The sequence below is a fragment of the Juglans regia genome, chromosome 1, assembly GCF_001411555.2.
Source record: "Juglans regia cultivar Chandler chromosome 1, Walnut 2.0, whole genome shotgun sequence".
Lineage (NCBI taxonomy): Eukaryota > Viridiplantae > Streptophyta > Magnoliopsida > Fagales > Juglandaceae > Juglans > Juglans regia.
The window spans coordinates 44,502,441-44,606,957 of NC_049901.1; the positions used below are offsets into that span (position 1 = coordinate 44,502,441).

The 104,517-nt window shown below is 37.5% G+C and overlaps 10 protein-coding genes, 1 non-coding gene and 1 pseudogene across 33 annotated transcripts; 1 reads left to right on the plus strand and 11 right to left on the minus strand.

Moving 5' to 3' along the window:
* Nucleotides 1-32: 32 nt before the first annotated feature.
* TRNAL-CAG lies at nt 33-113 on the minus strand. Its single transcript has one exon. It is a non-coding gene; the product is annotated as a tRNA-Leu (tRNA).
* A 1,658-nt stretch (nt 114-1,771) lies between these two features.
* LOC109012630 (heterogeneous nuclear ribonucleoprotein 1) lies at nt 1,772-8,254 on the minus strand. 10 transcript variants are annotated; one of them, XR_004797641.1, is made up of 6 exons: nt 8,001-8,254; nt 7,530-7,886; nt 7,044-7,269; nt 5,486-6,683; nt 2,750-2,816; nt 1,772-2,087 (listed from the first exon to the last, which is right to left on the minus strand). XR_004797641.1 is itself a non-coding variant. In XM_035683087.1 (6 exons), exons 3-6 carry the CDS (start codon nt 7,565-7,567, stop codon nt 2,803-2,805), a joined length of 1,476 nt encoding a protein of 491 aa, XP_035538980.1. In that variant the 5' UTR covers nt 7,568-7,652; nt 7,763-7,886; nt 8,001-8,254; the 3' UTR covers nt 2,206-2,802. The 10 variants fall into 10 exon arrangements, 6 of the variants coding, with proteins under 6 accessions (XP_035538980.1, XP_035538987.1, XP_035538978.1 ...); XR_004797642.1 differs by having other exon boundaries at nt 1,772-2,094; XR_004797644.1 differs by lacking the exon at nt 1,772-2,087 and adding an exon at nt 3,834-3,904 and having other exon boundaries at nt 2,206-2,816.
* Nucleotides 8,255-11,726: 3,472 nt separating this feature from the next.
* On the plus strand, nt 11,727-14,161 carry LOC109012629 (thymidine kinase a-like). The gene is made up of 4 exons (XM_018994358.2): nt 11,727-12,165; nt 12,577-12,721; nt 13,334-13,455; nt 13,624-14,161. The coding sequence occupies exons 1-4, from the start codon at nt 11,882-11,884 to the stop codon at nt 13,898-13,900; spliced, it is 828 nt and encodes a 275-aa protein (XP_018849903.2). The 5' UTR covers nt 11,727-11,881; the 3' UTR covers nt 13,901-14,161.
* Nucleotides 14,162-14,229: 68 nt separating this feature from the next.
* On the minus strand, nt 14,230-17,179 carry LOC109012628 (BTB/POZ domain-containing protein At5g48130). Its single transcript, XM_018994357.2, has 4 exons — nt 16,899-17,179; nt 16,730-16,799; nt 15,347-16,498; nt 14,230-15,055 (listed from the first exon to the last, which is right to left on the minus strand). Exons 1-4 carry the CDS (start codon nt 17,003-17,005, stop codon nt 14,357-14,359), a joined length of 2,028 nt encoding a protein of 675 aa, XP_018849902.2. The 5' UTR covers nt 17,006-17,179; the 3' UTR covers nt 14,230-14,356.
* Nucleotides 17,180-18,532: 1,353 nt separating this feature from the next.
* LOC109012627 (scarecrow-like transcription factor PAT1) lies at nt 18,533-23,231 on the minus strand. Of its 2 annotated transcripts, XM_018994355.2 has the most exons (3): nt 23,011-23,231; nt 22,318-22,377; nt 18,533-21,356 (listed from the first exon to the last, which is right to left on the minus strand). In XM_018994355.2, the coding sequence occupies exon 3, from the start codon at nt 21,157-21,159 to the stop codon at nt 19,519-19,521; it is 1,641 nt and encodes a 546-aa protein (XP_018849900.1). In that variant the 5' UTR covers nt 21,160-21,356; nt 22,318-22,377; nt 23,011-23,231; the 3' UTR covers nt 18,533-19,518. The 2 variants fall into 2 exon arrangements, with proteins under 2 accessions (XP_018849900.1, XP_018849898.1); XM_018994353.2 differs by lacking the exon at nt 22,318-22,377.
* Nucleotides 23,232-29,002: 5,771 nt separating this feature from the next.
* On the minus strand, nt 29,003-45,016 carry LOC109012626 (histidine kinase 2-like). 2 transcript variants are annotated; one of them, XM_018994350.2, is made up of 15 exons: nt 43,879-43,980; nt 43,397-43,555; nt 42,675-42,950; nt 41,577-42,047; nt 35,475-35,750; nt 34,709-34,878; nt 34,369-34,581; nt 34,083-34,269; nt 33,758-33,809; nt 33,443-33,672; nt 33,246-33,344; nt 31,372-32,039; nt 30,580-31,086; nt 29,602-30,025; nt 29,003-29,365 (listed from the first exon to the last, which is right to left on the minus strand). In XM_018994350.2, the coding sequence occupies exons 3-14, from the start codon at nt 42,909-42,911 to the stop codon at nt 29,776-29,778; spliced, it is 3,360 nt and encodes a 1,119-aa protein (XP_018849895.1). In that variant the 5' UTR covers nt 42,912-42,950; nt 43,397-43,555; nt 43,879-43,980; the 3' UTR covers nt 29,003-29,365; nt 29,602-29,775. The 2 variants fall into 2 exon arrangements, with proteins under 2 accessions (XP_018849895.1, XP_018849894.1); XM_018994349.2 differs by lacking the exon at nt 43,397-43,555 and having other exon boundaries at nt 43,879-45,016.
* Nucleotides 45,017-53,876: 8,860 nt separating this feature from the next.
* LOC109012624 (OBERON-like protein) lies at nt 53,877-57,244 on the minus strand. Of its 10 annotated transcripts, none has more exons than XM_035683110.1 (4): nt 57,137-57,244; nt 56,861-56,906; nt 54,901-56,055; nt 53,877-54,791 (listed from the first exon to the last, which is right to left on the minus strand). In XM_035683110.1, the coding sequence occupies exons 3-4, from the start codon at nt 56,033-56,035 to the stop codon at nt 54,175-54,177; spliced, it is 1,752 nt and encodes a 583-aa protein (XP_035539003.1). In that variant the 5' UTR covers nt 56,036-56,055; nt 56,861-56,906; nt 57,137-57,244; the 3' UTR covers nt 53,877-54,174. The 10 variants fall into 10 exon arrangements, with proteins under 10 accessions (XP_035539003.1, XP_018849889.1, XP_035539006.1 ...); XM_018994344.2 differs by having other exon boundaries at nt 54,901-56,137; XM_035683113.1 differs by having other exon boundaries at nt 54,901-55,920; nt 57,137-57,243.
* Nucleotides 57,245-58,353: 1,109 nt separating this feature from the next.
* LOC109012623 (heat shock protein 90-6, mitochondrial) lies at nt 58,354-65,296 on the minus strand. 2 transcript variants are annotated; one of them, XM_018994342.2, is made up of 20 exons: nt 65,016-65,296; nt 63,894-64,082; nt 63,743-63,816; nt 62,781-62,906; nt 62,609-62,702; nt 62,430-62,513; nt 62,198-62,341; nt 61,994-62,107; nt 61,755-61,814; nt 61,560-61,634; nt 61,360-61,464; nt 60,775-60,915; nt 60,584-60,676; nt 60,417-60,494; nt 59,986-60,240; nt 59,783-59,885; nt 59,456-59,630; nt 59,234-59,339; nt 59,033-59,122; nt 58,354-58,729 (listed from the first exon to the last, which is right to left on the minus strand). In XM_018994342.2, the coding sequence occupies exons 1-20, from the start codon at nt 65,136-65,138 to the stop codon at nt 58,556-58,558; spliced, it is 2,403 nt and encodes an 800-aa protein (XP_018849887.1). In that variant the 5' UTR covers nt 65,139-65,296; the 3' UTR covers nt 58,354-58,555. The 2 variants fall into 2 exon arrangements, with proteins under 2 accessions (XP_018849887.1, XP_018849886.1); XM_018994341.2 differs by having other exon boundaries at nt 61,560-61,637.
* Nucleotides 65,297-74,220: 8,924 nt separating this feature from the next.
* LOC109012622 (chlorophyll a-b binding protein 151, chloroplastic) lies at nt 74,221-76,170 on the minus strand. The gene is made up of 2 exons (XM_018994340.2): nt 75,901-76,170; nt 74,221-75,132 (listed from the first exon to the last, which is right to left on the minus strand). The coding sequence occupies exons 1-2, from the start codon at nt 76,044-76,046 to the stop codon at nt 74,481-74,483; spliced, it is 798 nt and encodes a 265-aa protein (XP_018849885.1). The 5' UTR covers nt 76,047-76,170; the 3' UTR covers nt 74,221-74,480.
* Nucleotides 76,171-76,339: 169 nt separating this feature from the next.
* On the minus strand, nt 76,340-80,501 carry LOC109012725 (annotated as a pseudogene).
* A 6,568-nt stretch (nt 80,502-87,069) lies between these two features.
* Nucleotides 87,070-94,116, minus strand: LOC109006888 (nuclear pore complex protein NUP133). The gene is made up of 8 exons (XM_035683125.1): nt 93,811-94,116; nt 92,520-92,644; nt 90,470-92,302; nt 89,464-90,185; nt 89,229-89,381; nt 88,589-88,925; nt 88,374-88,447; nt 87,070-87,868 (listed from the first exon to the last, which is right to left on the minus strand). Exons 1-8 carry the CDS (start codon nt 93,999-94,001, stop codon nt 87,320-87,322), a joined length of 3,984 nt encoding a protein of 1,327 aa, XP_035539018.1. The 5' UTR covers nt 94,002-94,116; the 3' UTR covers nt 87,070-87,319.
* Nucleotides 94,117-95,927: 1,811 nt separating this feature from the next.
* LOC109006887 lies at nt 95,928-99,946 on the minus strand. Of its 2 annotated transcripts, none has more exons than XM_018986307.2 (4): nt 99,674-99,946; nt 99,307-99,386; nt 97,098-97,290; nt 95,928-96,350 (listed from the first exon to the last, which is right to left on the minus strand). In XM_018986307.2, the coding sequence occupies exons 2-4, from the start codon at nt 99,358-99,360 to the stop codon at nt 96,220-96,222; spliced, it is 378 nt and encodes a 125-aa protein (XP_018841852.1). In that variant the 5' UTR covers nt 99,361-99,386; nt 99,674-99,946; the 3' UTR covers nt 95,928-96,219. The 2 variants fall into 2 exon arrangements, with proteins under 2 accessions (XP_018841852.1, XP_018841853.1); XM_018986308.2 differs by having other exon boundaries at nt 99,670-99,900.
* Nucleotides 99,947-104,517: the final 4,571 nt, after the last annotated feature.

The window sequence follows — 104,517 nt, forward strand, 5'->3', positions numbered from 1 at the left end:
GTCGAGAAACAAAATAACCCTAAAAGATAGTTTGTCAAGAATGGGATTCGAACCCATGCCCTTTCGGACCAGTACCTGAAACTGGCGCCTTAGACCAACTCGGCCATCTTGACATTGTTAATGATTTGGTTTACTTAATTAATATCAAAGTAATGTTCTAGTACTGGATATCGCCATATATACAATATTTGACCATATATATGTAGTGTAATGCGTAGGTTCATTCACATAATTAATTGTAGTACGTTGTGGTGGTCTCATCATAGCATGCCATGCATGGGGTGCTGGGTGCCCGCCGTTTCTGGTGTTTATGATGTCCGGCACTTCTTTTTCTGATCTCAAGATACGATGATTGTTCTTGCTTTTAAGTATTGACATTGACTTCATTAAAAGTCTAATCACATATAAAATATGATGAATTTCATTAAAAGAGAGCTGTATTGGATTAGTTAAAGAAATAAATGTGAAATTTTGAACTACAGTAAATGTATATGTTTCTTCAAATTTAAAGAGCTACTGTTTACTCATCAAATATATTTTTTATTTACTTTTAATCTCCAATGATATTTTTTATTCATGTTTAATCTCCAATTATCTTTTAATAATAATATAAGAATCAAATTAAATTATTAATTAACATATGATTAATGTAATTATAAAATATGAAAAAATATATATATTATTATTAAAAAAATAATATTATATTATTATTTTGATGAATTCAATAGCTAATTCAATATGAAGTTATAAATAAAGAAGTTTTAAATATATAGAAAATATGTACTTTTTATCAAAATTTAAAGATGAATTTCATGAGTCTAATACTAATGCTCTTATTGCACGTTGTCTTTGGAAACTTAAACCCCAAGGCCTCACAAGTATCATTTTCTTTTACAATAGAATTTTGCAATCAAACGTTTCTTCTTGTGGGTCATCTGGTCAACGGACGACATTCATCATGTTGATGAATGATCATGTCGGTTCCCAAAACAAGTAAATATTACTAAGCTTTTAAAATGCTAACTTGTGTGGTGTGCGGTTGAGATCTTGAGGATTTGCAGCCTGTGAGTTTAGGAATTCGATTCATCATATCGATCTCATGGAGAGACTAGCTTGCATGAGTTGACCGGGGGTAGGAAAAGGCCATGTTCCCACACCCTTTTTCTTCACTTTAAAATATCCAGTGCTTCGGCACAAATATCCAAGAGAGGGAGGGAAAATGATCTCTCTTTAATGTGTCCCTATCCTAATATTACGGTTTCTTTAATTTGATTTGATTAGTGGGAGGGACATCCTTGTATCATGCAACTTCAACGCACTATAACCTGTCACTCTCAGACGCGCTGGTAGAGACCTCTGCCATGTTGCGTGAGCGTGTTCTCTGCGACTTTCTAGCTTTCAAACATGGTCATTTCATGATATGGTGTAGCCCTGACTCTGTACGTGATTTGTTTCCCTCTTAATCTTCAAACAACAGATGTAGATATACTAAAGGTCTCAGATTCTACAATAGTTGGTGCTAACTTGTAAAATTCACTTCCTAGAGGTAAGGAGTAACTGTTGGTAATATTGGCCATTGAGCTAGCTGTTTGTACACCATTATATATATAGATGGTGTAAATATAGCAGCCTGTCCTGCTTGACTGCCTACCAAAATTCACTTCATTCAATGGTTCTTGAGAAGCAGGTTAATACATAGCCTAAGTTTTCAAAACCATAATTATCCTGAAAAATTTTCTTTTTGGAAAACGATAGCAGCAATTGATAAAGCAACTCATTACCATCAGAGTGGTATTGTGTCTTCGCAAGAGATATTGATGTCAAATGTGGCTACAGGCATTCAACAGATTTAATCTCCATCCAAGTCTCCAAATCAGTCTAACATAAGTATTGGCAAATACACATATTGGCTATTGTTTATAGTTTTATGACTTGTCCTAAATGCAGGTGAACTATGTCATTCAGTTCAGCAGGATGCAACTTGCTAGTACGCTGGCATAGTTTTTGACCAACTTCACATGCTTACATTTGACATCAAGTCTCAGCTTTGGAACTACTTGGTTGAAGCCTTAAAATCAAATTGAAACCTGAACACTAACATCACCAGTCATTAACTAACATAGAGATTCATCAGAGTAATTTATCTTAATATACCTAATCTCCTATACAAAAAGTAAAAGCATGTTAAAAATGATATTCCCAATAGACCAAAAAGAGTCTGAAATTGTATCTTAAAAATATTCTCAAGAAAGAAAAAAAGAATCAGCATCTTGAGTAACTTATTCACGGGATCCCAAGATAGGTATCCCCGAAATGTTTCACACTAGTAATCGAACAAGAACCTCAGTACAAACTGCCAAAAAAAACAAACCAAATTGATGGGAACAAAGAGAAAATAATGCATCCCTGACCAGAACCCACAACTTTGCCAGAGAAATTACATATCAAAATATGGAAACAAAAACTATCAAAATCTATCTGTTTATGTATTGCCGCCTCACCAGAGATGCATAATACACTTCCCGACTACATCCCGCAATCTGATTTTACATCTCACTCAAGTACCGAAAAGAAAAAAACCTAAAAATGGTAACTCAAAAACCCAAGCCTTAACACAAAATCCCTGTAACTTCTATATCTAAATTTGATTCTTCAACTCAGGCACTCAGTTAGCCCTACATAACCAAATCTCCTTAAAAGTTTTAACTGAAATATATAAACCATGGGTTGTGTGAAATTCACAATTCACCTGCTTCACCAGATTATCTTCGCCTACAACATTGTGAAATCCAAATGATCCTCCTAAGCAGCAATTCCTGAAACACGTGTAAGTAGGAAAAGGAGCTGTAAGTTTCAAACTTAGTCACGGCAAGCAACATGTTCCAAACGAGAAGAATTGCATTGGTGAAAAGGAGAGAACAACTTAAGTATCAAAGCAGACCACTATCAATAGTGAGCTTGTAAGTCTCGCCATGATACTTTTTATACAAGTTTTCTTTCTTTCTTTATTAACTTTTGGATAATAATTTCAACAAGACAAACGGAGGAGTACTTAAGGTATGAAGAGGAATAGAGAAAAATTCCCTTACTCACAAAAACAGTGATGGGAAAGCTGCTATAAGTACATAGGAGTAGCACTCTAGACCAATCTCTTTTTTTTTTGTCCTCCTTTCTACGTTTGGAAAGGTAAATAAAAAATAAAAATAAAAGCAAAGGGGAGAAATTGTAGAGTAGAGACCAGAGCAAATGGTTTAGAAAAGGACAGATTTTTAAATCGGGAGAGGCTCTCAAAACACCAATTTAGCCATACACTTTTTTAATCAGTAAATTTTTTATTTTTTTTATAACCGTGGGTGTCCGGGCCAGCTTGCACGCACCTCGACTAATCCCATGGGGCCCTGAAGTTAAAGACTAGGTAAACCTCCAGTGGCCCTAAGGGGACTCGAACTGGTGACCATTGGGGAGCAAACCCAAGGCCAGACCAGCTGAGCTACCCCTCAGGGTTAATCAGTAAAATGATTTTATTGAATACAAATAATAGGCATAGCCTATGCCTATTGTAATACAAGAGCATTACCTATGAATGATTATCTAATGAAGCTATACACTTTTTTTTATGAGCAATTAGCTATACATTTTGTCGAATGCACTAAAGGACTTATTGTTTTCACGTTTGTGCATGCATGTCTGAAAGATAGAAAGTTCACAATCAAATCAACAACACATACTGTCATTAAGCCAAATGAAGACAAGAAGCTATTTTTCTACTTATGAAACAATTATAAACTTACATAAAGGAAATATAAAAAAAATATGGTCCTTATTAACCTTACAAGAATGTGTAGACTAGGGCAGAGACAGTCATGAACATTTCACTTAAGGGATATCAACTTGATATATCAACCTAACATATTACAGAATAGAGTGATAATCAGCACATAACAAAGCATACAGTGTGTACAAGAGGAACCTCATCATAAAACAAACTGAGAGAGAGAGAGAGAGCCCCACTTCTTAAATAACTCATCCAAAAGTACCTAAGAATAACCAAGAAAGGAAAAAGGTCAACCCCTAGAGCAACTGAGACAAAATTATCCAGAAGACAAACTCAGGATATGTGATGGGAGCTCCAACCCTTGAATGGGGTGGCAATGTCTGTCCTTTAAAGACACAAAAGACCTATTGTCCATGTATGTACATTCTAATGCACAAACCTTCTTAAAATCCTTGGCATCACCCAGAAAAAGCAACAGAACAAAAAAATAGGCATCCCGTTAACTCCCTAGCCACACTACACAAGGATGGTCCATAGTCCCTTGAATCCTTTACATAAAGTTCCAGTTTGGAAGCACCATCCCTCCGGTTAGCACCTACTATCAACAAGTTCTGTTGTCCAAGCAAAGAAGGCCTCCTAGTATGGAGCAAATATGCCACCAGAAACCAACCATGAGGAAGGGGGGATATGAAGATGGCGCAGTCCATAAACAAGGACACAAGACAAAGCAAAGAAGCATCAAGATTCTCACAAAAGTTATATACATACCTATCAGAAATGTATCCATGTGATAAACAATGCTTTTCGTCATTAGTGAAAGGAGGGGAAAAAAAAAAGAGTACAAAGAAATGTATTACAATCCAATTAGTTGGAATATAGGCGAATATAGGCTTTTTGAGTTTATGGGGTTTGCGCAAATCCTCTCCTCCCCTAAAAAAAATTTGGGGGGGGGGGAAGCACCCTACATATTTCTACACCACAAGTACATGGATACATACGCTTGAGAGGGTGAACAACCATATACAGTATTACCAGCCATTGAATAGCTATGTATACCACGTAAATATGTAACAATGTCCCCATTCATCACTAGTACAATCAGCATTCTCTGACCTTTAGTTCTAAGTCTGTGTGGCTTCTATATATTTAAAATATATTGCTACCCTAGTTTAGTAAGTGTGGACGTCTTCTATGTTTTCAATTCCTTTCTTCAATTTTATCCCATCATATAGGAGCTAAGAAAACCCAGGCAACATTGGCAAAAGTTTAACAACATTATATGCTCCACGATAACATGAGAAAGCAAGATGTTGGCATACATATTATTTCTGTAAACATAGTCCAGTAGCTAATAGTAAACCAACACACTACAGTGTAATTCTTCTCTAAGATTGTATATCAAGCCAAAACTTATGACCAAAACTAGAGTAATCAGCTTAAAGGACTACAGATGGAGGCATCATATGCTCCATTTATGTATAAGGTGATGCTTCTCTTGTTGCAAAAAGACCACCAAATCTGACAAGGGTAAGACAAGAATTAGAACATCATGCAAAACAAAGGAATTTGTTTCTGCCCACATCTCTGAAATATATTACTTTACCATAATGATTTAATAAAAAAATGTATCTTGATAACATCTCAGTGAGTAATTCGGGGGGAAATAAGATTAATGAGAATGTGTGAAAATATTAGTTAAGTGGCTATTACCTCTATTTGACTCTCTCTTATTAACACTATAACCACCAACATAACCAGGAGGAGTTTTAGCAGAGACATCAGAAGCAGCACTACTGAGCCCATAGCCAAAGGGACCAGATCCATCTCGTTCAGCATTTGATGATCGCCAAGTAGCGTCCCCATATCCTGAACCACCACTATAGAAGTCAGCAAAGGCCCCATCAAAACCACCATTTGATGGAGGATAAGATGATGTTTGGGCCACATTAGTACCACTGTTTCTTCCGTAACCTCCCGTTCCCAAACCATAACTGTTATCACCACCTCCATAACCAATGTTCCCACTATTATTAGAAACATTATTTCCAACTTGAGTAGAAATTCCCGAAGATCCCCAGTTAACTCCAGCATTAGCAAATGTACCTTCTGCAATGCTCCCACGTCCTGATCCCTGGTATGCACTGGAACTTGCAGAGTTGGTTCCATAATTAAGCCCTCCATTCCCCCAAAGATTTCGCGTAACTGAGCTGAAAAAGGAGGAGTTTCCCCCATTACGACCGTCATACCCAATTGGACTACTAAACCTATTCGAGTTACCAACAAAATAAGGGTTTAATCCCCGTCCATAGCTCAGATTACTATTAAAATTTGCACTCCCCCCAAATCCTGGGCTCAACCCTGGCTCAAAATTTATACCCATTCCATAACCAGAACCAAATGGAGGAAAGCCACTTCTACCACCAGCAACTGGACTTAATCTACCATCCATTCGAAGTCCATAGCCTCCAACAGTATTTGGAGTATATCCTTGATTATAGCCACTAAGGAAGCTATTGACCCTATTCAGGCCATGGTTGTATCCACCAAGTGGACTGCGACTGGGACCTGGTGAAAACTCTTTGGGAACTGCACGCTTGACCTCGACCATTTTACCGTTTAGTTCATGAAAGCTCCTGACCAAAACCTTGTCCACAGCTTCCTCTGAATCATAAGTAATGAATCCAAAGCCTCTAGGCCTCTGGGTGTTGTGATCATACATCACCACAACATCTGTGATTGTCCCAAACTGATCAAAGTACTTCTTGAAGTCACTCTCAGTGACTGTGGATGCCAAACCTCCAACAAATATCTTTCTAGTTCGGCCAGGACCAGGAGAGCCATGGATACTACCACTGTTTCTACTCAAAATGTTTTGGTCATCCCTAGGAACGGCCTTTTTTGCCTCAACCTGAGAATAGAGAATTCAACAATGAAATCACAATCAAATTACAGAACTATAAATCCTATGATCTCAAAACCAGAGAACAAAGACATCCATAAAAAAATTAAAAAAATAAAATAAAAAAACTGACTTTATCGAGAAAAGGCTAAAAGTAAGTTAGAAATACATGATTAATCTTTGTTCAATTTTAAATTTAATTGGATAAAAAAAAGGCAATAAAAATGAATTTCTAGAACTACAGTTTTGGGGCCACAACTCCAATAAGAAAATGATCTTTCTTCGTTCCATTTTGTGCAATTCAAATAGAAAACATAAAAGCCATATTGCATTGTGAAAATCTTGGTGTAATTGAGGGTTAAAACTTACCATCCTTCCATCAATGTTATGCTTCTCCTTTATGACCCTGTCTGCAACAGCTGAGTCCGCAAAAACAACAAAGCCAAAACCTCGAGCACGACCTGTTGTCCGATCCTTCATAATAACAGCTTCTACCACCTCCCCATATGAACTAAAATACTCCTTGAGACGCTCTTCATTTGTGTCCCAAGATATTCCACCGATAAATAACTTACCACTATCAGATTGCATTGTTCTACATGCCAAAATACCTCCATTAGTTCAATTTCAAAAATTAAAAACTGCGCATGGCTCCATTAAGCAACACAAAAAGAAGGCATGATTTATAACCAAACACTAAATAATATACAATAAAAAATATTCTACGACGGATCCAATGATTCTACACAATTTCACATTAAAGATAAGAAGACAACATAGCCCTCAAAATTGCCTAAAATAATCTACAGTAGTGGATTGAATGAAAGCAAATGAAATTCCAATCACGTCCCGTACCTCAAAGCATTGCCGCCATATCGGTCATAAGAATCCATACCAGTGAATTGAAATGCAGATGAATAACCAATCCAACTATGAATCCAACACCTTGTTTATATGTTTATCACCAGCCCACCAACTCTATCTCCGACACAAAACGACCAAATCCGATACCCACGGTATTGCTATAAGAATCCAAGCTAGTGAATTGAAATGCAGATGAATAACCAATTAGACTGTGAATCCAATACCTTATTGTTATGTTTACTACAAGCCGACCAACTCTGTCTCCAACACAAAAATCAATATCTCCGATTCAATTCAAAATCATCGGATCGTTCATCGATCAAGTAACCGACCCACAACTAAGCAAACCTGAAAAAGACAAACCCGTGTTCAATTTCAATCAGAAAACTCAGCAAGATCCAAACCCCCCAGAAAATTTATAAAAAGATCCGAACTTTGGATCGAAATTGCCCCATAACGAACCGGTTGAAGCAAAACGCAGATGCCTAATCTTGCAGAAAACTAAGATCTGAGGGGAGGCACAATAAGAAGAATAAGAACAGAGTGCGGACTATGCCTCCCCACTACCTTTTTTCTTTGTTCTTTCAATTGTGTTTATTGGATTAGCAAATGGAAATTCAGTTACCAAACAGATTGGACCAAGTGTATTTCTAACTTATGTTGTTTCAGAAAGAGAGCGGCTCTAGAGAGAGAAAGAGAGAAGGGTTGAGATGTCTGGGGTGTGAAGAATATATATGGGCTCTGAAAATGGAAGAAGAAAAGGTTTTCTTTTCTATTTTTTAATTTTCTCTGCTCTTTAATTTTTAAAATTTATGAACTACTCTGCAAATACAGGTAATACACTACTCTTATTCATTTAAGCAATGATAATCTCATTAAAATTGTTTACGTAAGCATTACCTTATATTATATATCGTAATTAATAAAATTTGTATATCTGTATTTCGAGACTATACTAATTACTTGTTATTACGTTACTTTTATTTTAAATTTATGAAAATAATCTTTAAAAATAGGAAAAAAGAGTTTTGGAAGATGGTTTTTTTATCCTTGTTATCTGATAAATGGGAAGGATTTGCTTCTTGCTGGTCCTCCCATTCATTGCTTTTACATGCTCGATGGGGGAAATAGCACTATATATTAGTGGTACACGTTTTTGTGTCTGCATGCATGCAACGCAATGTGACTTTAGCTTATTTGATTAAAAGAAAAAAGGCCACTTAAATGTATGATTTTTGAGGATCAACCATTGATAAGCATGACTCTGTTTGATCATGGAGTTGTATACTGCAACAGATGATGATGATGAACGGTTCTGATCTTTTCTTTTTTTTTGTCTTGACTTTTGTTAGTTGAGACTTGAGTGAAAATATGGCTATTTGAGGTTGGTATGGTGACCCATTTATGGAAAAATATGGGGGCATGTTACTGTAAATACCTTTTGATTTGTTTGACACCTTGAGTAGTCGGAAACTGCAAGTTGATTCTCTAACCAATGGCCTAAAATGATGTCAAAGCTTTCTCAAATTATCTGCAAAATCTTTACAATGAATGCCAAAATTCCTTTTTTAGCATATCATGACCATACTAACATATTTGAGCGATGAAGAAACATTCAATCAGATTCATTTATATATTTTTTGTATATTGATGTTTAGAAACAATTGATGAGACCATTGGTGTTCAACAAAACTTCTCATGAAACCCTGTACTAGAAGCTTTAAGCCATGAAAATGCCTTTGAATTTGACAAGTTCTTGTACATGCCCCACCACACTTCTTTTATATATTTTTATTTTATCGTTCTTCTCTAAGCATCTGTTTTTCTTATGTCCAGCTAACCCAGTTACCATCACACCAATTTGAAGCTTAGTTATCTGCTCCATTCATTTCAAGAAACATACAATTCCTCATTTTGACATATAATTTTTCTCTTTTTGGAGAATGAAGTCTCATCTCACCTAACTGGTTAGAGGCTTATGGTATGTGTCCCGAAGTTATGAATTCATTGACCCAAACCGAATCATTAATTACCGTTGCACCTCTTCCATAAGTAATTTCAATCAATTTTACAAATCTAACAAATCTTATTTAAGATGTTTTACATGACAACATCTTGATGCATATAGGATTGAGATTCTAAGTTTTTTAAATCTCAAAATAAAAATAATATTTTAATAAAATTATATTCAACTTTCATCTCATCTCAACTCAACTCAACTCAATATCCAAACCGAGGGCTTAATACTGTTTGAGTAATTAACTCTCACTCTGAACCTGAAAAGCTCAATCAAAGAATTTTTAGGAATCCAAATGCACAGTCCTCTTGACCTGTGTGATGCATATACTTATCTTTTGGTAAGCGTCCAGAAAGAGTGGCCCATTTAACAAGGGTCTAAAAAAGTCGAAAGAAGGAGACGCGCACGCACGCACGCACAGTCACACAGGTATTTCAATTTCTGAGGTGGTTTCCGAGGGGAGGGTAAAATCTTATTACATTTGGATTATGGAATATGATTAGCAATAAGCATCTTTCAATATCGTGCTTCTCACGAAAGTCACTTTGGTCGGTAGCAGTAGCTGGCCTAGAAGCTCCAGCTATTTCTCTCGTATTTATACCTTTCTCTTTTTTCTTTAAAGACCATTTGAATTGACCATGGCACCCTTAGTAACTCCATCAGAAGCCTATCTTTGCTATTTTCAAACATAAAGGAAAATGGGCATCTTGGTATTAACACATCTGCTTAGGACCTTGCTTTGGTGGGTTACATTGTTGGTATCCAGTCTGCAATGGTTTGGGGTTGGTAATAAAGGCAAAGATGCATCACATGCATATATAATATGGGGTTTCAAAGTGGATTGCTTTTTTGTCTCCTTGATTCTCATTATAATTCCACCATCTTGCTTGCTTGCTTGCATGCAGTTTGCTTTTTGGGACTCAAATCAGATCATGGCACCCATTATGTTCTATCAAATCAATCTCTTACTATTTACACAACCTCCACACATCATATTTTTATTATTTTTTTTATCAAATATTTAATATATGAATAATAAATAGAATAAATAATTAGTTTAAAAAGAATAAATTCAAAATTAAAATTAAAATTTAAAAAATTTAAAAAAATATGATGTGTAAAAGTTAAAAAAGTTGTGTAGCATTGCTTAATCAGTTTATTCTCACCCAACACACCCCTTTGCGCTAGGGAATCAGCCACTTTATTACACTCTAAAACAATGATGAATAGAGAACTCAAAGTCACTAGAAGGAACAACAACTTATCTCAAAAATTCCAAAGATACCAAACTGTACAATCTCTAACCAAAATCCAAGATACCACCATCAAAGAATCACACTCAATGTCAATGAACAAAAAACCCATTTGCTTGCACAACAACAAACCTTCTAAAACCGTCCTTAACTGAGCTTCGTTGTTGGAATAATGGCCAAAAAACTTGAGAGAAAGCAAAGAGTACGTTTGGGTAGTGAGAAGTATTGAGAATGTTTATGAATAGTAATAAAAAAATAATGAAAAAGTAATAATAAAATATTGAATAGTAGTAAAAAGTAGGTAAAAAATAATGAATAGTAGAAAAGTAGATAAAAAGTAATAATAAAATAAAGAATAGTAGTGAGAGTACTTGAGTACTCTCACTTGCCAAACACACCCACTTTCCGGCGCTTAGAGAAAAGATGTAAGATAAGCCTTGATTCAAAGGTAGCAAAAAACCGAGAAGTTTGTACAATCTCTCTTTCACTGTGCAAGGATATTATCGACACCTCAAGGCAGGTACCTGAACCTGATCAAATAAACATATAATAATGTTGTGTCTGTCTTAGAACATGAGCCTAAGCAGGCCAAATGAACACAATCCCAACCTACCCTTCAGCCAATTCACCACCACTTCATGCAAAGCTGCAATGCAATTAGTCCATCCGGTATAGCTCTCACCCCTGTTAAATTATTTGCCCAAAATACACAATCAATCAAGTTTACCTTTGAAGGTGATCTAAAATCTGCAAATAGAAGAGGAGGAGAATAATGGCCAGCCTGAGCCAATAGTTGTAATGTGTTTTTACATTATATAAAAAGAATATTGTGGTGATGATACAAGAGGTTGTTGTCGTTTAACTTTAACCCTATAATTGTTCCCAAAAAACTTCAACCTTATCGAATAGATAGGTGTGTACAAGACAACGGTGTTGCCGTTAACGTTAATTCCCCCAAAATTTTCCCTCCAAAATCGAAGCCCCTCCAAAAACACACCCAATTCCCTCCAAAGTTCACTTTCAAACCCTAAAATCAAAATTCAAATATTCATTTTTGCGTATTTATTTCGAACATGGACGCTCCCTTTCCATCTCCACCAACGCACTACTCGTTCTATCGACCCCTTCAACGTCTTCAAGTTCCCCCAATTCCCATTTCTCAAAGGTCCCGGATTTCGTCTCTCGACCACTGCGGCACTGCTTCCATGGCCTCCTTCAAGTCCTCAATTTCCATGAACAACAGCTGTGATCTTCATGGCCGGACTTCCGGCGAAGTCCATGTCATCGTGGGCCCCATGTTCGCTGGCAAAACCACCGCTCTGCTCCGCCGGATCAAGTCCAAGGGCAGCACTGGCAGGTATATTATGTTTACAATTTTGCTGAAATTCATAGTTTAATTCTTTTTTTTTTTTTTTTAGAACGTACCTTAATTTTATTGATTGTCTTCACTTGTGGCTGAAGAAAACCGTGGTTCTAACCAAACACCTAGGGATTGGTGTCTCTGTTACAAACTAGTTTAATTCGGTTGCTCTGTTACAAACTAATTCTAATACTCTGCTATTTAAATGGATTGGTTAACCTTGGTCTACTGATGGGTTTTCGCTATGGATGCGAAGTTTTGTTCAATAAGAGCGTATTTTTAGTTCAATTGTTTAGGGTCATGTTTAGATTAAGTTGAAGTTAGCAAAGACTCATTTATTATATAGTTAAATTTGAAGCTTTTGTAAAAGTGAGTTTGGTCTTTTACATAAAAGTGAATTTTGTGCAGCAATATTGCAATAATAAAATCAAGCAAGGATACAAGATATGCTATAGATTCAGTCGTGACGCATGATGGGATGAAATTTCCTTGCTTGGCATTGCCAGATCTGTTGTCGTTTAGACAGAAGTTTGGAGATGATGCTTATGAAAAGGTGATTCTTGAGTTGAAAAAAAAAAGTATTTTTGTTGGGTTTTACTTTTTCTTTAACTATGTTGTTTTTCTTTATTCTCAGTTACTAGGTATTCCAATGAATGAACTGCTAGATATTGATGGTTTTTAAGCCTATTGATGTATGAAGTAATAATTTAACGCTCAGTTTAAAACGGGTACTCTGGGTGTGTAATATTTGGTTCCTTATAGATAAGGATAGAACACCTAGAATTTAATGATTGTTGTGATGTATGGGTCACACCAATTGATTGCTCAAAACTTTGCAAGATTATCAACTGTTAAAAGGGCTAAAATTACTTATAAGAAAATGTAAAAGGGCTCAAATCAATAAATGTACTCTGTTCTACATTTGTTTGAAACTCTTACTAAATTGTGCAGGGTTTTGGTGCAGAGTGGCAGGCAGAGGGATGAAGCTTTTAGTAGAATTAGTTTTAGGCTTTTATCCAGTTTGATTTACATGTAGGAGGAATAGTTTAATTAACACGCATATCCAGTGTATGGGGAGGATATAGTCGAAGTGATGGTGATGTTTTACCTTCATGTTGCAAAGTCTCTTGAGTGTTGCTGATCTGATATTATATTATGTTGACAGCTGGATGTAATTGGTATTGATGAAGCTCAATTTTTTGAGGATCTCTATGATTTTTGCTGTAAGGCTGCCGATCATGATGGGAAAACTGTAATTGTTGCAGGCCTGGATGGGGATTACTTGAGGTGCTCTACAAATATGATTTTCTTTTTTTTTTTTCCAATAAGATTATGTTTTTTGTAGTGACCTCTTGTAGTATCTATAGCCTTCTACCTGTTTCCACAGTTTTCTTTCGTTGATTGTTTGGCATGCTATTGCTTCCCATTTGACCCGCACATAACTATAATTGGCAGAAGGAGCTTTGGCTCAGTACTTGACATAATACCCCTTGCGGATTCTGTAACCAAGTTGACGGCTCGTTGTGAAATCTGTGGCAAACGAGCTTTCTTTACTTTGAGAAAGACAAAAGAGACACAGACGGAACTTATTGGTGGGGCTGATGTCTACATGCCTGTCTGTCGCCAGCACTATGCCAATGGACAAGTTGTCATGGAAGCAGCAAGGAATGTTCTTGAATCCTACAAAGTTAAGAGTGATTCCTTTATTGAGGCAACTTCAGTTGTTCAGTAACATATATGGCTTGTTTAAAGCTCCCTATATTTCTCTTGGCTCATATTTTTTCAGTCAGTTGTCTGGATGAGGAATTTGGACATTTTCATTTGAAGTTTTCCTGTTGTTATGTATATGGGATAGAGTTAAATCCACTTATTAGTGGAGATGTATTTTATTATGTTTAGCACAAAAAGTCATGTTCTTCCATTTGTTATGATAACTCATTCACTATGATGTTGGTTTAATGAGTTGATAGAGAGGTCCTATTGTCTTGCTCCACATCTACTTGTTGAATCTCTTTGTAAATATGCTCATCGCCATTTTGATATAAATATATGTTATTGATTGCATGCATTTCTTTATGTATTGTCATAATAAAGATCTTGTATGTAATCGTACATCTTATTTCCTTTTCCCCAACTAGATCCAGAGAGGATCAATTACTTGGTACATTTTATGCTGATAGTTATTCTGCTACATTAACTTAGACCATAGACCATGAGCACTTGACTTTCTCTTCGTTTTCCTACTTCCAAATAAGGTAATGTGGTGAAAGACCTTCAGTAGTCGACTGGCATACTTTCTTTGCGAAGCAAAGTTCACAGAGCCAATACAACCTGTCACTTGTCCTAGAGGGTTCCTCTTTTTGCTCAGAGAACTAGTTTCCAGACCATATGGTTTGATGCTCTGTGTTTTGTTTGAAATTGGTTCTGTTGTCTTTGAACGGTTCTGCCATTGAAGGCTCCTCTTCAAGGACATGAGCTCTTGTTCAAGATTCTGAATTCTCAAGCTTGTGGACTCGTATTCCTTTCTTGAAAACTCAGGCCTCTGTGTCGGAAGATCTTTTTGTAACAAGAGACTCAAAGGTCTACTGCTTGGCTCTACTCCATCCATGTATGGACTTTCTCCTAGATTCTGGCTTTTGGAGTTTGGACACCTAGAGCTTGAGAGGCTTCCAGAGAACTCTCCACAATGTGTATACCTAAATGAGTCTGAGCATTCTTTGAAAACTTGGTGTGTGTTGAGCTGCTGAACAAAAAGTGCCTTGACAATCAAACGTAGTGGCATTGACTCATTTTGAACAGCTTCGATGCATGCCTCTTGTGACAGTTTTTGGCAGTTGAGATACTTGCAGACTGCCGCCTTCTTTTCCTGTGATATACTTGGATGTGCCTGAAGAAAAGAAATATACTATTATTAGGGAATCAAACTTTATATAATTATCTTATGTATTCAGACATGTAATTTTTAAACATCATGAATTTGTTTCATTTTTGTAGCCAAGAAGCTACACAACTTGGTTTCAATTGCTTTGTCAATTCCAAAATTGTATTGGTTTGTTGCTCTAGGATCATCATCCAAGCAAACATAACCAATCATTCTTTGATACGTGTTTGACTTCAATGTGATATAATTTCATCTAAGTTGCATCTTAAAGGAAAGCTGGGATTTGTGAAAGCTTACCTGTAGGAATGTGTTCGTTGCCCTGTAAAGTTGATCATGGCTCTGTCTGCAAGGGATTGGTATTCTTTCAATGAGTTCTATGAATCTTTCAGGTCCCATGTTTGGATCTGGAGCTATATGGGAGAGATATGCATCCCATAACTCTGCAACTATTGAGTTGCTTTCCGAAGGAGTATGGTTCGTATCCAAGTTAGATGATACGTATGTTGACATTATGCTCTCCATTGCAGCCAACTCCATGCTAGAAGAAATTGACTCTGTTCCAATTTTCGGTAGGGCAAAATCTTCCACTTGAGCAAAGTGCAACATACACGCTATCTGATCTTGCAACTTGACCTTATTATCACCTCTCAAACCAACTTCAAGGGATCTAGAAAGCAGTGCAAAGTAAAATCCGACAGGAATAGCTCTACCAGCTTTCTCCCCCATGGGCAGCAGATTAAGTATGCCGTGGAGGATTGCTGCAACTTTGTTATTTGTGTCATCATTCCCAATTTTCTCGGTGGAGTTCTCCCAAAATTGGCGTGTCTTCTTGGAGAGTACCCATTTGTTTGCATAGAAAATAAGGAGAGGGCTTACATATTTTTCTTTCATACCTTGTCTTCTTAAAGATCCTATTATTCTTTTGAAGAATCCAAACGGTAAAGCTATCAGATCCTTGATCCAGAGGTCCTTGCTCACTATCTCCTTCACTGTTTCACAGTTCCAAGCTTGGCTGGCCAATGCCTCCAATGTGACAACTGGTTGGTCCCGTCTCCTCTCTGGGTCAAGAATCTCCATGCAAGCCATGAAGGCCAGAGACTCGATGCAGCGGCTCACTATCAGCAGCTCCTCAGACCATGGAAGCAACGTTTGGCACTTTTGAAGCACAATCAGGGTGTCATCCCAACTTTGCAGAACCACTTGGTTCAGATAGAGATCAAACCTCTCACAGAGGTTACTGGAGCAGTAATCTTCTGTCATCTCAAGAAACTCTGCTGCACATCGCAGCGCTGCTACATTAAAAGGGTCTACCAATGTGGAAGAACCATAGACGAATAGCGCAATCATTTCAAACATATCTGGTCCCCCAGGGAAATCTTGTGGTAGCTCAACATCGGCTGAGTCGTCTATTCTTTTCTTGAAGTATCCACTCTTCGAAGACAATGGGTTCTGTAAACACAACAATGAAGAGAACCTAAAAGTAAGCTTGTGCTACTACATTCAATCCATTTAAATCTTACACAATTCTGAAGAACGCAAGAAACCCTGCTTTGTGGGGCATGGTAAAGGTTCTAAATTGAGATCTTTACTTTCACAAACAAAGCTGCAAATGTTTTTGTTGGTATATGCAATAACAGATACTTTTCACTAGATTGAACTTATATTTGACAGTTTTCATACCTTGTGCAGGTTGAATATTCTATCACCAACTCGAACACGAAGAGAAACCGGCAAACCAGTCTCTTGGCTCCTGAGACAAAGATCCAACCAACGTCACGAATTCAGAAGAACATTTGCAATGCATGCTAATCAGAAAGGTAAATAAACACTACCGAACCAATAACCTTACCATGACATAATTTTGATCTTGAGCAAGGCCCTGATGTTAGGTGAAGAGAAAGGACTTGAGGCCACTGAACTATCTTTCGTTCTCACAACTTCCATTAGTAAGCTCATACAAGTGCTCTCAAACTACTGTTGACTGAAAGTGGAACTAGAGAAAGCAGTCGAGTAAACATATGCTTCTGAATCTCTCTCTTTCGATGGCCATAAATGGTAGAAACCCGTCTCAACAATCATAATAAAAGAGCACTGGAGCTTCTAGAACCCAGAAAACCAGCGGAATAAAATAGAATGGAAGAGAGAAAAGTGGTGGCTTGATCTGCTTTTTTTTTTTTTTTTCTAATCAAGCTTGCATTTCACATATATATAAAAAGAAAACGAGGTGGCTTGATCTGATTGTCTGCACACACATTCGTGAATTTCATATTGTAGTCAAAGTCTAATGCACACGAGTGAAACTCGATAGCCAAATTTTAAGGCTACAAAAACGTTCTCGAGTGGTGGAAAGTTTGAATATCATACACTTGGCCTCGGTCAGCAAATTGTGGAGGCATTCTACCCCCATTCAAATATGTGGCTTGCACTGCAAGCTTGTTTTATGATTAAAAGGTATTATATAATTCGTGTGATTTTCAGATTAGTCAATCTGATCTTGCAATCAACATCAATTGGTGTAAATGAACTCCTGTGATCACGTAGATCATCTCTTATTGGGCATGATGATCAAAATACTAACCGATAAGATTGATTAATGGAGGTTTTGGGAGTAAAATGTACATGTATTAGAAGGATGCTTCGTATAGAATATTAATGGAGCTGGTGGGTATCTCACGGAAAAAATGAAAAGGGTGTGTTGGGAAATAGAAAAGAAGATTGAAAGACGGAAAACAAATAGAAATAATATGAATAAAATATGATAGAAGGGAGAGATGAACTTGAAGTGCGCATGAAGTTTTGTGGCATATGGTAACCAACCAAGACGGCACGGCTTCTGAAATTCGGGCTCTTTGGGAGGAGGAACTTTGCTTGCTTTTTCCAAACAACTCTCAATCCCAATAAGAACTCATGTAAAGAAATACTATTACACTAGTTTAGGCCGTATTCATTACGTATGTTCGTGGGTATGCAGACACGCGTATAGGTATGTTTTGGTCTTGAGTTTCAAGGATTTTTTGTACACACGTACGTACCTGCATTCATTCATGGTGGTTTATACTTTATAAAAGATTGTAATTCCTTCAGGGTTTGGCAAGTCTCACAGATATTAGAATACCTCATCTTAGATCTCGAGAACTCAAGCAATACAGAACCTTTTTAAGTTGCACAAGGGATTTATGCTTTGATCTCAATGAAGCAACATACCTAGTTTATTCTAGAAAGTCAGCATCCACTGATTTTGGAATTTCAAAAGCTGTTTGGGTTGCTTTCTCAGTGTTTTCGGCTCCCCTTTACCATTAAATGCAAGAGGAAAATGCAGGTTCAAACATTTCTTGAAGACCTAAAATCGTCAGTCTAGTTTCACTAATTATGCATCTGATGTTTCTGCAATTTTTGTAAGCATGTGAAAGGGAAAAACAAAATTAATCACTTTGCTCATTACAAAGAACGTACTTTCTTCTTAACGTGTCGTGGCGTTTTTTCCCTACAGAGAGAGAGGGGTCGTTAGTGGGATAGTCTCACAGATATGAGTTCATGCCGATGTCTGCTATCCTAGAAACTTATTCCTTAATTTTGATATGAGGACCTGTCCCAAAGCTGACTGATGAAGCTCTGGTTCCAGAAAGTCACAAATGCTCTCGTCATGGTGTCTCTCGACATGATCAGCACCGGCATATGGCAAGTAGGGAGCTTTCATTTTTCCTTGCCTTCCACTTTTTTCTTGGGGATGAGCATCTAATGAACTGGACCAAAGCCAGTTCCACGAATATATGAGAGCAGTTTCAGCTACTTTCTTGTTAACAATGTCATCACTTTTTTATTTGTCCTTGTGTTTTTTTGCTACCCCTCCTGGATTATAGAATATCTTGATGTGCCATTCATTAAGATCTTATTCTTGCATGGAAGATGGCTATGATCCTGCAATACGATAGAAAAATCAACACTGATCGGGCTAATACCATCCGTTATGTTGTTATATGCAAAAGTGTGGGCAAACTACCATTCTCATCGTGTATGCCCACTACCATTCTCATTGTGTATGTAAGGGCAATTTGTTTTGTGTCTAGATCATGCACGGTGCACCTTATCCACCCCGAGAGAGAGAGAGTATAGTAGTCGGGATCACAGAAGACACTTTGCCAAAACCAGCATTAAACTTTCTTGGAATATAACATTTATGTCAAATTACTCAAAGTACATTCCATCCGGGACCCGCAATCTCACCGGAAATTGGTTTCTCTCTCAACCCGCAACCAAGAAAGTTCAGGACTTCGAAATGGTCTTGATGAAAATGGCCAAGGTATTTTTTTTAATGGCCAAGGTTGATATATAATAATGGGTACACACAAGAAGGCACCTTCTTCATAACTGTCAGCAGCTTACAAAATAAAAAAAGGGACCAAAACTACATGTTCTACCTCCGCTTTTTGCTCCAATCCTAAGATATGGCATCTACCGGTGCCCAGTTTTCACTTCCATGCACAAGAAGCAACCAAATCTCTGTTCATCCAACCAAGATAAAGAGCTTCATCTCTTTCTTCAAGCCTATATTTGTCACAATAGTTCTCCAACAGCGTTTTAATGGTGGCATTCACCAAGGAGCTTAAAGGGTATGGAGTAAATCCAGCCATTTTGAACCGTGACCTCCACTTACCAAGAAGCTCATGCCGTTCCACCCTATCAGGCCCCTCACAAGCTATTATATTAACCACCTCCCTTGCCAAGCAGTGCTGCTCCACATTGATCCGCTTCTTACTCTGCCTAGGAAGAGTCACATTGATCGACTCAAACATAGCTGTGTAGTAGTTCAGTGTTTCAAGGAACCGTGGATAGAATGCGGCAGTATTTGTGTTGGATTCTTGCTCAACAAGCGTCACCACCTTTGGAGACAGGCTCTTGACCAACCTCAGTATCCTGTCCCGGTGATTCTGAGTGCTGACACTCTCGTCGGGCATGTGGTGTAGCATGAAAGCGAAGTTCACAGCAAGAGCTTCCCCAGATCGAACCCCAAGATTCCGTAGCTGAACCTGACAACCGGACATTGCTGCAGCATGGAACTCAAATGGCACCTTAAAGGACTTTGCAAAGTTAGATAGTCGCTTTCCCACAATACTTAGTCCTCCTCCACGAGCATAAGCTGACATGGAATCATCTATACCTGTTATGCGGATGTGGGGTGGTCCACCAGGCCTAGCAGCAAAAGCCTGGATTAAAGTCAACCATTGACTCCCCTGAGCAATTTGGAAATCAATGATGTGAACTCTGTTTTCATCCTTCATGGCTTCTGCAATGGCTCCATTGGCAGACATATAGCCAAATTTAAAGTAAGGGCAAACCTCATAAAGAATATGCATATAAGAGAGGAGCTCGGCACTTGCTGGTTCTTTACATTTCAACGATTGGTAAATGTTACTTCCTGAGGAGGCCAGCCGTGCAACAAGCCCTTCCAACATGTATGCTCCCAATCTTTGGATTGGTTCACCAGTAACCGACACCATTTGACGTAATTCATCCATCAACCATTGTGCCATTAACATATCATTATCCGATACTGCTTTTGCACAGAGAATGAGAATATGATTCAAATCCCTATTGGAAATTGCCTCCAATATCTGTCTCCAGCTGTCCATTGCTGGTGAGGTATTGCTTGTGCCATTCTGGAAGGTACAACCATAGCTGTCAAGAAAATTGCAATCAGGACCCATCATTACAGTTTCCAGTTCTTTCAGTTTGTGCTTGAAGTCATTTACTTCATCAGTTATGCAGGATCCACTTATTGAAGAGCCACAGGTATTGTCAGGGGAATGAAGCTGGTCAGCAGGGCATGACTGAGAATCTTGCTGTGACATTGGGCTTCCATTGGGTGAGAAACTGACAGTTGATGGGGAAGTATAAACAGCATAATTTCCCTTTGCTGAGGACTCCAAAGTGCAGTACCGTTCATAGGAATTCTGAGCCAAGAAGTGGGTCCCTTGGCTCCCATCATTGGAGTGTAGCTGGTGGTCAATTGCTCGAAACTGAGGCAAGCAGTAGGCCTCAACTTCTCGAACTGGTTGATAGTACAATCCACTGGACATGCCCGAACTTCTGTGCCGCTGTGATGCTTGCATTGAAGAATAATCTACCAGCAGAGTCTGCCACGTCCCTGTCAAAAAGCTTGACTGAGGAATCTTTTCGGGCACAGTAGTTTTTGGAACTGAACTAAAAACCCACTTGCCAGAAGGCGGCCTGTTGTAGCTGTTATTCGGTATTCATGGCAGCAAATTTGAAATTCTTGGGTTTTTTTCTCATAAAACAAGCTCAATATCTGTGTGGCAACAACAGACCTTGGTTAAACCAATATCAGCAACTGCATAAATTTCAGATGACCTCTCCCCAAAGAAAATGTATATAAACAGATTACACATAATCAACAAAGAATACCAGAATCATGCAAATCATTCCCTAAAAAAATAAAAGAGAATGAATAAAAATCATGTTCTTCAAATTCTGGGGCAGAATATGATAACATGGGGAAATCTTTCAATTGGGATGGGGGTTAAAATTATCTTGGAGATAGAAGGGAAGATAAATTACATATGAATTGGTAATGGTACCATGCGAATGTGAAAGGGGTGTGTAATTGTGTTAGAAGTGGTCAACTTTGAACTCTTATATGGGTTCTACAAAATTCACAAATTTTCAACTTTTATATGGGATTCTACAAGCTCTGACCACTTGTAGAACCCAGATAAGAAATGAATACTCAAGTAGGAAACTAAACGATACATAGTAGGAAAGTTGCAAGCATTCACAACCATGGGAGTGCAATCAGGTACAATTACAAGATAAACAAAGACGAGAAATTGACCAGTTGAAACTTAAATAAAAATATCAGAAAATGGGAAGTAATTTCATTATGAAGATTATGATAGATACAAGTTAAGCTACACATAAAAAGAGGTCTCCAATTCTGATTAACTAAAACTGGTAAGATCGGGCATTCTTAAATTTTCTTTTAACCCCTTACTATGGTATGGTGCTTCATTCTCACTCTGCATCAAACGTTAACAGATCTTTCGTTAACTCACAAAATTCAACTATCTTTTTTTCTAAATTATAGCAGCAGATAATGTATAACAAATTCACCAATTAAACGCATCACAAAAGCAAAGAAAATTTGAAAGGCCATCATATTAGAAAAGGTCTGGTGAAGTTCAGTATACACTTCAGCATATAGATTAAACCCTACAAGATTAAATAGATAACTAACAGCATTTTTCACCTACCTAATATCAGCTACCAGATCATCAGCCATCCGAGGTTAAAAAAAATCATCAGTCATCCCACTGTCAAAAAATCAAAGGGGCTCTGTATCTCAGCAAGTTCAAATCGATTACATTCACCACCATCAACCCCCCAAACAAGGTTTTTTTTGACCGAAAAACAAACATATGCCACTAACCAATGATACCCTTCATAACCACCCAAATCCTTCTTCACAGACAGAAAATTGTACAATCAACAAATAAGTTCAGCACTAAGAATCTCATTCCTTGAATTGGTCTTCAAATGCCCCACCCCTCCCCTTTTTTCTCAGGCACACACAAAGACAACAGACACTGGAAATCCAAGTTTAAACCATTTAGAGGTGATGAGAAGGTTCAAGCTTCAATCTTACATCATGGAAAGAACTTCAATAGAAAACATAAAATTCCAAAGGAAAAATGCGCAAAACATTTCAGCGATCCATTACCAGCGCATTTTCTATTTCGTCTTCGGGACCAACCCATTTTCAAGCAATGCTCAAACATGTAAAAGAAAATGACTTCGTTTTCAAATTTTTCCCGAAAGGAACTGATTTTGACATACCAATTAACATCCCGCAAAACAGAGCACTCAAGAGGAAAGCAATAGCAAACGAACTATAGCTATAATTAAAGTTTCAGTTTCATCCTAATATCGGTTGTTTTCAAACCCACCTTACTCCACGAGTTTCCAAGGTTAGAATTCCACTATCAAACTCGAGTCTTTCACCGAGAGAGAGAGAGAGCAGAGAGCAGAGTCCGCAGCAGAAGAGAAACCACCTGTGGACCAAAAAGATAAGAAATTTGCAAAAGCCCTCTGGTTAACGAAACTACATATCTACCCCTTTTATCATAGAATACTTTCATGTGCTTCAAAGACCCTTCCTTCTCTCTCATCATCCAAGTGAAATTCTACTCTTATCAGCCGTCAAACCCAATGAGAATATTGTAAAATAAATAAATAAATAAAAAACGGGTCTATTACAATAATTATGGGTATATTACTAATATGCAGCAAAGTAAAAAGTATTTTCACAAGTTAATATGAGTATTTCGTTTGGACGTTGCATTAAATGATTCTGGGTCATTTGCTTGCCATATGTGGACATAGTATCTATAACTGTAGCTGTTAATGCATATTAACAATTGCCAGTGCAGATAAGATTCTGTACGTGAGGATGGCATCTCTAAGTACTTCAATGCTTTTATCTTTCTTTCTTTTTTGTTTAAACTGCTGCAAGCCACCTCACTGACTATATACTATGATCCTTTTAATTTGTGTTTGCCTGCAACTTAAACGAGAGAGTTTCGAGTAAAAAACAAATTCCATTGATTTCTGCCTTTTGTACACAAAGGTCGCAGCGTGTATGACATTGGCACTGTTATCTACCAATTTCAACAGCTCTAAAACTTACATTAAAAGACTTTTGTTTGGCTCTGGATCTACTGGATAATACGACGATACATACATATCTACAGAACTTCTGTCCTTACTACACGCAATAAAGTTTCAAATAAGCTAAAAAAATAAAGAAGATTAGAGGTTGGGGTTGCGAGCCATGAGTCAAAAGAAATTCCTCCTTGGCTCCAAGTAGAATCAAGGAAAATTTCTTTTCTCCTAAGGGCTAAGTAGTAAGTGAGTACTCCTCTTCTACCTACTCAAAGAAAGTAGGAATCAAGAAGTAGCTCTCAATCCAATAGCAATCCATCTTTATTAAGTCCACCCTATGTTTTCTACTCGAAACTATGCTAACAATGTTCATTCAATGCCATTAAAGCTAAGCCGGCTAAACTAACCACTTAGCAGCACGTTTAAAAAATAATATTTACAGTCATAAAATACTTAATTTTTAATAATAAACTTCAATCTTTTTTAAAAAGAATATATCTTTTTTAGAATTATTGAGTTAAACGTTACCCAAAACTAATCTATAAGATTGCTAGCTGCTTGCTAATTTAGCAGTGGGCACTGTTGTTGATGGAGCGGTAACATTGTAATTCTGTTGAAAATGGAGGTTCTTTTTGGTTTTAAAGGAAGATAGGGTCTAGTCTGGGGACAATGACCCTCACGGTTGAGCTGAGAGAACATAATTTTTACATTAAAGGCATAAATGACGTTGGAAGAAGTGCCTTACACTTCAGCTAACATGCACCTCTTTTCTCCTAAAAGCCTCGTCACGTCTGCAAATTGCCCTTATAGAATCTTCAATGTAATATATTATCAAGTTGATTGTCTGATTTGCTAAAAAACAATGGTGATTTTATGCTTTTGTTCGTCTCAAAGATCTAAGTTTCTACAGTTAAGTTGGTCAAGATACTCGGGTATGGTGAAAAATGTGAAGATAATTGCTAACGAAAATGATCTCAAAACAATCAAATGGATTACTTCATTTATTTTTGTAACGGATAAAAAAATAAAAAAAAAATTCTTTCCATCAGTTACTATTTTAAATCGATATTTATTAAAAAAAAATTAACTGTCCACCTCGCTCCACTTAAAAAAGAAATAAAAATAAGAGAGAGATAATGTCGAGGAATAAAACCCAAAAAAGTAAGCAATGCCAAAGGAATTGTAGACATCTTCTCATGGATGGAATTTGGTATATGGTTTGCTAGTTTTGTCCCATCACTTTATGCGCATGCCAACATAAGTTTAAAATATTGAATTGTGAGAGATGTTATGCTAAAATAGCAAATCTTTTTCTTCTTTTTTGTAGAAGAGCCATAAATTAATAAATATTAACAAGGGTTAAATTGAAAAACCAAACTTGGAGCTGAGTCAGCTCATGACAAACAAGGTTCCATGCTTTGGGAGAATAATACCCCACTGATGTAGTGCTGCAAGTGATCCACTCCTTAAATAAAATGTTTTGGAATCAAATGTACATAAAAGAGCTAAGAAAAAAGGAATCTTGTTGCTTCTTGTCCCCTCCAAGTGAGTGTTTTTATGGCCCACACTCAGACACTCTTATCTTCAATCACCCTTAGTTCCTTGATTGATTGCCCTTTTGAAACTTTGTGTTTGTTCTTGTATTTTTATTGGGCAGAGAGAGAGAGAGAGAGAGAGATTTTATATATTTTGATTGCTTTGCTTCTAATTCATATAGATTGCAACTTGCCAAGGTTAAAATGATCTCTATGCAACTCAAGTGAAAATGACTTCTAATATCATCTAAATGTTTCAAATTTGCTTTGATTGTTTACATGATCTTGATACCATTTGGATAGATAATCGACCACCCGACAGTAAGATATGAATTTTTATCACCACCACTGACTGCCTTTTCAAAATCTTCCCTACATGTTTATGCCAGGCTCTTATCAAATGAGTTATAAATAAGATCCACACACAGTTGCATGAGAATTTAGGTAAGTTTTTATTTTTATTTTTAGAGAATGTTTAAGATGAACTTATATTATGCACATTGATGTATTTATATTACAATTTTTAAGTATTAGGATTTTGCACATTGAGTTTAACAGGAAAATTTTCACAACAAAGTATATATATAATATAATTCTTCATGAATTGAAAATGTCTCCAAGATGTACGGAAGTAAAAGGAATATATAAACCACAGGTTTAATGAAATCATCTATTCATCTTAACTACTCAACCATCAACAATACTTTAACCACAAATGAATTATATAAAAACAATCTCATAAACTGATGTGGCTATCGTTCGTCAGATTGTAAAGTTAAATTTATTGTAAAGTAGATCTAACATATCAGATGAAGCCGCCACATCAATTTGTGAGATTATTTTATATAATTCCTTTATGGAAATAACAGTACTCTTCTTCACTCATCAAATCTGTAGATTTAAAAAAAGAAAAATATTAGGAAAGGAAAGAGAAAGTATAGGGGCCAAGCCAATAGATGGAGCTCCCTCAAACTTTGGGACCATAATATATAAATACAAAGAGTGATGGTTACCAGCTATAAGATGAAGGTAGTAATAGTTTGTTGTCTAAAGTTTACAAAGTTCTATGAAGCAAAGGCATAATAATGAGAGAGCTTGACTTTGTATGCATATTTCCCTGTCATCACGCCGACCATGTTATGGCTTTTTGGGAGATACATTTTGACTGCATCAAACTCATTTGCAGCATTGGCATTTGCATCTTGTCTTCTTCTGCCCAAACTAGATTTAAGCCTTCTCTAACTTCGGACCCATTTTCCCTTTGCATTTTAGGTCACATGTGGACCCTTGTTGTCACTTGTGTGTCTATTTTTTGGAACTCAATATTCTTGAATTCTCGTGCTTCCCTCCCATTCATTCATTTATTTATTTATTGCAAAGAACAATGTGAGTTGTCCTGCCCTACCTGTTCAGTTCCAAAAGTACTGTGTTTGTTTAGAGGAATATGTTAAATTCATACAGAATTTCTTAATATAATTTAGAGGTAAAAGGTCAACCTCTATCTCAATGTATTTGTGATGAAATAATATTGGCATCAGCTCCTGTTTGGAATCATCCAAAACATACCATAGTAATGACAAAAATACCCTCACAACAAAACCTACTTCCCTCTCATTTCACACATTTCATTTTTGAAATTCCTCTCTCTCCTCCCCCCTCGCCCGTCCTCCCCCCCACCCCCATTGCCTGAATTCGAGATAGAGAGAGCGAGAGAGAGGTGGAGGATTTGGCTAGCTCGGAGGAGCTCAGGGAGGAGTGGCTGTGGTCAGGGGAGTTGCTCGGTGAGACTAGAATCGACGCACGGCCACGATAGGGCCATCGGTGACCCCGAGCTCGTGCGAAACCCTCCATTTATGGGTAGCTTGTGTGTGTGCGACAGAGAGGGAGATGGAGGTTCGTGGTGGCTGGGTCTGCGAGAGGTGGTGGAGGTGCGGTGGTTTGGGTGGCAGCGTACAGCGGCACAAGGGGAGAGAAATGGGTGAAATCTATTTCGGTTGGGTTATAGCAAGAAAGAGAGAGGACTGCGCGTGGGGAAGATCGGTGAAGGCTGGCTTGGTCACCGACGTGAGGGGAAGTTGTCGGTGGTGGCAGTGAGGCTGGGCGGTGCACGGCGATGCCAAGCTGAGTTGAAGAGAATCGGGTGAGACTTCCGTTGGGCTGAGAGCTGATGAGAGAGAGAAGTAAATGAATTGAGTAATGTGTTTTGCGTTTAAAAAAAAATTACACACGTAAGATGTGCTACGGATCAACCGTAAACATAGGCTGATCCGTAGCATTACTCATTTGTGATTATATAACTTTTATTTAAACATATTAATGTAATGAAAATTATACGTGAGTGATAGTCAATAAGGGTACAAAGAACTTGACATTAAGCATCTTTCTAAATCTAATTAACGTGTAACATAAATTCATAAGAAAATTCAATTCCACGCCAAACTCTGCATAATATTTTGATTAATTCAATGGAAGACCTACCTTATTAGGTAGTAAACAATTTTACAAGAATATAAATAATCAACCCAAAAGTATTAAAGTTGTTGACCTGAGCTGCAGAGCAGTGTGTTTTGAATTATTGTTCATAAATGGATTGAATCCAATAGAAAAGATGGAACCCAACAATTTCTCGAAGGGTTTTTTTTTTTTTTTTTTCTTCTTTTTGTAACAGTATTATCTTAATTATTGTACGTACTAATAGATGAGATTTACCTTATATTCGCTCAAGATAGAATTTTTATTGAGTTTGTACAAAATAGTTTTGGGTTTTTATTTTTTTTGATTCTTGGGTTTGGTCTATATGTAATCCCAAGTATTTGGATTGTTATTACGGTTTTCTTCTATTATAAGTTAAGATTTTTAATAAAATTGGGGTTCTTTAAAAAAAAAAAAAAAAAAAAAAGAAAAGCATAAGATGTGTAAAAATAGTATAGTAGTACCCGCTAACAACCAACGAGTCTGTTGATTATTGGGTGCTTCATTATCATCAATTTACTTGATTGGTGGGTGCAAAATGGGCTCCGTCTCAATCACCACCTTCATTGGGCGGTCTATGGGGACCCGTTCCTTGTCTGCCGGTGAGACACAATTGTCAAATCGAAAAACATGCAATCAGAGAGATTTTATTTTATTTTAAGTAATTTCAACCACGCAGCTTTGATCTTTATTAATGATGGTCTTTGCAGTTGTGGACAAGTGAATTTAGAAGTGGAAGTCAGGCATGTTTGCCACAGACAAACATTAGTGTCATAATCATGCTGCATGCTATCTGAGGTACTTGAATACAATGATGGAACAACAAAGCCAACCTACTTTTCCAACTTAACACCATCTACCTTAACTTTTCCCATGTATTTCCAAGCTCTCTCTTCTGCTTGAACTCTTAGAAACCAAAGGAATCCTGGCCCAACAGCTAGCGTACCATTATTCAGACTAGATTCAAAGTTCCTGCACTTTTAACATGTCTTCCCCCATTTTTCTCAAAAGAATTCCTTGGATGGAAATGAAAGAGCGACTAGTTGTATCTACTGGAAATTATAAAAGAGGATCTCAGAGAGAGAGAGAGATGGTTTGATGGGGTTGCAATCTAAACTATAATATCCTGTGCATTAGATAGTATAGTTTGAACAAAGGGTTTTATATGCCTTTACATTCACTCTCAATTATATCATAATACCTCTCAAAGCTTTCCTGATTTCCTGTTGAGGGTTAAATGTTGATCAACAGGTTCAATAAACAAGAGATATTACCTGTTAAGCTACTAGTTGTTATTTCATATACCAAACTATATGTTACAAGTCAGTAACACAGTCTAATACAATTCCTGCGAAGATGAAATATATATTATCTCACAAGTGTTTCAAAAATGGATGATTCTTCATTACATTTTATCTTTAACCTACTTCATTGGATAATGCATACAAAATAAAATAAAATAAATAAATGGGGGCACTCATATACAAACAAATAGTGGGATAATACATTCCAGTAGGCCATATGTTCCTTGGAGGGTGATGAATGGATGATGATATACTGGTAGGTACTTGATCGCTCTCCTCCAGAATTCACACATAGTTGAACATGTTACCTCCGTCAGCCGCCCAGATTCCTGAGAATAAATACTAGTTGGTGAAAATTATGAGCAAACATGGACACGAGTACCATATTCTCTCGTGTACAGAATGTAGATGTTGTACTGAAAATCTAAGCTCACCGAGACTATTATTATTACTTGCTAAAATTGACATGGTCAACATGAATCTTGCAATACATTAAAAAACTTAAATATGATGCCAGTATGCATGCCCAAATTCAATACATCAACTAGAGTAATGTTGAAATTACCATATCTGTGAAGATAGGAAAATGCAGTTAGGATTAGCCTGACCACAAGCTCATTGCTGTGAAGCTTGTCGTTAGCTGGAGAACTCTAACGATATGACGGTCAATCCGGAAAACAGATGAACTGCTTGGCCGAACCACTGATGAACAACCTCAGTCATATGTTCGTCCAGCTCGTCAACCAGTCTCAAAGAAACGTGCCACTGCTGAATAAAGCTGCCCCTCTTCAAATGGTTTTGACACATAATCATCCATCCCGCACTTCATGCACTCTTCATTTGAAGCCTGAATCACATCAGCCGTCATAGCCAATATTGGTGTGTGCCAATGAGCTACATTCCCAAACATTTCTATCGATACTTCCCCTAATGTAATTTTCTCATTAACTTCACTCTCTACAAAGCGGATTTGTCGTGTCGCTTCAAACCTGCATAATTGCAGATAGAGTATAAGAATAAAACCCATACACAGGACAAGATTTATTTAATGGAAAGCATGCCATATGAGATGCTAAAATTAAGGGCACTCCCACTTTTATGAACCCATTGTAAACTTCATGGTAATTTGGCATAAAATCCTTTCAATAAAAAAAAAAGAGAGAATAATTACAATAAAAGTTGCAGCGTTCAAACTAGAGTCAAACAAAAATTTATAACAGTGACTAGGTGGAGGTCCGACTGATTAATATGCTGCCCAACTGAAACATTCTCTATTACCTATATTCAACAAGTTCTTATCAATAGAGATTAAGTGACTATCACAAACAACTCGGGCGAGAGACCAATAAAAGATAGATTTTGGATTGAGAATTTTAGGTGATAGGCTGACCGTTTGCCCTGGGAAACTCAAGCAAGGTCCCCAACAGGTACTGTAGACAATTTCAAGGTCCTCACTTTTGTCTGATGTGTACACATCTAGATCCCTTTGCAGTAAAAAATTAAATAGGAAATTTTTGGAGTAAAGAACAGAAAGATTGATTACCCATCCATTTCTGGCATCTGGAGATCCATAAAGCAAGCATCAAAGTTATGTGGTGGCTTAAGCATTGCTAAAGCAGCCTTGCCGCTCTCCACACAGGTCACAATTGCTCCATACTTCACTAGAGCACCTTCTGCCACTCTTCTATTAACTACATTGTCATCCACCACCAAAATGTGCTTTTCTCTTAGTAAATTCCCAAGAGAAGATGCTTTTTTTCTGTGTATTTGCCTCTTCATACCACTTCCAAATACGTCTTGGAAGCAGGCAACTAAGACACTTAACCGAAGAGGCTTACTCAGTACATCATCTACGAGCCCAGCAGATTTGAGCTCACTGCGTCTATTGGGGCAAATGGAGGTAGCCACAAGAAAAATCTTAGGAAGATTTAGGGGGATCTCTGTCCTGCTGTTTTGCCCATGATCTTTGAGTGAATGATGGAAAAAGAGAGCATTTTTTTCATCCCAAACATCTTTATCAATAAGGACCATGGCCAAATTTGTTGACACACTGCAAACCAATCAATAAAAAATGTGTTAGCAAATTCAAGCATGGACTGCACAGTAAAATTTTAAGTAATCTTTATAATTAAATTTACCGATGATGAGCTCATTCCTTTTTCTTAATTTTGTGATAAGGCAGATAATAAACCTTTATTTAGACAGTAGACAGTCCAAGATATCGGCTCTGACTAGAAAAAACTATTTGATGTAATGGGTCCAGCTCATGAAACAAAAAAGTTCAAAAGAAGCAGCCAATGCTAAAAATAGTTAGGATTCAGGAAGTAAAATCTACCTTGTGTCACAAGCATTTGATAGATAAGAACATGCTGATTTCAGACTGAAAGCTATATCCGTGGATATCCCTAACCTCTGCAGATGATATCTAGTGACCTCGGCTCGGATGGTTCTTTTATCAATTACCAATGCTCTAAATCCTTGGAACTCTGAAACAGCTGTGTCATATTGTTGCCACTTTGTATCCAGAGAACTTGTTTCTCCTCTTCTGAAAGGTCCGGCAAATGAAAAAGTACTGCCAATGCCAGGTTCACTCACAAACCCTATCTCACCGCCCATGAGATCCACCAAACATTTGCATATACTCAATCCTATTCCAGTCCCACCATGTGTTCGTGAAGTGGAACTGTCTGCCTGCATGAAAGGTGTGAAGATGCGGCTTTGCGCATCAAGAGGAATTCCTACACCTGTATCCTCAACGGTTACTAGTAATCTGATCACTTCGGGTTCCTCCATTGGATTTCTACTGCTTAGCTTTTTAAAATGATCCCAGCTTTTCTGTCTATCAACCACACGATACCCACTCAATGAATTATAAGTTTTGTCAGAGTTGTCTTGAACAGAACATAAGCCTTGTCTCAGGACTTCATCCATGCTATCTGGGGTGCCCCTCACTTCATCTTCCAGATGCACCGAAACAAATATATGTCCTTGGTCACGAGTGAACTGCAGTTTAAATATGTAAAAAGTTAACAGACCAACATTATCCAACCAGTAAAATGATCCTTAAAGATGCATTAACATGTATAAAAGAACTATAAAAAATGACCATCTGATTGGCATGCTTGTAGCACAAGTTTAATACGTGGAAATGCATGGAGAACATAATCTCAGTCAAAGGGGCAGTTTGATAGAACATCGTTGTATAAGAGATAAGAGAAGCCAGTCTCCAGTTGCATTGGAAGAGTATTTGGAGGAGTAAGGTGTCTTCCAAAGTTGCTTTTTTCGTTTGGACTGTCTCTTGGGAAAATCTCGACTATGGACAATTTGAAGAAGTGAGGACTTATTGTTATAGATTGGTGCTATATGTGTAAGAAGAATGGTGAATCTGTGGATCGGTTATTATTACATTGCAAAGTGGCAAGGGCACTATGGGATGAGATATTTAGTAGGACAAAACTTGCATGGGTGATGATGCCTAGGAGATTGGTGGATCTTCTAACTTGTTGCAATGGTCTTCAAGGCAGTCCTTATGTGACTGCTGCATGGAGAATGATTCCTTTGTCTTATGTGGTGTATTTGACTGGAAAGGAATGAGAAGAGCCTTGAAGATAGGGAGCGCTCTTTGGATGAACTTAGAAATCTCTTCTTACACACTTTATTTCTTTGGTTTTCTGCTGTATACTCAACAGAACTAGGTGTTTTCTTTTGTATAATTCCTGTGTACTTGGGCAATGCCTTTTCTTATGTTTCAATAAAAATTTATTTTACCTATAAAAAAACAAGAGAAGCCACTCTCAAGACTTCTTCAGTACGCTTTGCCAGTGAATGGCAGCAAACCTTTGTCTCTCTAGTTTTAAACTGCAGTTCACTCCTGACAACGGACATAATCTCAATGAAAGGGGCAGTTTGATAGAATGGTGTTGTATAAGAGATTAGAGAAGCCACACTCAAGACTTCTTCAATATGCTTTACCAGTGGATGGCAGCAAACCTTTATTTCTCTAGTTTTACTTTGCAGGATTCCCTCCCTCTCTCTCACACACACACTAGGTGAATCTGTTGTATACCTCCAAGTACTTTGAATATGCCTTCCTCTATTATGGATAAATAAAAAATACAACAATTCCATATGACAGTAGGGCTCAACTTACATATGTTGCGTAATTTCCCTAAGGACTCAACTCACATATGTTGAAAAATAACAACTAACCTTAATTGAGTTTCCTACAAGATTTGTGATAATCTGCCTGAATCGTCCAGGATCACCAATGATGACTTCAGGTACTTGATTCGAGACATAAACCGCCAACTTTTCTCGCCCAAAAGAACACCAACATTCAAGTTGACATAAGAACTGATATCAACAAGAACAGCAAAAGAGTTTAAAAGAAAATAACTTGATTTTACCTCGATCCCTTTTTCATTAGATTTTCCGGAGAAAAGTGACAAAACATTGTCAAGAACAGAACGCAGATCAAAAGGTACAGCTTCAAGCTCAAGCCTGCCTGATTCTATCTTAGCGCGATCAAGAACCTCATTTATCAGTGATATTAGATCTTTCCCACTATTATGAGCAGTCTGTGCATAATCCAGTTGAGTTGCATTAAGTTCAGTGTCCATCAGCATCTGCAGCATACCTGTAATATGATTGTAAATAGTATCTTGTTAGTTAATCCTTTGGGAGTTGCATATCATATTCTGTAATTAAAAGACTCATTATACCTAAAACACCATTCATTGGAGTCCTGATCTCATGGGAAACAGTCGCAAGAAACTGCAGAGGAGAGAAAACTTCAGTGACATGATCACTCGAAGGTACATTTCGTAAGAAATAAACTAATAAAGAGAAGGAACAAAATGAAAAAAGAAAAGAGAAAATCATGATGTTATTATCTAAAGCTGTGAATGCAAAAAATTATGTACTATGAGAAACACAACTTATCAAAAAAAAAAAACTGAGAAACATAGGGAGTAGTCATCTGTCAGTATTTCTCAAGCCCAAAAAGCTTACCAAAAAGAACTAAAGAAGATCAGAAATAAAATGCACCTGAGATTTTGCCACATCTGCAGCTTCAGCACGAACTTTGAGTTCCTCCATCTTGCGATAGTCATCCTCCACTTTCGCAATTCGACTTATGGCAGCATAAAAGATATGTCCGACAAGCAAAGTGATAACTAGGAGTCCCAATGATGCATTTATTGCCGTCCACGGTAACGGAGGTTTCTGTTTGAACCTGCAACCAGAGGAACATAATTAGAGCTTAAAAAAATAAGTGATTCCACATCATTCCACATCAAGGGCTGATATGAAGACAATAACTTGAGGAGCTAACCTGCAATGCATCTCATGCTTCCGGAGTGGATCCCCAAAATCAAGGTTACTAATGTGCAATAGGCCAGTATCAGTGATGTCAGGACCATACATGTTGATGGGAGAAGATTTATTGGTTGTATCATAAACATTCACAACGATCATTTGCTTGCTGGCAAGTTGGTGCAGAAGCTTCTCCACCAGTGATGGGACATCATATGAAGCACCCAGATACCTTTATACAAAATGAGTCCCAGAATAAGAGTCAATTCTGGCTCAATGGTATAAGATTGTATACTTCACAACAAGGCATACATGAGTTCTAGGCCACCAGAATAAAGAAAATACTGGGAGAGAATTACCCCACAGTAGCTTCAATATGTTGCTCCGATGTAGCATCTGAAGGGAGGTCAGTGTTGTATACAGCAAATGTGAGAACAACGCCAAGGTGATTGGATTTCAATAGCTTGAAAGGAGATGTAAGCACTCCCTTTCCAGTTGCCCTTGCACGCAAGATGTTCTCACGATCTTCCTATTTTACAGTATAAGATCTTAAAGAGATGTGTGATCTTAAAGATGTGCCTAAACATAAATCGTGACCTTGAAGTGGTGCGCCTAAACATCAATCATATTGAAGTACTTGTAATCTTGACCCATAATGACACATTGAGATTAAAATCTCAAATGGGAGATCTGCTTTGAAAGCACGTGGCTGCATAAAGTTCTTCATTACTGGACCACTATAAGTAGCCCCATAAAAATCAAACCTGATTATGCATATGTGATGGTTGCCTAACTTTGACTGATGACATCCTAAGCACACTGACAAACAACACGGCATTAAATGAATGTTTTAAATTCCTCCTATAAACATTTTTCTTATATCAAAGTACTGCAAACGGTTTCAATCATCAACTTGGTCAATGTCCAAGTCAATCAAATCAATCAGGATAAGCTCCATTACGTGGAAGTTTATCCATTGGCAGCTCTATACCACATCAATTTGAAGGAGACTTAAGATTTTTTGCAGGGCAAAAATTGTGAATACAAGTCTGAGTGAGTGTCTTGCTTAATTAAGTGGAAAGTAGTAAACCAATATGGGAACATCATTAGCTCAATGAAGCACACCTTTCCAGACATCATGTCAATAGAGACAATATGGGAGACCGTTTCTTGAGAAAATATTACAGGTGCATATTCATCTTGAACAGGTGAAGGATCCAAATTTTCTGGAATACAATCTTGGACTAAAGTCTGGTCCTCTGTTTCCATTTTCTTGATCGTCCATCCGTGCTGCTTCTCAAATTGCCCCCTGTCTGAGTGAGGAACTTTCAAAGCATAAGCAACACCACTAGTAAGTGGTCTCTCAAAAGCTGTTCTCTCGGTATATTCACCAAATGTTTTCTGTAATAAAAGAGAAAACTCCAAAGTGAACGTCACGTGACAGCATACTAATTCGTGAGTTAATGACTTGTTTCTTACATCAAAGCTGAATTCTCAAATAAATAAATTCAACACTTCACAAAGATTTCATCCTTTCAGCAAGGTTTTGCATGACTATATGCCCATGATCACACAAGGAAAAGATAGCCATTAGCATGATTTTTTCTTTTCCAATCATGGACTATTATCCACATTGCACATTACAACTACAGTTCAAGAAACTATACCATTGGACTCTTAGTTAATACTTGAGGGTAACTTTGTAAAGGAAGCAACTGTTATGTACAGAGGATTGAATATGATTGTAATCATTGACATACGCTTGTAAATATAATTTTTTTTTTTGATCGGTAAACAGATTTTTATTGATCAAAAGGGAGACATAGAGTGTCCAAGTACACGGGACATATACATGAACACGTTCACAATGTCTATCTTAGAGATACAAGAAACTCATGAAAAGACCTGCCATGAAAATCAATTACAATCGACCAATGGAGTAAAGTATTGAAAAACAGAATTCTAAGCTCTTCCATTGATCTTTCTTGATCTTCAAAGCATCTTGCATTCCGCTCCCTCCAAATGCACCACCATAGACAAATAGGTAGCATCTTCCATATGGATGCAATTTGAGTGTTGCCCCTAATACCTCCCCAAGAGGCTAGAAAATCAGACACCCTTTCCGGCATCACCCACGCTAACCCCACCCGTGCTAAGACATCTGTCCATAAAGACATGGCAACCTCACAATGTAGTAATAGATGGTCAACGGACTCACCACTCTTCTTACACATGTAACACCAATTTATAGCGATAATGCCACGTTTCCTTAGGTTATCTATGGTAAGAATCTTCCCCAAAGATGCTGTCCATACAAAAAAAGCTGCCTTTAGCGGTGCCTTTGTCTTCCAAATGCTTTTCCATGGGAACGGGATTGAGTTGTGCAAGTTTAAGGAATGGTAGAAAGAGCGAGCCGTGAACACTCCCTTCTTAGATGGACGCCAACATAACTTGTCTTCTCCTTCCCCCGACACACTAGTGGAATACACAAAATCAAAAAAAGCCGAAAGGTCGTCCATCTCCCAATCTTGTGCATCTCTATGAAAAGTGAGGTTCCATTGGGAAGAGCCATGGGAAGAGATAATCAGATCTGCGATAGAAGCTTCTTTCCTTCTTGCTAGGCTATAAACTTGTGGATAAACATCCTTGAGTGCCCGATCACCACACCATAAGTCATGCCAAAACTTTACCTTAGATCCGTTGCCGACTTTGAAGCAAGTAAGCGTTGCATATGTGTCCCACCCTCTTCTAATGTGTTTCCAAAGCCCAACTCCATGAGGTCCACTCACTGCATTAGAACACCACCCTCCCCACGATTCCCCATGCTTCAACGCAATAACGGTTCGCCACAAGGCATCCCGTTCTTGGTGATATCTCCATAACCATTTGCCAAGCAAGGCTTGATTGAAAGTTCTCAAATTCCGTATACCCAAACCTCCTTCCTTGATAGGGGAACAAATTGTGGCCCATTTCACCAAGTGAAATTTAAACTCATCTTTGATCCCTCCCCATAGGAAATCACGTTGAATTTTCTCCATGCGATGAGCCACCTTAGCAGGGAGCGGAAATAAGGAAAGGAAATATGTTGGTAAGTTAGACAGAGTGCTTTTTATGAGAGTCACCCGGCCCCCTTTAGATAAGTACATCCTCTTCCAACCAGCTAGTTTCCTCTCCATTTTTTCTATTACAACATCCCAAATAGATTTCGTTTTGAACGCCGCGCCTAATGGAAGACCAAGATATTTCATGGGCAGCTGAGTTATCTTACCCTCCAAGATGGATGCCAGACTCTCCACATTGGGTACATGTCCCACTGGTACTACCTCTGATTTAGCCAAGTTCACCTTCAAGCCTGACACAGCTTCAAAGCATAATAAAAGAGCTCTCAAAGCTCGGATTTGCTCCCGTCTGGCCTCACAAAAGATTAGTGTATCATCGGCAAACAAAAGGTGAGTGATGTTAAGCAAACCTGAACTTGCCTCTCCCACTGAGAATCCTGATATGAATCCTCCCTCTACCGCCCCTAAAATCATCTTGCTGAAAGCTTCCATCACAAAAACAAAGAGAAGAGGAGAAAGAGGGTCTCCTTGTCGCAAACCTCGAGAGCTCTTAAAAAAACCTTTGGATGTGCCATTCACCAAAACAGAGAAACAAGGCGTGGAAATACAATGAAGGATCCAGGAACACCATTTAGAGCCAAAGCCGCATCTTTCCAACATATAAATTAAGAAACTCCAGTTGACGTGATCGTAAGCTTTCTCCATGTCTAACTTACAAAGGAGTCCCGGCTCTCCTGATTTAATACGACTCTCCAGACATTCGTTGGCTATAAGCACCGAGTCAAGGATTTGCCTACCTTGAACAAATGCATTTTGAGGCTTCGAAATCAAGCCTTCCATCACCTTACTCATTCTGTTCGCCAATACTTTGGATAAAATTTTGTATAGCCCACCCACCAAACTAATGGGACGAAAATCTTTCACTTCTACAGCTCCGGGCTTTTTAGGAATGAGTGCTAAGAATGTACTATTAAGGCTTCTCTCAAAACGCCCACTTCTATGAAATTCATGAAAAACCTCCATAATATCATCTTTAAGCACATCCCAACATGTCTGGAAGAACGCCATGGAGAAGCCATCGGGACCTGGGGCTTTATCACCCGCCATACCTTTAATCACCGACCTGACCTCTACCTCATCAAATGGCCTCTCGAGTCGTTCCGCAACCTGCGGGTCAAGAACATCAAACACCAACCCGTCGAGTCTTGGTCTCCACCCAAATTGTTCCGAAAATAACTTATCATAGTAATTGACAATGTGGTCTGAAATTTCGGTATGGTTGGAAGAGACCGCCCCATCTATCAACAAAGTATCTATAGCATTGTACCGCCTATGTGAGTTGGCCACTTGGTGAAAAAACTTGGTGCATCTATCCCCTTCCTTTAACCATAAAGCTCGTGATTTTTGACGCCACGATATTTCTTCCAAAAGAGACAACCGTTCAATTTCCGCAATCACTTGGAATTTGCGGGCCCGCTCGGATTCAGTGCAAACCCTCTCCTCTTCCACACCCTCCATGTTCTTAAGCTCCTCCATTAGAACAGATTTCTGACTGTCCACATTACCAAACTCTTGTATATTCCACTCCTTCAGGTCCTTTTTCAAAGACTTTAACTTGCAAGCCATTTTATAGCTAGCGTTACCATTAAAATGGTAAGAAGACCACCATTGTCTTATTCTGTCCAGAAAACCCTCCGACTTCAACCACATGTTCTCAAATTTGAAATGCCTTGGGCCTCTTCTGATGCCCCCACAATTCACAAGAATGGGGAAATGATCTGAATACAACCTGGGAAGTCTCTTCTGAATGAGATCTGGATATTGTGCCTCCCATTCCGGAGAGATTAAAAATCTATCTATCCTCGACCAAGATGGAAGTTCTCGATTGCTAGACCAGGTGAAGGAACCACCTGCAAGAGGAATATCTAGTAAATTCTGTTCGGAAATGAAGTTAGAAAAATCTACCATTGATGAGTTGAAACCCGAGCCACCTGATCTCTCGCTCGGGAAACGGGTGACGTTAAAATCACCTCCAATACACCAAGGTAAGTCCCATAAACTGTTAATACCGGCCAACTCATCCCATAGTAGCCTTCGAGACCGGTCAAGATTAGGACCATAGACGCCTGCAAAAGCCCACTGATAACCATCCCTTATGTTCTTAAACGAGCAAGCCACCACATAATCCCCCACGCAATCTTCCATTTTTTCCACCACTCGTTTGTCCCACATAACTAGTATGCCCCCGGAAGCTCCATTGGACGGTAAGTACAGCCATCCCACATGCATACCGCCCCACAAACTCCTGATAGTACGAAGAGAAATAAGTGCCAGTTTAGTTTCTTGTAGGCAAACAACGTCTACTTTCCAACTACGGAGAAGGGACCTAATAAGTAGTCGTTTATTCATGTCATTGATCCCTCTCACGTTCCAAGATAAGATTTTAGGCTTCATTAACAATATAGACGTCCCTCCCTTTTGCTCTATCTCTTCCCGAGGTTCCCTCCTTATTATCATAATTAATGGAGCATTGCAATCTTTTCAATTCTCTCTCCTTTTTAGCAGCCGACTTCAGTACCGTAGAACGACCAGCTTCCATGGCTACTAAGAGAGCCATGAATTGGTCTTCGTACCCTTCACATGAAATCCCCACCCAACCATGAAGCTCCTCTACTTTTTTTAGTACCCAATCTGAAGCTCGAGGTGCGATATGAGGTGGGAGCATCTGTAAGGGTGACGGGCTACCCATCTCCTCCTCTTCTCCACCCACAGAGTCCCCATAAATGCTCAGCTGACTGGTACTCATCTCCTTTCCAGCGACAGAATCTGCTCCCGCCAAGATAGTGAGTCTTGACCCACCCATAGTTGCGTCTGATTCAACCACTTCATCGGGACAACCTGTGACTGGTTCCGCAAGCTCCAACCACGTCATCGGGACTGTCTGTGTCTGGTTCGAAGACTTAGGCTCGAACACAGTAGCCAGAGCAACATCACGTATAAGTTCCGAACCTCCTATGGTCTTGTCGCTGCTCGCAAACGGCTCCTCTGACGTCGTCGACTTAGTCTGTGCGCCGATACTCTTCATCGTGACATTCTGTGCAGTATTCGGGCCATCGTGAGCACAGAGGCCGTCGTACATCTCTTCTACTTGCTCTGGTTCTGTACCCGCCGGCGATGCAACGTCCAACGTGGCCTCTGCAACCTTCGACGGAGTTGACTGCGTCGTTTCCGGCGACGGTGGCTCAGGCCCACTCATCGACGGGCCACCTGCGGCCTGCATCTTCTTCCTCCAGAAAGGGCCTCCTTGCCGTGCCCTCTTGGGCTGGGTTTCAGTATACAACACTTGGCCCTTCCCCTTAGGCCCACCATCCGTGTCCCCAAGGCCCAAATGGCAACCCGAGCCCACTCCTTCCAATCCATAACCCTCAACGCACCGTATCAACTCCCCAACTCTATTAGTTAGCTCCCCCAACGATTCCTGCACTTCACGTAACTCCTTCAGAAATTTTCCTTCTTTTAGTCCCATCACCCCTCTGCCATCACCTACTCCACACTGTGTTTCTGCCGAAAAGGGAGTTAATCCCTTTTGCAAGTCTCCCATCACATTGAGCTGCACAGTTCGAGGCACCTCCAGTGCCTCCTTGTACGACTTGGATGGCCAAGTTTTCACCCTCTCAGGCGATGGGTTTCTTCCCTGGACACCTACTCTGCCTATGTCCTTCAACACTGCCACCATCTTCCTCCACCCCATTCCTGCCTTGTCTTCAGGTATGAGAATGTAGCTCCTGCGTCCTCCCCCCCCATACACAGCCAAAGCCATATATGAGCCACGAGAGTTAGAGCAACGCTGGGCTGTAAGGCCTCTGTCGCCTTCCCGTCGAGCTGAGTAGAAGCCTTTGTTCTCAGCCTTCAAACACGCCTCCAGTGAGTTAGCCAACCAACTGATAGTCTCTAAACCCAACCATATGCAACTCACACCTTTCCATCCTTTCTCAGTAATGGACACCCTATCCCCAAGTCTTCTCACCTCAAAAACCTTTGACTCTATAGCTAAACAACTAAAAGAGTTCATTTTGCTAAACAAAAGGTAAACGAACCATTTGTAAATATAATTAAAGTAAAACAATTAATATACAAAGAAAACATTTAAGGAAGATGGGAATTTAACCTGATCAATTGCAGAAGGATGTTTTCCATGGTGAAAGGTAGAGACTAGAATAGCCAAGGCGTGAACATGGTTCATGCTCACATTGAATTGATCCTGCAACATCCGGGCTCGCTCATCACACATGTTGGCTAGTGTTTCCTCCCTCCTCAAAGCGATTCCTTCATTTAAGTACCAAAATAACCAAATTGACATAGTAATTCCAAGCAACACAAATACAAGCAGGAGCTTCTTCCTCCACTTCCCAGCACCTTTAGGAGGACTGTGCACTTGCTGTTGCTGCTTCTGCTGCTGGGCCACTGTAGGCTGATGAACAACCTTCTCCCTTTGGTTCCCCGACAATTTTAAGTGCAAGCCAAACATCGTGCAGCTCACTACAACTATGAGGAGTAACCAACTCACTTTAACAAACGTACAGAAACTTTCACAATGCTCTTTCTCACAGCCGGCCAGTGCCACCAATAGCAATACATTCTGGTTGAAGACAGAAAGATTTTTTTTTCTTCATATCATCATGCATGGATATAATCTTTTGCAATGTCGAAACATTTAACCATCTCAATTAGAATTCTGAATCAGAAAGTCTAAGAGGTATTATAATATAAATGAGAGTATACCTAAGACATACAAAGCCCTTGCTCAACCTTTCATATTTAAAGCACATTGTTTATGTATAAAAGTACATTAATGGCATGATCTTGTGAGCATAGCTCTACACCAAACCCTTGACTAGTTAACGTGATCCCCCCATCCCACCCCAAACTACTCTAAAAGGAAAAAAGGAAGTGAAAAAAATCTATTATTTTTTCACAACAAATTTTAATCTTGAAGCCTATCATATGGTATGCACTAAGTATATTGGTGGTATCCTCTTGTGTACTCAGTAGCCATACATATTACTCTCTCTAACTCTCTCGTCTAGGCACACGTGTGTAGGTTGATTATTAAGTCTAGACTTTATTGATATATCCTCCTTTTTTTTTATAAATAAGTCAAGACTCAATTGATAATCAGAAGACTGATATCCAAGTACATGAAAAGGTTTTAAAATTGTCAAGCATGAAGCATGAAGCATTCCATTTTACAACAACATGATCATACCTTTCCACAAATCTGATGATTGGCAGAAATTGGTGAAACTTTAGATGGCGAAATAAATGGTACATGTCGATCGTCTATTATAGACATTCCAAGCTTCCTGGAGATGAACTCATCTCTAGCAGGGCATTGGTCTCTATGTTCATCATTTTCTGCAACCCATATATGCTGCTTGTCAAACTCCTGCACCTCTGAACATGGTAAACTCAGAGCACAAGTAACACCATCACTTAAGAGCATTTTGGGCCCTAACTCTTTAGTACACCGTAGGGACGTTATCTGCAATGAATTGACTAGTGAGAGGAACTAAAATACAAAGCAAGTAAACAATGACTTCAAAACCATGCATCCTTTCCATCTAATAGTATCTTGTACATGCCTTGGGCCCTTTTTGTACATAGATAGGATCCCTAACCAAGTATATCATTATCAGAATGAAGAAACTATGCGGGCAGATCAATTCAGTCAAGAAATTGTTTGACCCTCCTAATATAGTCTGATTATAAACCTTTAAATTGATCTGTTCCTTCCTAATTGCAGATGTGTGAAGTTCATGTTTGGTCCTCATCCTTGGGTAAAATTATTAGGTACTTGGAGTACGGACGATGTGGTAGTCTCATCCTTTCACAACATGCCATCTAATTAATATTGCTTATGTAAAGTCACTATCTGTAACAAAAATTACACTTTCTAGTCACATGGCAGCTATTATATGTTATACTTACATTTCCTTACACCCCTTGTTCCGCATGATTTCCTTGATGCTCCTGACATTAACAAAAAAAACAAAGGCACCCCACTAATATCGAGGGCCCATGGCCCTCATTTAGGACGGAGAAAGGCCGTAGTTACATATCCCCGTGTAAATAAAAACACATTCCCAACTGTAAAATCAACATCCAAACTAAAAAACGTTAATAAAGCATTTACATCGTAGTTTAAAGTTCCTGGTATGATTTCTAATGCTTCCAAATTACTTCATCATATTCAGATGGCTGTAATTTTGAAGAAGAGCGGTAAAGGTGGGAAGAAAATCAACACTACACGTCCAAATAAAAGTTCCAATACGAAACAAGGTTCCACGAAGAGTAAAACTGTACATAAGCAAAGCCAGAAACATTTCAAGCTACAATAAGAAAATTGAGACCAAGACATGGAAGAGTCCAGAACTACTAAAGATGAAATCTAAGAGCTATAAACACAGTACCCGATCTGATTTAGGGAATAAGGACGCCAAAGCGTGAAGCTGGTTCCTGCTGACATTCAATTCCTGTAGGAAGATTTGAGCTTTTTCTTCACAGGAATCTGGATTATTCTTCTCCCTCAAAGTCCCACCATTTAAACTTGAGAAAAGCCATATGCTTCCTAAAGAAACAAGAATAAGCAAGAGAAACAGAAGCTTTCTTCTCCATTTTCTGACAGAATTTGGCCCCTGCAACGGCTCCTTTGCCTTCCTCAACTTGGAGCAGGCTGACAATCTTCCATTCAAGCCAGCGAGCTTGCAATTCAGAGACATCCTTGCCAAAGCCCACCTATGTACCTTCACAAAGAGCCTTGAAAGCTTGAGAAAGCCCCCAGCTCCGGCAGGACAAGTCATCAAAATCAGACCTCTTCAAGAAAACAGTGACAATTCCACAAGAAGGTGAAATTGCTGAAAATCGACCAGATTCTTCACCAAGCCCACTCGAATAAGCTCGAGAAAAAGGTGAAATTGCTGGAAACCCAATTCCTATATTAACAAAGCAGCTCCAACTATCCACATGTTTTGAAAAAAAAGTGATCCAACCTCTTTACATATGTCTTCCACTTCCCGGTGTCAATTATCTAGTACCAAGTTTTTTTCTCTACAATCAGTGAAGCATTAAAGCCGTTCGAAACCACACCCATCTTTTGAAAGACACCAAGCAGTAATAATCATGGCAAGCAAACAAGTTGAACCAAATCCAGTTGTCATTTTGACAGATCTGTGAGGAATCATCAGTGAGATAAGAAAAAACTTGGCCTCTTTCTATAACTGGTTTTTCTGCCTCCCACAGCACCGTATAGCCTAAAAGAAGCATCAAGAGTGAAACATTTTCAAAGCAGACCCATCATCAAGAGAATTTGGATTAAACCCAAGCTAAGTGGAATCAATGATCAGGCGGGGATAAAAAGTGAACCCATTTCTTTTCCATCTTTAACCCAACACACACACACACACTCGCTCTCTCTGTCTCTCTCTCTCTCTCCCCTCTGTTACTGTTCAGTTTGGTCTCCAGCGCTTGATATTGAGGTTAGCCGCATGATTATCTCATCATGTAGTGGGGAAGGTTAAGCAAAAGCAAACAAAACCCATGTCCAATATCTCACCAAAACCTTCGTAAATTAACTTACCAAGTTTCGAACGCATCATTTCTTATTTTAACGTTATGTGTTTATACTTACTTTGCTTTTGTTGTACTTTTGCTTTTGTGTTGAGTATGAGAGATGAAAGAGACTGCACCGTTCAGCGATTAAAGATGGGGGCATTCGTTTACTGGCAGACTGCAGGCATACGGATTTGAAAGTGAGAGAGAGAATGGAATTAAAGGAGGGTGAGAGGGGGCTAGAGTACAACCAATGTTTTTTTTTTTTTGGGGCCAAATGGCCACCAATGTTTTTTTTTTTTTTTTAAATGAAGATAATTTCAAACCTTCATTTGGAAGCTGAAGATTATATTAATTAGGTCACATGTCTTTGACGGCCACCAATGCTTTTGAGTCTTGACAATTGCAAAATATACATGATTTTATAGTAAACTTGGGGTCGACCCAAAACAAAAACATAGCAAACTTGTTCTCCTTAATATCAATTTATGAGTAACATTTTTATATCTTTTATGTGTAATCTGTAAAGTGGGAAATATTGTGGGGGGCATCCTTCGAGGGGGTTTTACTTTTGCCTTTCATTTATTTTCATTAAATGTGATTAATCGTCATATTTCCGCATCTCTTTAAATATATATATATATATATATATATTTTAACGAGTATTGCTACGTATATTTATAATTTTATTTATAAAATTTATTCTACTAATTTTCTTTTAAATTTTAAGTTTTAAATTTTAAATTTTATAATTTTCAACCTATTAATAACTAATATAAAAAAAAAAATAAGGTCTCGTTTGTTTTTACAATTTCTCTCAATTTATATCATCTCATCTCATCTACGAAAACAAATGAAACATAAATTTTTTTGTAAATTTTTCTTAAATACATTTAGCATTTTCCATTTCTAATTATATAAAATAAATATTTTGATCACTACAATTAAAACTAAAAAATTTATTAAGAAGAGTCGTTTAATATCTCCCTCCCCACACTCCTCTCCCTTCTCCCTTTTCCTCCCATGGCTTTTAAGCCATTACTGTATAAATCTTTCACATCTTTTATCTCCCACGATAGAAAATGAAGGATCAATAGCTCTCCGTTCTTCGAGCAACATGAATTTTCATAGATGAGTGTGAAAGTTTTGCAACATTGCATCACGGGATGGATCTTAATTGGCTCGAGTCTTCGATTGGTTTCTAATTGCATGCTGCCATGTTGGCTCTCATGTGTTCGTTTTATTGGTTCTTGTTTTGAGATTTAATCGGAGTAGTTTAGGAAGCTGGAAGGTACGTAGAAATTAGGCATTTCCATGATACAGATCGAGATTAATGTAATTTGTAGGAGAAAATTAAAAGATGGGCAATTAGTCGGGAAACTTGTGTCAATGTAGGCGTAAGTCTGGTTTGGATTCACAACTCATCTTATTATTATTAATTACTATTCATCAACTTTAACTCATAAATTTCACTACTATTCATAATCCATCTTACGATTATTCATAACTCATCTCAACTCATCTTCGAATCCAAACAAGTATTGATCTCACCGTTAGTGTGCTGGCATCAATGAAAATTCATGTTGGCTTTATACCTTACCCACCATTTCAAAATAATGAATGAACAAAATGCACACTAAAGAAAGCATCATTTGAACTAATCACTTTATAACTCAACCATTATATGATTATTTGGAGATTATATATTTTATTTTGATGTTAAACCCACGTGTGAAAATCATTTTAGGGTCTAATTTGTCTTTATATTTTCAAAACCAATATACATATTGATTTTATTTTTATTTTTAAAAAATTATTTTAATTACAAAGAGAGAGATCCTACATTAATAAATAATAAATAGATTGATGTATTAATTTAAATTCAAGATTGTCCAAAATAAAAGGAGATGGGCTGCAATCAATTTGTGCAGAAACTCATATGATACAAGGTAAATGACAAAAATCTCATCATCATTCTTCTTATAAATAAAAAAGAAAAGAATAAAAAAAAATAGGAAGATGAGCATGCAGCTGAAAGGGTTGTTGTATAGGTATTTTTTTGTGGAGTCATGTTACACAAAAATTGTATATTCTATACACTATTTAAAAATATGTAATTTTATTCTTTTATCATCGTATTTTATTCTAAAATTTTTCTTCTTTATGATATGTTTGATTTAAGAAGCTGGTTGGTAGGGTCAAACTCCATAAATGTGACCCACTTTCATACACACACATACATACATACATATATATATATGTATGTATGATGGAATTGGAAGCTTTTAAAATTCCAATCTTTTGGTCAAATTCTTTTGCACTTAATTGGTAGTTGTAGCCATTTGATGGGGTTGGTGGTTCTTTACTACGTGCGAACCCCTTGGAATTCTTCTTTCTCTTGCTTTGTAAATGCCAATGGCCCATATTCACCAAAAGCATTACCTTAATCATTACTATAATATCCGGTTGGCATTATATATATTCACACATGTATGTCTATTATTCTCCCAATGAAGATTTCTTTTTCTTTTTATTATTTGGAAATAATAATATTTAGCACTTGCTTTAATTTCTTTGTTTCTCCTAGATGATAAGTAAAATCATGGATTGTGTAGCAAATCATATCATATGGTCCAATGAGCTAAGAAGCATCATGTTCCTCTCACTCACTAAGGTGGGATTCTTGATTATTATAAGAAGTGGATCGTCTCTAATGATGTTTATATTGAAAATATAAAAGTCGATCATAGTCAATTCTATAATCAAAAGTTCTATCTGTAGTGATTTTTATGTATTTTTTGCATATTTTTTTTAATATAAAATAATTATTTTGACCAATCACATTAATGAAGTGCGTAAGAAGTATGTAAAAGTGATTGTATATGATAAAACTATTCTTTAATATTTATAATATGAGAAATAATAAATATGATTATTTTTATGGATTTTTTGAATTATATTTAATGATGAGTATATTTTGAATTATTTATTACTTAAATGATTGATATAAAACGCTATTTAGATTGAGTTATATCAACTAATATGATTGGTAAATGTCTCAAATTCAAAATGAAGAATAATCAATTACTATGTTAATGATTAACGATTAAAATACTTTTAAACTTTAATCTTAAATCTATTATGGTTCTTTCAAATATATATTTACAATGTATTTTAAATTATTTAGTTTGAATAATATTATATATAGTATATTATAATTTATATGAATTGAGATTAAAATCGATTTCTTTTGTGGTTGATAAAAAAACAAAAACGCAGATCAGATTGACACGTAAACCCAAGGCCAATGGTGAAGATTTAAAATTCTAAAATTATTTATATATATATTATTATGTAGGAGAGAGGGAAGATATATGGGGAATCGTGAAAGTGGGACCCAATGACAGCTGCAACTGACATATCACGTTTCTCTTTAACTTTTCTGATCTTTTTCTCCACCTCTACTTTTTTTTTTTTTTATTATTATTATGAATAAGTTCCAAAGTAAAAACAAATAAAAAATAAAAAGAATCTGCTGAACCATCACAAAATCGACACGTCAGCTTCGTCAAGGTAGGTTCCACCGACCATCTTTTCAATTACTCTCTTGATCATCTTATGGAACCAGGGGCAATCCCGATATTTACTTACCGGTGATAAAACGGAAATTTATGAAAATAATAATTATATTTAAAGATCTTTATATAACTTAAATGCATATTCGTATTTTGGCTAGAAATAAATAAAATCTTCTACATATTAGTCAAATCATTAAAACTAGTTACAGAATGAAGCTCCCTATCATCTTTGGTCAGATATTATTCATTCCTCAAAATAATATTTTAATCATTTTTAAAAATTATTATATTATCTAATTATTTTAAAATCTATATTATTTATTTCAATTTTAATAAATAATCTGTTATTTTCTACTTTAATCTATTTTATTATTAATAATTAAAATATCAAATTATTAATTAATATATTAAATGTAATTGTAAAATATTATAATTTTTTTATAAAATATTATTAAAATATATAATATTATATTATTATTTTAACTTTAAAATGACTAATTTAATATGAATTCACCTAACCAAAGATTAATGTTATAGCCAAAACTTGAAATTTTAACCAAAATTTAAACTTGGCATTGGCCTAGCCAAATGTTTAAATGACAGGAGCTAGTCAAAATTTGGTTAGGTAACTCAAAAGTGGAATGCATTGGACTAGGCAAACATTCATAGCTCTACTTTTGAGGTACGATAATTCTATATCTTTCTTCAAATTTGACTAGTCACTATTCATCTCCAAACTATTATTTTACTCTATAATTATTTCCAACAAACATCTTCATTCCCTTATTTTTCTCTTCTTCACTTTCATTTCTTTTTTTTCTCTATGTTTTTAGCAGTGTTTTTTCTTTTTTATCATGAATATAAAAATTGGAGTCCTACAAATTATGTTGAAGTAGAAAATTCCAGCTAAAGAAGACTTGTATGCTTGCAAATGATTGTTGATATGCTCCTAAACATTTGTAAATAAAGTTCTAAGATATAATATAAATAATTTATTTTGTTAAAATTTATTTTACAAAATATAAAAAAATAATTAAAAAAATATTATTAAAAAATATAATATTATATTATTATTTGACTTTGGAATGACTAGTCCAATATGGATTAATCTCTCTAAAATTTTTAGTTTTAGCCAAAATCTCAAGTTTTAGTCAAAATTTAGACTTAGCAATGGCCATTGTCAATGCTCGGTCCCGTTTGGATACAACAATCGTTTTATTTTATTTTATATCATCTTATCATTATAATTTTTTTAAATTTTTATATAAAATATAATTAACAATTCAACTTTTTCAAATCTAAAAAAAGTTAATATTAAAAATTAATATTTTAACAATATTTATTCAATTTTCATCTTAACTCATCTCATCTCAACTCACTATCCAAACCATACCTAATTATGCCATATAATTTAATTTTAAAAATAAATTTTAAAATTTAAATCTTATAAATTAAAAATATTGTGTGCCTAAAAACTTGGAACTATCACTGCTTGAACAGACGCATGCATTGAAATCCTTTTTTTCTGCTGGAATATCATGAAAACGTATCGGTAATAATAATATGGTCAGATCGTTGAGAGATTACTTGCCTATATAATAAATGATATTTGATTCTTTAGTAAATGCATTTACATCAAAGTGACAAACACTTGAAAGAAAGATCACAACATTTTGCACCTTCTCTCTCAATTCTTAATAATTCTTATTTTTCCGAGGTTTGATTGGCCGAGAAAAATAAATGAAGTAAAATATTTATATGTTATAATTTAATTTAAAATATAAAATTAAAAATTTGAGAATAGAATAACTCAATTATATATAAATGGAGTAACATTAACCGTAGAGATGTATTTTTGGGCCTCGTTTGGTTGTTAGATTGTATTGAGATCAACTCAGTTCAGTCTAATTTTGAGTTGAATCTAACATCCAAACACTTAATTCTCAAATTACTAAATTCATCTCAACTCAAAACTTCTTTACACGTAGAATCTACAACATTTTTCAATTCAATACCTTTTTACATGCGCGATCCATAATATTTTTTAAATTTTTATAAATATATTTAAATTTATTTTAATATTTAAATACATCTAAACTTATCTTAAGTGAGCGTCATAAAATTTACTTTATTATCTCAATTCATTATTATTTATAAAAAATTTAACTTATTTCAACTCAAATGTTAGTGTCTGGATTATTAATTAAGCAATGACCACTACACACAAGTGGATACATATATAGTACGTATATAGATAGTAATAAAAAAATGACAAGGACACTTTTGAAAGTCAAAGAAAGGGAAACAATAATATTTGAGACATGGAAAGCCTGAAAAGGTTCTATATGTTTTTTTTTTTTTTTTTTCGCTAGAGAGGTGAAGGAAAGATCATGATCAGTAGTACTATCTGTGAGCAACCATGCACCAATATTATTGTTGATAGTGATGCATATGGCTCACTTTGCAAAGGGCCTTTAATTCATTCATTGCCGTTGTCTAAATGGGAAGAAGTCAACAAGACGAGAGAGAGAGAGAGAGAGAGAGAGAGAGAGAGAGAGACTTTGAACATGGATGGATGGATGGATGTCTTCCACTTTTTCTTCATTTGGTGGCAAAGAATCAAAAGGAAACATGAGTGCAGAAGCATATATATATATATATATATATATATATATATGTATATGGTGCCCAGCTCCAGCATGCATGTGTCCAAAATCATATATATGTGTGGATATATATATATATATATATATAGTGATATTCATCGATATTATAGAATGAATTAGCAGATGATGTGAGCTTGATCACATGCTTTGGTTTAAATTAATTGATGATGTAGACAATATTAATGATGCATACTTTGAATCAAGCTTCCTTTTTTCTCCTACTTACAAATAAATTATTAATGCATTGCACTGTAGGGTAGGGTTTGGTTTTTGTATGCCATGTGATACCAAGGTGGTGGGGTACAGGAGGAAATTAAGATTCTCCACGCCCCCCCATGTATTAATAATCATGATTAACAGTATATAATTGAGTTAGCTTTTTAAATTTTTCAATCTTCCAAGATATAAAGATGTCTTAGATCGAGCACTACAAACAGTAGTTAATTAGTATCTATCTATGATCTTAATCTCATGCATCCCTACTTTTAATTTTGTAAAGATATCTTTTATTTTTGCCCAAGTTTGGAGTTTGGAGAAGATGGATCAAAAGAATATTCTAGGATTTAATTTGTTCCTTGATCTTGAAACTACCTTAAAAGAAAACATATATAGAAATTTCAAATCCCATGATCATGTTCATCAATCGCCAGTACTGCACGCATGCATTCTCTATTCTCTTGAATTATTGATAACAATATTCATGTGAAAGTATTCATGGCAAAAAGAAAAAAGATCGATTCCAACATTTATTTATTCATTTTATAATTTTTCTATGAATTTATTTTCTTTAAATAACATATATGTTTGTATGCAGGTGGTCAGCTCACTCCAAAGATATGCTCAAAAATCTTGAGGGTATTCGGGGTTCTGGGCTGTTTCTGGCATTTCCTTGTCAGCTTCTTTGTGAGGTCAGATCATTTTCTTTTAAATATATCTGCATGATGCAGTCGTAGCTAAGCTAGCTTTGCTGTCTCTGATTAGGTACCTAATCAGTCAATGTTGAAGCTAAAAACTAGAATATGACCTAAAATAATCTATTTAACATAAAGTCAGCATATGCTAATTGGTTTATTGGAAGATGCATGCATGCAGGCTTAATCCTTTGTTTACTCGCTTTATTTTGCATGCTTGATTATTGGGTTGAGTTTAAAAACCCATCCAATTCTCGCCTTAAATTTATACAATTATTAGCTTTTGTTTATATAATTGTAGGAAGTTTCGTACCTAACTAAAATGGCTCTTAAGTTATTTCCTAAAATATTTCGATTTGACCAATATAATCGGTCAGTGAATAATGTTACATACAATCGTCGAATGCATAAAGTACTGAGCAATCGTTTTGAAAAAGAGTGTGATCCATTATTAAATTTTTTTTTTATGTTGATCATATATTTACTCACTTTTCTCAAAGAAATTACGCGACGCTTGCACATTTCACGATTTGCAAATATCATTTCGCTTGCTTGCTTATCTCCTCCTAAAACTCTTCTTTTTTTTCCCCCTGAATTTCATTGTTTTTTCCTACCAATTTCCGTATGCAACTGCAAATCCAGACCCGGATTCAATTATATATAGGAAATGAGAAGCAATCGATAGTACAATAAGCCATCGTCTTTCTTCTACATTATCAGCTTTGACCCTTGTTCCTTGTCCCGACCAAAATGGGAGGCCATCCTAGATTTTTATCAACTAAATAAATGACAAAGCACCATTAAGATTGAGGTTTGAATTAATTGTGAGGTCACAGGCACGATTCCTTTGGATATGGGTCCTGCCACATCGTATAATAAAACACTGTTAGTTACTAAGCAGAAGGTGACACACAACCTAATCAAGGTAGAGACAAAATTGCAGACATTGGAGGATTGTAGCTGTTCATCTAACCATGATACTTTTTGGCCTTCTCTTTTTGAACTCTACTCTGTGGCTTTTTGCAACACGAGCAATCCTGCGTTTTTTCTATGTGATTTCATGAAAGCACAACATTTTTATCAAGTTTTTTCATGGTGCTGTCTTTTTGTTCAATTTTCATTCACGACAAAGAGAACTTTTTCCATCATTTTATCCATAATAAATGTTATTTTTTTTTTTTACTATAATGTTCGAACCCATCTTCAAACAAGCAGGCAACGATATCCTATATCATGTTTGCCTTCTCTAGCTGTAATGTGAACCTCCTGAGCACTTAACATTCAACCCACTTTGAAGAAACTAGAAAGGATTAGCTCTCCACTATCATTAAGATTTTATTAGTGACATCTGATGATATTATTTATTAGCACCCTCCATATGTGTTTTAGTGCCACCCTCCATGTGTTTTAGTGCCAGTCTGCTAGAACTTGGCAGAAACCTCATTTCATTACTCTCTTATTTGCTCCTATAGTGTCTTGGCCAACCAAGTGCGCGCAAAGGAGAATGTACACAAACGACAGACGGAAGAAAAAGGAGACCAATTCCTCATGCATAAGCCATCTGCGAACTAACCTAAAAGCAACATGTATGTAGGAAAATAATATTGCCACTCCAGGGACAAGTATTCAAGCAAAGTCTTGGTCCAAGTCATGATCTATATAACAGGTTTAAGAAAAAGCCAGTAATGAAACAAGTCCTCACATCTGAAGTTCCACCAATTTTAAAAAGCAGTATAATATCTATAAATTTAGTTCATCTCATTTCATATACATACTGCAGCACCAGCACCATGGTGTGGTCACCAACGCATTTGTACATAGATATACCAATGGAAGAGACGGCTTTTAGTTCCAAATAGATTTTTAGTAGTATGCTCCCCTTAGACAGATAAAATTGTTCAAATATCACACACAACCAAACAGCAATTCATCCACATTAGCCTAGCAACAAAGTGATTTCAATAATTATATGGTGAAGTTAGCAACATACTACAAACCACTCCTTATGGATTTGTCCTGAGCGGGTGACGTTCATTTGGCTGGCCGTTGGACTTAGGTGGGGCATTGTAAATCAGATCTTGGATTTTGGAATACATCAGCATCTGTGAAGGGTCACCCCCACCACTGCTCTGTGATGCACGAGAACTCTCTTGCAGCTTAATCCTCTGAAACAGTAACTGCTTCTCAGCCTCAGCCTCATTTAACCGTTGTTTCAGGTAACTGCTCGCATATTCTTCCTCTGATTTGTCAGACTTGGCAAGAGCAATCCTCTGAAGCCTCTCAGCCTCTCGTTTTGCCTCATTGGCCTTGAGTTGGAACATATCAGCTTCTGCCTGTTTAAGCCTCACAAATTTCTCCAGCTCTTCGACCTGCAGTTCCTTTTTCTGCCTTTCCAGCTTCAGTTCTTTTACCTCCCTTGCCTTGTCCTCAAGCTCACGGTCACAAGCATCAAAAGCCATGCGGGCTTTCTTAAACATTCTCATCTTCTCATCAGCCACCATTTCCATCTTCCTTATGGCTTCCTGCACCACCTCAGCAATACGATTGCATGCCTCCTGTGGGGCAATCATCCGTCCACCTTCCCCATTTTCCATACTCTTTGAACCGTCCACCTCAAGCTCTTCATAAGGAACAAAGATATATCATAATTAAAGGAAAAAGAAAGAAAGAAAGCAAAAGCAAAACACCATACATTCTATAAGTTTTAGAATGCTTCTAAGTATATGTACCTTGGAAAAACATTAAAATTGCCCGGCAAGCTGCCAATGACTCTAATCCACTCTTCATTTTTTCTCTGAGATCCTCACACTTCAAAAAGAGTTTAATCCCTCGAGGGTCGTTACTTCCGTGAAAGATCCTACTAACAAAATCAAGTTCCCTCATCAGAGCCTCCCGCTCCCAGGCTGGTGCACAGTTGTGGAAAACATCTTTAACCCAACCAAGAAGCTCAGATGTCCGATTGCATGCCTTGCACCTGAAAACCATCTCAGATAGACCTGCTCCACTCTTAACAGAAGGACCCATACAAATGAGTCCATCACGTATAGCACAATCTGTATGAGTCCAATGAGAACACAAGTCACACCCAATCCATCTGCAGGTATTTACCTCGAAATCAAACTTGCTACAGATTACACACATGCAAAGATTGCAGAAACCATTTCTGTTAATGCATACATCGCATGTACAGTCATCGGCTGGGAGCTGGTTTTGGCATGCTATATTTCTGCATTTCTTGTAGACAAATATCTCAATCAGTGAAGTCTGAGAGAGACTGATACTAGGATGCAAGAATGCCTGAATACCAGTGTTTATTGAAACAAGAATTTCGAGCTGTACTCTGTGAGCTCTAATCAATGTCTTTGCGGTTAAATCACTTCTGCTCTGGAGAAGCTTCTGCAACATTAAAAATTCTTCTCTTTGCTGTGAACCACCATTGCCTTCAAGGATAATTCGGAGTCCACTTTTCAACTCTTCTAGAACCTCATCAGGTAAATGATGCATCTTTTCAGAAATAATATCAACTCTCTCTCTTGCTATGTCCCGAAGAGATATCTTATCTGCAATAGAAACTCGGCGAATGACTGATTGTGCAGGACAATCATTTTCAGCTTTCCCATTTTCCATCATCTTCTTTGCCATGATGGCATCGGCAGTGGGCCAAGTTTCTCGAGAACTAGCACTCTCAGTTGGTGATTCACGAATTTGATCAGAATGCGATCTGGGTTCCTCTGGGGAGAGGTGGGCATCTGAAGAGACAAGGGATAGTGAGGTTTGTAGTCCTCCAGGCCTTGGGTGCTGACGTGGAGGCAGCATTTTCAAAGAAGATTGGTGGTGAATATTAGAATTAGATGGCGTACCCATCAATCAGTTTCCCACTAATCCTGAAGCCGGTCGGCAATAGGATCATTGTACTAATTATCATTGGCACCCATATCCAAAAGTTATAACTTCTTATCTCTTATCCTAAAGACCACATTAAATGAAGAACCAAGAAAACTTAAGATAGCAGAATATACCTCAAACCAAACATTCAAGCATGCAAAGCTATTAAGCGTAGAAAACAAACACAAAAGCAAAACTTTTCATTCATAAAACCGAGGACAAATGATTATTATCATTCCACAAAACATATGGACTGAGAAAATTAGGCAAAACAGTCACTTAAACAAGATGGGTAAGAGGTTGGCTCAAGTGGTAAAGGCCTAGGCTTGGGGGTATGCTCCCCCTAGGTCTAAGGTTCAAATCCCCTTAGGTGCAAACAATCTCTACGGGTCAGGACGGGAGGATTTTCCCCTTGATTTACCCGAAGTGCACTTGTAGGAAACTCTTTGTAGAGGGCCTGTGCACTCCTGGGATTAGTTGAGAAGCTGTTTCCAGACACTCAGTGCCAATAAAAAAAATTAAAAAAAAATAAAAATAAAAGCGTATTCTCAAGCTTCAAATGTTTATGTGCATGTATTATAGCTTCACACAAATTCAATCATCTATGATCAATATTCGATCAAAAATCATCTATAACCAATATTTCAGTGTCTTATCAGCTTTCAAGCTTTGCGCACAAACACAATCATGCTGATGCAGATCATTTTATCAGCAGAACAAAGAAGCACAGCACATAATTCAGGCAATATAAACACAGGTCAAAAAGCATTTTAGAAATAAAATAATATAAACAATACAGCATACCAATAAAACCAGCAGATCACCGAGGAAAAGACACTCTACCACGGACCTGTTTATAGCAAGTTTTCCCAACATGTTTGATTACTGAGAGAACGAGAGAACGAAAGAACAAAAAAGTAACCCCCCCAAAAAATCTATCAGCGCATAAAAAGCCACTTCCGCTTCGTAAAGAGGACAGCTTTAAAAAATATGAAAAAAAGACCGAAAAAGAAAGTAAAAATATAGTTGAAGTTTGCGCCCTTTTATGAGGGCGATAATAAAAAAGGAAATAGAACTCACCGGAAGATAGAAAAGAGAAGGCTTGAGAAGATAACTTTGCCGAGCTGAGATCCAAGCGGATGGATGAAGACTACAACTTCGATTTCCCGGAGAGGAGTGAGAAGGGACCCAAAATATATATCATCTCTCAAGGGCAGAATGGGAACACAGCCCGCCATTTTATATATAGATATTGAGTAATTTATAAAAGAGTAAAATTAATTATTAAAAAATTATTTTTTTTATATAAATCTCATATTTTATTTATTTATTTTATAAAATTAATTATTAAAAAATTAATTTTTTTTTAATATAAATCTCATATTTTATTTATTTATTTTAAATAATTACATAATAATAACATAATTTATAATTATAAATATCTTTTCTCTATTTTACGAACGAAAAGAGTTTTCTGGAATTAACGGTCAATGATTGGACAAATTGGTAAAAGACGCTGCTCGGTTCGGCTGCTTTTTGGAATTTTTTGACCTTAAGAGTTTTGAATTTAATTGGTTTTAATTGGAAGGATGATTCGTCTATTCTCGAATTCCAATATTTGTTCCAAAGAATCATCTTTGCCCGCAACTCTTAATTTAATACCTTAAATACATAATGCAGGCTTTATTTTATGATTTATTTTATTTGTTTTTATTAAGGCAAGATTATATAAAGTTTGTCTTTAGTTATTACAAAACGGAAACTAGTGTTCTTGCAATAGATCCAATTGGAGGACCTTTCCCACTATGTAATCGCAGCTAACTTGACGGCATAAAGATGAGGGAGGCAGCCATACATTTTGGTTGAAGCTGCTCATTACGCAATTGAATGCACACATCGATTAAAATCTCGACATATTTTCCAAAATTTCAAAGGAAAGGAGGAGATGATTGATGTCTCTTGCTATAGGCTGAATTGACCAGTCCATGGCCTTTTCGGGGTCTTTAACAGCATCAATGACACTCTCCGACTATAACTATATATTTAATAGACCGGCAATTGCTTCCCTTGATGCCTTCATATAGAGTCATCGCTTCCCCTTGGTTCGGACTGGTACTTTGGATAGTACCTGTAGTGACGAACAGAACGTCCCCTGCTACTGATGAACAAACTGCTGTAGTGGTGCTACAATTTCCTCTTACTGCCACATCGAAGGTCAAGAATGAATGACCTTTGGGAAGCATCGACCAGTTTCTAGGTATAATTAGTGGTTTATTGCCCCATGCTACTACTCGAGAACCATGTCCCAAAGAGAATAAATTTCAGATTACCAAACCACCAAAAAAAAAAAGACAATCCCTTCAATTCAACATTACACCAAAAAGTCTACCTAAGCCGAGACCTCCAAATGAGGAGGCGATGCTAATTAGAGTATGTCCTATATGAGGTAGAATGAGAAAATAAATTAAAAATATATTATGTATTTATATTTCTGGATCCTCATTTTTGACTACCAGCTTCGACAGGTTCTACCACCTCAGCTTCAATTGTTTCTGTATTGTTCAACTTGGCATCTGCACGAGAAGCTTCTTCAATAGGTGTTGACCATTTGCCAGAAAGAGCCATGCCCATCATCTCATATATCTTCACACCAAGCTGTGTTGGATTTTCAGGCTACAAAACAAGAGATTATGTCATCTAGATATATTATTATAGAACTCGTAACAAATGCACTGACAAACACTTCGGTTCTTCAACTGCATTCTTAGGTGGTACCGAATTTATTTGGGGAATTCAATTGTCCCACTTGCTACACTGGCACCTCTGTGACTTCAAGAAAAGCACATTCATGTGCCTCACCAAACCGGATAATGGGTTCCTTAGGCAGTCAGATTCAAGAATAAAAATGTAGGCCAAATTCAACATTATAAGAGCAATCTTCAGAGCAGGAGATATTCAGAAAGAATGAAAACTCACAGTAAAACCACTGGAAACCAGAGCCGCATCATACAAAAGATCAATGGCTCTCAGAGCATCTTCGTCATTTGGGTTACTCTTGGATGCAACCTGCACAACAGTGTTGAGACATTATTACTAAAGCTATGTAAGTTGCCACTAGATATATTGTGTGTGTGTATCTGCGTGTTCGTTTAGCTAGGCTTTTTATGTTAACAGTACACTCAAGTTTCTGATGATTGGGTGGTCAGGATTGATCTCAAACACCCTTCTGCCTCTCATGAACTCCAAGCTAGAGTTATCGCCAACAGCTTGTGCCTTCATCAGCCTACGATGAATTGAAAGTGACAGACAACGTCATATAATTTTTTTTTTATAGGTAGACTACGTCATATATATTCTCAAAAGCATGGTATTTAACAGCAATAACAGAAGGAAATTTACCTTTCCATATTGGCAGACCAACCAAACTTGCCAGATGCCAGAACACAGGGTGATGAGCTCAGACGGTTTGAAATTTGAACACTGGCAACTTTATCACCCAAACGTTTCTTCATCCAATCACATGTTTGTGCAAATTCCTGCTTCAGCTCCTTTTCTTTCTCCTCATTCTTATCACCTGCAAAAATCCAAATTGCACCATTCAATTAAGTCTATGTTATTCAGAACCGTCCACCTATCATTATTAACATTACTGATTCTGGCAAACAAGATGGCTGATATATGAGAGAAACAAATGCATCCTCTCACACAAGAATTCAACAGGCTAACCTAAATCCAAATCTTCCTTGCTAATATCAACAAAATTCTTCTCCTTGTATGACTTCAGGTTCTGGATGGCAATCTCATCAATAGGGTCAACTAAGAACAGCACCTACCAATAGAATTAAGTAAAACACACATAACTATCAGATGAAACCCATGGCATAGCCTAATTGAATAAACCCTAACATATATGAAAAGCAAGCACATACTTCAAGATCCTGTTCACTAAGTTTCTCCAGGAAAGGTGTGTTCTTAGCACTCGTTACACTGTCAGCAGCAATGTAATAGATATCCTTTTGTTCAGGTTTCATGTTCTCAACATATTCGTCCAAGCTGATAAACTCATGCTCGCTCTGGGAAGAGAAAAATCGAAGCAATGGAGCAAGACGCTTGTGGTTTTCACGGTCTTCAATGCAACCCAGTTTCAAGTGTTTGCCAAAGTTCTCCCAGAACTTGTCATAATCCTAGAACAAATGGTAGACATGTAAAAACAACAATGGAAATATATGGTCCTCCACAGTTTGCCAAGCTTGTTCTTACGAACACCAGGGGCACACAGCCATGCAGAAACAAATAAGCATGATGTAGGGAGAGAAGGAAGATGAATAAGAAGAAGATGACTACGATTATGATGACATACATCTTTGTTCTCGCTCAACGATATACCCAGAATCATATCAAAGGCTTTTCGAACCAAACGCTTCCTCATAATTCGTACCTTCAGTACAGCAAAGAACCAAACTTAGAAGTGATATGGCTAAACAAAAAAAGATAACAGTCCCCAATAAAAAGATAGATGTTGCTTACAAGTCGACTCTCTTGAAGAATTTCACGTGAGACATTGAGTGGAAGATCATTTGAATCCACAACACCTTTTACAAAACTTAAATATCGTGGGAACTGTTCAAGCATAAATGAAAATGATTAGCACCAGAAAACACTTCTAGGTCAAAACTAAATAAGTCCTGTCTCAACCAAACTCTGGTCATTATTTTTACCAGTTCTCCATCAAAGTCCTCAGAAATGAACACGCGTTTCACATAAAGCCTTATATTTTTGGTCTTGGTGTTGATTACATCATCCTTTCCCATGGGAGCAACCGCTGGCACATAAAGTATAGACCTAAACTCTACCTCACCCTGCAATAACAGCCTCCATCAGCTCAGAAAGCACTATAAACAGCCACCATAATGTAAGAATATGTGCTGAAGAAAAGATCACAAATTCCGCAAAAGACTAAATGCTGAATTAAGCCATTCTTTCCTCATTTAATTAGAGTCCAGCATTCTTGTAAAAAAAATTTAAGAAAAAAAATAGAGTTAAGCTTTGCAGAATGTTAGAAGCAAATACCATTTTGAAATATATGTGAGAGAATCCAAAAGGAAAAAGGAAATTGAGAACAAGAAAAAGCCTAGCTGTCATTTATTCATTCAATTAGAGTTAAGTCTGAATTTTATGATAGTAGCACATAACAATTTAAAAGATGTGTGAATGGGCTTTCAAAGAGGAAAATAGGAAACTGCGAACAAGCAAGTGCGTTATAATCGAGCAGTATTGTAAAAGAGTGCAATTATCATAATTACCTCTGTTGGGAAGTGTGAAGATGCCAATGGATCCAAGTATTCATTGAAAGTTTTCTTGTAGAATTCATTGTATTCTTCTGTTGTGACTTCCTTTGGATTGCGAAGCTGCACAATCAACAGGATCATGCCTTAGATTTTTCTAAACCAATGGTGTTGCTTGATGCTCAGTAAATATGGAAATTATGAAATCTCAAGCTCACCCATATAGGTTGGGTCTCATTAGTTAGCTCCCAGTCCCAGTACTTCTCAATAACAGTCTTGGTTTTCTTCTTCTTCTGCTACATTATAAAGTCATGGGTCAATTGTGCAATGGTTGCAAACCCATAATCTTAGTTACAAGCAGAATGCAATTCGTGTTCAATGAGAACGTGGAAAATCAAATCAAGAAACTATACCTCAGTTTTGTCATCTTGTTCATCGTTTTTGGCTTCAGCTGGATCCTCATCAACCTCAACCTGAAACAGAGCCCAAGAGGAAGATGTGCAAACTTTAAAGATGTGCAAACTTTATTTGCTAATTAAAAAGGTAAGAAGAACCTTTGAGATCTTAGAGGGTGCATTCACTCATGTTACTTATGACAATATGTTGTGAAATTTGTACAGTAAAACTAAGGGTGTGGAGCAAATTTCCATACTTCCTTGGTGTATCCCTTTTCCTGCCAGGTGTATATTGGGAATGAAACAAATTGTGAATAGTTTTTCACAAGCTTCTGAATCTTCTCTGGATGTGCAAAACCTTTGTCATCACGCTGGAAATCAGATGGAGATGAAGCATAAAGTAAGTTTGGAGAATTAATCAACAGTTAACAAACACCTCTTAAACAAATATACTTTCTCACCTTAAGATACAATGTAAGGCGGGTTCCTCTAGGTATAAGTTTCTCAGGGTCTGTCTCCTCCCGAATAGTATATGAGCTTGCATTGGCTTCTCCTTCCCACACATATTGTTTACCAGATTTTGGGCTCTTTGTTGAGACCACCACCTTGAAAATAACAGATATGTTATTTTCAGATACCATTAAAACTTGGAATTCAAGGGCGAGAAATCTGGATTTTGAGGCAGAGACATACCCTATCAGAAACCAAGAATGCTGAATAGAATCCGACACCAAATTGACCAATTAAATTGTTGTCTCCACCAGCATCCTTGCTATCCTGTGAGGTTTTTCAATTTCCTTAAGTACGTAACATTTCTTGGACTAAAGCACAAGGATCGAGCAAACTTAAAGTGTCTTTTGAGAAGATAAGACCTTCAATGCCTTCAAGAATTTTGCAGTTCCACTTTGCGCAATAGTTCCAAGGCAGTCAACAAGTTCTTGCTGAGTCATACCTATGCCAGTATCCCTGCATTGAGCAGAAGGGGCTTCAGCAATGGTATATGAGAATGGAAAGATCATTTCAGAAACTATGAGTGCAGCTTACGTGATAGTTACAACCCCATTGTCCTTATCAGTTTGGATACGAATATCAAGATCAGCTGCCTCCTTCAAAAGCTCAGGGTCTGTAACACTCAGAAACCGTAGCTTGTCCAAGGCATCACTTGCATTGCTGTGGGTATTAATAGATCACATACAGAAATAATTAGTGCCATCCTATTCAAACGTAACTTGAACTTTCTTTGGGGTTGATATTTCTCAGAATATGTTTGAAGTTCAATGCTAGTGAGCAACTACAATGCAGCAATCCCCGTTAAACCCAAGCAGCTTCCCATCAAATTCACATCCACTTTCAGGACAGAATAATGATATTAATTCTTAGTAGAGCTGGGCTAAGTTGGGCTATGCCCAAGAGTGTGGTGGACCTATTAGCATGCTGGAATAGGTCTCATAGTAGTGCCCAATTAGCAGCCGTGTGGCGGGTGATTCCTTTGTGCTTAATGTGGTGTTTATGGTTGGAAAGGAATGACAGATGTTTTAATAACAAGAAGCGTGCAATGGGGGAAATCTGGAACTTCTTTGTATTCTCTATTTTCCAGTGGTTTTCTGCTATTGTATTGAGGGGAGGGAATGTTCATGAGTTCTTATCTTCTTTCTAGTCTATTAGAATGTAATTAGGTGCCTCTCTTAGTATATTTCCTGTGTACTTGGGCACTGCCTAATTTCATTCACATCAATAAAAATTATTACTTATCAAAAAAATGATATTATGCGAAATCACAAAAAAAAAAAAAACGATAATCATCATCCTATAATTCATTGAACTGTTAATGTTGATAAAGTGTGAAGGATTACAAGAGAAGAATTTGCAATTTGATAATGACTGGCCTATGCTCCAGCGGCTGCAGATTTTAAACTCTAATCCCAATTTAACAAGATAGAAAATAATTCTAGGCAGAAGTATTTAAGAAAATATTACTCATGCACCACAGATGACTCAAAACATGCCTGATAAGCTCCCGAAGAAACACCTCTTTATTGCTGTACAAGCTGTTAACTATGAGGTCCATGAGACGACTGACCTGCACCAAGACGAAATTATAAGAAAAGTTCAAAACCACTATGCTGTGTAATAAAAGCTCCACCAGCCCTAGTGTACCTCTGCTTGATACTCGTATCTCTCAGCTGGTGGGGTGGCCGATGCATCAGATGCTGCAGCAGCAGACTCATATCTCCTGCCCAAGATCAGAGAGTCTTTCAAGTTTACTTGAGTTGAAGACTTGATAGCAAGACTTCTACCACCAGGTAACACTGAGTACCATCGACTTCTGGACTCGTCCACTCCCACCTACTCATTATCAAACATCCGACATCATTCCCCAAGAAAAAGGCAGTGCAGCACAAAACAAACACCAATAACATGAAGCGATAAAATAGTTTAACAGAACCGTCCAAAAGATTTGAAGGTCAATTGGGACAAGACTGTTCTTATTAGAAGCACCTACCAGTTGAACCAAATTTATATGGAAAAAATATAATCAATCTTAAAAGTCTGTACAATTTTAACTTATTTTAAAGGTCCGTACAAGTTTAGAAAACAAATTAACAAGAAATAAGGTAATCCGCCAACCCGTGCAACTGAAAATTTTAGATAAATTGCATACTTATCAAATGCAGTATAAACAGTAATACCAATAAATAGTTACAAAAAAAATTAATTTTAGAAAAAGTACAAAAGTAAAATGCTAGACATATACCCTCATGGGTGTAAACAATCTTTGGGGTCAAACTCCTTGTAAAAAGCCAGCAATTTAACCAGTTCTATCTAGAAAAACTTTCGAAGATGCGGTGCACGGGACTGGGATTTATTCTGGATTTATTCTGCAGGAGTGGGTCCGCAGGCCGTGCCTTGGAGAGGTTTCTCAACATCAAAAAAAATAAAAAAAATGCTAGACATATGCCTTTACATAATATAAATATTAACAAGCAGGTGAAACAATATAATAAGCTCTTAAATGCGATTACACTACCATAAAGCTATGATTATCTAAGCAAAACATGAATTTCCATGCGGGCACGCACATACAGAGGGAGAGAAAATGGTTTTAACATGCAAAAAAATAAAAACCCAAATATAAATTTTATCAATTTCCACTAAAAAGGTATAAAAGAGGATATTTTTCACTAAAAAATGAAAAAACCGGGGAAAAGAATTTAACATTTTAATGATCAATCAAAATCTAAAAAAAAAATATTGTAATTAGAAAATTGAAGATCATACGGAGTCGAAGATGGGAACGGAGGTGGAGGAGGAGGAGATCGGAGTGACAGTTTTACGGTACCGTGCGGCACCACCGCCGGTGCGCAGGATAGAGGAAACGGAGCGCCGAGAGAGCCTGTGCATGCTGAATAGAGAAGCTTCTAGAGTACGTGCGTTAAGAGTGCGGGCTCTGATCAGTGTGCGACTGTGAGCAAGAGAAAAGGGTGTTAGGGTTTTAGTAGGGGTTTCCTTTCCGATAGGGGTTTGGGAAGGTTCTGGAGAGTCGAGAATGCCTGTGGGGCCTGCGCTTTCATTTTTGAAAAGTTATAGACATAATTAAAATATGATTTTACTTTTTTTTATGTTTATATTTTATATAATTTTATTTTTTTTATAATTTTTTATTTTTATAAAAAAAATAAAATTATATATTTTTAAATAACGTATAAGAATACAAAAAATCTATGTACGATCCTTCATTTTTCTCTATTACGGCTACGAATGAACGAGATCATTTGGAAGCTTTTTGGTCATTTCGTTAGGGATAAAAATAAAAACTGATTGAGAGAAAAAAAAAAACGTTGGTTTTATAAGCCGGTTTTTTAAGAAGCTATCATAAAAGAGTAAGGCGGGATACAATTGTTAAAAATATCACGTAATTTTTTTAAAAAAGAATGAAATTTATAATTTATTTATTTATTTTTTTAAAAAAGATTACGTAATATTTATATATTTTATGATTATAAGTATAATTTTTCATCATAAATATATACATTTATATATCTAAAACAAACATTTTATTAAAATAAAAATATCAAGGTACACGTGGAGGTTAGTGTTTTCAAACAAAAAATTAGTCGACATTACAAACACCACTTTTACAATAAGCGCAATATATATAAAAACAAAGAAAATAAATCGAATTTTAAGATTAAAAAATTGATCACCACCTATTTTTTCCGCAAAGTGGATGATATGGACAATATCTTAAATATGGTTTTTTACAATCCACTATATGGACTGTGGTGCCATCTCTAGAGGTGGTGTGGTACATTACAATTTGTTGGCTTGATATTCGAAGAAGGATAGATGGTATCGACTAGCTCAAACCGCCAGTGGCTGGATTTCTTCAGGCGCGATTGTGGCAATGTGTGGAGGCCATGCACCTCCATGTGGGGATGGTATTAGAATGGGGTGGGTCAGATCTAACAAATATTGGGATGGCGAATCTATTGATACGATGCACGTGTTGTCAAAAAGTGTTTCGATGCAATGTCACGTGGTGGCCACATGTGGGCTACGCCACGCGTGAGACTCATGCATCGAGATTTTTAGGTCGGTTCTGCCTTGCACCAGTAGATCGACGGTTGAAGAGTTGTATAGTGGGACACATGTAGACATCCAGTCGCTAGAAAACGATAAATCGACCTAGAATAAATTGGTAGAAATAAAAAACTAGAAAAATTAAGAAAAGAACATATAAAAAATGTGGTGCTGAAAGTGCATGGAACGAAGATGAGAGGAAGACACTACCCTTAAGGCTGAATAAAAACCGACGCAACCAACAGCCATCGACGGGAACATATCGACCGCGTCAAAACTGGTCGGAATCGATGGAGAACAGGTCGGCGTGCGGTGGAAAATTCAAGGAACCAACGTTCAGCGGTTCGGTCTAGCAGTTCAGTCCTAATTTGAAGCTGGACCGAACCGCAGAACCAACTGATAAAATAAAATTATATTTTTTTTAAATATACCTTAATCAAAACAACGCCGTTCTATCTAAGTTTAAGTGGAACGACGTCGTTTTGCACCTATAAGTATACAAAACATAATAAAAACGACACCATTTTGTACTAAACCAAACGAAATCGTTTTATTTAACAATGTATGAAAAGAAAAAGTATGTATGAAACGACGCCGTTTCAATTAAATTGAACGACGCCGTTTCGAAATTGGATCGTCTTCTTTCCCATTCACTTTCTCTCTCGCGTTTTACACCTTTGCAACTCTCTCTCTCTCTCCTCTGCAACTCTCTATTTCTCTCATTTGCAACTCTCTCATTATCGTCTCAGAAGAATCCAGCCGTTAGAGGAATCGAAATCTGATCGAGAACCGTCAGAGAACCGCCTCGATCGGTTTTTTCTTCTCTATCGACCGGTTACGATCGGTTGCTCTACCCAATTTTTTTCCATCGGTTAGCGTCAATTTTATCCAAAAATCACTTTGAAAGAATCGGTTTTCACCCTAACTACTCTCCTCTCTGGCGAAACAAGGAGACAGAGACTTTTCTTGATCAAGAGAGAAGGAAGGGAGTTATACTGTATACCTACAAGTCTAGATTTTAACAAATCAAGACACACCCGTGACGTAGAGGATCATATAGGGATGTACCAAATCAACTAATAAATAGTATTTTGATTTTTTATAATTTAAATGGATTTCATAATAAATAGTGGGTTGACGCTATATGACTAGAAAAGATCATAATTACATGTTTAGGTGCTAAAACAGTGTGTATAATATTAAAGGGTTGTGCTGCGCATCAGCTGGAAGCCGCAGCACACCTTTCATAATTTTTTTTTTTCACCCCAGCACGTTAGGTGTGTTGGGGCTTCTTCACACAATAGTGTGTAAAGAAGATTTATTCTTGGCGACTTTAGATAATACTCGTCGTGCACGAGCACAAAGCGGAAACAACAATAACATCCCATCCCAAATCAAATTAAATTGATGAAAATAACTTTGAAGCCCGAATTAGTTGCCTCATGTGTAGTAATACTTCTAATAGATTCTTCATCCTATCTTTTAAAATATATTATTAAAATTTATTTTTATTTTTACATACTGACGTTTATAATATATCATCCATCAACTTATTTATTTTTTTTCTATATCATTTAAATATTTATTTTTACCAATAAATTTATAATATCCATATATATTTTGTTTATATTTACAATTTATTTTTATATACAATAAAAAATAATTCAGTCCTATACGTAAAACAAAAATATATTATGAGCCAAATAAAAATTAAAAATAAAATCAAAATATGAAAAAATTTGTTTACAAATATTTCCAATATATTTTTTAGAAGAAAATGAAATATATGTATTTTAAATGATGAATAATAAAAAGAATTTACTTACATGATAAAAATCAAAGTAAAATAATTGTATTTTATAATTTATTTTACATAATTGGATGAAACTTTTTTTTAGAACAATTCTTTAAATAATTTATATATTTTTTTTTGTATAATACAAAAGTGCTCTAACACCCAGCCCAAAGCTTACACCCAAGATCATTTAAGCCTAACCCGCTTGTAAGAACGACGCGGTTTTGGTAAATTTTTTTTTTCTCATCTTCCCAATACCCGCCCGGCAGTTTCTTCCCCCTATCCTTTCTATTTTTCTTCTCCCCATATTTATCTCCTCCCTATCTCCTCCCCTTCACTTCTCTCCCACGTTTGTGTTTTTTTTTTTTTTTTGTGCTCACCATATCATTCCCTTCTCATGCCACTTCGGTCTATCCACTCCCAAAAGTCTCTTTCTCAGCAGTTACTTCACTCTCCCACAATTTTTCTATTTTTAGTTTTTCTCTTCTTTGCACCCAACACGCAGACGTCTCTCTCTTCATTTCTCTGTGAGTGTTGCCAGGAAACCACCACTTAAGGCCACAGGTCATTCCCTCTCAAACCATACTCAACCATCAACCACCACGGAATAAGCCCCACACCACCCTCTCTCCTCCCTCTAATCCCACGCATTGGTTCCTCTCTCTCACAAGGCCCTGTTCTCGATCATGACAACATCCAGTCCATATATGGGTTCCTTTCCGCCACCTAGTCTCCTCCATGCCGACAACCCATGTCTCTCACCTCTTAGGCATAAACATTTGTGCCTCACTATCCCTCGAGCGAGAATCGCTCGACCCCAACTGAGACCGAGAGCCCGTCACCCCTGTTTTATCGTCACAAAGCAAAGCCGCTAGGTAGCCGCTATGCACCACACTGTCGCGTGTCCCCTCCTCCACAAACAAACAACACCACATGTGACAAGTTAACCAGTGTAAACTCCGCCTAGTTCCAGCACCACAATTCCATATCAAAAGGACAAAGCCACTGCTCAATCTCTTACATGTAACTTCAAAACAATGGTATGGTGAAAACAGAGCACTGCAGCAACAAAGCACGATGGACATCAGTCCCTCATGGCGGCACCCTAACGGCCTCCTTTTAGCAGTAAATGAGGCGAACCCCAACCATGCCCAACCACCCTTACCCAACACCAAACGAAAACCGTATCATCACAAATCAAGCATCCCACTGAGCGTTGCACCTTTATGTTGCCTTCATGCTCCATCGTCGACCTTGGCCAACCACTACCCACCGCCGATTCACCTCACGCCATTGTCCCTCTCGATTAACACACCCCTCCCACCATACGTAAGTATCTCTCTCTTTTTCTCCTTCACTCTCAAGTAAATTAGTTGTTTCCTCGTTACGGGCCATGCATATTGACATGGGCCATGGGCTTGCAGATAGGTTTGTATATTTGATATTGGGCCATGCATATTGACAAGGGACATGGGTCGTGCAATTTTAATACCGATGCATTATGAGTTTAAGAGAGATTATCAATTTTTGAGAATTCGGGCCCACAATAAGTTAGACTGTTTTTGGAATTTAGGGAAAATAGATTTTTAATATCTCAGGTTTTAATTATGAAGTATGTATTTAATGGAAAATTTACACAAGTCACATGATTTTTTTATAGGTGAGGATTTATACTCTCTTGGCACTGTTGTGAAAAATTTCAGAAAAATTAAAAAGTCCAAGTAAGCGAGGTTCCTATGCTAGACTTTATATATAAAAAAATGAACATAGGTTGAATTTATGAAAAATGTGCATGATATATTTTGAAAGAAATGTGAAAACAACCTCAGTTATGTGTTCTGCATTACTCATGAAATCTGTATAAAAGAGAAAGTGTTTCTGACATTACTGTTGTAGATATGAGCAATATTTTGACATGTTGTTTCTAAAATGTGCAAAAGAACGAATATGAAATTTGTGAATTTTGTATATGTTATAAGAAGATGTTCTGAATCTGTTTTGATTATGTGAAAATGATATGAAAATGTCTAGTACTCTGTTTGATATGATATGACATCTGAAAAACCTTTAGCATGACTTTCTGATTCTGTTATGATTCTATATTTGACTTTGTTTTTGGTTCTGATATGATGATTTTGATTATATTATATAGTTTGTACCAACATCTTTGATACGAGTACATCCACTTTGGAAATAAAGTGATTTTTCTGCGTGTTCTTTCTTATATGCACACTTTGAGTTTTGAGAATGAATGAGAGAAAATTTCACATTCTGATACTGCCTAGTTTGGCCACTAAAGATAGCACAATCCTACAACGAGAGTTAAACATGGCATATATATCATAATATGATGATATGATCTGATACGATACGATATGATATGATTAACCCTAGTCCAACTCATCTGGAATTAGGGTGTTATATCATGCATGCCTCACGCATTACATAAGATCATCAAATCAGAATAGTAGAACTCATGAAAATGAAATCCTCTACTACTGGCATATATAGTACCATGCAGGCGCGCACACACACACACACACACACACATATATATATATATATATATATATATATATATGAGCAATGTTATACAACCTTCTCAACCTCCACACACTAAATTTTTTAATATTTTTTTTAAATTTTTTTTGAGTTTATTCTTTTTAGATTAATTCAATTCTTTTATTCATTATTCATATATTAAATATTTGATAACAGAAAAAAATAATAAAAATTAAAAAAAGTGTGGTGTGTTGAGGTTGCGTGAATAGTAGGATCATGTTGTGTAGATTTTTTCTCTCTCTATATATATATATATATATATATATATTAATACAACATATATATCATAAAACAATCACAACTTCAACTGCAAAAAATAACAACCAACACAACTTAACTCTAAAGAATCATCTCATGTAAATGACGACAATGAGATCGACATGTGATTTTTCAAAAGAATTATATCCTCCGATGAAGTATAATTATGGCAGAAGTACTGTTGACTCCAAAATATATAGTAGATGGACGCTCTTAATTCTCTGAGATATTGATGCATGCGTAATTGTGTTGAGACTTCAAGCACCGCTGGACAAATATCCGATTAATAGATTCGAGGGTTAGGTTTACAAAGAGATTTCACAGCAGTAAAACTTATAATCTAAATATATATTTTATATATATATAAAATTTATGATATAATGTACACACGTCACTTTAGAATTAGTTTATTTTTGTAATTTCTTTAGAATCATATAATGTATATTTCCTTTGATCAGTATTTCTAGTACTTCAAGATCTAGAATGGTTTGTCAAGGAATTAAACTGTCTATCTATATCATGTATAGGTTTATTTCCAAATCACTGCAATCTTGGCCAGCTTCAAGTGTGAAACCGATTTAAAAAAATGAAAAACTACGCCTCATTTGGTTATATAAATTAGATGAGATGAAAATTAAAAGTTAAATATTATCAGAATATAATTTTTTAATAAAATTTTTATTTTAAAATTTAAAAAAATTAAATTATTTATTATATTTTATGTGAAAATTTAAAAAAGTTAGAATGATTAAATAAGATGAGATAAAATAATTTATGTAACGAAATGAGAATTTTAAATGAATAATAACAATTAAAAAAAAAAAAAACTCATGTATATATGTTATTGACATCTCCACCCACTCCCAACCGGCTAATTCTAAGATGGCCTTTATTATTGCTGAACAGTACGGAGGCAATTAAGAGAACATGCATAGATAAAGATTAGCATCTTAAATTATTCCAATATATACTTACATACAAACAAAGAAGTTAACGTATACTGCAGTAGAAAACCATAAACAAAAAGACTACTACGATTTGCCTACAGATGGAGAGAAGTATCAACGTCCGAATTCTCAGAACTTCTTGATGTGCTCGCCGTCCCTGCACCATTAGGCGGCCATAAGTTTGTCAAGGGTAGCATCTTCCTGTCTCGAATATCATCTAGCTTGGTCTGCAAGTTAAGCCCAAGGGAGAGTGGATCTTGAAGATTTGACCTAAATTGTGGAGCGATCATTTCATGAGGTTGAAATGGTAACTTTGAAGTCTCAGAATGCATAATCTGTGCAGTACTACTCCTTTCAGTAGTATCTGATAACAGTTTTAGAAGCTCTTTCTCCTCCCTTCTTTCTTTAACTTTCTCCAAGTGCCTAAACCTTTCTTGAAGGAGAGCAATGGAGGGGCTAGCCATGGTGGGATATCACTACTTTGCCTATGATCCAATATTGGAGAAAAGAGTACCTTTTTATATGAAGGGTCCGGGCCAGATCAAGTGTATACATTATACAGGAGATAGGTTAGTTCTGTTTAATTATCATTAGTTTATTCATTTGCGTCTTTATATTTCTTAAAAATTGATTCGGCATGGTGCCATATATAATTGGGAATCGGCTACTGTGTAACAAAATCCAAGAGGAGAGGTTCGGAGGCTAGTCTAGTGAGGCTTGAGTTGGTGGATGTGTGGGCAAGAGGACTTTTTGAAGGAGGAAAAGGGTGGGAGAGAGAGTCCAATACGGAATGGATGGTAGCATTTGGAAAGGAGTTTTGTGGGGAAGAGATGGTTAGGTAATGCACATGATGTCGGCTTGTCTTTTAAAATCCTGTTTGCTTTGAAGAAGATATGGTGCTTACTGTGGTGGGTTTTGGAGTGATATTATGTATTCTTTCGTATCTTTTTTGAACTTGCTCATCTATTTTTTTCTCCTTTCAAGGGTGTTCAGATCATCAGGAGAGAGGTGGGTCCTGCAGAAAAGACAAGGATTAGAGGGAATATTTCTGGAGTTTGACGTGATCATTGATGTGGACTCTAATTATGCATTTAGAGGATAGCGAGACGAACATCCACAGTATGTTTTTTGCTTAGAGAGAGAGAGAGCGCAAATCACCCATGAGTTCAATGGACTTTAATCTGTTGGCCCATATCAAATCTGCCCCAAAAGCTCATATGTTAGATCAAATTCGACCTTGCATGCATGGCGGCCTACCCATTACAGCCCCAAATTGCAAGGCCGTTGTTGGACGACCTTGACTTTCTCGAAAGTATTAATTATAATATTATTGCAAGTATGTCCACGTAGGTACGTACAGCAATTTGGAGGACTTCATGCATTTAGCGGTTGATCTAGAAACCATGGCAGCACAGTTACGTGTCAAATTTGATTGTTTGCGAACTAGCTAGCTAGCTAGCTACTACTCCGGTCAATTCTTAAAGAAATGAGTTTTAATTATTATCTATCTAATTTCCCAACTTTAATATATAAGATAAAAAAAAAAATAGAAATCAAGCAAAAATATTCTTGATATTAATTTGACCATACATGCATATTGATAATCAGTATATTAAATAAGGAGATCATGACATGCTTGCCTCATATATTATCTATAATGGAAAAATTTATTTGTACACGATTATGCATATTAATATACACACTTATTTAATATGATTAGTCAAAAAATAAATTTTATTAAAAATAATATTAATTTAAATTTAAAATATAAATTACGTAAACTTATTTATTCGTAATAAAACTCATCTGTAATATATATGGAGAGAAAGCCAAGGAGCTGATCTGGAGAGTCATAGCTATATAGCTAGATAGCTAGCGAGAGACTGACATTGACTCGTTTGACAATTTTGTTCATGCAATTAAGAAGCTATCCACGTTTATCTTTATCAATTGCAGCTATGACTAGAAATTTACGGCTTGCTGGTTTTGAGTACTCTTCGTCATGAGAGTCGTCCTTATAAATTATTCCAAATATGTATAGATCATCGATTGATATATGTATATATAGCAAGGCAAGTAGCTGATTTATGAGATCATCGAATATCCTTCTGCATATTTAATTGGTTAAAACTCCAAAACCAAAATATTCAATAGGATATATAATAAACTAGACTTCACCTTGAGCTTCCAAAAGTTGTTGGCTTTTTCCCATGCCAGCCTCTACGTACGTACCTTAATATAAATGAGAAACCATCTCATATATATATATATATATATATATATATATATATATTCCCTTTTAAAACATGACGATATATTATTGCAAGAGCGTACTCTTCAGTTTGAGGGAATATTCAGATATATCACATATCCATCCCTAGCAACAATACAAGCTCATGAAGCCCAAAGATCAGCGTCTTAACTTCAAGTACTGATACAATAGTAATTTGCAGACACAGTTTCTACCGGTGGCAGTAGTAGTATTAAATTATTAATACATCAGCACAGAGGAACAACAAGACAACATCAGCAAAGGCAATTAAGAAGATTCGAGTAATGTTACAACTGCAGAGACATCATGATGTATCTGTTTGGATTTGCTCATTTTCCGGGGACAAAGTTAGTGGCATAAGCCCATGCATTGTTGGCCACCGGATCAGCAACATGGTCGTAGAGGTTCTCAATCGGGCCCTTTCCGGTGACAATAGCCTGAACGAAGAAACCGAACATGGAAAACATTGCCAGCCGGCCGTTCTTGAGCTCCTTCACCTTCAACTCTGCAAATGCCTCAGGATCATCGGCCAGTCCAAGTGGGTCAAAGGCACCGCCGGGGTAGATTGGGTCGAGTCCTTCGCCGAGTGGTCCTCCACCAATTCTGTAGCCCTCAACAAAACCCATGAGCACAACCTGAACAGCCCAGATAGCCAGGATGCTCTGAGCATGAACCAGGTTTGGGTTGCCAAGGTAATCGAGGCCACCCTCAGAGAAGATTTGGGCACCGGCCTTGAACCATACTGCCTCGCCAAACTTAACACCATTCTTTGAAAGGACTTCAGGGAAGACACAACCCAGAGCTCCAAGCATGGCCCATCGGGAGTGGATCACCTCCAACTCACGGTTCTTGGCGAACGTCTCGGGGTCTGCCGATAAGCCAGCAGTGTCCCAGCCGTAGTCACCGGGGAATTCACCGGTCAGGTATGATGGAGTTTGCTCTGAGAATGGACCCAAGTACTTAGGGCGGTCTGGGCCATACCTGTTTTACATATCAACCACAGATAAATTATGATACGGGTTTTTCTTTTATACGATCGACCAAATTTTATATATTGTTCGGAATGATCATGTGAAGACAGTTTGCTCTGACATAGTGTATGTTTCTGTGGTTTGAACTAAAATACATGGCATGCTGAAAAAAAAGGAACAAAAATACAAGATTAATGGAAGTTTCTTCAGAATGATTTTTTTTTTTTTTAGTGGCCACGAGTCAAGACAATCTTTATTCATTACTAAATAAGAAAAGTCGGCAACACTAACGAAATGATCATCATCCAGACTGAATTTACTAGTCAAACCCATCATGGTCATAGACATCTAAATGCCTCGATAGCTTTTGAAATAATACTAATAAAGAGATGAACGATTTGGAAAAAATTACTGGTTGGTAAGTGAATTTTAGGTTTACATTCAAGAAGTCATGCGAAGGTGAGCCATGGCTAGCGCTAGATCTCTTGCATTTTTCAAAGCGAAGAAAGCAGTAGAAACCCGCTTGTTCCAGCCTCCAGGAGCTAAATTTAAGCGTGTTATTTTTGTTAAAGCCTAAAAGTAACCAAACTAAAACTTAGACCTAAAAAACTTGCATGCATAAGAAAGAAATTAGTTTGCCTTCTAATCTCGGCCATGCCATTTAAAGGGAAATATGTATTATGTATATTGGTAATCAAACCTTGCATACAGTTCTAAATATGGATGCTTATCCTAAATGAAAATGACTTCAACTAGCAACCAATTAATTAGGAGTTACCATATGCTCTGTGGGGCACTTTTCACGGTGCGCCTCATGGTAACACGGCCACCACCGATGCCACCAGCCCTGCGGACCAACTCATTGGATTGCTTCAAAGCGGTCTGGCCGGCGAAGGCTGACCTTTGGATGGCGGAGGTTGCCATGATCTATGACAAGCTTAATTCTTGGTTGGCTGGTTTGTATGCTGCTGCAACTGAGAGGGTCTGAATTGAAGAAGCCTATGAACTTGTAGCAGAGGGGACCGAGATTATAATGGGGATGAGCAGATGTTGTGGATTAGGATATCTACACGTCAGCAGCATTCTATTGGCTCTCATATTGGAAGTAGATTTCCATGTCGATTTTTTTGGGGGAGATAGAGGTTAACGTTAGGCCATGTGGCAGTGAAAGATCTTGTTGGTGGGATGTCTTATCTCCACATGTATAGTGAATACAAGCCACAGATGTCTTGGGGCTGGGCTACTGCCACTTCGTGAACAAAATCCACAGCCCAATAGCCTGGCCATGCATGTCTCCAAGTCAGAAACTAGATTAATGCATGGATGCTAGAGAGTTAAATTACTTAATAGGGCCAGGCCACTGATATAAATAGCCTAAAAAAGGAACGTAGAAGATCATAATCAATGATTTATTATAGCTATTCTACATGGTGCTTTGACAAAATAATTCTAATTAGAAGTCAGTAAAGAGTTAGATTTAGATGATTTCATAGCAGGGTTATTCCCTAATTAGCAGCATTGATCAGTGTAGGTGCTTTTGACTTGAAGGCAAATTTCTTTCTGGTTTATAAATATCGGACGGTGCATTCTGCTTAGGTATCCCAGAAGCTTATTGAAAACCAAACAGTTTCACATTTAGATTGAGGAGCTGCAATATAGAAACAGGGTATCATTGCCACGGCACATTTTCACATCTCAGAGAGAGCGCATACTTTGACTAAGTAGTTAATCAAGGTTACAAAGGAACTGAAAATGATAAATATTATGTCTATAAAGATATTTACAAAAAGATAAATTTATTTTACAATAAGAAGAATTTTACAAAACGTACCATATTAATCAAGTCAACTTATAAAGGCGACCAAAAGTCGACTGCTTTATTCACAAACCGATGGAATATTATCATACCGGTTGACAACATCGACTAGTCCAGGCATCGCGGAGAAAAGGAACATGAGGAAAAATAGAGCAGCAACAAGTAAGTATTTAGTGAAGACATTGGCTAGGAACTTTAAGGCTAAATCAAACCCCCATGAAAGTGCAGCAACAAGAAAACACGAAACCCACTGTACTGCATTCAACCTCACAAAACCGGTCGCAATACCCAAAAGCTCAATCACCATAACCTGCATGGCCATAACAGCAGCCAAAGTCACCAAAAAATACCAGTTATGAAGGACATCGCTCAACACTTGCTTCTTCCCTAGATCCATGGCATTGAACTGGTTAAATATCTGACACAGGAAAAATGCATTGAAGATCATTGCCTCTCGGATATCATCATTCATGTTGGGTATGTCTTGTCCCTTAAACTGAAAGATCAGAAACACGGAAGCCTGGTATATGACTTGAATGGCAATGTTAATCCACATGACCTTGGTTATAAGTGATTGAGGTCCAATAACTGGTTTATTGGTTCGAAGTTCCTGGCTTTTTAACTCCATTAACATTGCTTGGCTACCTAGAAGGCACATTTGCCAATTCACCCAAAACAATGCAAGTCCTGTTATTGGGGATGTTCCCAGTAATGGTTGTGGTCACTAAGGCTACTAGTAGTCCAGAGATGCAAGTGGTGAGCTGTAGTTGACTGAACTGCTGAATGTTGTGGTACCCACACCTACCATACTTCAAAATGGTAACTAACGAATCAAAACGTTTGGAAGTGAGAGTAACATCAGAGCTCTGTCTTGCCAATTCAGTGCTCAAGCCATCCATAGTAATCCCTAAGTTGGCTTCTTTCAGAGCTAGAGCATCACTTGTGGTCATCCCTCCAAAGAAAGCAACTATATGACCCCTTTGTTGCAATTTCTGTATCATGTAAAGCTTGTCCTCTGGGAGGCAACTACCTATCACATTAGCCAGTTCCACTTTCTCAATGTTTCCATGTTCTTTAGCTTCTTCACCTATAAGTTCCACATCATTTGAACCAGGCCTAAAGATTCCCAAGTCACAGGCTATGGCTCTCACTGCTGGTGGCTCATCTTCTGAAACCAACTTGATGCATACTCCAGCATTCCTAAGACCCTTCACTGCTGATCTAGCCTCTTCCTGACACATATATTTCAGACCCACCAGTGCCAAGAAGTTCAACCCCTCTTCGACAAGTTTTTGGTTCTCATTTTGTCTATGAGCAAAGGCAATGGGTCTAAGACCATCATCCTCCATACCTTTAATCCTTTGCTTAAACTTGTTTAACTGATCCTCACGTATAGCATGACTTACACCCCTGCTGTCATAGTAGTGTGAACACATTCTCAATATAGTCGATGCGGCTCCATTCCAGTGCAAGTGCAGAATTTGGTCCTCCTTATCTTTTCTCCTCATCAAAACACCACCAACCTTCTTGACAGAGCTTAATTTTGTATACTCGAGAATGTCAAAACTTTGAGCCAAATCCTCCGTACTCAGACCTGCTTTGGAACTCAACCAAGAACTAAGTGCACGGGTGGACGGACCAACAAAAATCTCAGGCACAAGAACTGACAAACCAAGTCCCTGATGCAAAGCTTCATGAACAAAGCAATCAGTTTCAGAGTTCATAGTATAGTTGCTGATATCTTTCTCGCCGACAAAAATTTTGTCGACCGTCACCTCTTCACACATTAGACCCCCAGTCGCTTCAACGTAGATGACCGTGACCAGCCCCATTGTGCCACAAGCAGACAAATTATGAATGTCTGCCTCAGATGGTTCCACCTTTTCTTTCCAGTAACAAAGAGAGATTGTAATCACAAAATGCATCCCATGTTGAATTCCTATTACCATTGCTGTGAGAGCACTGGTTAGAATCCAAATCTTTCCTTGAGATATCAGGGAAATTCTCACGAAGATCTTCATCACCATGTCCACTGAAACATTCCCCTTAGGTTCTGGCAAATCTTTACTGCTATTTTGCCTATGGCAGAAGAGGCGAATTACCATCACAAAAGCAATAAGCACACTGACAGAAAGAGCAAGAAATTCAATATAATCATTTGTTTTCTCGATCCGAGCTTGTAACAGTGTCTTTTCCTCAGGATCGTGTGTCACCAAGCTCAGCGCCTTGCCCATAGCTGTATTGTCACCAATCGATGTCACTAGCATCCTACCACAACCTTTTTTAACCTTTGAACCTGAGAAGAGAAACGGGTTCTGATCACGATCGATTTTGCGTTTCAACACCTCGTCCACCTCCAAGTCCTCCCCTTCCACAAGCAAACCATCAGCTGGAACATGATTATTCGTCTCCAAAACTACTATATCACCCACCACAACATTAGAAACGGTAGTATTCTTTAACTCTCCACTTCTTACAACCTTTACATCCTTTTTATTCATATTCTCAAAAAGAGTTTTTTTCCTTTTCCTTTCTTGGCGAAACTTTCCTACTGAAAATACTGCAACAACTAAGACCACCGCAACCAGTATGGCGACCCCGTCATGCCATCCATATTTGGGTCCGTGCTCCTTGATATCAATAGCAAAGGCTAACACAGCTGAGATAAAGAGGAGAACAATTTGGTAAGTGAAACAAGCGTCCCGGAAGAAGTGCCAGAAGCCTTTTTCATCAATGGGGACGTTGTTGGTTGTATTCCATGCTTGTTGGACTTCGCTGCCATCAATCCCGTCCTGTTGAACCAAGTGAGTCAATAGATTAAACCGTTGTCTAACAGCTTAACCTAGCCTCTAGCTAACAATCTAGACTTATTAATAACTACCTGCAGATCAGAACCCAGAAGTGTCACAGCCCGGTCAACGCCACCGAGTTTTCTAAGAGAGTTCAAGTCCCTCTCTTTCACTATATTCCGAACAGCGTCCTGATCTTGCACAATCCGATTGTGTGGAAGGACCTCTTCTTCGTGTATCTCTTCCTCCCCTTTGTCAGAGCGAACATCGATTACATGGATGGATTGATCCGGGGAGGTTAGATTCCCTTGTATAGAGCCAGCAGAGGCCGGTGCGGGCTCTTGGGGGCAAGGAGCATAAGGCAGACAAGAAGATGGCGAGGGCAGTACTGTTGGTTCTTCACCAATAGGGCCCCTTCTGAGAGAAATGGCAAAGCTTATACATAGAGTACTTCGACGCCAAAGCCGGCTGTATTTTCCCGCAGCAGTTCTGGTGGCGATGGTACTTGTGACGAGTAAGCCAGCAATAAGACTGTTCTCTCCATCACCATCACCATCACCAGATTGATGAGGGTCATTCTGGAACATGTTTCTGGATGGGAAAATGGTAAGTTTACAATTAGTCTACAACTAGTTTACTACTCTACTAAGTTTACAATTAGTCTACAACCTTTCCTCAAAAATGGAGGATCGAGGATGATGTCAGAAACAGAACCGGGAAGGGGGGATTTGCTAGCTCGGTGAAAACCTCTTTTCTAACGGCAGAAAGCACCCTGCAAGTTTAGAATTAAAGCAGTTAAAAATGTGCAAACAACGTGAAAACATAACAAGATGTTTATGCTTTCATTTCAAGAAGAATAGATGCAGCTGGTATATATTAAACATGAATAAGTTTTTGAGCTCAACATGAAAAAAATTCTTGCCGTTTCTGGAAAAAAATAAATAAAGAGAAAATAGGAAGTCTCACAAGATACTTTAAAGTAGATAAAGATGAAGACAATGCTATAGAACGCCAAGCAAGCCTTTAGCCTAATTAGGTCCTGCGGGAAAATAAGAGTGAACGCGGTCAATAGTTATAGTTCAAATTGAATATGTTGCAGTGAGTGGGAGCCTTTAGAATCACGCACAGAGGAGAAAGCTACATTGGTCGTCCCTCCTCTTTTGAGGAAAAAAAAAATAGAGTTGTAAAATAGTTATAGATTACTTGTAGGTTTATCATTTTCTTTTAACGTAATGAAGTTATGCTATCCGTTTGAGTTTGAAAGTTTAAAAAATAATTTTAACAATCTAATAGTTCTTTTAAAGAAAAAATGATATGTTTGGTAAATTTTATAAAAAGTACTTTTAAGTCCCAAAAAAAATTGAAAGTGCATTTTTTTTTTAAAAAGCACAAAATTAAAACTTTTATTGAAAAGCTCCCGCAAATAATGGTAGTGGTACATTTTTGAAAAACTATCGTAATTAATTTTAAAAGTGATTTAGATTCATGTTTCCCAACAATAAATATCTTTTTAATTGTAGAGCTTTATAATAAAGACTTACAATTAAAAATGCTACCATGAAAAGTTTTATTTCCTACAGTAATTCCAAACTATGGTGAAAACACCATTTATCTTAAGCTCATTCAAAAAAAAAAAAAAGAATGACACGAAAATAATGGCATCTTATACGCGTAAGGGGATAAAGTATGGTGGAAAATTTGTCGAAGTAGAGCATGCAGAGGGCCGTAGAGAGTCTAGAATTGTAAGCGGACCAGTTCAAAGTCACAAACGCGTTTAGCCTGGTGGAGTGGCAGATGAAGTTGTGTTAAACTTGATCTGCGTCATCACGCGGCTCTCTATGCATTTCATTTTTTATGATTTCATGACGTTTAATTTGGGCTAACATTTTTAAAATGAATTGGAAATTATTAAGGCCCTTGCCTCCTCTCAATCTGTTGAAGCATCAAACTCTGTTGCTCCTGCACTTCAGACCCATTCAGAGCAACACAACAGCCCTTCAGACCAACACAGCCGCTCTACACGTGTGTAGCAAACCTACAATGACAGAGGAATAACATATGTACTTTCTATAGGACAGCTGTAGTATATTGCACTGTTTGTAAATACTATATATACTCTACTGTAACAGAAGGAAATACAAGAGAGAGCTTTGAAAGAAAAAACTGTTTGTGTCCCAAGCATTCTATCGAACACTTCTCCTTCTATTCCTTTCTATGCTTAATATGGTATCTCAGAGCCAGTGACTAACGTCCAACCCAACAAATGACAACTCCAGAAAAAAATTCCCACCTCCCCACCCTCATCTCGTCTGCTACACAGTTTGTCAATATCAAACTCACCATTGAAAATTTCCTCCTCTGGAAAGCCCAGATCGTACCCTTCTTGAAAGGCCATCAACTATTTGGCTATGTTGATGGCTCTATACCGTCACCCACAACCTTCATTGATGGAAATCCAAATCCCGAGCACAAGAAATGGGTCTTACAAGACCAGTTGCTCATATCCATTCTTAACTCTTCTCTCTCGGACTCGGTCCTTTCCCAAGTTTTAGATTGTACCACGTCCCATGAAGTCTGGACGACACTCCATAATCTCTTTTCGGCTAAATCCAATGCTCATGTGTTTCATACTCAATATCAGCTCGCTACTCTACGCAAGGGTTCTGAATCCATCACTGATTACTATAACAAAGCCAAATCTCTCTTCTCTTCCTTAGGAGCTGCTGGTCATCCCATCACAGACCAAGAGTTTTCGGTTTATCTACTTGCTGGCCTTGGGACTGAATATGAGTCTTTGGTTACGGCTTTAACCACTCGCCCAGACCCTCTCTCACCGCATCAAATTTATAGTTTCTTGCTCAACCACGAATCTCGTTTGGCCCATCAGACTCAAAGTTTGCTTTCGGGTCCTCATTTCTCTGCCAACACTACCACTTCCAAGTTCTCTCCAGGCTCTTCGTCCTCCCACAGGGGCCGCAACTCTTCATTTCGTGGTGGTCGTCGTGGCCGTGGTGGCTGTAATGGTGGACGCAACGCTGCTGCCTCTACATCCAACTACTTTCAGAATCGACCTGATACGCGCCTCTATTGCCAAGTGTGCAGCAAGGCAGGGCACTCTGCTCTTACTTGTTACTATCGCTTCGACCATGCGTATCAGGCCCCTGCACCATCCTCTCTTGCAGCTAACTTTACAGCATTGCCCCCTCATGTTTCGACGTCCAATTGGTTCCCGGACTCTGCTGCAACTCATCACTTCACTGCAGACTTGGCCTATCTGAATTTGGACTCCACTCCATACCAAGGCTCCGACCAAGTGAGCATCGGTGATGGCTCCACCCTACCCATTCAGCACTCGGGCTCGGCTCACCTTCACTCTCCCTCTGGCAAATTTATCCTTCATAATCTACTCCATGTGCCTTCCATTTCTAGAAATTTACTCTCTGTTCGGCAATTCTGCCTTGACAATCATGTGTATTTTGAATTTCACAGTCATTTTTTTCTTGTGAAGGATTCGGCTACCCAGGCGGTTCGACTCAAGGGACTCGTTGAAGATGGGCTCTATACTCTGCCATCCACCATCACTGCATCCCAATCTCCATCCACATCCACTCCAAAAGCATTCCTGGTTTCTACATCTCCAACTCAGTGGCACGAAAGGCTTGGTCACCCTTCAACTCGTGTTACCAATCTCACCATCCAGCGTTTTAGCCTTCCTACCACATCCACTCGTGAGATAGCCTTCTGTCCAAGCTGCATAACAGCAAAGGCCCATGCTCTCCCTCACCCGATATCCCCCACTGTCTCCTCTGAACCCTTTAAGTTACTTTTTGCTGATGTATGGGGCCCCGCCCCAGTTTTATCTAGTAATTCATCTCGCTTTTATTTGTCTATCTTAGATGATTATTCCAAATATTTGTGGTTTTTTCCAATGCAATCTAAGTCAAATGTTTCCTCTATTATTCTTGCTTTTCTCCAATATGTGAGTAATGTTTTTTCTAAGAATGTTGTCTCTATTCAAACGGATTGGGGAGGAGAGTTTCGTCCCTTACGACCTATTTTTCAATCCCAAGGAATTATTCATCGTGTTACTTGTCCTTATTCTCACCAACAAAATGGGAGTATTGAGAGACGTCACCGTCACATTGTCGAGACCGGACTCTCTTTGCTCTCTCATGCATCCATCCCACAAAAATTTTGGGTCGAAGCATTTCAAACGGCCACATATTTAATCAACCGCATGCCCACCCCTCTTCTTAACAACAAATCTCCTTTCGAAGTCTTAATGGGCCACCCTCCGGACTATCTCTTTCTTCGGGTCTTTGGATCTTTTTGTTGGCCCAATTTAAGACCTTTCAATAAACACAAACTTGACCCAAGATCCAAAATGTGTGTTTTTATGGGCTATAGCCCAGACCACAAGGGCTATATTTGTTATCACATTTCTTCTGGTCGTACATATATCTCCCGGGATGTTGTGTTTAATGAAAATTTTTTTCCATTTGCTGCCCCCCTCAATCCCGAAGCTTTGGATCTCCACAGGCCCATTATTTCCCCCCTCATGTCGGCCTTCATCACACCTTCCTCTCCAACTAACATCCTGCCGTCTCAGCCCATTTGTCCCATACCTTCACCCACGGCCCAAAGCCCATCACGACCCGAACCCACTTCATCTTCTTCTCAGAACCCTAACTCATTACCCTCTGCTGCCGCCAACTCCAATCCCTCGAGCTCTCCTAATCCCGCAACCTCGTCTTCTCCTCTCCTCACTCAACAACCTTCAGTTCCTTCTCAGATAACCTTACCCCCTCCCTCTCACCCCATGGTTACTCGCTCCCGTGCTCTTAAACACTGTCCCAAACAACGAACAGACGGCACCATCCCTTGGCCTCCACCCCGACCCTCTCTATCCCTCACGGAAACACTACCTTTCCTTCCTTCTTCGAACCGACCACCTCCCGAAGAACCCTATTCATTTTCTGAAGCCTCCAAATATCCGGAGTGGAGATCTGCTATGCAGATCAAGTTCCATGCCCTCTTAAAAAACCGAACCTGGGACCTAGTCCCTTTCACCTCCAATCTCAACGTCTTAGGTTCAAAATGGGTCTTGAAGACCAAAAGGCACGCTGATGGAACCTTGGAAAGCCGTAAAGCACGACTTGTTGCGAAGGGTTTTCATCAGCAGCCTGGCGTTGATTTCTTCGAAACCTTTAGCCCTGTCGTCAAGCCCGTCACAATCCGTGTCCTTCTTGCTCTTGCCGTCACATACAAATGGCCTCTCCATCAACTTGATGTGCAGAATGCCTTCTTACACGGGGACCTTGAGGAGGCTGTCTTCATGCAACAACCGCCGGGTTTCATCAATCCCGATCATCCCACACATGTTTGTAAGCTAAGAAAATCTCTCTATGGTTTAAAACAGGCCCCTCGGGCCTGGTTTGCAAAACTCACTGATCGATTACTTCAACTAGGTTTTCATGCTTCTCGGTCTGATAATTCATTGTTTATCCTGCACACTAACTCTGATTGCATTTATATTTTAATTTATGTTGATGATATCATTGTAACTGGGTCTAGTTCCACACTTATCGCTGATTTTATTGCATCTCTGAGTTCCTCCTTTCCTGTTAAAGACTTGGGCTTGTTGCATTACTTTTTGGGTATTGAAGTTACTAGGGTCTCTAATGGTCTGTTTCTTTCACAGTCAAAATATATAGCTGATTTACTTTCTCGGACTAACATGCATAAATGCAAATCGCTGTCCACTCCCATGTCCACTTCTGTGAAATTATCTGCCATTGATGGGTCCACATTTGAAGACCCACAATTGTATCAAAGTGTGGTCGGGAGTCTTCAGTATTTAGCCTTTACCCGTCCTGACTTATCTTATGCTGTGAATAAAGTCTGCCAGTACATGCATAGCCCTAGAATTTCCCACTGGCAGGCAGTAAAAAGAATACTGCGTTATCTTCAAAATACTCAACACCTAGGCTTATTCTTGTCTCACTCTTTTGTGAAAGTTTCTGCCTTCTCTGATGCTGATTGGGCCGGATGCCCCGATGATCGAAAGTCCACAGGAGGTTTTTGTGTGTATCTTGGTGCGAACCTGGTTTCCTGGGGTTCAAAAAAACAAGCAACCATTGCTCGCTCATCCACTGAGGCAGAATATAAATCTGTTGCCAACACGGCATGCGAGGTTATTTGGATTCAGTCCCTGTTAAAAGAACTTGGTATTTTTTTGTCTGATTCCCGTGTCTTGTGGTGTGATAATTTAGGTGCAACATATTTATCTGTGAATCCTGTACTTCATGTCCGTACTAAACATGTAGAGCTTGACTATCACTTTGTACGTGAGAGGGTTGCTGCAAAGACACTTCAGGTTTCATTTCTGTCCAGCAAAGATCAACTTGCTGACATCTTGACTAAACCACTCTCTACCAACAGATTTCTTCAACTACGATCAAGCCTCACACTTGCTAATGTGCCGCTTGAATCGCGGGAGGGTATTAAGGCCCTTGCCTCCTCTCAATCTGTTGAAGCATCAAACTCTGTTGCTCCTGCACTTCAGACCCATTCAGAGCAACACAGCAGCCCTTCAGACCAACACAGCCGCTCTACACGTGTGTAGCAAACCTACAATGACAGAGGAATAACAGATGTACTTTCTATAGGACAGCTGTAGTATATTGCACTGTTTGTAAATACTATATATACTCTACTGTAACAGAAGGAAATACAAGAGAGAGCTTTGAAAGAAAAAACTGTTTGTGTCCCAAGCATTCTATCGAACACTTCTCCTTCTATTCCTTTCTATGCTTAATAGAAATTTACAAGCATGTTTGAGCATTTTTGTTCATTCCAGCAAGCTGTATGTAGCATTTACGTACCTGTGAATATTCCGGGAAATTTTGGCATAATTCAAGGTCAGATAGCTGAAGAGAACCATTCTATATGAATTCGAGAAATAGGATTTTAAACACAAAATCCACTCTGCTATGAAGATACCCCTAAGCCTACCATGATTGTTCCTTTACACTAGATAATGCTGGTTCACAAGCATAGTCTTGTGCCTACTACACAAGCATACTTATATTTTAATTTTCATGAAATCCAAAATAAATCTTCTCTACAACATTTTTTGGGGAGGGGTTTGCCATTGTGAAGCAACTGAAAAGACAATTGAGGCCTCTGGCTGTATTGGCTTGGGTAAGTTGCAAGATCTAGTGGCAGCCCACGAAGTCAATAAACCATGCAATCTTGGGTTCGATGAGTTGTGATGATCTGCTAAAATGACACGGCAGACAGAAAGAGGAACAGTTAATCATTAAACCCCAAGATACAAAGATATAAACACAAAGCTGCCAATTTCATAATTCCTTAATATCTGGCTCGTCGATAATACAACAAACTCTCGAAAGCATCACATCCAATCAGGTACATGTTTTCTTCTCCAAAGAGCCACAACTATTCCACCAGGGAAGACAAAATTAAATGGTAATGCTTTCTAGTGAAGATGGGAAAAAAGTAATGAAAAACATCTGCTACAAATACAAAGTAAGCTGACAATTCCTAGCTATAATGCATCCTTATCAATGTCATTCCATTGGAGAAGGACCCTCTTCCAGTCTGGTATCGTCCTGTACACTCCCCAACGTGATAGCAGCCAGCATCAGCTTGCCTGCCTCAGGAAAATCCTTGTGCTGCATCAGTATTGCCTCAACAGAAGAACCCAGATCCCTAGAAAAAGAAGGCTCCACACTTTCTCGTCTCAACAGCATAACTTCGGCAAAACCTTCTCCAAAGGTTTCTGCATTGGGTCCATAACACCTGTTGGAAGCCTGGAAAAGCATAGTTTCCCTAAGATTCTGTATGGTTTCCTCGTCACTCCATCCTTGGGCAATAGATGCTTGGTACAGTTGACTCCAATCATCTTGATCGGCAGCATTCTTCCAACACTCCTCCATGAGATTTCTGTGGGTTTTCCGAAAGGAGGAGCTGGTCCATGCAAACAGATCAAAAGCACACAAGGAGAGCTTTGCGTTTTGACCTTTAAGACACAGCTTAATAAGATCTTCTGGACGTAGGAGCTGCCTTTCAACATGTTGCTTTTCTTCGTCAGTAGGAAGGTGTAGTATCATTTCTTCCTGCAAGAATAAAGGATCAGATGTTGGCCAACGTAGAATGGACACAAGGCCTAGAAAATATAAAGCAAATTTGCATTTAAGGAGTAGTATTAATTCATCCTGCAGGAATAAAGGATCAGATGTTGACTGCCTAGAATGGACAGAAAGTCTAGAAAATATAAAGCAAAGCAGTCCACAGTTTTTTACCTCCCTTCCCTCCCTCCCTGGGGGGAGGAGGTTTGTGTCCAATGACCACTAGTCTAGAAGAACCCCATTGTGTCAAGCCAATTGAAAAAGTATGGCCCTCAATAGCAGCCCGATCTTTCGGTTTATATTCATAAACCTCATGAAGGTAAAATTAGTTATAGGATATATAATAAAAAAAAAAAAACACTTAAAGACATTATTTATTAATTCTGAGACTTAAATAAGTAACCTCGCATTAAAAAAAGGGAACATAACTAGGAAGACCCTTCAACTAATGATGAAGCATGGCAACCAATTGGAATTCTTAATAGAAGCACACCTGCAATTTCAAAATTTTCCTATCAGCTTCAATGCGCTTCAACTTTGTCTCAGAATCAGCATCCTTACCTGTGGCTGAAGTTAATAGTATAATCAGAACAAAAATTCAAAACAAATTTTTTGAGTCTGTACAACTAAAAGGTCCCTAATATAGTATTGACATGCCGGTCAGTAAAACTAAAATACACTTTGACCAGCAAGACAGGAAAATTGTACCTGCCCTTGCAGCTATCTTTGAGAGATTCAAAAGGCGCTTTCTGTCCACCAATTTGGGTTCGAAATCAATACTGTCAAGGTCTGCCTGCTCTTCAGTGGCTGAAATAGAGTTTTGATCACAAGAAAGAGCTAATACATGAAGAATTTCAGAAGCTGAAGAAAATTGATTCAGGAACACTTCGTGAAGCCAAAGAAGCTCCTGGTGCTGTCTTAGAAAGATAGATAACTCCTCCGGGAACTCTTCCCCAAGCCTTAGAACCTTGGAAAATTGTCTCTTCTCATACAGTTCTTTAAAGACAAAGTAACTGAAGCCTCCATTAGGTCCCATGCTCTCATGCTGCATGGAAAATGATTTAAACACTTGATAAGAAACACCAGCATCAAATAAGACTAGAAAATCAAGGTGCAGAAGACATATGTAGCTACAAATTGATGACTATATATGTATTCATTAGATGATAGCAGATATATAAGCACGCAAAAGACACAATTGTAAAGAATGCTTCAGAGAAGCTGGACTCTAAATTTCAATTTCATGCCTCTTATTGAGTAAATATAAATAGTGAAAATCAGCAGCAAATTCTGCAATTTAGCACATGAAAAGGGCAAAGAAGCAACTATTGAAAAACCGCTTCCATACCATAAGATTTCTAAGTAGGGCTGTATCATTGAGGTCACAGCATATTCTCCACAAAGTTCTGTAGCATTCATGCTGTTTGGCAATGGATAGCAAGTGCAAAGAAAGCTTCCTGCGGATTTCTTCTTTTTGCTCTTCAAATCCTCTATTTAGATCCTGCAAACAAAACAGGTTTAAGGATGTGTACATAATCAGCAGCAGGACAATGATGCCATCTTTAACAAGGAAATGTATTAACCTGGTGCCTGCCATCCACAAAATTTTGAACTTGTTGATAAAGGGAGTCCAGGAGTGTATCCCTTCTACTCCAGAACTCATCTAATAGACCTTTGTGTTCTTCACCACGCTCAACCTTAGCTGTGACAGCACCAGCATATGCCTCAAGTAGAACCTCAGTGAGTACTTCTAGATGGGTATACAGATCTGATTTCGCTGACAACTCAACTCCAGATGTTTCATTCAACAGCTGATGCATGAAGGACGCAATGCTCCACATCCCACTGCGTACCACAGGTTGACAATACCATGGTGTCAAGCCTTCGGGTGGTGGGTACCACAAGTGATTCTCATTTCTGTACTGTATAGCCTCGCGAACTATAGTGGCACAAGCATTTGAGAGCTCACAAGCTCTTTGTATCTGAATCCAAAGTGGTTGCTCTATGCTTATTACATAATCAAGATGCCTGTCTAAGCAATAAAATACTTCTTCAAGATCGGAAACCTTACTATAGAACACCTCAGCATTATCTCTGTCCATGAGAAGAACTGTATTTCGGCGGGCTCTCTCACCAACTAATTGAATAAGATCCCAAAGAGCACCTGACATTTGGCGTTCTGCACTCGGATGGGAGGAGCCAACCCCAGTTGAACGTTTCTCTCCAATCACATGTTGTAGTTCTCTCAATTGAATCATCCCAGCAAGCTTTTCACCATGTTCCAAGATAATTTGCAAGGAATATCCTGAAAAAAAATGCAATTTAGGCAGATATACGTCACTTCTCTCTTTATTTCTTTACTAATTTCTTTTTTTTCCCCTTATCATAATCAGCAGCAAGAGTTGCACCCCCCAGATCAACCCCACTACTCAAAATGCCTTAAACTCAATGCCGGCGTAACTTTGAAAATACACCAGAACTCATAATAAGATACCTAAGCTACACACCAAGATCAATAAAATATCATCATTAAGCCTAAGCTTCCAAAACATATATAAACTGTCATATAAAATAGGTAATAGCACATACTCTGTCTAGAACACAGCTCCTCATGGCATTTGGATAATGCCAGAAACTGAAGAAATGCTTTATGCTTCTGCTGCTTATCCACGAGTTGGGTAGATACAACAGCCATGGCCAAAATCTCAGCACCTCTGGTTGTAGTCCAGTGTTTAGCTAAAGTGTCAACAATTGATTTGCTCATCCGTGCAAAAACACTTGTTTCTCCATCCCTTTCAAATGCCCCAGAGCTTTTTAGCTTTTCCAGTGAACCATCAACCTGTCCAGATGAAAGAAAATCATGGAAAAGATGACTAAGCAAAGTTTCTGACTCTTCATCTGGGCCAGTTCGACGTACAACCCCAGTAAAAGCCCCCGTTTGTCTTTCTCCAGCATCCCATGCTTCAGAACTAACCCTTCTAGGAGCAATATTGCCCACAAATGTAAGGTTCCGTGTCTCTTCTTGAGCAGATCTTTCATTTGAGCTCCCCTTACGTGACAAGCTTCGCTCAGGTGGTTCAACTCCACCAAGTACAACAGCCTTTTCAGGTATTGCCCATATTCCTGCTTTCTCGGTTAGTACAACCCATGGCCCTTCTTCCCCATCATCTGAAGAAGGAAGAACTGAAGCATCTAGAACTTTTCCTGCATCATAAGGCAGGTCAAACTGATAGAGGTGAGTCGAGTTTCGATAATAATGGGCGACCGTTGCTGTTCCGTCACCAGAAAGTATGATTGCCGATCCTGAAGGCTTGCCTCCTATCCGAAGTCTCATCGAGAACAAGAAATCTTCATCTTCTACTCTTGCTTTTGGAATTATTACTTGGATTGGAGCTTTTTTCTCCAGAATCCTTTCATGTGTAGGCTCCATACTCACCCCAGATTTATATTGCATTGTCAGAAGAGAATACTGTGTGTAGCTTGAACCACTGACCCGATCCTTACAGAAGGTAGCAACCAAAATGGTAATCACTTTTCCGTGATCATCCACCTGCAAATCAAGAGGCCATATTCGCTTCTGACCAGCCAGATCCTTCCTGATCCCCGCATCACCATCTGTACCAATAATTTCATGGGACCAGAGCTTTGACACGCGTATATCAAGTTTCATATCAACGCTAAAACACTGTATCTCACGATCAGTCAGCAGAAAAAACTCTCTATTTGAGCCCTCTATAGAAACATGTGAAAAACGCCAGATCAATGACCTAGGATACCCCTTGCTCCATAAAATTTGACCACTGTCACTCCCCTGGGATGGTAAAGTCAGTTTATCCTCGTATATTTTCTTACGGTGAATGCCAGTGGGACTGCAGTGAAACTGCCAAAGCTCACCATTCGAACAGCATGCAAGGGCAACACAGGCATGCTGAGAACCAGGTAATGCAGAAGCCATCAAAGAGTTCAGTGAACTCCATCCAGTTGAATTATTTCCACATCTAATACGTTGTCGCTGCTTGTTTGGGTTGGCCTTTCCATTTTCATGTGAAGAAGTCACCTCTAACTCCTCAGTAGATGCAAAACTGGTAACAGGAGCAGTTCTACCTTCAGAATATACTTCAGGCCAGTATATGATAGTTCGGGTGTTTTGGTTACACAAAACAATGCCAGCAGAATTGCAATGTTTTGCAACTTTCTTTGTTCTCCTCGATGTGCTTTCCCAATTGACAACACAAAGCAACCAACAGTTCCGGTCAGTACTGTTAATATCTCTGTTCTCTAATACATTCAAAGGGATTTCAAGAACAATGCATTTCATTGAAGCAGCAGGCGATAAGTAATTCCAAATGAAGAGTCTGTTTCCAATGATAATCCAAGCAAGGGATGTTCCCTTTTCCATTCCACCAGATATAAAAGCATCATCTGCCATAAAAGAATACAAGAGTTTAGAAACTGACTCTATCAAAGGATGCTTTTTTCCCCTCACTTTCCATCCTGATAAGAAAGAAATTTTTGATTTATCAAACCCCATGCTACCATTTACCTCCTGAGTCAATCCCCAGAAGCACATCTCTCAAAGGACTATAGCATTCTAAATAATCTTGGAATAGTTGAGTTTCATGGAGCCAGCTATACTAACCAGGAACATGCTTCTGCAGCAAACCGGCCTGTTCATCACGGACCACTTGCGGAAACTCTCCAACATATACGGGTTTAATTGGATCTGCCTCATCCCCTGTCTCACTTCTGTTCACTGGTGGAATTCTAGTTAAATAGCATCACAGGCATTAAAATTAGTCATCATATTGGCAAACAGAAATCTAAACAACACAACCCCCTAGACTCTCAAAATTCTACATCGCATACCAATCACTCAAGACACATTACAATCAGAATATCTAAACTAATGGATCCCTACACTATATTACAACACCCATTAACACTACTAACGTCCCCTCTTACTCAACTGAGAAGAAGAAGGCACCCTCCAATAGATAAACAAACATCCCCATCACTTACATTAAAAACCAAGTTCAGTTCCATATAAACCAAGTTCACCCATGATAACCATTAGCACAGTCAATCACCCAGGTTCAACTCGAAACCCATTGCAAACAAAAACTCCAATCAAAGGAACTAAAAATTTTGTTTTCTGCCCGTATACTTAAGCCACGCCAATTCAACAAAACCCACTGAGCTCCACACCAAAACCCAATATCCTCCCTCAAATTCTCGAACCCCCCCCCCCCAAGCCCGAAAACCCATTAGGTAGAACTCACCCTTGAAAACCGGCTTACAAGGGAAGGGTGCCTAGGGGTTTATAAACTACCAACCAATCTCATAGTCGATGTGGGATCGTAACAACCACCACGCTCCATAGCCAACGTCCACAGCGGTCCCGGCACTCACACGGGCTGGTTGTGCACTAGGTCTTTCCTAGCCCCAGACGAACACTGACATGCTGGCATCACCTCCCATGCCGCACGATTGCAACTGTGCTAACATGGACTGAATACGTGGGGTGACTTTGATACCATTTGTTATGAACTCATTAGGTAGAACTTACCCTTGAAAATCGGCTTACAAGGGAATGGTGCCTAAAGACTTATAAACCACCAACCAATCTCATACTTGGTCGATGTGAGATCATAACCCCCCCCCCAAAAAAAAAAAAAATGTATCTTTATTTCTTTCACAGACATTTCTAGAAAAACAGTGATTAATCAGAAACTGCTAAAACCCAACTTCTTTAAAACCATAAACTTACAATTAAAACGACAAAAATAACATCACAGTTCAAAATTAAAACACCAGCGTTATAAGTAAATCAAAGCACGAGTACGCTTCACCGGCGAGCGCACAGACATACATGACTACAATTACAAATGCATAAAAACATGCCCATAAAAAAACATAAATATAAGGTGCACCTGGCGAGGACGGACAAGCGAGGAGCCCAAGGAGCAGGCGTACCGGTGCTGGGTCGATCCGGGACCGAATTTTGAAGAAAGGATCGGCGGTTCTCTGAGAGAGGAGTGATGGGAGATTGAAGCACAGTGTGCCCCTGATTCCGCTCGTTTCGAGAGCTGACATTGGACCTCCTTATTCCAGGCGAGAACATTTTGGTCGCTCCCAGAGCTGAGAGGCGAGAGCAATTCGGGGTTTAGGGCTTTTGAACTTTTGAAAGTTGGAGTGAGAAAGAGTTCGGAGTTTGGGCGAGCGGTACGATGGGAACGATCAGCTGTGCTCGACTACAGGGTATTCTACCAGAGTACCACTGGTTTTTAAAATCCGAACAAAGATGATGCTATTGTACCATCCAGCTCTTGTTAGGTGCGATTGTTAGTTTATTCTTATTTTTTAAAATATTTTTAAAATATTTAAGAAAATACAAAAATTTACTAGCAGAAATTTTTTAAAATATTTAAAAAATAAATATAAAATATACTAGCCTCAAACTCAATGACAAATTAGCATTTTTCATTCAAAATGCATTTACATCACACACCATCCTCTCTGCATAATTTAATTTAAAAGATTAAATCTTTTTAATCAAATTATGCCGCTTGAATAGTGTGGTATAAAAGTTTAAATAACACTAAAATGTTGATTCATTTTAGATTTTTACTAACTTGTTTCAATTTCCCATTCTATTATGTAACAAATTTTGGATAAGTTTTTTTAGAAAATACAAATAAAGTTTTAGTAACTTGATAAATTCCCACTTATAGATAATTCTAATCATGTTCAAAATCATCTTTAGTTGCAAGTTTTTTTTTTTAATTTGCTAAATTTGGAAAATTATAAATTTGATTGTTCTTGGAATTACTTCCATTCATTATAGGATTATTTTATTTGGGGACTAAAAAATAGGATATAGAATTTGATACTTAAAAGAAGTATTCGATTTTGGATATTCAGGTATTTTCAGAATATCTCACTATTAATTATTATTTTATTATTAATTTTTACTTACTTTTCACTACTATTCAATATTATATTATTATTTTTTTCAAATATTCTCATAATACATCACTACTATTTATTATTTTATTATTACTTTTCACATATTTTTCATTACTATTCAATATTCTATCATTATTTTTTCAATATTATTCACAGAATATCTCAAAATATCTCACCATCCAAATGACCTTAATGACAGATAACTTTTCAAATTAAACCAATTGACACCAATAATTATTATTAGTATGAATTATTAACAAAATTGTGGCTCACAGGTGGAAACCATGGAATATAGGCTTAGGACTGGCCCGATTTCTGCTCAGAATTTCAGCCTAAGCCCATGCCAAAGGAAAAGAACCCTTCAGTCTCCATTGCTTTCTTCACGTCCGAACCATTTTTTGACCTTTTTCTTATTCTTATTTTGATAAAAAAGAACAACAGGGTACTTGTATGGTAGTTCACAAGGCTACAGATATGAGATACTGAGATAGGAGATTAATGAACTAACGTGTGGATGGCTTGGATTGACTTTGATTTGTATATTCTTATCATCAAATTTGTTGGGTGGAGATAGTAATATAATCTAGGAAGTTTTTCTCAAATGTGTTTTTCATCCACAGGCTGGCCAAAGTGGCTATTACTTTTTACTCATTCCCTACTATTCAATATTTTCTCACTACTTTCTCACTACTATGCCACCACCCCCACGAACATGCTTTTCTTTTCTGTTCTTGAGGGCCTTTAGAGTAAATGCAGCAACATAAACGCAGAAAGAAAATATGTGAAATGGATAGTTTAGCAAAGTCTATCTATAAAAAGCTTATTTTTCTCCTTCTTTAGTGTATTGTTACGCAAAGTAAAGCATTCATGCACAGACCCTTTAAAATGAGGGGTGTATTCATTTTGTAACATCAATTATATAACTGGTACAAGGACACTCCCTATCTCAACCCGTGAGATGGAAATTCTAAAAATTTATTTGTCATATCAGAGCTTTCATGGGTTGATACAGAGATTTCTTCCAATATTATATCCTTAACAGGCCTTTTACTGTGAATAGGAAAAGTAAGTATCAGTACTGTTTTATAGATGGGGACTACATTGATTACTCAAAACATGGCTTTCATCGTGTTCTTGTCCACAGATTTGGACAGAATCCAACTATTAAAAACAACAGAAATTAAACACATAAAACGGCTTGTATGTAAAACATAGCTCTCTAGAGGAGAACAAACAGGCGACCTTGCCCGATTCATGACACCAAAAAGTGTTTTTGGGGGGGAGGGGGAGTTGTTTTTTCCTACTTTCTGTTCTCTAACATTTAGAAAATTAAAAACCAAAAAAATTACATACATATTAGAGCTGATCTTGCATCACGGTTCCAGCTTCAAGGAAACAACTCGTGACTTTCTGTTGTGTTTTGCCACCTTGACAAAGAATACCGAGAGGCAAGATGGAGCCCACCATGGCCGGCGGACCTTTTGTTCCCCTTTCAGGCAAGCCACTGGAGATGTAGTACACTACTTTATTACATATAACTCATAACTAGATTACAGTCCAAGATAAAACATGGTCCTCAATCAGCACACATTTTTGTTCCTCTAGAAAACTACATTTCATTATCTACTAAGGGAATACTGCATCGGTAACAATGACAAATAAACTAACAATAGTTTTAAATAAAAAAATTATGCATCATTTGCAATTGAAGATGAAGTTGTTATGAGAGAAAAATGGCACTACTAAGAAAATCATGTTGTTCTGTCTTTAATTTTGGAAAAACTTATTACGTCGAGATTATTGTCAGAAAAAAAATTAAAAAATTGTGTGCACATATGGCTTAGGAATACTAGGGTAGTAACTACTAAGGTAACGAATGTGGTCCTCTAGAGAAGGTGAGACTGGTAAATGTGGCAAAGCACACGACCTGTGTCTTAGGAATACTCTTCCAAAACACCAAGACTACAGGTTTATAAATGAGGCATTATAAGGTGGTTGTGATAATAATAATAATAATAATGACAAGGTTGTTATGAAAAGCAAAAAGTACCAACCTAATTAGGTATCTCTCACAATAACACTTCTAAAATGTAGCAGGATTTATTAAATTCTCGCAAACCGGAGAAACTTCTTACTGACACCACCATGAAGGCCACAATTTTTTAGGGCAAGCATCTTGCCCCCAATGAAAATACACATAGAAATATGAAAATACAGAGAGAGAGAGAGAGAGAGAGAGAGAGAGAGAGACCTTTAATCCGCCTGAGCTCCTTGCACAGAGTGATGAAGTCTCCCCATTTCATGTGGCATCGTCTTATAAACCGTAGAATCTGCTCAGTAGTAAACATGGACATGCCTTCCAGGTATTCTCCGTTGACACCATTTTCTTTAAAAATCTGCCGGTAACTACCAAGATTTATCTCTTCCAACCACAAACCAACATCCTGGAAAGACAGAAAAGGATTTGTGCATGATACATGTCAGTTTGCCATATTTTTTTTATAAGTGAAAAAAATATGTCACTATGTTTTTTTTCTTTCTTTCTTTCTTTTTATCCATGAGAGTCACATATGAGTCACCATGTCTTCAGAATAGCAGTAAATAAGCTTATTTCCAAGTTCATTTCTGTCAGCAAATAATGTTCAGCTAAATTTCTTAGGATTTACACAGACAAGTAAATGAAACAAAAGTATATTTCTACTTATCTCATTATTTTATAAGGATTCACAAGGCTGCTGACTATATCCTATCATGAATTCTTTGTAAAGTCAATGCGGTGACTGCTACATATGTCACAAATAAGAGAGAGAACCATCACTAGCAACTTAGTTCAAAGCACTTCCCATTTGCAAGAAGAAACATATATTTTTAATCATCATGAGCAACTTCCTTTGAAATCTTTATCCCGTTACAGTACTTATATCTAGGTATTCTCTACCTGATTGAAAACACTAGAGACATGTTCATCTTATAGGGCACTTGCAGGAATTTTCAACACCCTCATGGTGATCCAAATCTTCCTTCCACTCCACTCTAGCAACGTTGTCTAACACTACTTCTTATGGTGATGAACTACCACCAATTGAAGGAACTTCTGTTATCTTTATCCCCATAATTATTTCCTCTTAGTCCCCTTTCAGTAGCCATACACATCTTCGTAGGAGATCCTAATTTCTATGAAGCTGAAGCTAATACCTAACCCATGTATCTTTCAATTTCCAAGCATGCATCCAAGACAATTTGAATCCATCCATTATGTGGTAGATACGTGCTATGGTAACAAAGAAACTAGGTAGTTATAGCATAAGAACGAAAGGAATGTATCAAGTATTATGTGAGAGCTCAGTAGCTTTTGAACGCTAAACCAATAATTGCAACACCTAAAAGCATTACCTTACAATTACAATTAGACAGCTTGAATGTATGATTAAAAAAAACTCCTTTCCAATGAACCGAGTAGGGTCCTCAGGTGTGTCATTTCCTATCAATCCAAGTTGTTGGAAAAGTAAACTTTGACAAGCATATTATGACAATGAAGTAATGTGTCCATGTACCCTACCAGTCCCAGTTGTTGGAAAAGCAAACTTTGACAAGCAGGATGACAATGAAATAAAGTGTCATGTGTCAATCCACAAGTTCAAAATAGGTATGCACAGATTGCTATAGGGTACCCTACGGGCCTTAACTAAATCCCATGCTTGTATGTAATTAGAGATTAATAAATGGCTAAACCATACTTCAGTTTTAACGTATAGGGAAAATTCTAAGTTTTCCTTAAAATAAAAAAGAAATCCAATTTCATTTGTGCAAGTCTTTATTGTAAGAAACATAATCCTTCTGTCCAGATCAATGACCAGTCCATCAAAAAGATTGATGACATGGCTCATTTCAGTCATCCATTTTTTCATGGATCACCACGTTTTTGGATGAATGGACTATACTGCTCAAAATTTATAAAGGCAAGAGCTATTAGAACATTATACAGTCTCGGGACTACAGTAGAACGTACTGTGTATTCAGGGACCAAAAACAGTGTTTATTCTTGTTAATTTAAGCAAAATCAATACAGCCTTCTTTCTGTTGTTAGACTCGTTGAATAATACTTTATGACATCAGGATCATCAACCAAAATTAAACTTCCCCGTTCATACTTGCTCCATTCCACATAACTATCAAAATGAACAACATTATACCGAAATTTCAACCAATACCCCAAATCCCAACCAAACTTAAACCAAAACATAAAATAAAATAAATCCAGAATTTTGACAATCAATTACTGCACACCAACGAGCAATCAAGCAAGAAGAATCAATTTACCAAGTACCAGCAATGCACAAGAATGTCAAACAAGCAATTCTACTGTATCCCCAGAGAAACCCATAAAAATTAAACAAGATCTACATGAAAGCAGAAGACCAAAATTATATTAGAACCAGAGAGAGAGAGAGAGAGTATACCTCAACAGTCCAAATGAAGAAATCCAGAGGCTCAGGTGGGTGTTCTTTGCTCATTTCCCGAATCAATCCCCCAAAAATACCTAAATCATTTGAAACAAAACAGAGACCTAAGACCTCAAATTCAATTGAATTTCAGCTCAGGACCAAAACAAGAAAAAAGGAAGCCTTTTCTTTAACATGGGCTCTGCTAAATTCCCTAGGAAACACAAGGAGAGAAAACAAAATTGGTAATAATCAAAACAGACATAGGAATGAGAGGTAGTCATAAGATCCCTATTACTCTGTTTCTCTTACTCTAGTCTCATTTTTCTAAAATGGGGGAATCAAACGAACACTGTAAAAGAGAAAGGTGAAAGTGATTACCTACCGTGAGAGAATGGTCAGCGTGTGGAAAATTTGAGGTATAAAGTTTCTACATTTGAGGGATGAAGCTTTCACTCACAGTGAGAGAGAGAGAGAGAGAGAGAGAGGGAGAGAGGTTTGGTTTCGGCCATCTCTGTGGGTCTCGAATATTAATGGGGATTGATGGATTGGATGGGTTATTGGGTCTCTCTCTTTTTAACTAATACAGTGAATCAGTAATCACTCACTTTTTAGCCTTTCTGCTCAGAATTATATGCATATGCTGATGCTCTGCCCTTACTTATCTTTCTCAAGGCTTATTGAATCAAATAAAATCAATGCTAAGGCTAAGCAATAATCTATGGGCTAAACCATGTAAGATCAGAAGTAAGAACTCCAGAGAATCTCAAGTTGCGTTTTTCTCTTGAAATCAAGATGTGAATATATATATATATATATATATATATATATTCTGCTTAAAAAGCCAATTAATGACAAAAACTAGATTAAATGTAAAAATCTCATATACGACATAAAAATAAACTTTTAAACAAGCTATGTTTTATGACGTGGGGGCAAAAGGTTGTCCTTTCGGCACCCATCCTACATTAAAAAGTGATTAATATATGCATCAGAAATCTAATGATTCTAAGGCCCAATTTACCAAACGAATTCAGAGACACACGTCCATCCTAAAGGATTGTAGGTTGGTCCCACGTGGGCCAACCATGTCTTCACTCTGAGCTTAACATCCAGAAGATTATGATTTTGACAAGTGGGCCCAACATGATTCTAAATCAAGACCGTCAATTCTTAGATGATGGAACAAATAGCATGCATTATGGATCGAGCTAGGTGAGGATATATATGCACCGATTGATGCCTAGCTTCCAATACATGTGCATGTGCAGCAAGTGTACACTATCGTTGCTTGCGTTGCATTATCATTGTCCAGGACCACTCATATATATATATATATATATATTCAATATGTATGATAGAATTGTTGACCTTAATTTCGTCATAGATGATGATAAATCAACTTGGTCCAACCAAACACCAAAGGGTTAATTAAGATTAATCAAGATGTTTAGGGAGATACGTTGGAAAAACTAAGGCTTCGTTTGGATCATCAATTACTTTCAACTCATCTCAACTCATCATTACAACTTTTTCAAATTCCAACATAAAATATAATAAATAATTCAACTTTTTCAAATCCCAAAATAATAATAATATTAAAAAATAAAATTCTAACAATATTTTATCATCTCAACTCAACTCAACTCAACTCACTTCAACATCCAAACTCAACCTAGTGTTCCTTGCCTCCCAAAAAATAGAGAAAAACTTGGTTTTTCTTTAGTTAAGTCTCGTTTCAATTCATAAATGAGTTGAATAAAATATTATTAAAATATTATTTTTTAATATTATTATTATTTAAAAATTTAAAAAAATTTATTATATTTTATGTAAAAATTTAATAAAATTATAATAATAAAATAAAATAAATTGACGTGAATTCTAAATCCAAACCGATGAGTTGAATGGATATATTCTTCGGCCTATTCCTGTTTTTGTCTTTTTTTCTTTTGTTTTATTCTTTGGTAATTCTCCAACTTTATACTACTTGATACTCGTACGTAGCAATGTCGTCTCTCTCGTAATAGGCAAAAGGTTTCTCAACATGTACTCCATTAATGCCCATCTGAATGGACCTACCTCCTATAGTACTGAGACCAGTCCGGAGTACTTACTACTTATCTCCACCAAAAGAGAAAAGAAAAAGTAACTACTCCAAGGGAATCTGTCTTGATCTAATATCCCTATTTGAGGGCTCGTCTCGCCTGTAACAGTAAATGGTTTGGAATTCCCTGCTCAATTAGTACGTAACAGTAGTTCATGATGCATGGTTGGACAAGTCACATGGAGTACTTAGGACACAAGTAGTAGTAGTTGGTCTTAGAGATAAACAACATTCTTCTAATTTGATAGGATAAGAAGAAGTAGTACTTGTTGGTGTCTCAGAGATAAACGGCAGCAGTCAAATGGACATGATCAACATCAATATTCATGAAGCCTTTTCCAGTGCAATTGTAGTTTAGTCATTAGTGCATGCATGGTATCGGTTAATGGTCTGAAACTTTATAAGTACCGCATGCCATGCATGCATGCCGAGTACGATGGGGTTCAAATGATATTGAGGAATAATTATATCATAAGGAGCACATGAAACACATGATGATATATATATATATATACTACTCATGTTAGCAAATTATCATACATAATATATATATATTAATTATCACTCTTTTTTAATACGTCTACCCGTTAATATTGGAATGAATTTGCTTAATAATTATCGGATTCCAATAATTTCTTACAAGGTTAAACAAAATCATAACATATATACATGTTTACACAAATATATAATGATTTACACCAACTTTAATTAGATTCTTGGATAATAATATATGGACAAATTAAGAAGTAGTCGACCAAATTATAAGGAGGAGCTGCATGTTGAACCCGGAAAATTAATCGTTTGGTAGATATAAGGTACGTAGGTCCAACGATTGATTAGCTATAGCTAGAAAGAAAAAAAGAAAAAAAGAAAAAAAATCTAAAACCTTCCACTACTGCAGTTAATTAACACGATCGACATGCATGCATCAAAAACTTGTTCTAATTAATACTCCACTAATTATTATATATTATAAAGTTGCTTGTTCGTTGTAACACGACTTGCACTAATTCAGTCTGATCACCCGTTTATCTGAGTTCATATATATATATATATATATATATATATATATATATATCTTCCTATATCTTAAAAATCTGTATAACGTGAACAGTTCTAAACAGTGAACAGTATCCAATGTCTTCTTCTTGGTTTCTTGTTCCTTTGCATGATATTTTTTTCCTTTCGGTTACAATTTTACTTCTTCTTTATTGAGTCTCAAACATCTGGTTTATTCTGGTGTGACAGCAAAAATATCTAGCTTGTTGATAAAAGGGATGGAGTGCAGAAACTTGTGGTTTTCCAGCATCTGCTTTCAGACTCAAGTGGAGGAAGAAAAAAAATTCTCCCGTGCTGTTTGAGGATTCTTCTTCTCGTCGTTGGTATGCAATAATCTTCTAATTTCACTTCTGTATCTTGTTTTTCTTTTTCTCTTTCTCGCATGTTTTTTTTTTCTACGGCTCAACAACAGAAATATATTTCTTATTCGTTTCCCTTCTTCCCCGTATGGTTTCTTCTTCATTTCAGATTTATTTTCATATGTTTGTTTTCTTTCTTCTTCATTTCTTTTTGGTTTGAATAGAGAGAGAGAGAGAGAGAGTTGCCGTGAGAAATGGGTTCGTGTGTGCGAATGCCAGTGTGCGACGAAGAGGGAAAAGAAGGTTCGTGGTGGCTAGGTCTGCTAGAGGTTGTCGCTGGTGTGAAGTGGTCGAGGTGCGGTAGCTTGGGTGGCCGTATACGGCTGCGCAACTAGATACAAATGGGTGAAACCTATTTTGGTTAGGTTTCTGCAGGGGAGAGAGAGGGCTGCGTGTGGGGGACATTGGTGGTGGCTAGGTTGGTCGTCGACGTGAGGGAGACTTGCCGGTAGTGGCGGTGAGGCTGGCCGGCACACGGCGGCGCTGGTCTAGGCTAAAGGAGAACAAGCCGTGGGGAAGAATCAAGCTAGATGAGAGAGAAAAAGTGAGAGAAAAAAATTTAATAAAATCACTATAAAATCACTAAAAAAAATAATATATGTTGCTATATTTTACAATTTCTCAACTGAAAAAATATCTAATACTTGTTATTAATAAATAATAGTAAATTCCTTTTTTTTTGGGGTAAAACTGAATAGAATAAAAAGTAAGAAAATATTATATAAAATCAAATTGGGAAAAATATCTTTAATTATATATATAGCTAATGTCACCATTCACCACGATTTTCTCTTGATTACATTTGTGTGAAGGATCTTGCCTGGACCTTGACATGAACAAATTATTATTAATTTTGATGACACTGACCCTTTAATTTTTTTTAAATTATTATTATTAATTTTTTTTTTAAATTTTGCTTTTGTTTGGCAAAATTATGACAATAACCTTGACAGCTCTCGAGTCATAAATATTATATAGTTGTATTAATTAATCTAATAATCTAAAGGCATGCATATTGAGTACAAGGCTGGCCTTCAACGATATAACTAATTAATTAATTAATTAACAAAGAAATAAAAATTAAAAAAGCTGAGATTTTGATTTGATGGAAGGTATTGATTAATTTGATCTGGGTGAGACATGCAATATGTTTAGCATAATTTTTATTGAAAGATAACATCATTAATGATCTAGATCAGGTGTAGACTAAGTGTAGTGGTGATAAGGTACGACGTACGACGTACGACATACGTGATCATGATGATCATTGATGATGAGTTACCTTGTTTCTTAAGCAAAATCTTTTTGGTCCAATCTCCAGCCAATATTATCCACTAATTCAAATTGATTAGAAATTAAAGTTTATTTATTTATTTATATGTGTATTATTAATTAACCGACACCATGTTATAGTCTTTAGCAAGATTATGATACGATAAGACTGTAGTACACCATGTCAAATACATGTAATACAACATGTAACTGTAGGTTGCAACTTGATTAAGCTATATTATTCTTATTTACCTGAATTTTTTTCTTATACACTAGATGTTTATATTTTTGAACAATTTATTTTATAGTTATACAGGACAAACGTGCCTCGCACGTAACTCTACCGCTAGTATGTATATATATATACACACACACACACGATCTACATTAATATTAGTCAATGTTATAATTTGAACTCGGATAAGAATTTCT

Bases quoted from the DNA above. Each gene is read 5' to 3' on its own strand.
- LOC109012630 (XM_035683085.1), bottom strand. From the start codon at position 7,567: ATGGATTCTTATGACCGATATGGCGGCAATGCTTTGAG. The intron at 7,270-7,529 runs GTACGGGACGTG...TTTGGCATGTAG, and splicing joins TATGGCGGCAATGCTTTGAG to AACAATGCAATCTGATAGTG. The intron at 6,684-7,043 runs GTAAGTTTTAAC...CTCTATTCTCAG, and splicing joins ATAACATTGATGGAAGGATG to GTTGAGGCAAAAAAGGCCGT.
- LOC109012629 (XM_018994358.2), top strand. From the start codon at position 11,882: ATGGACGCTCCCTTTCCATCTCCACCAACGCACTACTCGTTCTATCGA. The intron at 12,722-13,333 runs GTGATTCTTGAG...TTATGTTGACAG, and splicing joins GAGATGATGCTTATGAAAAG to CTGGATGTAATTGGTATTGA. The intron at 13,456-13,623 runs GTGCTCTACAAA...TATAATTGGCAG, and splicing joins CTGGATGGGGATTACTTGAG to AAGGAGCTTTGGCTCAGTAC.
- LOC109012628 (XM_018994357.2), bottom strand. From the start codon at position 17,005: ATGAGCTTACTAATGGAAGTTGTGAGAACGAAAGATAGTTCAGTGGCC. The intron at 16,499-16,729 runs GTATGAAAACTG...TTGTGTTTACAG, and splicing joins GAATATTCAACCTGCACAAG to AACCCATTGTCTTCGAAGAG. The intron at 15,056-15,346 runs GTAAGCTTTCAC...TCTTTTCTTCAG, and splicing joins CAACGAACACATTCCTACAG to GCACATCCAAGTATATCACA.
- LOC109012627 (XM_018994353.2), bottom strand. From the start codon at position 21,159: ATGCAAGCATCACAGCGGCACAGAAGTTCGGGCATGTCCAGTGGATTG.
- LOC109012626 (XM_018994349.2), bottom strand. From the start codon at position 44,268: ATGACTTGTCCTGCCGGAGCTGGGGGCTTTCTCAAGCTTTCAAGGCTC. The intron at 35,751-41,576 runs GTTAAATTCCCA...CTTTTATTACAG, and splicing joins ATCCTTCTGCAATTGATCAG to AAAACATTTGGTGAATATAC. The intron at 34,270-34,368 runs GTTAGCTCCTCA...CTCTGGTTGCAG, and splicing joins AAGCATGAGATGCATTGCAG to GTTCAAACAGAAACCTCCGT.
- LOC109012624 (XM_035683110.1), bottom strand. From the start codon at position 56,035: ATGGGTACGCCATCTAATTCTAATATTCACCACCAATCTTCTTTGAAA. The intron at 54,792-54,900 runs GTACATATACTT...TTCCTTATGAAG, and splicing joins AATTTTAATGTTTTTCCAAG to AGCTTGAGGTGGACGGTTCA.
- LOC109012623 (XM_018994341.2), bottom strand. From the start codon at position 65,138: ATGCACAGGCTCTCTCGGCGCTCCGTTTCCTCTATCCTGCGCACCGGC. The intron at 61,465-61,559 runs GTGAGCTTGAGA...TTGATTGTGCAG, and splicing joins ATGAGACCCAACCTATATGG to CTTCGCAATCCAAAGGAAGT. The intron at 60,241-60,416 runs GTATGTCATCAT...CATTTGTTCTAG, and splicing joins CGTTGAGCGAGAACAAAGAT to GATTATGACAAGTTCTGGGA.
- LOC109012622 (XM_018994340.2), bottom strand. From the start codon at position 76,046: ATGGCAACCTCCGCCATCCAAAGGTCAGCCTTCGCCGGCCAGACCGCT. The intron at 75,133-75,900 runs GTAACTCCTAAT...TATGTAAAACAG, and splicing joins AGTGCCCCACAGAGCATATG to GTATGGCCCAGACCGCCCTA.
- LOC109006888 (XM_035683125.1), bottom strand. From the start codon at position 94,001: ATGTTCTCGCCTGGAATAAGGAGGTCCAATGTCAGCTCTCGAAACGAG. The intron at 92,645-93,810 runs GTGCACCTTATA...CTATTTAACTAG, and splicing joins CGCTTGTCCGTCCTCGCCAG to AATTCCACCAGTGAACAGAA. The intron at 87,869-88,373 runs GTGTGCTTCTAT...TTATTCTTGCAG, and splicing joins GGAAAATTTTGAAATTGCAG to GAAGAAATGATACTACACCT.
- LOC109006887 (XM_018986307.2), bottom strand. From the start codon at position 99,360: ATGAGCAAAGAACACCCACCTGAGCCTCTGGATTTCTTCATTTGGACT. The intron at 97,291-99,306 runs GTATACTCTCTC...CTGTCTTTCCAG, and splicing joins TCTTCATTTGGACTGTTGAG to GATGTTGGTTTGTGGTTGGA. The intron at 96,351-97,097 runs GTCTCTCTCTCT...CTACATCTCCAG, and splicing joins GGAGCTCAGGCGGATTAAAG to TGGCTTGCCTGAAAGGGGAA.